Consider the following 144179-nt stretch of genomic DNA (forward strand, 5'->3'; position numbering starts at 1 on the left):
CGAATGTTAGAATGTTATGTAAACATTCGAAATTCGATTCTAACGAACGAATGTGTTAAAATTTGTGCCGTTTTTCGAATGTTGCGAAACATTTGCCCATCCCTAGTCGTGAGTCTGCAGGGGGCGGTGTTCCACCAGCAGCTCTTGTGAGCTGCTGGTGCAATGCTGAATACGGAGAGCGTATTGCTCTCCGCATTCAGTGATGTCTGTCGGACCTGAACCGCACTGTCGGATCAGGTCCGACAGACATATGATAAATAGGCCTCATTGTATATATCTAATAAAGGGAAGCTGTAGCCCAGGTAAGTATGACCAGATCGGGATATGGGTACATACTATATGATATTGCAATATGAACTTGTGATTCAGTTATATTCTGCTTGTTAATAGCAAACTAGAGGATAGGGTGGGGGTTTGCATATAGCAAAAGCTAATATCCAAAATTGGCAGGAGGGCCCTAAATACCTCTCTGGTAACTATATAGTAAATCAGAATATGATGTAATGATATGGTAAGGACACTAGCAAGGAGCCATGCTTTAATAAAAACAAAGGAGCTCTTAACAGGTAACATGGCTAGTAATTATTTGACTATGTCAGGAGGGGTATCTTAGTTAAAAATTATGGTTGGCTAGCAAAGTGAGGGTATTTCTAAGCTATTCTTGGGTGGCAGGTAATTACTGACTGGTAGCATAAATGGTAGACTCCTAAACTTATTAACGGGTCATATTAAACACCACAAACCTTGGGGATAAGAAACCAAACATTATATAACAAATAACTATTACAAACCTTTAGAGCATAAATTAATAAGGGTAGGTGTTGCATATATAATGGTGAAACAAATAAAACAAATACCAAGGGAGAGGGATTGCATATGTACAAAACATAGTGCTTCTTTAGTAGCTGGGTCTAAAATGACAGCCGTTACATGCCCAAACAGCCACAAGGAAGCCTGCTTGTCTTTAAATAGACTGTAGCCCAGTATTGAAATATGTGCAAACTTAAGTCTTATTCTAAAGATAGGCAGAATATTTAAACTATATGTATTAATATGTGTACTTATCAATTTCTATCTTTAAAAAGCTGATGCAGGTATGTTAATATAATAATAAGCATATTTAGGTTTAGCCCACTCGACTATGCTCATACCGGACCTGGGAAAGACATTGTTCAAATAGTAACAGTGAGTCCTCAAAGGCCATTTCAATGGCTTTTAGTTTGAAACTAGGTTGTGTGGTGAATGGAGAGGCATGTCATGTAGATCTCCGGCCCCTATAAGTCGCCATCAGATAGAGAAGCAGGCCTGTATAAACCCAACACATGTCTGCTGACCGTAGGGATATAGGGGTGACGAAATGAATGCGGAGTAGGTAAGAAATCAGTGTCCACAATGTGCCGAGCATGAGGCACCTTGAATTTAGGCAGACTAGCTGTCTCAAAGTAATTAGGAGACTTTCCAGTATCTCCAAAGAGCTGTGATGGTTCCGGATCTCTATAACTGCGTGACCGAGCCACGCCGCCTGCATGTTTATCTGGACTCAATACTGGAGCTGGATGGAGTGGTATAACCATCGAACATGTGGCAGAGTTATTAGTGAGGGCCTTCACGAAGCTGGGATGTGGTTCGCCCTTATTCTCTGAGTCTATTTTTTTGTATAAATATGTTCTTAGGTTTTTCTCCCAAGTCTGGTCTCTTGCGGATTCCCCAGTGGTCTCAGGGGGTACATTATGGGGCTGCGGTTGGTGTGACAAGAGCCCAGGCCCCATAGCTCTGCCACCTTCACCCAGTTTAGCAGTGTAGATCCCCTTAGCGGTATTGGTTTGTGAGGCAGCATGGGAAGGATTGAAAGCCTCTCGTATTGTAATCATGAGAGCATTGTAGTGAACCTGCATAATACTTGTAAGTTCAGGTAAAAGAACTGTGGTGCTCTCCATATTTTTGAGCACTTGTTTGATGTTGCAGAATAAAAAACTCATTCTGTTAGGTTATTTTATTTCAACGGTTGCACGATAGAACAAAGAGCTGTACAGTTATAGTTGAACTGGTTTAGTGGGTAACCTTAACAACACTGACAGACAAAGAGGCCTCTCAACCTTGTGGATAGTCGCAGTGAAGTTAGCTAAGGAGCATAGGTAGGTCTGTAATGTGTAGTCTTAGACTCTTTGAGTAGCTTAAGGTAGTTTAGCTTGCATTTAAAAACAATTAGTGAAAGCTAGACAATAATTCCTTAATGCTGATTAGGTTCAGGAGCTCTTCACACACACCTGCCGCAACAGCTATAGGCCCCGTCCCCTACATATATTTTTAATTAATCAAAGTACTTACCAGAATAAACATTTAATTAATACTGCTATTTTAGTAGCAAGACAAATGATTCTATGTACATGTAAGATCAAGGGGTCACCAGGTATTTACACCTTTATTAAAAATATGACATACCAAATAATCACTGATCAATATAATCCTATGATATATACAGAGAATAAATTGAATGCTTTATTGGCAAAATGGGATAAGGTGATCATGTCCCTTCCACAAGAGACACAAATATTACACCCATTTTGTAATTCCCCCTCATTTCTCCAAAGGATCCAACTAAAATGTTATCTACTATTGTGGAGACAATCTTTTTTTTTTCCTCCCCCATTTTAAATTTACACTGGTAAAGATTCAACCAGGTAAAAAATTACTTCTCTGTGGACTCATAATTGCTTATCATTATAAGATGTATAATGTTGACAAATGATTGACTGTATGAATTTTTTTTCTCGTTTCTTTTCTGTACATCTCAGAGTTATATCAGATATTGTATGAACAATTGTCTTATGTTTTCATGCAACCTGTAAATATCCTGGTTTCTTGCTCAATAAAAAAACATATACAAATTTGTAGCTCAGGTAGCATCATGGTTTATATATGGAACGTTTTGGATTTAAGTAACCTTAACATGTTTGCTAGTTTCATGTTTGTCAAATACATTCAGATAAGAGGCAGCATTCAAGGGCTTAGCATATGAGCCTAACTAGCTTTAACTTTCAACTAAGAATACCAAGAGATTAAAGCAAAATTGGAAAGTTGTTTAAAAATAAATGCCCTATTTAAATCATGAAAGTTTATTTTGGACTTGACTGTCCTTTTAAGGATAATTTATGCGTCATGTATCTTAATAATGGAAGTAAGAATGACTTTAATACAAATATATTGAAAATATTGAAAGGTTAACCTACAATAAATACTGAGCCTCCCATAATAGTGGGTGCAAAGACTAGCTCCAGCAACACCAACCTAACCTGTGCAAACCTTTCTCACAACATAGATAGAGAGGGGGGTAGTTATCAACGTGTCAACTTTCCTGCCTTCGCCGGCCCAATACACCCGCCTAAGCTCGCCTACCTTTGCCGCCGTGGACCTGAAAAAATTTGCCTAAGTTATCAAATAAAGCTGTCAAAAAGCCGCGGGGCGATGAGCAGCGGACTGTGAGAGTTATCACTCATCGGATCTCGCTGCTCTTCGGCTGTTTGACAGCTTTCTTGCTAGCCTGTCACTAAGCACTCACACTAAACTACACTGTTCTACCCCCTATACCGGCGCCCCCGGAGCCCCCCGCAGCTAAATAAAGTTACTAACCCCTAAACCGCCGCTCCTAGACCCTGCCGCAAGTCTTATAAATGTATTAACCCCTAAACCGCCGCTCCTAGACCCTGCCGCAAGTCTTATAAATGTATTATCCCCTAAACCGCCGCTCCTTGACCCCGCTGCAAGTCTTATAAATGTATTAACCCCTAAACCGCCGCTCCCGGACACCGCTGCCACCTACATTATACCTAGTAACCCCTATCCTGCCCCCCCTATACCGTCGCCCTCTATAATAAAGTTATTAACCCCTATCCTGCTGATCCCACACCTCGCCACAAGTAAATAGTTTAACCCCTAAACCACAGCTCCCTGACCCGCCGCAACCTATATTAAATTTATTAACCCCTATCCTGCCCCCCCTACACCGTCGCCACCTATAATAAATTTATTAACCCCTAAACCTAAGTCTAACACTAACCCTAACACCCCCTAACTTAAATATTAATTAAATAAATCTAAATAATATTTCTATTATTAACTAAGTTAATCCTATTTAAAACTAAATACCTATAAAATAAACCCTAATATAGCGACAATATAAATAATAATTATATTGTAGCTATCTTAGGCCTAGATTTAGAGTTAGGCGGTAGCCGTGAAAACCAGCGTTAGAGGCTCCTAACGCTGGTTTTAGGCTACCTCCGGTATTTGGAGTCATTAAAAAAAGGTTCTAACGCTCACTTTTCAGCCGCGACTTTTCCATACCGCAGATCCCCTTACGTCAATTGCGTATCCTATCTTTTCAATGGGATTTTTCTAACTCCGGTATTTAGAGTTGTGTCTGAAGTGAGCGTTAGAATTCTAACGACAAAACTCCAGCCGCAGAAAAAAGTCAGTAGTTAAGAGCTTTCTGGGCTAACGCCGGTTCATAAAGCTCTTAACTACTGTACTCTAAAGTAAACTAACACCCATAAACTACCTATGTACCCCTAAACCGAGGTCCCCCCACATCGCCGCCACTTGATTACATTTTTTAACCCCTAATCTGCTGACCGCCACCTACGTTATACTTATGTACCCCTAATCTGCTGCCCCTAACACCGCTGACCCCTATATTATATTTATTAACCCCTAACCTGCCCCCCACAACGTCGCAGCCAGCTACCTACAATAATTAACCCCTAATCTGCCGACCGCAAAGCGCCGCCACCTACGTTATACTTATGTACCCCTAATCTGCTGCCCCTAACACCGCCGACCCCTATATTATATTTATTAACCCTTAATCTGCCCCCCTCAACGTCACCTCCACCTGCCTACACTTATTAACCCCTAATCTGCCGAGCGGACCGCACCGCTATTATTATAAAGTTATTAACCCCTAATCCGCCTCACTAACCCTATAATAAATAGTATTAACCCCTAATCTGCCCTCCCTAACATCGCCGACACCTAACTTCAAACATTAACCCCTAATCTGCCGACTGGAGCTCACCGCTATTCTAATAAATGTATTAACCCCTAAAGCTAAGTCTAACCCTAACACTAACACCCCCTAAATTAAATATAATTTTAATCTAACGAAATTAATTAACTCTTATTAAATAAATTATTCCTATTTAAAGATAAATACTTACCTGTAAAATAAATCCTAATATAGCTACAATATAAATTATATTTATATTATAGCTATTTTAGGATTAATATTTATTTTACAGGTAACTTTGTATTTATTTTAACCAGGTACAATAGCTATTAAATAGTTAAGAACTATTTAATAGCTAAAATAGTTAAAATAATTACAAATTTACCTGTAAAATAAATCCTAACCTAAGTTACAATTAAACCTAACTCTACACTATCAATAAATTAATTAAATAAAATACATACAATTACCTACAATTAAACCTTACACTACACTATCAATAAATTAATTAAATACAATACCTACAAATAACTACAATGAAATAAACTAACTAAAGTACAAAAAATAAAAAAGAACTAAGTTACAAAAAATAAAAAAATATTTACAAACATAAGAAAAATATTACAACAATTTTAAACTAATTACACCTACTCTAAGCCCCCTAATAAAATAACAAAGCCCCCCAAAATAAAAAAATGCCCTACCGGGGGGCAGAGCCGGCCAGCATCTGTGATGGCCGCATAATAAATAGTATTAACCCCTAATCTGCCCTCCCTAACATCGCCGACACCTAACTTCAAACATTAACCCCTAATCTGCCGACTGGAGCTCACCGCTATTCTAATAAATGTATTAACCCCTAAAGCTAAGTCTAACACTAACACCCCCTAAATTAAATATAATTTTAATCTAACGAAATTAATTAACTCTTATTAAATAAATTATTCCTATTTAAAGATAAATACTTACCTGTAAAATAAATCCTAATATAGCTACAATATAAATTATATTTATATTATAGCTATTTTAGGATTAATATTTATTTTACAGGTAACTTTGTATTTATTTTAACCAGGTACAATAGCTATTAAATAGTTAAGAACTATTTAATAGCTAAAATAGTTAAAATAATTACAAATTTACCTGTAAAATAAATCCTAACCTAAGTTACAATTAAACCTAACTCTACACTATCAATAAATTAATTAAATAAAATACATACAATTACCTACAATTAAACCTTACACTACACTATCAATAAATTAATTAAATACAATACCTACAAATAACTACAATGAAATAAACTAACTAAAGTACAAAAAATAAAAAAGAACTAAGTTACAAAAAATAAAAAAATATTTACAAACATAAGAAAAATATTACAACAATTTTAAACTAATTACACCTACTCTAAGCCCCCTAATAAAATAACAAAGCCCCCTAAAATAAAAAAATGCCCTACCGGGGGGCAGAGCCAGCCAGCGTCTGTGATGGCCGCATGATTTTTAGCTCCGGTTAAGGGAGCTCTTTCCGAGGCACTTTGAGGGGACATCCAGGCCACTATAAAGCTGAAAAGGACAACCAAACATCAGGCGAAATACAAGAGCACCAAATGAAATGCCCAGATCACTAAACTGAAGTGGTTGGCGATGAAACCAGATTACAGAGCACAACAGGCCTAAGTGCGCACCACGCCACAGTAAGAGATCAATACACACGCCATCGCTACAAGGGGTAAGAGTAAGACACTTAAAGCTCCAGCGACCACACATAAATCAATCGTAAGCCCCCTCCGAGGTACATAACCTATAACCCTGACGTCAGCACAATTTAACGCAAGGAAGAGGCCTTACTATAAAACTAATATCGTAACTTAATTCAGCCGTACCGGACTATCATTAATTACTGGGACAGAAACATTACACTTTCCGCTACTACAGCCCTTAAGAAACCATTCACAATGTCGTGCAGAGATATATATGCTTATGATGCTATACCTTTAATCATGTGAACAGCCCCGATCAGAAACCGCAGTAAACAGCTTAAAACGGCACTGGTCTACCGAAATACACAAGCTTAAAAGTCTACAAGCCACCTCATCTATAGTTGTACTCATACAGATTAACACAGATTGGCAGCATACATTTGGTACAGAAAACGTCTCACACAGCACCTGAAGGGAACAGTGTTTATTTTTTACACCTCTCTATACTGAACTGGATCACATTGTGCAACTTTTGCACCTCAAAGCGACCAAACTAGATTACAGAGTAGAGATTGCAGCTATCCAGTAGCACCATCACTGCAAAGCCGGAAATGGCATCTAGACGCACATCTAGGCCAGATAAAAACGTTAAAAGTCTTGCACCATCCAATACAAAAATGGACAACTTCTTCAAAGTTCTAGAATCCTCCATATCAGCAACAACTGATCCGCCAGACACTGAACAAAACACTTCAGACGTTGTCTCTCCCACCCTCCTCACTAAAGCGGACATACAAAATTTACCGACTAAAGCAGATTTTGCATCCTTTTTCACCCATGTTGGGAAACTTATAAAAGAAGAACTATCCGAAGTCAGGAAAGATCTCTCAGACTTGGGGGATAGAGTTCTACAGACAGAAGAGGACTTGGAACAGTTTTCAAATGCTACAGAACTCCAGAACCGTACTCTTCAGGTGCATGATGATATGATACAGCAGCTTCAAAACCAAGTAGAAGACCTGGACAACAGAGGAAGAAGGCAGAATCTGAGAATAAGAGGCATCTCAGAGAAAGTTACAACCTCTCAAATCCAGCAACACCTACAACAGATGTTCCAACACATCTTACAAGAAGACATCTCAGACATCCCTCTTGACAGAGCCCATCGGGCACTACGCCCAAAACCACCAGACGACAAGCCACCTAAAGACATAATACTGCGGTTTCAAAACTTCAAAGACAAGGAAAAAATAATGACAGCTTCGAGGAAAACCCGCCAAATCCTGTTCGAAGGAGATACAGTACAAGTATATGCAGATCTAAGTACCATCACACTCTCCAAACGCAGAGAGGCAAGATACCTTACTACACACCTGCAAGATCTGAAAATACCCTACAGATGGGGTTTCCCTTTCTGCATGACTCTCAGATTGTCACATATAGTCATCCAGACGACTTAAAGCAATTCTGTGACAGTCTGAAGATTCCACTCCCATCTATACACTCTGCACCCGCTCCACTGTCAAGAGACAATCTACCATCAGCGGCTCCAAAACAGCAGAGACTTGCCTGGACAAGAGTCTCCAGGAAAACTAACAAAGGGAGCCAGGAAATAACCCAACAAGAAGAAGGACCGACTTGAAATTTAGAGAACTAAGAGACTGGATACCCTTACATATGTTTATTATCCGGTATAATAATATGTCCGAAATCTAGATATATCTGGTTATGTGTATAGTAAATGTTTTATACCTAACTATAGTTAATTATATTGTTGCATCAGAGTAGATAGATGCTAACTGGCCAAACCTTATTTACCACCTAGCTAGGCCACCCCTATATAATACTCAAATTACAGATGGAAACGCTCCATCATAGTAACTTCCCTTATTTACTATGATCCCCCCATCTTGTTCGAAATACTGTTTTAAGTATTGTTGTTATATTGTTAGTTATGCTATGTTATTGTTAATGTTCTATTTGTTTTACTTACATTCTTTATTTCTTCTAGCGGATCCTCGTACTAGAGGAAATTGCTACTCCCTATCTGACATCTCTTTTCCCTCCTACCCTTTATCCGACAGAGACGAAATTGAAAGGTACCAACAACAGGCACCCAAGTTCAGGTACTGTAACACACAACCCGTAAACACTAACATTGAACTAGTGGTGACCCTTTCTACATTGAGTATAACATCCTATAGACTGCACAAACGACACTGCGCAAACACCACTATACACACCACGTATGGCAGTCCCTGATCTTTTGTTAATCTCCCAAAATGTTAAAGGCCTAAATTCACCCACCAAAAAATCCATTGCCCTCAACTGGTTCCACAAGCATAAAGGAGAAGTGCTTTTCCTACAAGAAACCCATTTTTGCAAACATTTGGCACCAAAATGCTCCTCTAAACAGTTCCCAATAGGATACTTTAATTCGGCCCCTACTAAGCGAAACGGAGTAGGTATACTGTTTAGACATAATATCCCTTTCCAACTCACCCAACAACACATAGACAATGAAGGACGGTTTTTGATCCTAGTGGGCACACTTTACAATCGCCAAATCACTTTTGCAACATATTATGCACCAAACTCAGGCCAGGCCCGTTTTTTTAAAAAATTGATCAAAAAACTACTAGAGGTGGCACAGGGTACCCTGATTCTAGCAGGTGACAGCAATGTAGCTTTGGAGCCACCTCTGGATTGCTCTAACAAAAAAAGCTCAATGCCCAGGAGCTCTTTAAATGCCATTTCAAGGGCCCTTCGCAATGCAACGCTCTTAGACACTTGGAGAATCCAGCACCCCACACAGAAGACCTATACTTTTTATTCCAATCCCCAAACGTCATATTCTAGAATAGATCACATATTCATAGACCAGAGAAGTCTACCCCTCATTAAGCTTTCGGAAATTCTGCCGACCTCATGGTCTGACCACTCGATGGTAACGCTGTCCTTGACCCTATCAGACAAACCCCTTACTGACCCCCATTGGCGCCTAGACGATACACTGTTACTACAACCACTAATTAAAGATAAAATCACGCGCTCGCTCAAAGACTACTTCACACACAATACAATCTCAGATACATCTCCTGCTCTAGTCTGGGAAGCACACAAAGCAGTAATTAGAGGGGAATTCCTGAAACAGAAATCTATAATGAGGAGAAAATACAACGAAAAATATACCATGCTAATTCACCAACTCCGAGATATAGAGAAGCTACATATGCAAACCCCAACTAGTGAGCAATATATAACTCAATTAACAAAGACTAGACACGAATTAAATGAATTGCTCAATAGAGAGGCTCAGAGAAAGGCAATATATCTGAACAAACTATATTTCACAGAAGGCAATAAGGCAGGTCCACTATTGGCTAGAACCCTTAAAACACGCATGAATACCCAATTCATCCATAAATTGTCACAACCAACCACACCAGGGGAGTATACCCATGACAGTAAAATAATCGCCAATGTCTTTAGAGATTACTACAAAAACTTGTACAATATCCCTGTGACCCCATGCTCCTCAGATCACGAGGCAATAGATTCTTACATACAAAAAGCCAATATTCCAACCCTTCCTGACCACATCTCGAAACAAATGGAAGACCCCATATCCTCCCAGGAGGTTATAGCAGCCATAAATAGTATACCATTACGTAAAAGCCCCGGCCCAGATGGCCTAACGGCCTCATACTATAAACTGTTCCAATCCATCTTGGCCCCCCACCTTACCAATCTTTTCAATTCACTAGATAAAGATGAACTGCTCTCCCCTAACCTCCTGGAAGCACACATATCGGTCATCCCTAAACCAGGCAAAGTCCCCACAGAGCCAAGTAACTATCGCCCAATCTCCCTATTAAATGGGGATATAAAAATATTCGCCAAGATACTGGCAAACCGGATTAGTAAAATACTTCCAACTCTAGTGCATGTGGACCAAGCCGGATTTGTTCTGCTCAGGGAGGCCAGAGACAACACAATTCGAGTGGAGTACGCTAAAACTAACCAAATCTCTGCCGTCCTGGTCTCCACTGATGTGGAAAAGGCTTTTGATAGGCTGAACTGGCCCTTTTTACATAGTACATTAAAACACTGCGGGTTTGGGGAACTAATGATTAAAAGAATATTTCATCTATATAATGGCCCATCTGCAAGGGTTCGCGCAAATGGCATTCTATCACACAGTTTTAATATAAATAATGGAACCAGACAGGGCTGCCCACTATCACCCATTCTCTTTGTCCTCACGATGGAGATCTTAGCTTGTCATATCAGAAGAAACCCAGATATACACGATATCACCATTGGCCCAGACTCCCATAAGCTAGCTATGTTCGCAGATGACGTGTTAACCACCCTGACTCTTCCTGACATATCACTGCCCAATCTGATCCTAGAATTCGATAACTTCAGTAAATTCTCACATTTTCACATAAATTATTCAAAATCAGAACTCCTAAATATCTCCATGACCGCCAATACCTTTGCAGCCTTCACACCATCATGCCCATTTAAAATACAAAATTCACATTTAAAATATTTAGGCATAATACTATCCGCCAATCCCACAAAATGGTTTACCCTAAACTACCGACCCCTCCTACACTCTACACAACATTCACTAACTTCCTGGAAGGAAAAACCCCTGTCGTGGTGGGGCAGGATACAATCAATCAAAATGACAATACTCCCTAAAATTCTATATATATTACAAGCAATGCCAATCGCACTCCCGAAAACATTCATACAACAACTTCAAAAAGCCATAAATGCTTTTGTGTGGGGAGGATTACGCCCAAGGATAGCTCGAGGAACAATGTATAGATCCCTCCAAAATGGAGGACTAGGCCTACCAGAGATAAACTTATATTATCATGCATCAGTACTGCAGAGAATCTTAGATTGGCACTGTAGAAGGGACTCTAAGGCATGGGTGGCGATCGATTCCCAGCTGCTTAAATCCCCCAACCCAGGCCCCCTATGCTGGCTCCCTAAAACTAGACGCACCCCTGCTTGCCAAACATCCACACTTTACCGGCACATATTTAACACATGGGACCACTTAATCAACTCTACACCGGCCCTGTCTACCCAGGTCTCCCCGCTCACTCCGATTTTCCCCAATGTAGAACTGATGGGAGGATACGAAAACAGGAAAAAAGACACACCAATTACTGAACTGCTAGACTCCGTCCCTATGGCACTCCTGCTTACACAAGGCAAACTAAAACCCAGGGAGGAACTCTCACCAATTCTATTTGGCTCTTTTGCCTCATGGCTTAAATATGCACAGTTACAACACTTTATACAAAATACCCCAAATAAAGAAGACCTCACTAGATTACCGACCCTATTTGAACAAGCGTGCTTAATGGAGCACACTACTAGAGGTACATTATCACTTGCTAAAGGTATGCTCCAAAGTGCACAGTCCCCTCCACTCCCTCCATATACAGCTCAGTGGCACAGAGAATTAGACATAGCGATGGATAGTAAACAATGGCTACAAATTTATAAGAATACACGCACCTCCTCCACCTCACCTAAAGTTATTGAACTCAATTACAAAGTACTTATGTGCTGGTACTTAACACCAGCCAGACTAAGCAACATATACCCTGCCTCCTCACCCTCGTGTTGGAGAGGCTGTAATGAACGTGGCACCGCACTACATATGTGGTGGTCATGTCCCAAACTTCGCTCATATTGGAAGGAAATAGAGTCTATATTGGGGAAACTAGCAGAGGCAGACTTCTCCCTGAACCCGAAATTGATCCTCCTTAACGAGACCCCCCCACTCCAATGTAAAATAAGAAAGACATTGATACGAATAGGACTCAATAGTGCCAAAGCGCTGATTGCCCTACATTGGAAGTCCCCCTTAATACCTACACGTAATAACTGGTTACAAAACACTGACAAGATGCTCTCATGTGAGGAGTATGGCTACTTTAAAAGAGGTAAATCTGCATTCTACGCAGACGTCCGATTCTACTGGGATTCTATCACAACACAAAAGGCCCCCACATGATAAGTACACTGCTGGAACAGAGAAACTATGAACACAGTACTAAACATATTTTACCCTAATAGCAAACTACAAACTAGGGATGTCTCTGTCGGATACCACTCTCTCCCCTGTCCCCCCTCCTCCCCTATATTTTCTCTTCATACCTTTTTTTTATGGTTCAACTAAGAAATGATCTTAGGATCAGAGCTATATATCTGCAATCCTTAGTAACAGCTCCACAACTATTAGTATCTCTGGACAAAGGCAAGAGCAACACCTACCGAGAACAAATATTGACAATAAAGGACTTTATTAAAGCCCACAACAGTTGGACAGTTCAATTTTCAGAAGCTTACATAACAGGTGTCAGTTGCTTAAAACCTTTGGCTAGTGTTATGATAACAGATCAAATGCTGTGAACTTTTTGATTATGTATGTGTGGATTGCACTTCTGTGATTTCTTCTTTTCTGTTACAATGATTATTTGTTGTCAAAACCAATAAAAATTTAATTTATAAAAAAAAAATAAAAAAAAAAATGCCCTACCCTATTCTAGATTACTTAAGTTCAAAGCTCTTTTACCTTACCAGCCCTGAACAGGGCACTTTGCGGGGCATGCCCCAAGAAGTTCAGCTCTTTTGCCTGTAAAAAAACCCATACAATACCCCCCCCAACATTACAACCCACCACCCACATACCCCTAATCTAACCCAAACCCCCCTTAAATAAACCTAACACTAAGCCCCTGAAGATCTCCCTACCTTGAGTCGTCTTCACCCAGCTGAGCCAAATTCTTCATCCAAGAGGAGCAAGAAGAGGTCCTCCATCCAGTAGAAGTCTTCATCCAAGCGGGGCAGAAGAGGTCTTCCATCCGATTGAAGTCTTTATCCAAGCGGGATCTTCTATCGTCATCCATCCGGAGCGGAGCGATCCTGAAGACCTCCGACGCGGAACATCCATCCTGGCCGACGACTGAACGACGAATGACGGTTCCTTTAAATGACGTCATCCAAGATGGCGTCCCTCGAATTCCGATTGGCTGATAGGATTCTATCAGCCAATCGGAATTAAGGTAGGAATATTCTGATTTGCTGATGGAATCAGCCAATCAGAATCAAGTTCAATCCGATTGGCTGATCCAATCAGCCAATCAGATTGAGCTCACATTCTATTGGCTGTTCCGATCAGCCAATAGAATGTGAGCTCAATCTGATTGGCTGATTGGATCAGCCAATCGGATTGAACTTGATTCTGATGGATGATTCCATCAGCCAATCAGAATATTCCTACCTTAATTCCGATTGGCTGATAGAATCCTATCAGCCAATCGGAATTCGAGGGACTCCATCTTGGATGACGTCATTTAAAGGAACCGTCATTTGTCGTTCAGTCGTCGGCCAGGATGGATGTTCCGCGTCGGAGGTCTTCAGGATCCTGCCGCTCCGCTCCGGATGGATGACGATAGAAGATCCCGCTTGGATGAAGACTTCAATCGGATGGAAGACCTCTTCTGCCCCGCTTGGATCAAGACTTCTACCGGATGGAGGACCTCTTCTTGCTCCGCTTGGATGAAGAATTTGGCTCGGCTGGGTGAAGACGACTCAAGGTAGGGAGATCTTCAGGGGCTTAGTGTTAGGTTTATTTAAGGGGGGGTTTGGGTTAGATTAGGTGTATGTGGGTGGTGGGTTGTAATGTTGGGGGGGGTATTGTATGTTTTTTTTTTTACAGGCAAAAGAACTGAACTTCTTGGGGTATGCCCCGCAAAGGGCCCTGTTCAGGGCTGGTAAGGTAAAAGAGCTTTGAACTTTAGTAATCTAGAATAGGGTAGGGCATTTTTTTATTTTGGGGGGCTTTGTTATTTTATTAGGGGGCTTAGAGTAGGTGTAATTAGTTTAAAATTGTTGTAATATTTTTCTTATGTTTGTAAATATTTTTTTATTTTTTGTAACATAGTTCTTAACTATTTAATAGCTATTGTACCTGGTTAAAATAAATACAAAGTTACCTGTAAAATAAATATTAATCCTAAAATAGCTATAATATAAATATAATTTATATTGTAGCTATATTAGGATTTATTTTACAGGTATGTATTTATCTTTAAATAGGAATAATTTATTTAATAAGAGTTAATTAATTTCGTTAGATTAAAATTATATTTAATTTAGGGGGGTGTTAGTGTTAGGGTTAGACTTAGCTTTAGGGGTTAATACATTTATTAGAATAGCGGTGAGCTCCCGTCGGCAGATTAGGGGTTAATAATTGAAGTTAGGTGTCGGCGATGTTAGGGAGGGCAGATTAGGGGTTAATACTATTTATTATAGGGTTAGTGAGGCGGATTAGGGGTTAATAACTTTATAATAATATCGGTGCGGTCCGGTCGGCAGATTAGGGGTTAATAAGTGTAGGCAGGTGGAGGCGACGTTGTGGGGGGCAGATTAGGGGTTAATAAATATAATATAGGGGTCGGCGATGTTAGGGCAGCAGATTAGGGGTACATAGGGATAATGTAAGTAGCGGCGGTTTACGGAGCGGCAGATTAGGGGTTAATAATAATATGCAGGGGTCAGCGATAGCGGGGGGTGGCCGATTAGGGGTTAATAAGTGTAAGGCTAGGGGTGTTTAGACTCGGGGTACATGTTAGGGTGTTAGGTGCAGACCTAGGAAGTGTTTCCCCATAGCAAACAATGGGGCTGCGTTAGGAGCTGAACGCGGCTTTTTTGCAGGTGTTAGGTTTTTTTTCAGCTCAAACAGCACCATTGTTTCCTATGGGGGAATCGTGCACGAGCACGTTTTTGAGACTGGCCGCGTCCGTAAGCAACTCTTGTATCGAGAGTTGAAGCTGCGTTAAATATGCTCTACGCTCCTTTTTTGGAGCCTAACGCAGCCTTTATGTGGACTCTCAATACCAGAGTTATTTTTATGGTGCGGCCAGAAAAAAGCCGGCGTTAGCTACGCGGGTCCTTACCGACAAAACTCTAAATCTAGCCGTTAGGATTTATTTTTATTTTACAGGCACCTTTCAATTTATTTTAACTAGGTACAATAGCTATTAAATAGTTATTAACTATTTAATAGCTTACCTAGCTAAAATAAAGAGAAATTTACCTGTAAAATAAAAACTAACCTAAGTTACAATTACACCTAACACTACACTATACTTTAATAAATTATTCCTTTTTAAAACTAAATACTTACCTGTAAAATAATGTTGAAGTTAATAACTATTTAATAGCTATTGTAAATAGTTAAAATAAATTGAAAGGTGCCTGTAAAATAAAAATAAATCCTAACGGCTAGATTTAGAGTTTTGTCGGTAAGGACCCGCGTAGCTAACGCCGGCTTTTTTCTGGCCGCACCATAAAAATAACTCTGGTATTGAGAGTCCACATAAAGGCTGCGTTAGGCTCCAGAAAAGGAGCGTAGAGCATATTTAACGCAGCTTCAAATCTCGATACCAGAGTTGCTTACGGACGCGGCCAGCCTCAAAAACGTGCTCGTGCACGATTCCCCCATAGGAAACAATGGTGCTGTTTGAGCTGAAAAAAAAACTAACACCTGCAAAAAAGCCGCGTTCAGCTCCTAACGCAGCCCCATTGTTTGCTATGGGGAAACACTTCCTACGTCTGCACCTAACACCCTAACATGTACCCCGAGTCTAAACACCCCTAGCCTTAGACTTATTAACCCCTAATCTGCCACCCCCACTATCGCTGACCCCTGCATATTATTATTAACCCCTAATCTGCCGCTCCGTAAACCGCCGCTACTTACATTATCCCTATGTACCCCTAATCTGCTGCCCTAACATCGCCGACCCCTATATTATATTTATTAACCCCTAACCTGCCCCCCACAATGTCGCCTCCACCTGCCTACACTTATTAACCCCTAATCTGCCGAGCGGACCGCACCGCTATTATAATAAAGTTATTAACCCCTAATCCGCCTCACTAACCCTATAATAAATAGTATTAACCCCTAATCTGCCCTCCCTAGCATCGCCGACACCTAACTTCAAACATTAACCCCTAATCTGCCGACTGGAGCTCTCCGCTATTCTAATAAATGTATTAACCCCTAAAGCTAAGTCTAACCCTAACACTAACACCCCCCTAAGTTAAATATAATTTAAATCTAACAAAATTAATTAACTCTTATTAAATAAATTATTCCTATTTAAAGATAAATACTTACCTGTAAAATAAATCCTAATATAGCTACAATATAAATTATAATTATATTATAGCTATTTTAGGATTTATATTTATTTTACAGGTAACTTTGTATTTATTTTAACCAGGTACAATAGCTATTAAATAGTTAAGAACTATTTAATAGCTAAAATAGTTAAAATAATTACAAATTTACCTGTAAAATAAATCCTAACCTAAGTTACAATTAAACCTAACACTACACTATCAATAAATAAATTAAATAAAATACCTACAATTACACCTAACACTACACTATCAATAAATGAATTAAATACAATATCTACAAATAAATACAATTAAATAAACTAACTAAAGTACAAAAAATAAAAAAGAACTAAGTTACAAAAAATAAAAAAATATTTACAAACATAAGAAAAATATTACAACAATTTTAAACTAATTACACCTACTCTAAGCCCCCTAATAAAATAACAAAGCCCCCCAACAAAATTACAACCCACCAACCACATACCCCTAATCTAACCCAAAACCCCCTTAAATAAACCTAACACTAAGCCCCTGAAGATCTTCCTACCTTGTCTTCACCTCACCGGGTATCACACCGATCCGTCCTGGCTCCGATATCTTCATCCAACCCAAGCGGGGGCTAGACATCCATCATCCGACGGCTGAAGAAGTCCAGAAGAGGGTCCAAGGTCTTCCTATCCGGGAAGAAGAGTAGATCCGGACCGGCAACCATCTTCTTCCAAGCGGCATCTTCTATCTTCATCCGATGAGGACCGGCTCCATCGTGAAGACATCCAGCGCGGACCCATCTTTTTCCGACTATCTATCAGCCAATCGGAATTAAGGTAGGAAAATTCTGATTGGCTGATGGAATCCGCCAATCAGAATCAAGTTCAATCCGATTGGCCGATCCGATCAGCCAATCAGAGTTAATTAATTTCGTTAGATTTAAATTATATTTAATTTAGGGGGGTGTTAGTGTTAGGGTTAGACTTAGCTTTAGGGGTTAATACATTTATTAGAATAGCGGTGAGCTCCAGTCGGCAGATTAGGGGTTAATGTTTGAAGTTAGGTGTCGGCGACGTTAGGGAGGGCAGATTAGGGGTTAATACCATTTATTATAGGGTTAGTGAGGCGGATTAGGGGTTAATAACTTTATAATAATAGCGGTGCGGTCCGCTTGGTAGATTAGGGGTTAATAAGTGTAGGCAGGTGGAGGCGACGTTGTGGGGGGCAGATTAGGGGTTAATAAATATAATATAGGGGTCGGCGGTGTAGGGGCAGCAGATTAGGGGTACATAGGGATAATGTAAGTAGCGGCGGATAACGGAGCGGCAGATTAGGGGTTAATAATAATATGCAGGGGTCAGCGATAGCGGGGGCGGCAGATTAGGGGTTAATAAGTGTAAGGTTAGGGGTGTTTAGACTCGGGGTACATGTTAGAGTGTTAGGTGCAGACGTAGGAAGTGTTTCCCCATAGACAACAATGGGGCTGCGTTAGGAGCTGAACGCGGCTTTTTTGCAGGTGTTAGGTTTTTTTTCAGCTCAAACAGCCCCATTGTTTTCTATGGGGGAATCGTGCACGAGCACTTTTTTGAGGCTGGCCACGTCCGTAAGCAACTCTGGTATCGAGAGTTGAAGCTGCGTTAAATATGCTCTACGCTCCTTTTTTGGAGTCTAACGCAGCCATTCTGTGGACTCTCAATACCAGAGTTATTTAAAAGGTGCGGCCAGAAAAAAGCCAGTGTTAGCTACGCGGGTCGTTACCGACAAAACTCTAAATCTAGCCGTTAGTTAATAATAGAAATATTATTTAGATTTATTTAATTAATATTTAAGTTAGGGGGGTGTTAGGGTTAGTGTTAGACTTAGGTTTAGGGGTTAATAATTTTATTACAGTGGCGGCGGTGTAGTGGGGGGCAGGATAGGGGTTAATAAATTTATTATAGGTGGCGACGGTGTAGGGGGGCAGGATAGGGGTTAATAAATTTAATATAGGTTGCGGCAGGGTCAGGGAGCGGCGGTTTAGGGGTTAATATGTAGAGAGTAGCTTGCGGTGGGCTCCGGGAGCGGCGGTTTAGGGGGTAATAACTTTATTTAGTTGCGGCGGTGTAGGGGGGACAGATTAGTGGTGTTTAGACTCTGTGTACATGTAAGGGTGTTAGGTGTAGACAGCTCCCATAGAAATCAATGGGATGTCTGGGAGCAGCGAACTTGTACTTTCGCTATGGTCAGACTCACATTGATTCCTATAGGATCCGCCGCCTCCAGGGTGGCGGATTGAAAACCAGGTACGCTGGGCCGTAAAAGTGCCGAGCGTACCTGCTAGTTTTTTGATAACTAGCAAAAGTAGTCAGATTGTGCCGTACTTGTGTGCGGAACATCTGGAGTGACGTAAGAATCGATCTGTGTCGGACTGAGTCCGGCGGATCGAAGTTTATGTCACAAAATTCTCCTTTTGCCGGTCTGTAGCCTTTGATAACTAAGGCGAATCAGCCTCGCCACAAATACGCTGCGGAATTCCAGCGTATTTGAGGTTGGCGGCTTGATAACTACCCCCAGAGCCTCTTCAAAAGAAGGTCACTAAGATTGTGATACACGTTGAGCTCTCTGCTCAAAAATGGCTACCTATAGGAAGCATAATCCTCACCATACAAAATTATACACTGCTACTACACCTAAGGGAAAAAATAGTGGTTCTTTGTTTGATTACTTAGCCCAGAGCTACATTACTAATTTTACAGCAAGATCCATACAGATAATGGGAGGCTTTTCAAACTGGAAAGCACATAAGTGAATGTGCTAATAAAGATTGCTGTGCCGCTTATTGTATTGTTTATAAGTGTGTGATTACATTTCTCATGAAATTCACATACTCACTGTCCATTCATGCAAAGGTTATTAGGACAAATTTTCAAGCATTGCTCCCAATATTTATGCCCCTGACGTGCGTTTCACCAAGAAGCGTTTAGTGAAACTCGCATCAGGGGCATTAATGTTGGGAACAATAGTCTCCTTGTTTTTAATCTTTTCTAGCTTACTCCTGGGTTTCGTATATCAGCATGTAGTTTTGTAGAAAGTGTAAATATAATTATGACTCTCGCTATAGAAGGAGTCTAGTCACAGATAGAATTGTCTTGGTGAATTCGAATGGTGGATATTTATAGCAAGAACTAGCCTCTAATTTATGGTGACAACGGCAGCTGCAGCAATAACTAAAGACTAGTCGATAGCAAATATTATTAGAGAAATTCTGCAACTGCACAATACCGACAAATTACAGCGAATAAGGGACATAAATCTACCCCAGCAGGAGAACGCATACTTGCGCAGGAACAACCGCAAACAATTAATATAGATGAAATAGCGGTTACAGCAGAATCAGCTCCTTAAAACAACATAGAGTATTTTTATTATTATTATTATTATTATTATTATTATTATTATTATTATTATTAACACTTAGCTGCTGTGGCAACACCCCTACCTGTGCAGCTCTTGCTAATTAAGACGTTTAGTTATATACACTACATTCCAAGACATTAAGACTAGTGACTGTAAATAGCAAAACGCTCAAATACATTGCACTGTACATTTCAGTTAAACAGGATTTCAAATTATATGAACCCAAGAGTTCAAGTCATTTTAAATTTAATGTGAGTGTTGTGTCTGCTTGTACATTTACATTTATAAACTTTGCATGAATGGACAGTGAGTATTTGAATTTCATGAGAAATTTAATCACGCACTTGTAAACAATACAATAATAGGCACAGCAATCTTTATTAGCACATTCCCTTATATGTGCTTTCCAGTTTGAAAATTGTATATATTTGCTGACAAACCTCTTAAGCAAACAATCCTCACAAAATAAAAGTGTAATAATAGGATTGTTTCTGCGTATTATACACTAAAAGTGCTAATTCCCCAATCTTTATTACTAATTCAGATAATGGGAGGCGACATGGTGCAGGAGTCTTTAGTGGAGCAGACTGTTTCCAGTGTATCATGCAACCCTACAGAAATCTTTACTAAACAGGTCTGTAACTCTTTGATGGAAACTACCAGTGACTATATAGCTGCGTGTGCCTTTAGTACAGCTACAGGATAATTAAGGAGGGTTCCAGTGGGAGCAGCTATGGGACTTAATAATATTTACTTATAACATTTACTAATATAACCAGATTATTTAACCAGAGCCATTGAGATATTGGTGATCCCTTTAGCTTCAACACTTCTGAAACTTTTATTGGGACGAACCTGGAGAAGAGAGTTTAATATTGCATGGCATCTGTTTTACACCTTGGATCATTTGTCCTCACTTGTTACTCAGTATGATCATATTGTTGTTCTTATTGATGTCTGTATATACCCACTTCTTAATATCATGTGGGATCCTTCTATTTTAGATTGCGAAGTTTGCTTATATGCTCATTTCACTTTTGTTATTGCTTATTGTATACTGGTAGTATCACAAAATACTATTACTATGTTAGGGGAGTAGACATTACAGGACTTCAGTTTGAAAACGACTAGTAACAAACATTTGCCATAGACTTTAATAAAGATAGATGTTTTTTACCGCTATTTTCCAAGCTTTAAAACCTCAATGGAAACTAGGCCTACCTAAATTGGCAGCTAATATTCATTATCTACCTTTTTTTTTCTTCTTCGTTGTCAGCACCGGGGGCCGTGGGTAGCGCAGGGAGCAATCCTATTACTTTATTTCATATGCCTTCATGCAGAGTTCTTTATATTGATATACTTAGTCCTCTTGAGATTTATGTACAGTACTTTGTTGTTTAAATATACCTATTTCCTAGTATAAGCATTATTTTTAATTTCCAGCAAATAGCCTTTCAAGCATTTATAACCAATACCATGACAGTACACTATTTTATAATAATAATTTGCTATTTACCACCTAACAACAGTCTTCTCAGCACTATTGTTCCCTGCTGACCCACTTACATATAACCCAGACTATTATCATTGCAGTGTTAGGTATTTGTTCCTCAGTTATTGACTATAATTGTTATTTTTTTTTTCATTTTCATTTATGGTTTCTACCACCATTTGGCTGAAATCTAGAATTATCTTCAATAAGATGCTAGTTAACCTTTATTCCAAAAAAGAATAATTTACATATCCAGGAGTGGTCTACATGAATATTTTGTCCCTTTAATTTATTTATGTATTTATTTTTTCTCTCTTGTTTATCACTTCTTCTATATATGAAGATTTCAAACTGACCTTTAAGATATGTTAACCCCTTGTTTACTGTATATTACTGGATCCAAGGTCCAAAAGGGACCTATATAAATCAGAAAAGGCCAAAAATTGAGATTATATTTTTATGTGTTTAATACTGGTTTTCAGGTATGCCGCAAATATTTAAAGTGACCATTGTTTGTTATTATTGTCTGAGTATTTATTTATATGTCCTCAATAAAAAAAAGGTTACTTTATTCCATAAAGTAGTGAACGCCCATGTCTGCTAAAGATAATTTGTTTTTGGCTATGCCATATAGTCATAGCTGCATACTTGGATCCAGAACAAGCGTGGTTTTAAAACAACCATCATACTATCATTGGCTAAAAATAACCAATCATGTTTAGACTATTGATTGTAAAAGCAATAAAATTGTGGAACTCATTACCAAAGGAGGTAGTGAATGCCAACACCCTAGATACAGTTAAAAAAAATGATACATTTCTGTCTAGAAACAAAATTCATGGATATGATTGCTAGTATTAAATGGGTCACCTTTTAGTGGGATTATTTAATCTTATCTGGAGCTTTTTTGTAAGTATTTTAGATTTGTATAGATTTGTGTCTTTTTTTCAACCTCATCTACTATGTTACTATATCTCAAACCACACCCTTAAAGTCTAAAGGTAGTATGGAGATTATTCAATTTTACATGATTTTGATATTTTCGCAATCCATTAACTCATATTTCAGAATTGTAAAGCATGTGATGCAATATCCATTGAACCCTCTTTAATTAAATACATTTCTAGTAACAATTCTTGTTGCTGTCATTTGGAGTTAACCAAAAAATAATAATAACAAGAATGGAACTAGCACTAATAAAACTTCAAACGGATTCAGATTAGATTGTATTTTAGTACTAAACTGCCAAGCAAGGGTTTTCCCTGCTCTTCCCCTAGTGTGTTGCTTGACTCTTGGATAACAGTTCAGACTTACCCTGCTCATTTGTAAAGTCGACTTGTAAGAATAAGGGTTACTTTGTAACAGGTAGATATATGGCAATGTTTTACAATGTAGATCTTTCGAGGGTCAGAAGACTAATTGAAAAGGCAATCAATACTTTCTCTAGTATTTGATACAGTCTAAAAAGAGTCAGTTTGAATCTCTGTTAGTGGTAGTTTCGTTTTTGTTATAATTTTTATGTTAACTGTCATGTTTATATTCAACTCATTTTAAGAAGTTTGGAGTAAAGTAAAATTTTTAACTTAATCTTGTGCTCCTCTCTAATATATCTTTACTTATGACTAATGAGCCAATTGGAGTTGAGCACAGATTCAAAAGGTATCCGATGATTGGTTCCCTCAACACCACTGCTTTCACTTTCAAACCTTGGTAGAAGTTTGGATTGGACATAGTCACGTGTGGATGATGTCAGTATTCTGAACGGTCACTGCTCAAAGAGATTTGAAAGAGGTGAAGAAAGAAACACTACCGGGTACTGACATGTTTTCGGATATAAATATTTGGTTATCAGTTCCCATATTTGTATTCCCTTAGGACCTAATCCCTCTACCTGACTCATCAAGTGACACTGTAATGGCATGGACAAAAGGAGATATTGCAATATTGTATGTCTATACATTGCAATAACTGCAACAGAAGGAAGTGTCTGAAAGCAGCTTTGTGACATATAGGTACATTGATTTAATTAGAACAGAACATTGTTCTGTGTGTCATTTGGTTAAAAAGTGAGTAAGTATCTTTAAAGTCAATCCCTAAAAATATATTTTATAGGTGAAAACTACATTTGCAAATGTTATATTCCTTAAACTTAGTATTTTTAACTTTATGTGGTTTAATTAGGTTGGTAAAGTAGTTTAGCCCTCTGACCAAGCTTGCAATATGGTTAAGAAAACATTCAAATGTTAGTATCTGGAATACTCTGGAGAAATAGCATTAGTCTTATTTTTCTTTTAATTCTACCCAGTAGTCTATGCTGAAGAATATGCTGAACATCTAGAATATGGAGGAAATTGTCTTGAAACAATGAAGAATGACTATCTTTGATTCCACTTCTTAGATAAGTATTTTCATGGATAACAGTAAAACATGTCACGGGTGTGGGAGGGAGAGGAATGGGGCTCTCTTATTAAGGTTTTAAATTATTATCTGGCTTTGACCACCGGACATTATTATTGATAAGCCATGTTAGTTATAAGATTGCCTTTGCCATACGCTAGCCTTTATTAGCACAACCAAGTACTCCATGTACACTGTTTAGATATAGCGGCCCAGCAAATGTGCGGGTTTGCAATTTGCCTAGATTAATGTATTTAAGTGATGGAGACAATTGGTAACACTATATGTAATTTGGTATACTGCTTAATCTGGTCACTAGTGTATTTGAACCTAATGTACACATTGTTGCTAGTTATTATTGCCCTACACTTCCTTGCAATATATAGCAACAATATATGCACACATTGTAACGTATCAGCTGTAGCAACACAGCCATATTTTTGCTTTGTAATAGATACAAGGATTAGTATACCAAGCTGCCACATCTGTGAGACTACTATTGCATTTAGCAGCTTTTATATGGTTTAGTTTATAATCCAAGAGCTATAGACTTGTTCCAAAGCGGATGCTATATATTACTGCTGGCTATTGTTGCAAATACACATTTGTCATATACATAGCAACTACATACGTTCATACACTTGTGACATTACAACGTAAAAGCTGTGTTGTCATAGCATTATATTAGGTCTTTTATAGAAACTAGGATTACTATATCTTACTGTTACTACTATATCTAAGAGACTATTATTGCACCTAGTTTTTTTAGAGTGGTTCCGCCCATCACCCTTGTGCTATAGGCTTATTCTAAACTGTCACTACTGATGTATGCTGGATTCACTGTCTACACCAATGTGTTATTTTTCAGTGTTACATACGTTATTACTGCCCCAGCAATAGTGACTATCTTTCCTACACTAGTAGGTTATAGGCTATATCCATTATTGTGGTCTTTTAGTTCCAGATTATTGTTTTTAATTAAATTCGCCAGTTTTAAAATATTCTAATAAAGATGTTATGTTTTAACTTTTGTTTGTGAATAAAGTTGCACCAAACACTTCTCAGATACATTCATCTGTTTTCTCAAGGAATAAGAGAGTACTAATACAAGTGTATTCTTTCTGCAATCGGTGGTTTCTTTTACACCCATTGTTGTTGTAAATATTTCTATCCAATACACATCACCTCCCTGCTAAACATTTATATAATTTTGAATATAGCAGTTTAATTATATTCCTTTAGGTAGTGTTATTGATCAAATTAATCTCTATAAACTTTTGCCTAGTTATTTAGGTTTCCATCAATAGAGCACACCCATAAACTATTTACTATAAGTCGACATTTTCCAGAAGTGTATTTTGTTAGTTGACCGTGAACATAGCTAATTTTTGGGAAAAAGATAAAGAAACAAGAAACCAAAATGGAAATGGCAGATTTAGACTCAGTATTTAATGTATTTACACATACTCAAGGCGGTAGTAATAAAGAACAAATGGAAATTATCTTAAAAGACTTACACCACAATATACATAAGCAAGACAAACTGTGGTGGGATCAAAGATTCTTTGATAAATATCAAGAGCTTAAAATAATACCAAGGGGCTTAAGGTTGCAATTATTTCCGACCTTTGATTTCAAAGACCCCAGCACGGAATGCTCCAGTAAATTGATTAATATTCTAATCAAACACGATAAATCTGAACACAAAAGATTGGAGGATCTGATAACAGAACAAAATATCAATTGAAAGAGTTTGAAACTCTAGTTGACTTTGAAAAATATATAAAGAATAGCAAAAGGAACAAATAAATATGAGACAGAAGTGAAACAACTGAAACTCTCTAAATTGAGAAGAGATATCCAAGACTTTCAGGAAAAGAAAGTTTATAAGTGAAAGAGACATAGCAAAACCAATGCCAACTGATCATTAAAAATTAATATAGTACTCACTGATGTATCAGACACTGATGGGTGACAATCCGAATTGGAAGATAGAGAAATTTCTATATATATGAAAAAAGAATCCAAAAACTTAAAGCAGCAAACTTTATTGTGCATTAGATAAAAAGCACACAGGAGACAATAAAAAAATTCCATAAGGCCAAACAGGAAAACGCCTGACCGGTTTTGGTGTTACAACACCGTAATCATAGACCAGAGGCCATTACAAGCACATATCGTGGGAAGGGGTGAGTGAAACTTTTTCCTGCAGCAGCATTGCTCTTTCTCCCAGGTTGCACTCCTGACACGCTAATACCAGCGGAGCTGGCGGTCAGACACAGGCAACTAGGTAACTTTTGTGAGCATATGCATTTCTCTGTTGGGGTTTGATACATGCATGTAATTGTCTGGTAACCCTATGTATGAGTCTCACCCAGTGTGCTGGATATTATCATCACCATTGGCCTTTTTTTAACAAATCACTATTGGCCTTTTCTGTCCATTCTACCAAATACATCTCGTTTACAAGAAATTTCTATACCCACACCATCTACATCAGTTGCTAGCACTATGAGTACATGCGGGAGATACAAAGATGTTTTTGATATAGAATTGGGGTCAACAGACACCATACCAGGAGAGGTGAGATGAATAAGAAACAAAACAACCACAGGGAAAGACAAAAACAAACCACAAGGAACATGTTGGAAACCATACAAATGGGCAGCAAGCACTTTCTCCACTGGGCGTATGAATCAATGAGAGTTATTAATCTCTTTCAGAAATTATTATCAGAACATTACATTGCAGTATTAACAGGTAACGTATCCTTTTTTTCCATCTAGACAACTAAATAAATTTTAAGTAATCAAGGATATTCATGTATATCTCTTGAAAAAAACAATCGGCTAGATTACGAGTTTTGTCAGTAATGGTGTGCGGTGCTAATATGCTGTTTTCCCTCACCGCTCACCTACAGACAACGCTGGTATTACGGGTTTTTATAAACCCGGCGTTAGCCGCAGAAAAGTGAGCGGAGAGCAAAATTTTGCTCCACATCTCACCTCAATACCAGCGCTGCTTACGGTAGCGGTGAGTTGGCAAAACGTGCTCGTTCATGATTTCCCCATAGGAATCAATGGGGGAGAGCCGGATGAAAAAAAGCCTAACACCTGCAAAAAAGCAGCGTAAAGCTCCTAACGCAGCCCCATTGATTCCTATGGGGAAATAAAATTTATGTCTACACCTAACACCCTAACATGAATCTCGAGTCTAAACACCCCTAATCTTACACTTATTAACCCCTAATCTGCCGCACCCGACATCGCCGACACTTGCATTATATTATTAACCCCTAATCTTCAGCTCTGGACACAGCCGCCACCTACATTATATGTATTAACCCCTAATCTGCTGCCCCCATCATTGCCGCCACCTACATTATATTTATTAACCCCTAATCTGCCACCCCAATGTCGCCGCAACCTACCTACATTTATTAACCCCTAATCTGCTGCCACCAAATCGTCCCCACCACTATATTAAAGTTATTAACCCCTAAATCTAAGACTAACCCTAACCCTAACACCTCCATAACTTAAATATTATTTAAATAAATCTAAATAAAATTACTACAATTAACTAAATTATTACTATTTAAAACTAAATACTTACCTTTAAAATAAACCCTAAGCTAGCTACAATATAACTCATAGTTACGTTGTAGCTAGCTTAGGCTTTATTTTTATTTTACAGGCAACTTTGTATTTATTTTAACTAGGTAGAATAGTTATTAAATAGTTATTAACTATTTAATAGCTACCTAGTTAAAATAAAGACAAATTTACCTGTAAAATAAAACCTAACCTAAGTTACAATAACACCTAACACTACACTATAATTAAATTAATTCACTAAATTAACTACAATTAAATACAATTATCTAAAGTACGAAAAAAAACCCACTAAATTACAGAAAATAATAAAATAATTACAAGTTTTTTAAACTAATTACACCTAATCTAATCCCCCTAATGAAATAAAAAAGCACACCAAAATAATAAAAAGCCCTACCGTATACTTAATTACAAATAACCCTTAAAAGGACCTTTTGCTGGGCATTGCCCCAAAGTAATCAGCTCTTTTACCTGTAAAAAAAAGTACAATACCCCCCCCAACATTAAAACCCACCACCCACACACCCAACCCTACTCTAAAACCCACCCAATCCCCCTTAATAAAACCTAACACTAACACCTTGAAGATCACCCTACCTTGAAAAGTCTTCACCCAACTGGGCCAAAGTCCTCAACGAAGCCTGGCGAAGTGGTCCTCCAGACGGGCAGAAGTCTTCATCCAAGCCGGCCAGAAGAGGTTCTCCAGATGGGCAGAATTTTTCATCCAGGTGGCATCTTCTATCTTCATCCATCCGGCGCGGAGCGGGTCCATCTTCAAGACATCCGATGCAGAGCATCCTCTTCATTCTTCATCTGACGACTGAATGAAGGTTCCTTTAAATGACGTGATCCAAGATGGCGTCCCTTCAATTCCGATTGGCTGATAGAATTCTATCAGCCAATCGGAATTAAGGTAGAAAAAATCCTATTGGCTGATGCAATCAGCCAATAGGATTGAACTTCAACTCTATTGGCTGATTGGAACAGCCAATAGGATTGAGGTCGCATTCTATTGGCTGTTCCAATCAGCCAATAGGATTGAGGTTCAATCCTATTGGCTGATTACATCAGCCAATAGGATTTTTTCTACCTTAATTCTGATTGGCTGATAGAATTCTATCAGCCAATTGGAATTGAAGGGACGCCATCTTGGATGACGTCATTTAAAGTAACCTTCATTCAGTCATCGGATGAAGAATGAAGAGGATGCTCCGCATCGGATGTCTTGAAGATGGACCCGCTCTGCGCCGGATGGATGAAGATAGAAGATGCCACCTGGATGAAGAATTCTGCCCATCTGGAGAACCTCTTCTGGCCGGCTTGGATGAAGACTTCTGCCCATCTGGAGGACCACTTCGCCCGGCTTTGTTGAGGACTTCAGCCCGGTTGGGTGAAGACTTCTCAAGGTAGGGTAATCTTCAAGGGGTTAGTGTTAGGTTTTTTTAAGTGGGGATTGGGTGGGTTTTAGAGTAGGGTTGGGTGTGTGGGTGGTCGGTTTTAATGTTGGGGGGGTATTGTACTTTTTTTACAGGTAAAAGAGCTGATTACTTTGAGGCAATGCCCCCCAAAATGCCCTTTTAAGGGCTATTTGTAATTTATTATAGAGTAGGGTGTAATTAGTTTAAAAAACTTGCAATTATTTTATTATTTTCTGTAATTTAGTGGGGGGTTTTTTTGTACTTTAGATAATTGTATTTAATTGTAGTTAATTTAGGGAATTAATTTAATTATAGTGTAGTGTTAGATGTAATTGTAACTTAGGTTAGGTTTTATTTTACAGGTAAACGTGTCTTTATTTTAACTAGGCAGCTATTAAATTGTTAATAACTATTTAATAACTATTCTAACTAGTTAAAATAAATACAAAGTTGCCTGTAAAATAAAAATACATTGTAGCTATCTTAGGGTTTATTTTATAGGTAAGTATTCAGTTTTAAATAGGAATAATTTAGTTAATGATAGTTATTTTATTTAGAGTTGTTTAAATTATATTTAAGTTAGGGGGGTGTTAGGGTTAGGCTTAGACTTAGATTTAGGGGTTATTAACTTTAATATAGTGTCGGCGACGTTGGGAGCGGCAGATTAGGGGTTAATAAATGTAGAAAGGTGTCAACGATGTTAGGGCCGGCAGATTAGGGGTTAATAATATTTAACCAGTGTTTGCAATGCAGGAGTGTGGCGATTTAGGGGTTAATATATTTATTATAGTGGCGACGATGTCCAGTTCGGCGGATTAGGGGTTAAAAAATGTATTTTAGTGTTTGCGATGTGGAGGGGGGGGCTCGGTTTAGGGGTTAATAGGTAGTTTATGGGTGTTAGTGTACTTTTTAGCACTTTAGTCAAGAGTTTTATGCTACGGCGTTAGCCCATAAAACTCTTAACTATTGACTTTTAAATGCGGTACCAGTCTTGACAGGAGAGGCTTTACCACTCATTTTTTGGAAGACTCGTAATACCGGCGTTATGCAAGTCCCATTGAAAATATAGGATACGCAATTGACGTAAGTGGATTTGCGGTATTTTCAAGTCTGACCTAAAAAGTGAGTGGTGAGCCTGTCATTTTAAGACTCGTAATACCAGCGGGCGTTAAAAAGCAGCGTTGGGACCTCTCAATGCTGCTTTTTAAGGCTAACGCAAGACTCGTAATCTAGCCGTATATAATTTCAATGATAATGAAAACAATATATAGACCAATGATGAATTATCAACCTTGCAGGCAATGGAATACTTACTTTCTAAAAGTAACAAACTTATAAATAAATAAAAATATATTACCAACATTAACAGCACTTCCTGCGTAGAAATATGTAATAAGATAGATAAACAAGAAAGAGAGGCACTAGAGAAAATGAAAAAGTGGAATGATGTTACCATCCACAACTCCGATAAAGGAGGAAATATTGTTATATGGCCCCTAGATACATACACAAGGGAAGCCAAAAAACAATTGCTCAATCAAGAATGCTACAAACCGCTGTCCTTAAACCCTACCCAGGACTATTTAAGACTTTACAACAAAATTATCCATGATGCATATAAAGATGAGATCTCAAAAAAGTGTTGTTTTTTTTAAATCTACACTACTGTTACACCAGATATGAGTTGCACTGGGGTGACACTGTGCCCTGGCAGGCAGGCACTTAAACGCACACGTGTGAAGGAAACTGACTGCTATTATTTAACACAGTCAAAAAAGTGTTGTTTTTTTTTAAATCTACACTACTGTTACACCAGATATGAGTTGCACTGGGGTGACACTGTGCCCTGGCAGGCAGGCCCTGAAACGCACACGTGTGAAGGAAACTGACTACTATTATTTAAGTGCCTGCCTGCCAGGGCACAGTGTCACCCCAGTGCAACTCATATCTGGTGTAACAGTAGTGTAGATTTAAAAAAAAAACACTTTTTTGACTGTGTTAAATAATAGCAGTCAGTTTCCTTCACACGTGTGCGTTTCAGTGCCTGCCTGCCTGCCAGGGCACAGTGTCACCCCAGTGCAACTCATATCTGGTGTAACAGTAGTGTACATACCTGATGTTTTAAAGCACGTTATTCCAAACAATTTAGGAATGTTAGGTGATTTATGCCCTTTATGGATTAAAACCAGACTCTGCATCAACTATGTAATTTTAGATGGGAGTTTTGCCATGGATCACCCTCCGGCATGCCACAGTCCAGGTGTTAGTACCCTTGAAACAACTTTTCCATCACTATTGTGGCCAGAAAGAGTCCCTGTGGGTTTAAATATTCGCCTGCCTATTGAAGTCTATGGCGGTTCGCCCAGTTCGCCCGTTCGTGAACAGTTGCGGAAGTTCGCGAACGCAAAATTTTAGGTTTGCGACATCACTAGAGGCAACTTATTCATTATTTATTGTATCTTATCTCTATATAGATTACTATATATTTTTCCTTACTGATGATGATCATTATCAGTCATTGTATTGATAATGAAATATTCACTGAATATCACACAATATAATTAAAAATATATATATTTTTTAATTACCAAAGTATAATTTAAGAAAACACTTTTTTTTTAATAAACCAGATATATTGTTTGATATATTTGTGTTATTTATATATGTTTACTCCTTTTGGGAAATACTATTATGTTCACAATAACACTATATATATTTAACAACAGAGTAATTCACACTCCTTATTTGTTTAATTAGTCATTATTTTATTCACCAACCTATCACCAATGATTATGATCAGCTTTTTGAATAACACCATAATAACTGGAAAATATGTTATGAGAATAATGCAGGAATAGTTATAATTTAATAAAAGAAGGCTATACACATAATTTTTTGATACTTTTTTTATAAACTAATGAGTTTATAAAATATATGCGTTCATAGTATATAAAGTATCAACAACTATTTTCTCCAAAAATTATTGAAGATAATTGATAAAATTACCCGCAAACAGCAAAGCATTCAATTTCATCAAAACTATTATACAACAATCTGTCTTTCAATCCCCAGAAAGAAATACATGAATACAATTCATACTTAATTTACGTTTCTTGTTTATGTTGTCAAGATGGTATATAAATTCTTTATCCATTTTCCCTAATACTTGCATCCAAAATTCAAATCCCTAATAAGGGTTCATAATGATGCTTAAATCAAGAATATCGAGAAAGATAATGGATTCACTAATCTCGTGACATCATGATCACGGACATCGTGAGAATTTACAGCTTTAAATCCCATTGAAGCCGGCGTGCTTCACCCTTTTGAAAAAGCCAAATGACAAAACATGTCAAGGGCAGGAGGGAGAGGAATGGAACTCTCTTATTAAGGTTTTAAATTGTTATCTGGCTTTGACCACCAGACAATATTATTGATAAGCCATGTTAGTTATCAGATTGCCTTTGCCATATGCTAGCATTTATTAGCACAACCAAGTACTCCATGTACACTATTTAGATATAGCAGCCCAGCAAATGTGGGGGTTTGCAATTTACCTAGATTAATGTATTTAAGTGATGGAGATGATTGGTAACACTATATGTATACAGTATACTGCTTAATCTAGTCACTAGTGTATTTGAACCTAATGTACACATTGAGCTCTATGTACTAATCAGTCAGTTTGCTTTTCGTGTCAAATTTCACGTCTTTATCCGCGCACGGATCAAAATTCACATGTACTAAGCAGTCAATCATGCATAAATCTGCAGTTTTTTTACTTGTGAGTGTACCTGTCCACTACTACTCGATCTGACTTTTCTAGAAAAAAGGCCTTGCTTGCCAAAGAACTCGCTCAACTTATCCGCTTGTAACATTTTATGTGTCGGATTCGCGCAAAACCACTCATCACCATTTAGGTGGCGAGCACAATACAAACCAATGGGCGGTACGAGACTGATGCCAAAGTAGAGCTTAATCCAAATTGTGAAAGTAGTGTATTACTTACTTTTTTGTTACGTTGTCAGTGATGGAGTCACTTCTTCATTTGTTCTTGCTTTGATCCATCCAAATTCGAAGTAGAAGGCAGATTCAAGAAGCTCCTGTGGATGATGACAGACAAAGGAGAAGAAGAGTACCAAGAGTATTCCTCCCAAGAGTGGGTTTACATGACCTTTCCGACAGACAAATTGTTCAACGATTTCGGATAGAGATTCCATTATTACTCTGTACAATGAAATCTCCCAATATCTGGAGCCAATGACGGCACGATCATGGGCCATTCAAGGACTACTGAAGCTGTTGGTGGCATTTTTTTTGCAACTGGTTCTTTTCAGGTGGTTTCAAGCGTCTTCATCGGAATGAGTCAATATGCTTTTTCACGTCACCTTCCCAAGGTAATTGACGGATTGATGGTTGAATTTCTACATTAAGTTTGTCTCCCATTTACCCAAGAAGAGTGGTAATCAGTCAAGGCCAATTTGTACAGGATGGCAGGGATGCCAAATATACTTGGTGCAATTGACTGTACTCATATTGCTGTTAGACCATCACATGACCATGAAGAATTGTTTAAGAACAGAAAGCATTATCACTCTTTAAATGTCCAGATGTTGTGTGACCCCAATATGAAAATTATAAGTGTATGTTCCAAATGCCCTGGGTCTTGTCATGATTCATACATTCTTCGGCAGACTGGATTGTACCGTAAATTTGAGAACGGAGATATGCCTGAGGGATGGTTGTTAGGTAAGTTACTGTGACAAAATGATTAATTAAAAATAATTAAATTTGCCTACTTTGTCTCGATTTAATATGGAAATTGTAAACTACTTTCTATTCTAAAGTCTGTGATTTAAAATCTGTAAAAGGGGCAATGTAATCAAATTTATGTTTACATAAGGTAGATATAGATTATCTCTTTATCACAGTTTTCACTGCCTAATTGTTTATATTAAAATACTTTTAAACAAAGTTGATTTTACATTGTATAAGCTCATGCAGACAGCACCCTTGTAAGGATTGATCTAACACTTTCACTCTGTAATCTCATTAGCCTGATTCAGTTGGTAACATCTATTGAAGTATAGAATTTTTTTAGTTGTATATTAGTAAAATAGCTAGTCAGATCTCAGTGTAGAGTATAATAATAATAATAATAAGTACTATTTATATAGCACCTTTCTCCCAGTGGGACTCAAAGCGCTTTTTCAGCGCTCGCTCTCGGAATTCACCAAATCGGCAGCTGAATAGTAATAGTTGTTATTATTACCCAATTTAATGGTACTCATTTTATCGACCTCGGAAGGATGAAGGGCTGAGTCGGCCCTGCCAGGATTCAAACCTGTGACCTTGGATCTTTTAAACAGGTTTTTGTTGTAGTCAGGGCATTTACCAACTGAGCTACCTCACCGGCCATGTCTGAATTTCATCATCCACAAATAAAACATTGAACATGATTTTTGTTTAACATAAATATTAGTTTAAAAAAGTATTCTTAATTTTATTGTCATATTTGCTTCATTTTCTTATTATCCTTTGTTTAAGTAGCAGCAATGCACTACAGGTTTCTAAAGGAGCATATGGATTAGCCAAAGAGAACGTATATATATATATATATATATATATATATATATATATATATATATATATATATATATATATATATATATATATATATATATATTTATCAAACAATCAGCAGCTATATCTAATTAAATATTGGAACTAAAATTTCAAATTACTTAAACACATTTTGTTCTTTTCAATTCTTGAATATATAATTTTTTCTTTTCTGTCAAATAATGATACTTTTTTTTTATCTTACAGGGGATGCAGGATACTCATTATCAGAATCCTCAAGGTAGACAACACATATGATTTAATGAGTCCCATAGAAGCACAAGAGGCAACATTGAGAGGACATTTGGATTACTTAAAATGCGATTTTGTTGTCTAGATCGCTCAGGAGGTGTAAAGCAGTATGCACCAGAGAAAGTGGCCAAAATGATCTTGGTTTGCTGTATACTGCATAACATAGCCAGTAGGACAGGATGTGAAACTGAAGATGAAACACGAATACACAAGGAAGAATTCCCTGATGGCATTTGTATTGAAGCTCCAAACAGACGTGGAATTGCAACTAGGGACAGCGTTTCTGAAAATTATTTTAACGACTGAATATTGTTTGAATTATTAAAAGTCGATTTATTTATTTATTCAAAGTTCAATAAAAAATGATAGTCTTATTACATCAATGTTTTGTTTTACAAATACAATAACTAATTTTCATACATTAAACATTTTTAAAAATAAAACTATATATATATATACTTTTTAATGCATAATTATTTTCATTCCCCCAAACATTTGTAATATTGTATTACATACTTTAGAGTAATCATCTATTACAAAATGAGAATAAAAGGTGTGACTTTCACTTGTGTTCCAATATGGAAGAAGAGCTTATTGAATTATGTTTTTAATAATGTCTATTAACTATACATTATACATCTCAGAAGATAACAGGATGTAACAATAAAGTTTATTTTTGTTGTTCAACAACAGGATAAAAACTTGAAGAAGAAAAAGTGATGAAACTAAGCTTAATGCCCCCCCTTTAAACTATTGATATTCATTGAAAGATAGATAACAACAATTACAGTAGAAGGAAAAATAACACTACTTAAAACTAATCATGCCATCATCTAATACCTATTATTTGTGATATATAGATAAGTAAAATACAAACTTGAGTTTACTTAACAAAATATTTTTTTTGATAAAAAATAAATAAATAAAAAGATGTAAATAAAGCATTTTTTTAAATAAAAAGGAATATATGCTCTGATATAAAACAGAACACATTAATAACGGTGAGACTGTTATTTGGCGACACGTGACAATTTCATTTAAATCTGTGTCAAACATGTCTCGACCAGAGTCATTTACAGCTGGTGAATTAATAATGTTAGTATATGGTATGGATAGACATTTCCTCAAAATAATGGAGGATTCCGAGCATTGTAACAAGATTGTAGGGATAAGATTATTTACAAGATGTTACGTAGAATGTATTGAGTCTCTAATATCAAATGAACAAGACGTCAGTGCCTTAGAAAATATAGCGATTTAAATAGGAGGGAGCCAGAGTATTACCCCTCCATTAAAAGACTGCTGCGGACCTGTAACTATTTTTATTGCGTCATCGTTAAAACAATTACAATATCTATTTTGAAAGTTTCAAATGTTTCTGTTTAAGCTATGTTATTATAGATTAAAGGGACATTAGTATTAGAATAGCATGGTTTAACATCATCAGATAGTATATAAAATTATACACAAGTATCATCTAACCATGTTCTGTATCAGCAATGTTATTGTTCCTAAGATTACCAATCAAGATTGCATGAGATCCAAGAAAAATGCAAAATAGTATTATTTAGACAAATTTTTACTAAAATCAACAATGGGCTCCATGTACGAAGCAGCGAAAGCTGCTCCGGAGCCTTTGCGGGGCAGGTTCGCATATGCGAGCCTGCTTCCCGCAATGTAAGAAGCAGCGGTCATTAGACCGCTGCTTCCTACACCCTACGCCACCTCTTAGGTGGCGAAGCAGAATCACCGAGAGCTCGCTCGCTCTCGGTGATTGACAGCCCCTTCAGTCGCGTGATTGGTCGCGCGACTGAAGGGGCGGGCATTACACACTCCGCTGAGTGTGTAATGATACATACGGGCAAGCGGATCAATAGATCCGCTGCCCGTGTGTAGCGGAGGCGGGCGGACAGCTTTGCGAGTTAAGAAGCTGTCCGCCCGCCTCTTAGTACATGGAGCCCAATGTATGTAAAATTTGGAAATCAACAGTTTTCTTTAAATAGACATGGAACCAAAATGTGTTCTTTCATGATTTCAACTAAACATGCAATTTTAAACCATTTTAAAATATACTTCTATTATATAATTTGCTTTATTTTCTTGATATCCTTTGCCTAGAAGCATATCTAGAAAGGCTCATTATCTGGTGATTGTTGGTTGCACATAGATGCCCCATGCGATTTTCTCACCCATGTGCAATTTTTTTACTTCAATAACAGTGATCAAAATAATAAAGCAAATTATATAATAGAGGTAAACTACATATTTTTTTTATATTAACTTTCGGCTAGATTACGAGTTTTGCAGTAAGAGCTGCTCGGTACTAACTTGCAAGTTATTGTCACTGTTCACTTCCCTACAACGCTGGTATTACAGGTTTAAAAAACCCGGCGTTAGCAGGCAAGAAGTGAGCGTAGAGCAAAATTGAGCTCCATACCGCACTCCAATACCAGCGCTGCTGAAAGCTGCGGTGAGCTGGTTTTACGTGCTCGTGCACGATTTCCCCATACACATCAATGGGGAGAGCCGGCTGAAAAAAAGCTTAACACCTGCAAAAAAGCAGCGTAAAGCTCAGTAACACAGCTCCATTGATTCCTAGGGTGAAACAAAATTTATGTTTACACCTAACACTCTAACATGAACCCCGAGTCTAAACACCTCTAATATTACACTTATTAAACCCTAATCTGCCGCCCCCGACATCGCCGACACCTACATTATACTTATTAACCCCTAATCTGCTGCCCTCAACATCGCCACCACCATCATTATATTTATTAACTCCTAATTTTCTGCCCCAATGTCGCCGCAACCTACCTACACTTATTAACCCCTAATCTGCCGCCCCCAACGTCTCCGCCACTATAATAAACATATTAACCACTAAACCGCCATACTTCCGCATTGCAAACACTAGATACATATTATTAACCCCTAATCTGCCGCCCCTAACATCGCAGCCAGCTACCTACATTTATTAACCCCTAATCTGCCGCCCCCAACGTCGCCACAACTATACTAAATTTATTAACCCCTAAACCTAACCCTAAATCTAACCCTAACACCCACTAAATTTAATGTAATTAAAATACATCTAAATAAAACTTACTATTAATTACTAAATCATTCCTATTTAAAACTAAATACTTACCTGTAAAATAAACCCTAACTAATAGTTACATTGTATCTAGCTTAGGTTTTATTTTTGTTTCACAGGCAAGTTTGTATGTATTTTAACTAGGTAGAATAGTTACTAAATAGTTATTAACTATTTACTAACTACCTAGCTAAAATAAATACAAATTTACCTGCAGAAGACTTAATACAGTCAACTGAGTCTAGATAAGGATCCCATGTGAACTAAAACATAAAAATGTTTGATAACAGAGGCTTTTATACAAGCTAATGAATAAAAATATCAATAAAATGAATATTAATTTGATATTGATTGAGATATATATATATATATATATATATATATATATATATATATATATATATATATATATTATAAAACTCTGTGTATAAAAATGACTATTTATTTGGTTGCAATAAGACATCTATTTTACATTATTGTAATGAAGGTGTATTACATGACCCTCTTCCAACTCGTATATCTGGAGTTCTGCTTCTAATGTCTGGGAAGGTATCAGCAGAAGACAAACTGTGAGTTGCAGTTGAAGTGGATCTAATGTATTGTCCATGTGCACTACTTGTAGAAGGCCTTGAACTTGAGGTAGATGCAATTGGCCCAGAAATTTGGGAAGTGGCATGCACATCAGATAACCTTCTGACCATCTGTTCTTGTTGTGCTGTTATTAAAAAATAAGTAATTTTTTTTTAATTAAAATCATAAAAATTAAACTAATATTAACATTCATGTATAGATTACATATTATATAATATATATATATATATATATATATATAGAGAGAGAGAGAGAGAGAAAGAGGTGTATGTATATATACTGTATATATATATATATATATATATATATATATATATATATATATATATATACAGTATATATATATATATATATAGATATATATATAGATATATATAGATATATATATATATAGATAGAGAGAGAGAGACAGACAGACAGACAGAGACATGTATATACAGGCAGTGCAGAATTATTAGGCAAGTTGTATTTTTGAGGATTAATTTTATTATTGAACAACAACCATGTTCTCAATTAACCCAAAAAGCTCATTAATATCAAAGCTGAATAATTTTGGAAGTAGTTTTTAGTTTGTTTTTAGTTATAGCTATTTTAGGGGGATATCTGTGTGTGCAGGTGACTATTACTGTGCATAATTATTAGGCAACTTAACAAAAAACAAATATATACCCATTTCAATTATTTATTTTTACCAGTGAAACCAATATAACATCTCAACATTCACAAATATACATTTCTGACATTCAAAAACAAAACAAAAACAAATCAGTGACCAATATAGCCACCTTTCTTTGCAAGGACACTCAAAAGCCTGCCATCCATGGATTCTGTCAGTGTTTTGATCTGTTCACCATCAACATTGCGTGCAGCAGCAATCACAGCCTCCCAGACACTGTTCAGAGAGGTGTACTGTTTTCCCTCCTTGTAAATCTCACATTTGATGATGGACCACAGGTTCTCAATGGGGTTCAGATCAGGTGAACAAGGAGGCCATGTCATTAGATTTTCTTCTTTTATACCCTTTCTTGCCAGCCACGCTGTGGAGTACTTGGATGCGTGTGATGGAGCATTGTCCTGCATGAAAATCATGTTTTTCTTGAAGGATGCAGACTTCTTCCTGTACCACTGCTTGAAGAAGGTGTCTTCCAGAAACTGGCAGTAGGACTGGGAGTTGAGCTTGACTCCATCCTCAACCCGAAAAGGCCCCACAAGCTCATCTTTGATGATACCAGCCAAAACCAGTACTCCACCTCCACCTTGCTGGCGTCTGAGTCGGACTGGAGCTCTCTGCCCTTTACCAATCCAGCCACGGGCCCATCCATCTGGCCCATCAAGACTCACTCTCATTTCATCAGTCCATAAAACCTTAGAAAAATCAGTCTTGAGATATTTCTTGACGTTTCAGCTTGTGTGTCTTGTTCAGTGGTGGTCGTCTTTCAGCCTTTCTTACCTTGGCCATTTCTCTGAGTATTGCACACCTTGTGCTTTTGGGCACTCCACTGATGTTGCAGCTCTGAAATATGGCCAAACTGGTGGCAAGTGGCATCTTGGCAGCTGCACGCTTGACTTTTCTCAGTTCATGGGCAGTTATTTTGCTCCTTGGTTTTTCCACACGCTTCTTGCGACCCTGTTGACTATTTTGAATGAAACGCTTGATTGTTCGATGATCACGCTTCAGAAGCTTTGCAATTTTAAGAGTGCTGCATCCCTCTGCAAGATATCTCACTATTTTTGACTTTTCTGAGCCTGTCAAGTCCTTCTTTTGACCCATTTTGCCAAAGGAAAGGAAGTTGCCTAATAATTATGCACACCTGATATAGGGTGTTGATGTCATTAGACCACACCCCTTCTCATTGCAGAGATGCACATCACCTAATATACTTAATAGGTAGTAGGCTTTCGAGCCTATACAGCTTGGAGTAAGACAACATGCATAAAGAGGATGATGTGGTCAAAATACTCATTTGCCTAATAATTCTGCACTCCCTGTAGATATATGTATATATATATATATATTATTTTTTTTTTATATATAAAATTAATAATTTTACAATGATTGTAATCATATTAAACAGCATTAACTTTCTTATGCATTAAAAAATCTTTGGTTATGTTGTTTAAATAATTTATCGATATTGAAATAAGTTCTAAATTAGCACGATTCCATTTTGTAACCTAATACATTTTATTCTTATGGATGGAATCCATTTTAAAAATAAGTGCGTCATTATTATATTCCACACAAACACAACTATCTTCTTTGTAAAAATACATTATAATGAAACTTATTTTTTTTATTTAACTTTTTACTTTCAAAATATATATGCTCAATAAACCAAAAAAGAAAGTTATTTTGCATATAAAGAGAATATTCAAAAAAATAAACCGGTCAAAATGGCAAATAACGCAGGAACAATTAGAAAGATGAATTACATAAATAATGGCGTCTATGTTGTAGTAATACATTTACCTCTTATGTAGCTGTCACAATCTTCGCCGACTCCAACGATAACCTCTGGACCCAACCGCTGTATCAACTTTTCCTCATAGTCGGGCAGATCAGCTACATAGGCTGGGCCTTCACCAGTACTCCTTGCAGAATTCTTCTCCTTAGCCAATTTCTGTTTGGTGAAGCGTTTAATGTCATTGAAACGCTTTTTAATTTGGTCAATGTACTTTTTTCCAGGACCCTGGGCACTTACAGCATCGCTGATTTTTTCCAAATCGACTTATTGCGACAGGTGTCTGCCTCATGCGAAATCTAGAAAGACAATCGTATGATTCCAGGATCATGTCAACAAGGACAACATTCTGCTGGTGGGAAAATTGATATTGCTTGGCTTTTGCAGGCTGAGAATCGGATGCAGAAGAAGTCATGTTATAAGGAGTAAATCGAAAACACAAATAACTTCTTTCAAAAAAGTTATTCTAATGGCAAACCACCTGACAAAACTTATTTTTATAACAGGCTGACTGCACTTCCCACGACTATGACATCTGACACCTTGTAGGTCACGTGGGACAAAAGAATAGTTTATACTTCGCCAAACAGTTTAATACATTGGAAACATTGCGGCGAGCAAGGTGTCAAATTTATCAATCATCCGCAACAGCTCAGAACAGATTAGACGCTACATTTTTGGAGGTATTTTTTAGTACATACGAGTACTAGGCTTAATTTCGCTTGCAGCGAGCAAAAGCGAGGTTATCCCATTGTCAACCGGTGAGACAATTGACACTTTAGTACATGGAGCCCATTGTTGCTGGTTATTATAGCCCAACACTTCCTTGCAATATATAGCAACACAATATGCACACTTAACCGTTACAGTGTAACGTATCAGCTGTAGCAACACAGCCGTATTTTAGCTCTGTAATAGACACAAGGATTACTTTACCAAGCTGCCACATCTGTGAGACTACTATTGCATTTAACATCTTTTATATGGTTTAGTTTATAATCCAAGAGCTATAGGCTTGTTCCAACGCGGATGTTATATATTACTGCTGGCTATTGTTGCAAATACACATTTGTCATATACATAGCAACTTCATACAAACATTTTTTTAAATATTCTAATAAAGATGTTATGTTTTAATTTTTGTTTGTGAATAAATTTGCACCAAACACTTCTCAGATATATTCATCTGTTTTCTCAAGGAATAAGAGAGTACTACGAGTGAATTTTTTCTGCAATCGTTGGTTTCTTTTCCAACAATTGTTGTTGTAAATGTTATTGTAAAAGTGTACGTTTTTTAAAATGTGTAGGAGACATATTATTTTATTGGTTTAAACTGGGTTAGTCTAGTTTTTAAGAGCCTGATGATCTAAAGCTCTCTGCAGTGGTGAGATTATCTAAGGAGTCTTGTCAGTACTGTGAGGCTACTGGTACAATATCTATCTATCTATCTATCTATCTATCTATCTATCTATCTATCTATCTATCTATCTATCTATCTATCTATCTATCTATAAATACATAAACATAATTATATATAAGTATAGATATATACATATATATATATACAGTATATAGGAATATCTATTTAAAAAATATAGAACATATTCCCCATATGTGCAGAACATTAGAATGTAAAATATTTACAGTAAATAGATAGTTAAAACCTTTATTAAATATGAATATTGCATAAATAGGTTTTTACATGTTTTCATCTTCTTAACGGCAAAGGGCTCCATTGCACTTCTGTATATGTTTATATATGTATATGTATGTATTTATGTGTTTATATGTCTATATATGTCTGTATATACATACTGTATATAGACATATAAATACATATATATATATATATAGAAACTTTCATGTAGAGAAGAGGCACACACAGGACTTAATTATTACAACTTTTATTAATAATTCATTAAGTCAGTCAACGTTTCGGTCCTCACAAGAACATCACTTTTCATTAAAATTACATAATCCCCAATCGTTTCGGTACAGATCAGGTACCTTTTTCAATTGGACACCAAAGTGTAAAGAGCGGTATGTACTGATGATATCACCTGCCTCTATTTAAATCCATAGTATCAAACACTTCCACTCAGCTGAGCCAATTGTATGTCATCTGATCACAGTCTGTACATGTCCTCATATCAACAAAAGTGCATGGCTAATTAGCGTAGCCTATCACTGCGCATCACGTGTTACTTGCGTCAATAGTATATAATGCCATTCAGAAACCGATCAGATTGACACAGGCGATTGCTGTAATAACACTATGCAAACTCTTATGTTAATGAAAACTATTTATATTATTTAACTCATTTTAAAAACCAAATAATTAACATATTAAAAAACATCGATACTGGACTAAAATAGCTTAAATAACATTCTTGCATTCTGCAATATGGTAGATTACTCTGGCAGTTCTAATCCAGGTTAACATTAGGGCAGTATCTTCCAGTGTAAGAAAATAAAGCCTAGACTGTCCAGTCATAGAAACATTTGAATCACAAAAAAAAGACACTGAAATCCAGCAGTCCTTTTGGGGCCACATAATCCAGACGGTAGATCCATTGGGTCTCAGTCTGAAGTAACTTTTTGTGCCTATCTCAGCATAGTCCTTAAACTGGCAGCGGTGTGTCCAGCCTGTAAAAAATGTTGAGCAACCGGCTGATCGGAGGTGAGATTTTTGATAGCTTCTCTAATGGCACAATGGTGATTTGTCATCCTCTCTCTGAACATTGTAGAAGTCTTCACAACGTACACCAAGGAACACGGACAGGATAGTGTATAAATCACTTATTCACTTGGGCATGACAACATGTTATGGATTTTGTACCGTTTACCAGTGTAGGGATGATGAAACCTAGGTCCTGTAATCATGCTATTGTAGATGATGCGATCACCACATTTATAGCAACCAAATTTTATTTTCTCATCTAGCCAAGACTCTATCTGATAACATCTCACTGGGTCATTATGGACCAGTATATCTCTTAAATTAGGTGCTTTTTTTGTAAAACATCCGGGGAGCTTATATGTGAGTGAACAGTAGTGATTTATCAGATTTTACAATTTCCCAATTGGATCTGAATGATTTCTCCATCACCTTATGCAAGGGGGTGAATGTAGTTATAGACCTCTACAACATTCAGAGAGAGGATGGCAAATCACTGTTGTGCCATTAGAGAAGCTATCAAAAATCGCATCTCTGATCATACTCAACATTTTTTACAGGCTGTATACACCACTGCCAGTTTAAAGACTATGCTGATTGACTATGTACCTCCACTTAAGAGAGGTGGAGATAGGCACAAAAAGTTACTATAGACTGAGACCCAATGGATCTACCATCTGAATACTGTGGCCCCCGAAAGGACTTAATACACTGCTGTATTTCAGTGTCATTTTGTGAGTCAAATGTTTTTATGACTGGACGGTCTATGCTTCATTTTCTTACACTGGAAGATACTGCCCTAATGTTAACCTGGATTAAAACCACCAAAGTTATCTACCATATTGCAGAAGGCAAGACGGCTATTGAAGCTATTTCAATCCAATATCAATGTTTTTTAATATGTTGGTTATTTGTTTTTTAAAATTAGTTAAATTAGGGCGTGTACAGGCCATGATCAAATCGCGTAAGGGATTTAAATAAAGGCGGGTGATATGATCAGTACATACCGCTCGTCACACTTTGGTGTCCCATTGAAACAGGTACCTGATCGGTACCAAAACGTTTGTGAATTATGTAATTTTAATCTGAGTACAATAAAAGTGACGTTTTACTTTGGAAAATTCAGTGAGTGCAGGGTCTATTCATGAATGGAATGTATATATATATATATATATATATGAAAGGTATAGGACAAGACAGGCGCCAGGGGCACACTTCGTGTAATACGTTCAAGTAAATGACAAGTTATAGACAGTGGGAAAAACCACGCTCACCTGGTTAAACCTCAAGATATGAGGTATTTTCTGGCACTAGTGTTAGTATGCTCTCACTCCTCGCGGCCCTTCTGCACTTCCACTGTTCCTTGGGAGTTCCTTGGTCTTTGGAGTATCCCCAGTGTATCCTCAGTTATAGGGACAATATGGGGTATGTGGGTGGGAGAGGTTGTGTACTATTTTATCTATATCAAAATATACACTACTAACACCATACAGGTAAAACCAGGTATTTTAATCACACAAATGTATATACATAAAACAATAATTGTTAACAGTAACAAGCATAAAAGACCTTTTCAGTCCATAAAAAACAGGAGGAAATATCTTCCAGCAATAGGCTATAGAGCCGTAGTCAGACCGGGCAATTGGTTCCAGCAATCTGGACTGCAGGCCAGGCTTGCTAATGTGCTCTAATGTTTAGGTATCCGGTTATGGAGAAATAAAGGACAAAAGTGGATCCGCTATATTCTTTTAAGATATACAGCAATCCAATCCTTATGCAGCTCCGTGTGAATCAGTGTGCACTGCGTGCTGTATCGTAGCGTATGGCGGGGGGCTACGATACAGCACGCAGTGCACACTGATTCACACGGAGCTGCATAAGGATTGGATTGCTGTATATCTTAAAAGAATATAGCGGATCCACTTTTGTCCTTTATTGCTCCATAACCGGATACCTAAACATTAGAGCACATTAGCCAGCCTGGCCTGCAGTCCAGATTGCTGGAACCAATTGCCCGGTCTGACTACGGCTCTATAGCCTATTGCTGGAAGATATTTCCTCCTGTTTTTTATGGACTGAAAAGGTCTTCTATGCTTGTTACTGTTAACAATTATTGTTTTATGTATATACATTTGTGTGATTAAAATACCTGGTTTTACCTGTATGGTGTTAGTAGTGTATATTTTGATATAGATAAAATAGTACACAACCTCTCCCACCCACATACCCCATATTGTCCCTATAACTGAGGATACACTGGGGATACTCCAAAGACCAAGGAACTCCCAAGGAACAGTGGAAGTGCAGAAGGGCCGCGAGGAGTGAGAGCATACTAACACTAGTGCCAGAAAATACCTCATATCTTGAGGTTTAACCAGGTGAGCTTGGTTTTTCCCACTGTCTATAACTTGTCATTTACTTGAACGTATTACACGAAGTGTGCCCCTGGCGCCTGTCTTGTCCTATACCTTTCAGATTCTTTCAAGAGGAACCTCGCCCTGCGGGGGATCATTCTTCTTTCTAAAGACGAGCTGCCTAACTACTCACAGCACACCGGAACTAGCCCTGTGGATTTTAATGAACATTACATCTCCATAGACTTACCACATCTGAACTATGAGACTGTTCGCTGCATAAATTGCAAGTGTCTGATATAAATACATATAGATATATATTCTAGTTAGTGGATGGGAATATATATTTAGACAAACAGTACACTCATACACTTCTAGCGCTGATTATTTCCTCCTTTTAATATATATATATATATATATATATATATATATATATATATATATATATATATATATATATATATATATATACACACACACATTTTTAGTCTATGTTAAAGCACTTTGCCTGCTTTTTTCCCCTAACACCTGACATCTAATATCTTTGGGCATTAATAACTTTTTATGCAATATTTTTTTGTAATCATTTTTATTAGATGGTATTATTATGAGTGTTATTTTTATTTCTGTGAAACAGTTAACCAGAGTTCTGAGGTCACAGCAATTTTTCTAAAGTAAATCGTGATAGTGCTCACTTGTTCGCATTTACTTTGAACTTGTAATATGAGTGCTATATAATTTGCGTGCATACGAACGTGAAAACCAGATATCGCTTGCACACAAAAGATTGTAATCACTTGTAATCTGGCTCTATATTGATGTGGTGCTCAACATTTTAATGTCCCTTTAAGTTTCATATTAGTAATATTGCATCTAAACTTATTCTCTTTAAAGGGACAGTCTACACTAAAATTGTTATTGTTTAAAAAGATAGATAACACCTTTACTACCCATTTCCCAGCTTTGCACAACCAACATTGTTAGATTAATATAGTTTATAACATTTAAACCTCTGAATATCTATTGACAGCCTCTTAATCACATGCTTAACAAAATATATTATAATACATCCTTTTGTTAGGATCTAAGTTACACTTATTTAGAACTAAATTTTGCTAAAGAATGTTGATGCTTAAAGGGACAGTGTAGTCAAAATTAAACTTTCATTAATCAGATAGGGCATGCAATTTTAAACAACATTTCACTTTACTTTTATCATCATATTTGCTTTTTTATCTTGATATTTTTTGTTGAAAGCTAAACCTAGGTAGGTTAAAATGCTAATTTCTAAGTTCTTGAAGGCTGCTTCTTTTCTCAGTGCATTTTGACAGTTTTTCACAGCTTGACATCGATAGTTCGGTTTTTCCATACAGATAACATTGTGCTCACTCCCATGGAGTTATTTTTTTTATATTTTTTTTTTATGAGTCAGCACTGATTAGCTTAAATGAAAGTCTGTCGAAAGAACTGAAATTAGGGGGCTGTCTGCATAGGTTTAAATACAAGGTAATCAGAGAAGTAACACATTGGCCTCTAGTTATCAACGTGTCTACTTACCGGCCTTCGCCGGCCCAATACGCCCGCCTAAGCTCGCCTACCATCGCCGCCGCAGACCTGAAAAATTTCGCCAAAGTTATCAATAAATCTGTCAAAAAGCCACGCACCAAGTACGGGGCGATGAGCAGCGGACTGTGATAGTTATCTCGCTGCTCTTCGGCTTTTTGACAGCTTTATTGACAAGCTGCCACTAAGCATCCACACTAACTATACTTTTCTACCCCCTATACCGGCGCCCACGGAGCCCCCCGCAACTAAATAAAGTTATTAACAGCTAAACCGCTGCTCCTCCTAGACCCCAGCGCAACTCTTATAAATGTATTAACCCCTAAACCGCCGCTCCCAGACACTGCCGTCACGTACATTATACCTAGTAACCCCTATCCTGCCCCCCCTATACCGCCACCACCTATAATACATTTATTAACCCCTATCCTGCCAATCCCGGACCTCGCCGCAACTAAATAAATAGTTTGACCTCTAAACCGCCACTCCCAGACCCCACTGCAACCTATATTAAACTTATTAACCCCTAATCTTCCCCCCCTACACCATCGCCACCTATAATAAATTTATTAACCCCCTATCCTGCCCCTTCCTACACCGCCACCACTGTAATAAAATGATTAACCCCTAAACCTAAGTCTAACACTAACCCTAACACCCCCCTAACTTAAATATTAATTAAATAAATCTAAATAATATTTCTCTTATTAACTAAATTAATCCTATTTAAAACTAAATACTTACCTTTAAAATAAACCCTAATATAGCTGCAATATAAATAATAATTATATATTATATATATATATATATATATATATATATATATATATATCTTAGGATTTATTTTTATTTTACAGGCAACTTTCACTTTATTTTAACTAGGTACAATAGCTACCTAGTTCAAATAAAGAGAAATTTACCTGTAAAATAAATCCTAAACTAAGTTACAATTACACCTAACACTACACTATACTTTAATAAATTATTCCTATTTAAAACTAAATACTTACCTGTAAAATAAACCCTAAGATAGCTACAATGTAATTAATAATTATATTGTAGCTATTTTAGGATTTATATTTATTTTACAGGTAACTTTGTATTTATTTTAGCTAGTTAGAATAGTTATTAAATAGTTATTAACTATTTAATAACTACCTAGCTAAAATAAATACACAATTACCTGTAAAATAAATCCTAACCTAAGTTACAATTAAACCTAACACTACACTATCATTAAATTAATTAAATAAATTGCCTACAAATAACTACAATTAAATACAAATAAATAAACTAACTAAAGTACAAAAATAAAAAAAGCTAAGTTACAAAAAATAAAAAAGCTAAGTTACAAAAAATAAAAAAATAAGTTACAAACATTTCAAAAATATTACAACAATTTTAAGTTACTTACACCTAATCTAAGCCCCCTAATAAAATAACAAAGCCCCCAAAATAAAAAAAATTCCCTACCCTATTCTACATTAAAAAGTTACCAGCTTTATTACCTTACCAGCCCTTAAAAGGGCCTTTTGCGGGGCATGCCCCAAAGAAAACACCTCTTTTGCCTGAAAAATAAAAATACAATTCCCCCCAACATTAAAACCCACCACCCACATACCCCTACTCTAACCCAAATCCCCCTTAAATAAACCTAACACTACCCCCCTGAAGATCATCCTACCTTGAGCCGTCTTCAGCCAGCCGACCACCGATGGAATCGAAGAGGAGATCCGCAGCGGCAGAAGTCATCATCCAAGGTACTGTCGTTAGTCGTCGGGAAGAAGAGGATGGCTCCTCGTCGGCTCGTCTGAAGATGGCTCCGCTCCACTCTGGATGGATGAAGATTGAAGACGCCGCTTGGATGAAGACTTCAATCGGATGGAAGACTTCTTCAGCGCTGCCTGGATGATGACTTCAATCAAATGGAAGACTTCTTCAGCGCCCCTTGGATGATGACTTCTGCCGCTGCGGATCTCTTCTTCGGTTCCATCGGTGGTCGGCTGGCTGAAGACGGCTCAAGGTAGGATGATCTTCAGGGGGTTAGTGTTAGGTTTATTTAAGGAGGGTTTGGGTTAGAGTAGGGGTATGTGGGTGGTGGGTTTTAATGTTGGGGGGGTTATATTTTTATTTTACAGGCAAAAGAGCTGTTTTCTTTGGGGCATGCCCCACAAAAGGCCCTTTTAAGGGCTGGTAAGGTAATAGAGCTGGTATCTTTTTAATGTAGAATAGGGTAGGGAATTTTTTTATTTTGGGGGGTTTTGTTATTTTATTAGGAGGCTTAGATGTAAGTAGCTTAAAATTGTTGTAATATTTTTTAAATGTTTGTAACTTATTTTTTTTTTTGTAACTTAGCTTTTTATTTTTTGTACTTTAGTTAGTATATTTAATTGAATTTAATTGTAGTTATTTGTAGGTAATTTATTTAATTAATTTAATGATAGTGTAGTGTTAGGTTTAATTGTAACTTAGGTTAGGATTTATTTTACAGGTAATTTTGTATTTCTTTTAGCTAGGTAGTTATTAAATAGTTAATGACTATTTAATAACTATTCTAACTAGCTAAAATAAATACAAAGTTACCTGTAAAATAAATATAAATCCTAAAATAGCTACAATATAATTATTAATTACATTGTAGCTATCTTAGGGTTTGTTTTACAGGTAAGTATTGAGTTTTAAATAGGAATAATTTATTAAAGTATAGTGTAGTGTTAGGTGTAATTGTAACTTAGGTTAGGATTTATTTTACAGGTAAATTTCTCTTTATTTGAACTAGGTAGCTATTAAATTGTTATTAACTATTTAATAGCTATTGTACCTAGTTAAAATAAATTGAAAGTTGCCTGTAAAATAAAAATAAATCATAAGATAGCTACAATATAATTATTATTTATATTGTAGCTATATTAGGGTTTATTTTAAAGGTATTTAGTTTTAAATAGGATTAATTTAGTTAATAAGAGAAATATTATTTAGATTTATTTAATTAATATTTAAGTTAGGGGGTTGTTAGGGTTAGTGTTAGACTTAGGTTTAGGAGTTAATAATTTTATTACAGTGGCGGCGGTGTAGGGCGGGGCAGGATAGGGGTTAATAAATTTATTATAGGTGGCGACGGTGTAGGGGGGGCAGATTAGGGGTTAATAAGTTTAATATAGGTTGCGGCGGGGTCCGGGAGAGGCGGTTTAGGGGTTAAACTTTTTATTTAGTTGTGGCGAGGTCCGGGATCCGCAGGATAGGGGTTAATAACTTTATTATAGGTGGCGACGGTGTAGGGGGGGCAGGATAGGGGTTAATAGGTATTATGTAGGTGGCAGGGGGGTCCGGGAGCGGCGGTTTAGGGGTTAATACATATATTATAGTTGCGGCGGGGACCAGGAACGGTGGTTTATGGGTTAACAAATTTATTATAGTTGCGGTGGGCTCCGGGAGCGGCACTTTAGGGGTTAATACGTTTATTAGAGTGGCGGTGGGCTCCGGGAGCGGCGGTTTAAGGGGTAATAAATTTATTTAGTTGCGGCGGTGTAGGGGGAGCAGATTTTGGGTGTTTAGACTCGGGGTACATGTTAGGTGCAGACATCTCCCATAGGAATCAATGGGATGTCGGGCAGCAGCGAACATGAACTTTCGCTATGGTCGGACTCCCATTGATTCCTATGGGATCCGCCGCCTCCAGGGCGGGGCGGTTTGAAAACCAGGTACGCTGGGCCTGAAAAGTGCCAAACGTACCTGCTAGTTTTTTGATAACTAGCAAAAGTAGTCAGATTGTGCCGAACTTGTGTGCGGAACATCTGTAGTGACGTAAGAATCAATCTGTGTCGGACTGAGTCTGGCGGATCGAAGCTTACGTCACTGTATTCTACTTTTGCCGGTGTCTAGGGCTTGATAACTAAGGAGAATCAGCCTCGCCACAAATACGCTGCGGAATTCCAGCGTATTTGAGGTTGACGGCTTGATAACTAGGGGCCATTGTATTAATATAGCAATGTTGGTTATGCTAAACTGGGGAATGGGTAATAAAGGGATTATCTATCTTTTTAAACAATACCATCTTTTTAGTAGACTTTCCCTTTAGGCGTGTTTGTAGTGGGAATACCATAGGCAACATATTTCTGATAACAGTAATTTGAACCTATTTGTTGAAATATTTTTATTTATTTTTTTAGTTATTTTTTTTAATCTAAGTATACCTGATTATTAATGAGTCATAGAGAAGTCATAGAGACAAGTCATACAGAAGTCAAATCTGCCAAAGATGATATGTTCAAATTCACCTGTGAAATAGGCAAATTGGTATTGACTAAAGCATGTGTGGTGTTATTGTTAAACACGTGTATGTTGTCATAGAAATTAATATGACACTTCTTTTTTATCAATTCAACTGTACCATAAGCAAAGAAGTGATAAAATATGTATTTATTTACAGGTAACAAATACAATTATTAAAAGTCATCATTTACATGATTTATTATTTTATTGTCAATGTTGACCTCTGTGTTTAAAAGAAAATATATACACTTGTATGCACAGGCATACCTCGTTTTATTGTGCTTTGTTTTATTGCACTTTGCAGATATTGCTCTTTTATATTGAAGATTTTGTGGCAATCCTGTGTCAAGCAAGTCTATAGGCGCCATTTTGTCAACATATTTACATAAATATACATGAATACACATATATACACTTAAATAAACATCAATGCACATATATACACATATAAACACATAACTACACAAGAGTACACATATATTCACAAGTATATAAACGCACCACCAGGAAAAAGATTATGACTCACTGAAGGCTCGGATGATGGTTAGCATTTTTTAGCAATAAAGTATTTTTTAATTAAAATAAGTACATTATTTTTTTGGCATAATGCTATTACACACTTAATAGACTACAGTGTAGTGTAAATATTTTTTTTATATTCACTAGAAAACAAAAAAAAAGGTAGCGTGACTAACTTTATTGCTATATTCACTTTATTGCAGAGGTCTGAAACCAAACCCGCAATATCTCCGAGGTACGCCTGTACTCATGAAAAAAAAAAAAAAAAAAAAGATTAGATATGCATTTGAATTACATTATCATGCACTGACCTTATGGGGGGGGGGGGGGGGACACAAAAAAAACTTAATTGGCATAATTTCTTCTTTTTGTAATTCACTATTGTTCATGTATTTGTTATTACTAAGAGCTAGTCTATATTATGTAAAATATAACATACCACTATTTTGTCTAATACTTTATGTTGTATATTTTATGCTCCTTTAGTTTTAACAAAACAACAAAATCTACTTTTTAAAAGTCCAAGGCCTAGATTTGGAGTTTTGTCGGTAACGACCCGAAAAACTAACGTCTGCTTTTTTCTGGCCGCACCATAAAAATAACTCTGGTATCGAGAGTCCACATAAAGGCTGCGTTAGGCTCCAAAAAAGGAGCGTAGAGCATTTTTAACGCAGCTTCAAATCTCGATACCAGAGTTGCTTAGGGACGCGGCCAGCCTCAAAAACGTGCTCGTGCACGATTCCCCCATAGGAAACAATGGGGCTGTTTGAGCTGAAAAAAAACAAAACACCTGCAAAAAAGCCGCGTTCAGCTCCTAACACAGCCCCATTGTTTGCTATGCGGTAACCCTTCCTACGTCTGCACTTAACACTCTAACATGTACCCCGAGTCTAAACACCCCTAACCTTACACTTATTAACCCCTAATCTGCCGCCCCTGCTATCGCTGACCCCTGCATATTATTATTAACCCCTAATCTGCCGCTCCGTAAACCGCCGCTACTTACATTATCCCTATATACCCCTAATATGCTGCCCCTAACACCGCCGACCCCTATATTATATTTATTAACCCCTAATCTGCCCCCCACAACGTCGCCTCCACCTGCCTACAATTATTAACCCCTAATCTGCCGACCGGACCTGAGCGCTACTATAATAAAGTTATTAACCCCTAATCCGCCTCACTAACCCTATAATAAATAGTATTAACCCCTAATCTGCCCTCCCTAACATCGCCGACACCTAACTTCAATTATTAACCCCTAATCTGCCGACCGAATCTCGCTGCTATTCTAATAAATGTATTAACCCCTAAAGCTAAATCTAACCCTAATACTAACACCCCCCTAAGTTAAATATAATTTAAATCTAACGAAATTAATTAACTCTTATTAAATAAATTATTCCAATTTAAAGCTAAATACTTACCTGTAAAATAAATCCTAATATAGCTACAATATAAATTATAATTATATTATAGCTATTTTAGGATTTATATTTATATTTATCTTTTCTTTATTGAGATATATTAAAGGTGTACAGGACGTCAAAAGACAAATACAAATACACATATAAAAGGTTTCTCCACAGAAACAGATACAATATACACAAAAGTAAGAAAAGCAAAAACAAAAACAGGGAGTAGAATATTGTTCAAGTCCATCAGAGTTACTGCTTTGGTACTCAGTCTTTCTCTTGAGTCCCTGTATCAATTGAGAACTGTGTCATAAATTTATTTTCCAGAACAGTTAGAGAGCATTATACCTAGAAATTCAAGATAGTGAAGTGTTTTCAATGTTCATCTCTTATGCAGTGAACATCTTAAAAAGTACACGCATATATATATATATGAAGTAATTTCCAAAATATTTGTTTGACTTGTAACATCTTGTGTCAGGGCCTACTAATTTCAAGAAGGTAGATAAGGTAAATAAGGTAGATAAAGGGTGGGGGGAAAAGGAATGCCGCATCAGTGCATGTGTACCCCTTGTTCTGCTATATTCTAAGGTGATAATGTGATTCCCAAAAAAACATCATTTCTGCAAAATAATCTAGTCTTCCTACTTTATAATAATAAAACCTTTCTAACGCTAAGTTAATTCTCATTTGCGCTAGCCACATCGATAACGTTGGTTCGGATTCTGATTTCCATAGCCTGGGGATGACTTGTTTTGCGCTACATATAGCCAATTGGAAGAGTGTTGTGTGCTGTTTGAAGGGGAATTTAGGAGTAACGTGGAAGAGATACACCATGGGGTCTAATGGAATATCATAGTTCAGCAACTTACATAACTCATCATTGATACTCTTCCAAAAATTTTCTATTTTAGGGCACTCCCACCATATGTGGAAGGGGGTCCCTTTGCCTGTACATTTTCTCCAGCATCTGTCTGACGCACCAGGGAAGATGAATTTTAGCCTATGTGGAGTAAGGTACCAGCGTAGCAAAAATTTATAGTTTGTTTCTAATAAGGTTGCTGAGTGTGCAGATTTCGCTGTATTTTGAAATACTAGTAGCCATTCTTGTTCTGTAAGAGTGTATGGGAGTTCTTTATGCCATGAGCTGATTGTTGGTGATTTTAAAGTCTCTTGAGGTATGAGTAAGAGTTGATATAGAGAGGAGATCATATGTGTCTGTGGAAGGTCTTGAGTGCAATATTTCTCTAGTGTAGTACGGTCTCTTATGATCAGATGTTTGTGTCCATGGGAGTCTATAAAGTGTTTAAGCTGTAGGTATCTTAACCAATTTGTAAAACGTGTGGTAGACAGCTCTTCTAGGTGTTGTCTGGAGACCAGTTTTCCCTCATCAATTAAAGTGTATAATGGGAGCAGACAGTCTAAACCACTCTGTACTTTCGGCGTTAAGGATATCCCTATTGGAAAGTCAGCATTAGACAGTGCAGTTGTCAAGGGAGAGGGGATCGTAGATATGTGTTTATGCCTGTGGAGCACTTGTAGCCATACTTCGAATGTTTCTTTTATTATCGGGTATTCTTTAGTCAATAATGGTTGGTTTCCCCTGGGTTGCCAACAGTATGACCCTAATTGAACGGATTTAGTGAGATCATGTTCCAGTGTAACCCAAAGTCTATTATAATTTAAGGGGAGTGTGCACCAATCTACTATTCTTCTCAGAAACACTGCACTCCGGTATTTAGATAAGTCTGGTACTCCTAGGCCCCCAAATTTTTTTGGTAAGTAAAGGGTAGTTCTGGCAATTCTGGGTGGGCGTTTTCTCCAGATATATGAATTCAGTACTGTCTGAAGCCTAGAAACATATGCTTCCGGGAGCGGGATAGGGAGAGTCTGAAATAGATAGAGTATCTTAGGGAGAATGGTCATTTTAGTTACCCCAATTCTGCCCAGCCACGATATTTGTTTGTGTAACCATAAGGATGTGTCCCCATGGATACTGGCCATTAAAGTTTCATAGTTCAGATCAATTAGTTTTTGTTTGTCGCTGGTAAGGTGGATACCTAAATATTTTAAAGCTGTCTGTTGTATCTGATAGGGTACATGGGACTGAAGTTTTTGAATATCTGTGTTATTTAGGTTAATAGGAAGGATTTCTGATTTAGTATGATTGACCGAATAATTGGAGCACCTGCCAAACTCCACCAGGGAGCTCTGAACCGCAGAGAGAGACATGAATGGGCGCGTTAGAGTCAACAGTAAATCGTCTGCGTATAGTGCAAGTTTATGGTGGGTGGTACTTATGTTAAATCCGTGAATATCAGGGTTATGTCGTAGGTTTGTGGCTAGAATTTCCATTGAAAGGACAAATAGTAGAGGGGATAATGGGCAGCCTTGTCTGGTGCCATTTGATATAGTAAATGAGGTAGATAGGATCCCATTTACTTTAATTTTGGCCGTCGGGTTAGAGTAGAGGGCAAATATTCTGGAGATGAAGCTGTCAGGGAAGCCAAATTTTTTTAAAGTCAAAGTCAGAAAGGTCCAGTCCAGTCTGTCAAAAGCTTTTTCAGCGTCAGTTGAAAGTAGAATAGAGGGTATGTTGTGATTAGTAGCGTATTGCATTAATTGAAGTACCTTTACGGTATTGTCTTTTGCCTCTCTCTGCGGCACAAAGCCCACCTGGTCTGGATGAATCAGCAGGGGTAAGAATTTATTGATTCTGGTGGCTAGGATCTTCGCGTAGATCTTCACGTCTACATTTAGAAGTGAGATCGGGCGGTAGTTTGAGGGGATTGTGGGGTCTTTACCTGGTTTAGGTATGACAGTCACTATAGCTTCAAGCATGGAATGTGGAAGCTTAGGTTCTTGGTCGATCTGATTAAAGACAGAGAGTAGATGTGGTAGCAACAGGTGTTTAAACTTTTTGTAATAGGAGTTTGTGAGTCCATCAGGACCCGGACTCTTCCCTGCCTTCAAGGACTGTATTGCTGTATTAATCTCCTCTACTGAGATTGGGGCGGTGAGGGACTCTAGGTCGTCAGATGGGATAGTAGGTACAGTTATCCGGTCTAGGTACTCAAGGCATTGTGCTCTATGGTTCTCTTTATTTCTATTGGGGACCAAATTATAAAGGGCCGCATAATAGCCTCTAAATATCTCAGCTATTTTGTAAGAGTCTACTGTGGTGTCTCTGTTCTCATCTTGTAGTGTGGCGATAAAGTGCGTGGCTTGCCTAGTTTTAAGCGCTCTCGCCAGTAATTTGCCAGGTCTATTACCTTCCACAAAAAACTTCTGTCTTAGTTTTAAAGCTTGTGTTTGTGCCGTGTGTTCTAAGAATGTCATAAGGTTGCTTTTAGCTTGATCTCTTTTGGATTTTAGTGATGTATCTTGGGGGTTCAGTGTATGGGACCTATCAAGCTGCTGGAATTTGTCGGTGAGATCCTTATGGCATGTTCTAAGATGTTTTTTTTGTGCGGCCTTAATTTTTATTATCTCACCCCTTAGAAAGCATTTATGGGCTTCCCACAGAATATTTGGGGCAATGTCCGGTGTATTGTTGCTTGAGAAGTATTCAGTTAGTGCTGCATTTATTTGTTGAAAAGTAGGAGCATCATTAAGTAGGGCGTCATCAAAACGCCATTGGAAGGGCCTAAAAGGAAGGGAAGTCCATTGTGTGGTACATATGACAGCCGAATGGTCTGACCATGCAGTGGGGGAGATATCAGTATGTGTGACTGAAGATATAGTTAGGTGGTCTATGAGGATATAGTCAATGCGTGAATGGGAGCGCTTAGATGCTGAATAAAAAGTAAAACTTTTACTAGTAGGGTTTTGAACACGCCATGGATCGTGTACTCCTAGCAACAGTAGGTCATCTCTAATAGATTTAAGCGTTCTTTTCGATAGCTGGGTTTGAGTTGTTGAACTATCTAAAAGTGGGTTTAATGGTGTATTAAAGTCGCCCCCTATAATTAATGAACCTTTGTGGAAAGCTAAAATTTTATTAAAAATATTGCGGAAAAAGGTTGCCTGGTGGGTGTTGGGGGCATAAACATTGACTAACGTGGTTGGTTTGCCATATAGCAGGCCCAGTATGGCCACATATCTCCCTTCATTGTCCCTTTCCACTTGCTGCATATGAAATGGTAATGACTTGTGTATTAAGATACTGACCCCTGAGATTTTTTTATCTGGATGGCTGCTATGATAATGGGTGGGATATAGGGTTGTGAAGAATTTAGGTTCCTGTTCTTTCAAGTAGTGGGTTTCTTGTAAAAATAATATATCAATTTGCCTATGTGTAATGTCAGCAAAAGCCACCCGCCTCTTGTGGGGATTGTTAAACCCTCTAACATTCTGTGACATGAATCTAACCTGTTTTCTGCTTGTCATAGCTCAGCGAATACCCAGGGCTGACCTATGGGGAGATGTAGTAGGGAACTTTGTAACTCTGATCCTATCATGTTGATAAAGAGGTGTTCTCGTTAATGTTATGGTGTGGATAAACCTCATGTAAAGCAGTTTAGCATGTCTCTGTATCCTGTGGGAAGAAACAACAAACAAACAACAAAACAACAATATAAACCTAAACAAAAACAAGTAAAATGACATAAAATGTCACTCAATAGGGAAAGAATAGCCTATCCCATTTTATATTAATAAACATTTAGAGAACTAGATAGTCTTATGTGGTGTAGCAGTCAATAAGTTCTTTCTCTTTAGATCTTTAACAAGTAAACCATTTTTGGAACTTAAACATTTCTGACTATAAGGAAAAAGAGGGGGCCAAATGTTCATCTTGGTCTACCTCTGCAAAAAGTGTGAATCTACCTCACCCAGTTGTAGAGTTGGATCTTCAGGTGTTATCTGAATTTAGAACCTCCTGCATCTTCCCAGTCTTCCTGGGTCTTTGTTTTTGCCAAGGCGGTTTCAGTGGTCTTGTGGGGTTCGTTGGTCCGGTGTATTCAGGGTTACCCCCGGTTGCCACAGAGGGTGGGGGGTCCAGCCCCATAGTTGCACATATTTCTGAGATTTCCTCTGGTGTTTTGCAGATGTGTTTTACTCCTTTATAGGAAACGTTGAGAAAGCAGGGGAACCCCCACCTATACGGAATAGCTTTGGCTCTGAGCATAGATGTTAGCGGTTGGAATTCCCTGCGTCTCTGTAAAGTGCGGGGGGCTAGGTCCGCAAATATTTCCAGGTGGAAATTTTGGAAGGTTATGTCTTTAATCTGTCTAGCCGCTTTAAGTATTTCTTCTTTCGTTTGATAGCTTTTAAGTCTAAGGACCACATCGCATGGTGGTGCTTGATCTGCCGGTTTAGGCCTGAGCGCTCTGTGAGCTCTATCTATATCCATGTCCACTTCGGTTGTGGAGCCCAGTAGCGACACAAAAAGGCCTTTCAGGAACTCAGGGATGGTGTTTGGTAAGACAGATTCTGGAATCCCTCTAACACGTAGATTCTGGCGGCGTTCCCTGTTCTCCAGGTCCTCCAGTTTGTCCTGTAGCTGCATAATTAATAAGTCGTGTGTCTGTGTGGTATTTTGCAATGTGGATATCTCAGATTGGTTAAATTCTACATCTTCCTCCAGCGTTTCAACCCGATTTCCCACTTCTGTGATATCTTTTCTCAAGCTGGCCATCTCCTCTTTGATACACTCTCTGACTTTTACCACAATATTGTCAAGGTCATTCTTAGAAGGTATGGTGGCCAGGAACGCTTTAGAAAGCTGAACTGGAGTGTCTGTGTCGCTATCTTCACTGCTTGATGCAGATACTGTGGGTTGTTGTGATGGTTCTGCTGTCAAACTAGAATGTTGGGTGTCTGGCATTTTAAAAAAGGAGCTCACCGAGCTGTGTGCAGCAGCAGGTTTTTTAATGTCTTTGCCTACTTTTGATGCTCTCTTTGGTGACATCTCTATTCCTCTTTAATAGGTGCTTGTTGGTTTAGTAAAATTTCAATAAATCTGTAGATGAGTAAAGGGTATTTTATACAGGGTTTTTTCAGCATCTAGTGCTGGTGCTGGTGGGTACTATAGAATCTCCCCCACGGAGTGGGCTATGATCAGGTTAAGAAGTGTCCGTTACATCTCTGTAGGTTGTAAGCTAATTAGTGTGATCTACCAGTTGACACTTAATTGTGTCATCACAATGTGGCTGCAAGTGAATTGGGTTAGTGAAGATTTCTAGTTCTTAGCCCCTCCTGTTATAGTACCCCGTCATATGCTTTTTTCAAGGAGTCCCCAGAAGTTTCATTTGTGCTGATTTTTTGTTTTTTTAAACCCTCATCGGCAACTGCCGTAATTACCTTTGGCCAGTTTTTTGTCCGGTAAAGTCCTTAATCGGGTATTACCCCTTGCCACTGCTGCTTTAGCCTCATGCGCAGTTGAAAATTTACAGCCGTGTGGAGAAAGATGGCCGCTGTTGATTAGGCCCTATTGCTGAGCGCTATTGAAGTCAGCGCATTTATGTCTTCTGAGTCTTTAGTGTCGCCTAATTTTGTCCGGTATCTGGTCCACACCGGTTTACGAGTGGCTACAAGGCTGCTACTGGTATTCTGCTTTGCGCCTCATGAAGATATGGGCATCGGCTCCCGGAGCTCACACTAGTGCGCGGCCATTACTCTCGATGGCCGGCTCCGCCCCCCAGGATTTATATTTATTTTACAGGTAACTTTATATTTATTTTAACCAGGTACAATAGCTATTAAATAGTTAATAACTATTTAATAGCTAAAATAGTTAAAATAATTACAAATTTACCTGTAAAAGAAATCCTAACCTAAGTTACAAATAAACCTAACACTAGACTATCAATAAATTAATTAAATAAACTACCTACAATTACCTACAATTAACCTAACACTACACTATCAATAAATTAATTAAATACAATTGCTACAAATAAATACAATTAAATAAACTAGCTAAAGTACAAAAAATAAAAAAGAACTAAGTTACAAAAAATAAAAAAATATTTACAAACATAAGAAAAATATTACAACAATTTTAAACTAATTACACCTACTCTAAGCCCCCTAATAAAATAACAAAGCCCCCCAAAATAAAAAAATGCCCTACTCTATTCTAAATTACTAAAGTTCAAAGCTCTTTTACCTTACCAGCCGTGAACAGGGCCCTTTGCGGGGCATGCCTCAAGAAATTCAGCTCTTTTGCCTGTAAAAAAAAAACATACAATACCCCCCCCCCAACAATACAACCCACCACCCACATACCCCTAATCTAACCCAAACCCCCCTTAAATAAACCTAACACTAAGCCCCTGAAGATCATCCTACCATGTCTTCACCATACCAGGTTCACCGATCGGTCCAGAAGAGCTCCTCCGATGTCCTGATCCAAGCCCAAGCGGGGGGCTGAAGAGGTCCATGATCCGGCTGAAGTCTTCATCCAAGCGGCATCCATCCGGAGCGAAGCGGCAGCATCCTGAAGACCTCCACCGCGGAACATCCATCCTGGCCGACGACTGAACGACGAATGACGGTTCCTTTAAATGACGTCATCCAAGATGGCGTCCCTCGAATTCCGATTGGCTGATAGGATTCTATCAGCCAATCGGAATTAAGGTAGGAATATTCTGATTGGCTGATGGAATCAGCCAATCAGAATCAAGTTCAATCCGATTGGCTGATCCAATCAGCCAATCAGATTGAGCTCGCATTCTATTGGCTGATCGGAACAGCCAATAGAATGCGAGCTCAATCTGATTGGCTGATCGGATCAGCCAATCGGATTGAACTTGATTCTGATTGGCTGATTCCATCAGCCAATCAGAATATTCCTACCTTAATTCCGATTGGCTGATAGAATCCTATCAGCCAATCGGAATTCGAGGGACGCCATCTAAAGTCAGTAGTTATGAGTTTTACACTACAAATCTGTAACATAAAACTCATAACTAAACTGCTACAAAGTACACTAAACACCCATAAACTACCTATTTATTAACCCCTATTCCACCACTCCCCAACATCGTCACCACTATACTAAAGTTATTAAACCCTAAGCCGCCACCCTCCTGCATCGCAAACACTATTTAAATATTATTAACCCTTAATCTGCCGTCCGCTCACATCGCCCCCACTATACTAAAGTTATTAAGCCCTACACTGCTGCCACTATAATAAACCTATTAACCCCTTAACCGAAAGCCCCCCACAATGAAATATAATAAATTAAACTATTAACCGCTAAACCGAAAGCCCCCCACATCGCAATAAACTAATTTAAACTAGTAACCCCTAAACCTAACGCCACCCTAACATTATATTAAAATTACAATTTCCCTATCTTAAATTAAATTAAAACTTACCTGTCAAATTAAAAAAAAACTAAGTTTAAACTAACAATTAAACTGATATAACTATTAAACTAAAATTAAACTAACTACCGATTAAATAAACTAAACTACATATTAAAAAAATCCTAACACTACTCTAAAAATTGCAAAGTATCTATTTACAAAAAAACCCCCACAAAATTATGGAAAATAACAAACAAAATTATCAAAAATAAAAAAGAATTACACCTAATCTAATAGCCCTATCAAAATAAAAAAGCCCACCCAAAAAAAAAAAAAAACCTAGCCTACAATAAAGTACCAATGGCCCTTAAAAGGGCCTTTTGTGGGGCATTGCCCTACGTTAAACAGCTTTTTACCTGTAAAAAAAATTACAAAGACCCCCCAACAGTAAAACCCACCACCCAACCATCCCCCAATAAAAATCCAAAATCTAAAAAATTCTAAGCTACCCATTGCCCTGAAAAGGGCTTTTGGATGAGAATTGTCCTTAAAAGGGCATTTTGCTTCTTTAGGAATAGCCCAAACCCTGATCTAAAAACAAAACCCACCCAAAAAAACCTTAAAAAAACCTAACACTAACCCACGACGATCCACTTACAGTTTTTGAAGTCCTGCTTCAACGAACTTCATCCCGGCGAAGAAGTCCTTATCTAGATAGCGAGAAGTCTTCATCCAGACGGCCTCTTTAATTTTCATCCTGGCACCGAAGTCCTCATCCAGGCGGCGAGAAGTCTTCATCCAGGCGGTCTCTTCAATCTTTATCCAGGTGACATTTTCTATCTTGATCCCGGCGGCACGGAGCAGGTCCATCCTGAAGACATCCGGTGCGGAGTATCCTCTTCATACGGTCGCCGCTGTATACTAAATCTTCAATGCAAGGTACATGATCCAAGATGGAGTCCCTTGCATTTCTATTGGCTAAAAATTTTGAATCAGCCAATAGGAATTAGAGCTGCTAAAATCCTATTGGTTGTTCAAATCAGCCAAAAGGATGTAAGCAGCTCTAATTCTATTGGATGTTAAATCAGCCAATAGAATAAGAGCTGCTTAAATCCTATTGGCTGATTTGAACAGCCAATAAGATTTTAGCAGCTCTTATTCCTATTGGCTGATTCAAATTTTTCAGCCAATAGGAATGCAAGGGATGCTATCTTGGATCATGTACCTTGCATTGAATATTTAGTATACGGCGGTAACCATATGAAGAGGATGCTCCACGTGGATGTCTTCAGGATGGACCCGCTCCGCGCCACCGGGATCAAGATAGAAGATACCGCCTGGATGAAGATTGAAGAGGCCGTCTGGATGAAGACTTCTCTGCCGGGATGAAGATCGTTCAAGAGGGACTTCAAAAACTATAAGTGGATCATCTTGGGGTTAGTGTTAGGTATTTTTAAGGGTTTTTTGGGTGGGTTTTATTTTTAGATTAGGATTTGGGCAGTAAAAGAACTTAATGCCCTAAATGTTAGTGGTTATTTGTATTTTTTTTTCACCAAAAGAGCTGATATCTTTAGGGCAATGCCCTACAATAGGCCCTTTTAAGGGCCATTGGTAGTTTATTCTAGATTAGGTTTTTTTTTTATTTTGGGGTGTTTTTTTTTAATGGGTATTAGAATAGGAATCATTTTTATTATTTTTGATAATTTGTTTGTTATTTTGTGTAATGCATTTTTTAGGGTGTGTTTAACTTAGGACAATGCCCTACAAAAGGCCCTTTTAAGGGCGATTGGTTGTTTGGGGGGTGGGGGTTTGTATACTGTCAGGGGGTGTTTGTTTCTTTTTTTAGCAAAAAACTGTTTAACTTAGGGCAATGCCCTACAAAAGGCCCTTTTAAGGGCCCCCAAAAGGCCCTTTTAATGGCCCCCAAAAGGCCCTTTTAATGGCCCTTGGTAGCTTATTTTAGATTAGACTTTTTTATTTTGGGGGTGTTTTTTTTTAAGGGTAATAGAATAGGAATATTTTTTATTTTTTTGGAAAATTTTGTTTGTTTTTTTTTGGAATGGTAGTTGTTTTATTTTTTTGTAATGGTAGGTTTTTTTTTAAAAATTTTTTTTTTATGTTTTAGCATAAGGTAGCATAGGTTTAATTTGACAGGTAATGTTGTATTTATTTTAACTAGGTAACTATTTACTAACTAGTCTACCTAGTTAAAATAAATACAAACTTACCTGTGAAATAAAAGTAAAACCTTAGCTAGCTACAATATAAATATTAGTTATATTGTAGCTAGCTTAGGTTTTATTTCACAGATAAGTATTTCGTTTTAAATTGGTATTATTTAGCTGATAATTGTAAATTTAATTTATCTCTATTTTTATTATGTTGAAGTTAGGGGGTGTTAGGGTTATATTAGGGCTAGGGTTTAATATATAGTTTAATTTAGGCTATGGCAATGTGGGGGGCTGGCGGTTTAGGGATTAATAGGTTTATATAGTTAATAATTCTAACTTTAATTTAGCTCTATTTTAATTATGTTATGTTAAATAAAAAGAAAATTTTCTTCTGTGAAAGAACATAAGAAATTTAAGTATTTATTTTAATAAAACAACAAAAAAAAAAACATATTGTTTAAAATTATGTTGCATATTTCAAGGCATTTGACTGGAAAGGGCTCAGAAGTGTGTGTGTGTGTATATATATGTGTTTGTGCACATACATATTTGCACATATAAACACAAACAAATTTATACCACATATATAGACATGCATTAATTCACATATACAACTATTAAGAAATATATATATACACTTTTGACCCCTTCCCAATCAAACTCCTTGTCATATACCATTTTCCTTTTTAACCCTCCAAGGACCAGCAACGTACCCTGTACGTCGATAGTCTTTCTATGGGCATTGAATTTTTAATAAAGTGGATTTGCTGCTATTTGTAGTGGCCAGCAGAAAGGAGGGATGGTATAATAGTGTGGTCATGCAACTATTATATCCAAGAAAACTCTTAACGACCAGCGACGTACAGGGTATGTCATGGTCATTAAGGGTTAAAACATTGCTTTCAAAATTAAACTTTTGTTTATAAACATTTTTTTACTAAACATGTTTATATATGAAAGTAATACTTTATTTTAATACATTTACATGTGTTTTGTGAAGCTTTTATTTTTACCCAATCCCTTTACTTCAGGTCTCAGGACTCGCTAATTCTTCTACTTTTGGTTGAGTTCGAGCATAAGCCATAACTTTCAACTTGTAATATGAGTGTTGTTTAGCACAGCCATGATCTCAATTGAAAGTATAGGACAATAAAGAGATCACGGCTGCTCTAAACCTTCTCTCGTAAATCTTTTTAACCATTGACTTGTAATACCAATTTGTGCACTCATTTTAGCATGGTCCAACTATATTGATTTCACATCCGGCACTATCATTAGTGCTCCATTTGTAATCTGGGCCTCTTTGAGTGCATGGCTACAAATCTTGCTTGGTATAATCTGAGCTTTCAGTATGATGCTTATTCTGCTTCTAAGGGCTGGATTGCAAGTGGAGCAGTAGTTTGCGCTCATATTTGAGCATTAAAAACTTTTTGCTCTCCGCGATTCAAGCTCGTATAAAGTTTGCGCTCTAGTGTTAGCAAAGTCGCAATAACAAATAGACTTTGAGAAGTTGCAAATACAAAATTACATTCCCCCATAGACTTCAATGGAGCTGAAAAAGTTGAAAAAAAACCCCACAAGTTGCACAAACAAGATCACAGAATTTAAAAACCGCAACATAAGAAGATAATATTGCCTATTTCATAATCCAATGTTCTGCACATAGCAGAATATGTTTTATTTATTCTTAAGGAGATATTTCAATATATATCTGATGAATTTTTTTGGACAAATATATATTTACACACACCTATATATATATATATACACACACACATTTAAATACATATGTCCACACACATACTATATATATATATCTATCTCAAGGAACGCACTCACCGGTATTATAACAGTGGTATTTTTTAGTACATCAAGAGGTGACAATTTGGGGTCGTAATCCCTTTCCTCAGACCTTCCAACGACCCTGAAACGTCACCTCTTGGTGTATTAAAGAATTCCACTGGTATAAGACCCGGCGAGTGCATTCCTTGATGTTGATATGATTGTTACTTTTTGAATGCACCCCGGGCAATTTGGAAAATTTAAAAGTGTGTGCAGGGCACAGACTGAGTTATATATATATATATATATATATATATATATATATATATATATATATATATATATATATATATATATATATATATATATATATATATACATATACATGTGTATTAATGTTTTTCTATGTTAAAGCTCTTTACAGTCATTTTTTTCCAAACACCTTAGACCTCATCTTTGAACCCTTATAACATTTTATTACATACATTTAAAAAAAATATATTTTTTATTAGCTAGTGTTAATATGAGTGTAACTGTACTTTGTAATGTATATTTGATGTGTTATGTGACACTTTTTCGACTCTCGTAACAGTTAATCAGAGCTCTGAAGTAGCAGTAATGATTCTAGCATAAATCGCAATTGCGCTCACATGTTCGCATTTACTTTCATCTTGTAATAGGGGCATAATTTAGCTTGCAAACAAATGGCCTTGAAAACCCAATATCGCTCATGTGCAAACGATTTTGTTCCAGTTTTAATCTAGCCCTAATTTTTTTTTATTGTTTTCATTGTGACTGCTGTAATTCCATCTCATTCTTATTTATAATTATATATAATCAACATTTTATTTTGTGAAGTTAAAAACTATTCTTTGCTAAAAAATATAATTATCCTGTTCAATTTATAAAGTTGATGAGTTTAATCTGTTCACTATACTATATAATTACTTTACAATTAGTTTTTGCATAAACATTCTTTTCAAGTTACATTTACAACAATTTTAAAGTACATGAATGTATAAATCATATTCATTGTTCAGGGTGATTGACAGTCTTAATTGGCTGCACTACAGTAATAGACGGCGGTCCACAAGCAAATGTTTGTGCAATTGTACATGCTGGCAGCGGACGTAATGTGTCCTCTGCCCGTTGCTGCAAAGATGGCCAGACAGGTTCACAAGTTGAGAGCCTTGTCAGCTTGCAGATTATTACATGGGGACCAAAGTGTCTTCTTTCTTGATATCCCTATAAATAATGTTTACAATGCTTTAAAAAAACAAAAAAATAAAATATGACCCAAGAAAGGGAATGTCTGTACTACTGATAATGATAACTTGTTGCTACCACAATATGAACAGATTATACAAGATGTAGCGTTATTAGCAACAGAAACTAAACAGTTCATTACAAGACTAACAGAGGCTGAAAATAGGATTTCAGACATAGAGGATACACAAGTTATGCAAGGACAAGATTTACAAACACATTCGGCTAGATTTAGAGTTCTGCGTTAGGGGTAAAAAGCCGCGTTAAGGGGTCCCAATGCTGCTTTTTAACGCCCGCTGGTATTTAGAGTCAGGCAGGAAAGGGTCTACCGTTCACTTTCTTTCCGCGACTCGAGGCTACCGCAAATCCCCTTATGTCAATTGCATATCCTATCTTTTCTATGGGATTTGCCTAACGCTGGTGTTACGAGTCTTGGAAGAAGTGAGCGGTACAGCCTCTACCGCCAAGACTCCAACCGCAAAAAAAAGTCAGTAGTTAAGAGTTTTATGGGCTAAAGCCGGACCATAAAGCTCTTAACTACTGTGCTATAAAGTACACTAAAACCCATAAACTACCTATGAACCCCTAAACCGAGGCCCCCCACATCGCAATCCATATAATAATTTCTTTTTTACCCCTAATCTTCCGACCGGACATCGCCGCCACCTACATTATAGCTATGAACCCCTAATCTGCTGTCCCTAACATCGCCGACACCTATATTATATTTATTAACCCCTAATCTACCCCCCCAACATTGCCGCCACCTACCTACACTTATTAACCCCTAATCTGCCGACTGGACATCGCCGACACTATAATAAATGTATTAACCCCTAAACCGCCGCACTCCGGCCTCGCAAACTCTATAATAAATTTTATTAACCCCTAATCTGCCCTCCCTAACATCGCCTCCACCTACCTACAATTATTAACCACTAAACTCCCGCCCCCAACGTCGCCGCTACTATAATAAAGTTATTAACCCCTAAACCTAAGTCTAACCCTAACCCTAACACCCCCCTAACTTAAATATAATTTAAATAAAACAAACTAAATTTACTATAATTAAATAAATTATTTCTATTTAAAACTAAATACTTACCTATAAAATAAACCCTAATATAGCTGCAATATAACTAATAGTTACATTGTAGCTATTTTAGGATTTAAATTTATTTTACAGGCAACTTCATATTTATTTTAACCAGGTACAATAGCTATTAAATAGTTAATAATTATTTAATAGCTACCTAGTTAAAATAATTACAAAATTACCTGTAAAATAAATCCTAACCTAAGTTACAAATACACCTAACCCTACACTATCAATAAATTAATTAAATAAATTACCTACAATTATCTAAACTAAAATACAATTAAATAAACTAAACTATAATACAAAAAAAACAAACACTAAATTACAGAAAATAGGGGGGCGGAGCCAACTACCGAAGCGGCTAGAAGCAATATACAGGAGCTCCTGTCTATAATTTTGTTTATTGGGGTTTTCTAGCTGAAATATCTGGTATATTTTTTATTCACCACCAAGATCCCTGACTAAGGACACACACTGTAGACTTGGAAGCCCCAAAACTAAACTTCAGAGTTTTTAACTTGGCAGTTTCAGTATACTGGCCGAGAGGCAGCCGAAACCAGCGTGGAGGACACTAATTTTATTGAAATGGACTCTCTCCTGCTCTCACCCCTACCGACAATGAGTGCAGGGTCACCTGAAGACAGGCTTTGCGATATGGTGAGAGATCACCTATCAGGTCTACGGAATTTACTCGTTCAGTGGTCAGAAAAATACAATATGCGACATCCTTCTCAAGATGGCACAGGGTCGCGGATGGAGGATTTTACCCTCATGGAACAAGGTACTGTGATTGCTGGCAATGAGACCTGGAAGGAAGGCACCAAGAATGCTAACAGCGCTAGCACACTGAACACATATGTATTAAGAGAGTACTGGCAGCCTAGACAGAATTACTATTTGAAAATTACACCACCAGACGCCACAACAGCTCCTAGCTTCACTTTCCAACAAGACAGAGTGAAACTAGATGGAGACACCGAGACCGCATCTAAGGGAATCATTAACCCTATCTACCTCCCTGGGGCGGCAGCGATGACTGAGAAGAGTACAGCAGCGGACCGGAGAGATTGTACCCGGGCTAGGGGGTGGCTTTACTACCAAGAGGCGAAGTCATTCTATCCCGGCACTTTTGTAGAGCCACGCGACACTGGCAGGCTTCCTCCACCTGTGTATGCTTACAAATTACTATTTGAAGCCGCGGTTCCCTTGTACTGGAGAGTACAGCAGCAAATGATGATTATCGACTGAGAACTTATCCATGTGCGGCCAGACCCTACAATGTTGGTTTGTCAGAAATCTCAGAAAGGAGTGGGTTAGCGTCCATAACTGGGAGACTTTATGGGCAGCTGGGCTTTTTACCAGCTGATATAGCTCTGGCTCCTGTAGTTTTAAAATGTGTTTTCCGCATTGGTTATAGCTATTATCTCTTTAGATAACACTTATATCGTTACGTTCAGTCTCACAAAATAATATCTGTATATCTCCCTACATGTATTTGTTTTCAAATAGTCCATTACATATTTCTAAGTATATTTTAAAGCTCAACCTACAAGTTATATTATTTACAGCAATATTTACTGTTTGACAAGGGTGTTAGGACAATCTATACATAATATAGGTGTGTATTAATAACTATTTCTCTAAGTATTGTTAAATATTTCAGTTTTTGTCCATGTTCTTTATAATCTTAAGCCTTTTTTAAAGTTGCTCCAATACTAATTGCTCTACAGTATTACCACATATTGTCTGGGTTCTTACATGATTGCTGTGAACTGCTCCTACTTATCTAACATGCTAAGTTGATCCCTAGACCACACTCTCTTAGATTTAGTAATACTAGATGTTTCAGAAGTTATAGAAGCCAATGGTACTTATAAATATATTTATGCAGATAGAGCTATTTAACTGTGTTAATTACGACGCTTGTTATTGTACTGATTGCTCCAATATAATATATATGTGTTTAGGCATAGGAGTATCTACCTATATGTATATCTTGCTCCCTGTTATACTGTGACAGATAGACATCAGACTATATACCCCTGCCTATATTTACCAATACTACCTTACATGTTTTAAGTAAGAACCACTAGAGTATTTTTCACCTGCAGTTTGATTCTTTTATTTAGAGGCATACACATATGCCAGCCCTATATATTTGCTATATATCACTTGCTAATTCACCACTGAATAGATTTAGAGGCCAAGTACTGTTCATGGATCTGTTTACGGTGTGGGAGCTGCTTGATTGATTTGTTATTCATTAGACATGTTCTGAGACCGATACTCATATATCACATACAATTAGCCAAAAGAGGACATTATGACCCTAAAAACCTATGCCTATAGGCGTAGCTACCACTCTTAATATACAAGAATTTCAGGTAAATGTTGCCTGCGGCCGGGGCAACATACCATATCATTTAGGAGGTAGGTAGTTTAACGGATAGTTTTTCTGATTTAGAGAGACAGACCACTGAAATAAGCTGGCAGTTACCTGTTTACTATATTTTTATCTAAGTAACAGCTAAGTAAAGTTAGAACATAGTATGTGCTGACTATGGTTAGGAGTTCCTTGTTCAGCTACTCTGTTTAGTTCAGTTTGAAGGCTATAGTCACATTGAGCATGAACAATTTACAGGCATTGTATATCATAGTTTTGTGGGGTAGCCCACCAACATATACTAGCCTCTTATGTTAGACAGGCTATGGCAGAACATAGTAGGCATAGGCATGCATCTTTATATACCTGAGCTCTTCCTAAACAGGGGAACTCAATATTTTACATGCCACATGTGATATATTTTAGGACTATATATCTAGGATATAGACAGGGAACATACTAAGTTACCTCTATCTGCTGTAGAGTCCCTACCCTTACAATTCCACTTGACTAATCTTGCTCCATAAGTAGTTCGGCTCCGTATTCCACCCTAAGGGTTCTCCCTTAGTATATGTTTACTAATGTAAACTAAGGAACACAGATTCCCTCGCATTTTCCCATTCTTTATTATATATTTGATACAATTCAGTGGCCCATATAATCCCCCTCCCTATATAAGAAAAAATGAGGAAGATACAGGTTGTTAGTGCCAGTAAGATTTATTATTGGTTTAGATTAAGATGGTGTTGCCATAGAAATATTACACAATATCACTTTTTATATGTTTGAAATTATGCTTTATCTGGATGGGTTTTATGTAACACTACATTTTATACACCCATCAATTTTAAATGATATTTACTGACTTACAAGAGCTGTTTTGAAAGTAACCTGTTTATATTGTACTGTATACTGTGATGTTTATTTTGAATTTCCTCAATAAAAAAACAAAAAAAAAATTACAGAAAATAAAAAAATTACAAGAAGTTTAAACTAATTACACCTAATCTAAGCCCCCTAATAAAATAAAAAGCCCCCCAAAATAATAAAATGCCCTACCCTATACTACATTACAAATTAATGAGCTCTTTTACCAGCCCTTAAAAGGGCTTTTTGCGGGGCATTGCCCCAAAGTAATCAGCTCTTTTACCTGTAAATAAAAATACAATACCCCCCCAACATTACAACCCACCACCCACATACCCCTACTCTAAAATCCACCCAAATTCCCCTTAAAAAAACCTAACACTAACCCCCTGAAGATCTCCCTACCTTGAGTCATCTTCACCCAGCCGAGCCGAATTCTTCATCCAAGCGGGGCAGAAGAGGTCCTCCATCCGGTTGAAGTCTTCATCCAAGCGGGGCAGAAGAGGTCTTCCATCCGATTGAAGTCTTTATCCAAGCAGAATCTTCTATCTTCATCCATCCGGAGCGGAGCGGCAGCATCCTGAAGACCTCCGACACGGAACATCCATCCTGGCCGACGACTTCCCGACGAATGACTGTTCCTTTAAAGGGACAGTCAACCCAAAAATTACTGTTACTTTTTTAGATTAGTTAATTAACAATCTTTACATAAAACTCTAGCCCAATTTTTATCTAAATAAACTTTGGCAGAAAATACACTTACTAGATCTCATTTGGCTGTTTTGAAATGGCCACCTGACTCCTCCTTCTCTGACGTCTCCCAAAAGCTTGAGCTGCAGCACTAGTACAGGAACTTCTCGTCCCTGCGCGCTCCTTTCATTCAGTTCTCAGTTTGAAAAACACATAGAAAGATTGCTAAGAAAGATTTGCATCCCATGTGGTGTGGTTGTTATTTACTAGTTTATTAAGGAAAGATAATAAAGAGTGTATTAAAAGAACATTTTTTATAGAAAACTGTAAAGCTTAGTAAGCTGTGCTAATTATCCAATGCCAGATTTATGAAACCCATAAAACATATCAATCAGGTGAGAAGAAAGCGCCTTTTCAGGGAGCTTCAGCACGCGAGCTGAACACAGGAGACTAAGGGGACTGCTGTCAATCTCACTCTTTAGTAAGCGGTTCACCCGCGATCTCTGCTGTTGCACTACTAGAAATAATATAGCGTTGTTACATTTGGCACATGGAAAACAGACTTCATTACCACTTTCTTTCATGATGACAAAGCAGCAAGAATCTTAAAGCACGCCAGATCTTACCGGAATAAGCAGCAGATAATACAGCGTTGTTACATTGGTGCCAAGGATCCGGAGCCTGCACAACATTATCCGCTGTAGGCTGTTGACTTATGTAATTATCACCGGATAATGTTGTGCAGGCTCCGGATCCTTGGCACCAATGTAAAGACTGTCATTTTGTAATAGCACCAGGGTGATATCCAAGGCTGAGATGAGTGTGGGGCAGCGCAGGAAAACAATAACAAACGCTTGTAACTGCAGGTGGCATGGGAGGGAGTTATGTGCCAGGGGATGTGCTGCCACAGACACACACAGTGCCCAGCGAGTTACTACTATTATCCGCTGTAGGCTGTTGACTTATGTAATTATCACCGGCTTTGTCAACATGCAAGAAAGTGGTAATGAAGTCTGTTGTCCATGTGCCCTTGAAATTAGTAACTCTGCTCAGTCGTCTCTGATCATGATCAGTATGCTCTTATGACAAATGTTGACAAAGCCGGTGATAATTACATAAGTCAACAGCCTACAGCGGATAATAGTAGTAACTCGCTGGGCACTGTGTGTGTCTGTGGCAGCACATCCCCTGGCACATAACTCCCTCCCATGCCACCTGCAGTTACAAGCGTTTGTTATTGTTTTCCTGCGCTGCCCCGCACTCATCTCAGCCTTGGATATCACCCTGGTGCTATTACAAAATGACAGTCTTTACATTGGTGCCAAGGATCCGGAGCCTGCACAACATTATCCAGTGATAATTACATAAGTCAACAGCCTACAGCGGATAATGTTGTGCAGGCTCCGGATCCTTGGCACCAATGTAACAACACTGTATTATCTGCTGCTTATTCCGGTAAGATCTGGCGTGCTTTATTATTCTTGCTGCTTTGTCATCATGAAAGAAAGTGTTAATGAAGTCTGTTGTCCATGTGCCCAATGTAACAACGCTGTATTATTTCTATTAGTGCAACAGCAGAGATCGCGGGTGAACCGCTTACTAAAGAGTGAGATTGACAGCAGTCCCCTTAGTCTCCTGTGTTCGGCTCTCGTGCTGAAGCTCCCTGAAAAGGCGCTTTCTTCTCACCTGATTGATATGTTTTATGGGTTTCATAAATCTGGCATTAGATAATTAGCACAGTTTACTAAGCTTTACAGTTTTCTATAAAAAATGTTCTTTTAATACACTCTTTATTATCTTTCCTTAATAAACTAGTAAATAACAACCACACCACATGGGATGCAAATCTTTCTTAGCAATCTGTCTATGTGTTTTTCAAACTGAGAACTGAATGAAAGGAACGCGCAGGGACGAGAAGTTCCTGTACTAGTGCTGCAGCTCAAGCTTTTGGGAGACGTCAGAGGAGGAGGAGTCAGGTGGCCATTTCAAAACAGCTAGATGAGATCTAGTAAGTGTATTTTCTGCCAAAGTTTATTTAGATAAAAATTGGGCTAGAGTTTTATATAAAGATTGTTAATTAACTAATCTAAAAAAGTAACAGTAATTTTTGGGTTGACTGTCCCTTTAAATGACGTCATCCAAGATGGCGTCCCTCAGATGGCGTCCCTCAGATGGATGGAGATAGAAGATTTCGCTTGGATGAAGACTTCAATCGGATGGAAGTCCTCTTCTGCCCCGCTTGGATGAAGACTTCAACCGGATGGAGGACCTCTTCTGCCCCGCTTGGATAAAGAATTCGGCTTGGCTGGGTGAAGATGACTCAAGGTAGGGAGATCTTCAGGGGGTTAGTGTTAGGTTTTTTTAAGGGGGGTTTGTATGGGTTTTAGAGTAGGGGTATGTGGGTGGTGGGTTGTAATTTTGGGGGGGGTATTGTATTTTTATTTACAGGTAAAAAAGCTGATTACTTTGGGGCAATGCCCTGCAAAAAGCCCTTTTAAGGGCTGGTAAAAGAGCTGAATACTTTGTAATTTAGGATAGGGTAGGGCATTTTATTATTTTGGGGGGCTTTTTTATTTTATTAGGGGGCTTAGATTAGATGTAATTAGTTTAAACTTCTTGTAATTTTTTTTTATTTTCTGTAATTTAGTGGGTTTTTTGTATTATAGTTTAGTTTATTTAATTATATTTTAGTTTAGATAATTGTAGGTAATTTATTTAATTAATTTATTGATAGTGTAGTGTTAGGTGTATTTGTAACTTAGGTTAGGATTTATTTTACAGGTAATTTTGTAATTATTTTAACTAGGTAGCTATTACATAGTTATTAACTATTTAATAGCTATTGTACCTAGTTAAAATAAATACAAAGCTGCCTGTAAAATATATTTAAATCCTAAAATAGCTACAATGTAACTATTAGTTATATTGTAGCTATTAGGAGGGCAGATTAGGGGTTAATAAAATTTATTATAGTGTTTGCGAGGCGGGAGTGCGGCGGTTTAGGGGTTAATAAGTGTAGGTAAGTGGAGGCGACGTTGGGGGGGGGCAGATTAGGGGTTAATAAATATAATATAGGTGTCGGCGATGTTAGGGACAGCAGATTAGGGGTTCATATCTATAATGTAGGTTGCGGCGGTATCCGGAGCGGCAGATTAGGGGTTAATAATATAATGTAGGTGTCAGCGATAGCGGGGGCAGCAGATTAGGGGTTAATAAGCGTAAGGTTAGGGGTGTTTAGACTCGGGTTCATGTTAGGGTGTTAGGTGTAGACTTTGAGAGTGTTTCCCCATAGGAAACAATGGGGCTGCGTTAGGAGCTGAACGCTGCTTTTTGCAGGTGTTAGGTTTTTTTCAGCCAGCTCAGCCCCATTGTTTCCTATGGGGATATCGTGCACGAGCACGTTTTTCCAGCTTACCGCTACTGTAAGCAACGCTGGTATTGAGGGTTGAAGTGGAGCTAAATTATGCTCAACGCTCACTTTTCTGAGGCTAACGGAGCCATTCAGACAACTCGTAATACCAGCGTTGTCTTAAGGGTGCGCTGGAAAACAAAGGCTCGTTAGCACCGCAGGTCTTTACCGACAAAACTCTAAATCTAGCGGATAGTAACCAAATATCAGATATGCATGGGAAGATTGAGGAGTTGGAAGATAGGTCTCGAAGGAATAACCTGAGCGTTATAGGTGTCCCTGAGAGTGTTGCTTTTCGAGATCTAATTCACTTTGCTTCTGTTACTCTACCGCAGGCACTGGGTATAAATACACACGAAAGAGCCATATTAATAGAAAGAACACATAGAACAGGGCCTTTGAAATCCCTTCTAGAAAATTGCCTACATAGGAGACTAATAATGATAAAATTCTTGAATTTTCAAGACAAGGTATCTATTTTAAGAGCATACAGAGGTATTAATAACTTGGAGATAGCACAAAATAGAGTTTTGCTCTTTCAGGATTTTTCCGACCAAACTATGAATAAAAGAAAAGAAATGGCTCCCCACTGTATGAAATTGATAAATTCAGGTTATTTTGCTAGAATGATATAGCAAATATAAAAGTTATGTAAAAAGATAAAATAAGTATGCTTAAATCAGGTCAGGAAGTGCTGGAATTTCTTCAAAAGAATGACGCTGGTAACAGTAACTAATTGGTTTAAAGTTTTTAACTGATTAATAAAAAGGATAAGAACTTTTAGTAATTTTTTTCTTGAAAAGGAGAATTAGAAAGTCAATGGTTGCATTGATGATAGACCCTGTTATATTTTTGGTATTTTTTTTTGTTTGTTTGTTTCTCCTCTCTCTTGTGCTCTCTCTTTCTCCCTCTTGCTGCTTTGGTCTGTACCTCTCCCCCCTTTTTATTTGTGCTACAAGGGATACGTTTTTCTTTTTTTTATATATATATTATATTAAATATCAATATATATGGCCAATAATAAAATTGTATCGTGGAATGTAGGAGATATGAATAGTCCTATAAAACGGAAACGTATTCTGTCAGATATCAAAAAGAGTTGGGCAGATATAGCTCTAATCCAAGAGACGTATCCCTCCAAAACTGATAATGAAAAACTAAAAGTGAATTGGGTACAGAAGGTCATAGCTACACCTTGCACATCAAGAAAAAGGGGAGTGGCAATACTTTTTCATCATAAACTTGATTACCAAATTCTATCCAAAGATATAGATCCAAATGAAAGATAAATTATAATTAAAATATCAATTTGAGATAAAATTCTTTTAATATGTAATGTCTATGGTCCCAATAGGTTAGACCCAATTTAGGAACAAACTATATGAATTTATGGATTTTAATATAATAATGGCGGGTGACTACAATATGGTATTCAATAATTTGGATAGATTATGAGCTGTCGAGGGGGATAGAGGGAAGAGGTTGAACAAGATAATCAATAAGCCACTTAAGAAGTTCTGTAGCGATTTAAAATTAACTGATATATGGCGATTATATAACTCTAATACAAGAGCATTTACTTGCGATTCTAAGAAATATAAATCATTTTCTAGACTAGACATTTTTCTAATTTCAGATACAGTGCTCGGCTTAAGTCATGAATCAGAGATTGGTGATTTTACAATATCAGACCATGCTATAATCTCAGTTAAAATATACTGGGGGAAGGAACAAATGACATAACAAGAAGCTATAGTTTTCCTAGATTCCTCGTTTCTAATCTTAAATTTAAGAACTGGCTCATTCATAAATGGCACATTTACAAGAAAGATAATCATATACATACAAAGAGGAAATCTTTTGGGAAGCCACGAAAGCGGTGTTAAGGGGGAACATTAGAACGTATTATGTGAAATGGAGGAAAGAGGCTAATAGGAAAGAACTTGATTGTTCAAAGTATTTGAAAAATAGATACAACGCATATATAAGTGCTCCCAACAGAGAGAACTGGGATAGATACACGAAAGCAAGAGTAGAATGGGAATTAGTATCAGAGCAGAAAAATATAATAAAAGATCTTAGATATAAGGCAAGATTTCATAGGTTCGGGGATAAAATCGGTAAACTCTTAGCGAAATGTGTTAGGACAAAGGAGAAAATTTTTTTTATTAAAAAGCTTAAAGTGGGTGATAAAAATATAATAAAACCTACAAGAATAAGGGAAGAATTTTTCAAAATATTTAAAAATTTATACTCCCCTACGGTGATTAATACGACAAATAAATCTCTATTTTGGCAGGGTATTTCTCTCCCTCATCTGAATTCAGAAAGTTTACAATCTTTAAATATCCCAATATCTATCATGAAGTACAGAAAGCTACAGATAACATAAAGCCCAGTATAGCAGCAGGACCGGATCTATTCCCGAGAGAATTTTATAAAATGTGAAAAGAAGAGATTGCTCCCTTTGACGGATCTTTTTAATAGTTACCTTATTAAAGGGAAAGTTCCATTAAGATACTTTTCCAAATCATTAGTAACACTGATTCATAAGAAAGGGAAAAATCCTGAGGCTATGGATTCTTATAGACCTACAGTATATCATTACTTAATGCCTACTATAAAATACTAACAGGTATATTAGCTAAGAGATAAAAAAAAGTTATTGACCCTTTAATAAATATAGATCAAACAGGATTCATGCCCAACCGGAACCCGTCAGCTAATTTACGGAAATAATTTTTGATTTTATATATTTGCTGGAAGATGAGAGAGAGAAAATACCTTTACAAAATTCTGCTATTCTATCAATTGATGCGCAGAAAGCAATTGATTCTATAATCTATGACCATCTTTTTTTCACCCTAAAATTTTTCGGGATTAGAAATCATTTTCCAGAGTGTATTAAATCTATATATAGCAAAGCATCATCGGCCTTGTTAATAAATAGTATAAGGACAAATAGTTTTGAATTAGCTAAAGGGACACGACAAGGATGCCCAATTTCACCTCTCCTCTTTCATTTGGCAATTGAGCCTTTAGCAATTAAACTAAGGGAAACATTGGAAGGAATATATATAGGGAAGCAGAAACTTAAACTGTTACAATATGCAGGTGATCTACTTTTACTGATCAAAGATGTCAAACTAGAAGTCCCCAGGGTATTAGATATAGTGCAAATATTTAGCTCAATTTCTGGATATCAGATTAATGCATTAAAATCTGAATTGTTTTGGATCTTTCAAAATATTAAAAGTGACATACAAACTCCATTTAAAGAAATATATACCCAATTTATGTATTTGGGTATAAATATATGTGGTGACCCAAAGCATTGGTATAAAATTAATTATAATCCAATTATTAATAAATTAAAACAAGAGCTAGAAAGCTGGTTGAGACTTCCGTTATCTCTCACTGCTAAATTAATTTAATTAAAATTATTTCAATACCCAAATTCTAATATCTTATGCTTACTATTCCGGCTTTGATGCCAAAAAAAGATATTGAAGAGGTCCACAAAATGTTTAGGCGTTTCATGTGGGGTAAGGGGTGCAGGAAAATAGCTTTGAATAAACTAACAGAGGCTAAGTATATGGGAGGGCTTGCTTTCCCCTCTTTAGAGATATATAACAATATCTGTCTGTGGAAAGTGGCGCTAGATTGGATTACCCAGAGCAATTATATTGCATCTATAGTTTATGAGGAACATATAGTATCCCCTTATTCTTTACAAGCACTTTTACATTGTCACTCAAGGAAACTACCAGATAAGGTAAAAAAAACATAACTATATACAGGGAGTGCAGAATTATTAGGCAAATGAGTATTTTGACCACATCATCCTCTTTATGAATGTTGTCTTACTCCAAGCTGTATAGGCTCGAAAGCCTACTACCAATTAAGCATATTAGGTGATGTGCATCTCTGTAATGAGAAGGGGTGTGGTCTAATGACATCAACACCCTATATCAGGTGTGCATAATTATTAGGCAACTTCCTTTCCTTTGGCAAAATGGGTCAAAAGAAGGACTTGACAGGCTCAGAAAAGTAAAAAATAGTGAGATATCTTGCAGAGGGATGCAGCACTCTTAAAATTGCAAAGCTTCTGAAGCGTGATCATCGAACAATCAAGCGTTTCATTCAAAATAGTCAACAGGGTCACAAGAAGCGTGTGGAAAAACCAAGGCGCAAAATAACTGCCCATGAACTGAGAAAAGTCAAGCGTGCAGCTGCCAAGATGCCACTTGCCACCAGTTTGGCCATATTTCAGAGCTGCAACATCACTGGAGTGCCCAAAAGCACAAGGTATGCAATACTCAGAGACATGGCCAAGGTAAGAAAGGCTGGAAGACGACCACCACTGAACAAGACACACAAGCTGAAACGTCAAGACTGGGCCAAGAAATATCTCAAGACTGATTTTTCTAAGGTTTTATGGACTGATGAAATGAGAGTGAGTCTTGATGGGCCAGATGGATGGGCCTGTGGCTGGATTGGTAAAGGGCAGAGAGCTCCAGTCCGACTCAGACGCCAGCAAGGTGGAGGTGGAGTACTGGTTTGGGCTGGTATCATCAAAGATGAGCTTGTGGGGCCTTTTCGGGTTGAGGATGGAGTCAAGCTCAACTCCCAGTCCTACTGCCAGTTTCTGGAAGACAGCTTCTTCAAGCAGTGGTACAGGAAGAAGTCTGCATCCTTCAAGAAAAACATGATTTTCATGCAGGACAATGCTCCATCACACACGTCCAAGTACTCCACAGCGTGGCTGGCAAGAAAGGGTATAAAAGAAGAAAATCTAATGACATGGCCTCCTTGTTCACCTGATCTGAACCCCATTGCGAACCTGTGGTCCATCATCAAATGTGAAATTTACAAGGAGGGAAAACAGTACACCTCTCTGAACAGTGTCTGGGAGGCTGTGGTTGCTGCTGCACGCAATATTGATGGTGAACAGATCAAAACACTGACAGAATCCATGGATGGCAGGCTTTTGAGTGTCCTTGCAAAGAAAGGTGGCTATATTGGTCACTGATTTGTTTTTGTTTTGTTTTTGAATGTCAGAAATGTATATTTGTGATTTTTGAGATGTTATATTGGTTTCACTGGTAAAAATAAATAATTGAAATGGGTATATATTTGTTTTTTGTTAAGTTGCCTAATAATTATGCACAGTAATAGTCACCTGCACACACAGATATCCCCCTAAAATAGCTAAAACTAAAAACAAACTAAAAACTACTTCCAAAAATATTCAGCTTTGATATTAATGAGTTTTTTGGGTTCATTGAGAACATGGTTGTTGTTCAATAATAAAATTAATCCTCAAAAATACAACTTGCCTAATAATTCTGCACTCCCTGTATAGCATTGTTAGAGCCTGGCACACTATATGTAACCTGTTAAAAGCGGACGCCTCGATTTTGAAATAGTTACCGATTGTTGGGAATACCTACTTTATTGAAGGTCAATAACAAAATATTTAAAATTTGGGTTAATAAAGGTTTAAAATATATTTACCAATTAAAAGACCCGGAAGGTTTTAATATTCTTTCATTTGAAGAGGTAAAGCAACAATTCGATTTAGCTAATTCGGACTTCTATGCTTATTTACAAATATGACACTGGTACAATTCAATAATTAAGAGACCAAACGGTATATGGATACATTCTGGTATACAATCTGGTATCATTTTATATTCTGCTGGTATTCATTCAATAAAATACTGGCTTAAATGGATACTGGAGAAATCTGCAGAGGAGAACTTACAAAGGTTAGTTTCAATTTGGTTATCAGAGATACCAGACTTGGATAAAAAAGCTATTTCTAGAAGTGTTCAGAAAGTGGAAAAAGACACATTAGCATCAAGTTGGCGAGAAAGCCACTTTAAATTACTGAATAAGACATATATAGCACCCGCCACATTAAATAAATGGTTCCCTAACTTAAGTCATATTTGCCCTCGGTGTGCAAACACCAGAGCCGATTTAATATATATGCTCTGGATTTGCCCCAAAATATATAAATTCTGGGCTAGGATATGCTACTGGTTAAGTAAAATACTACAGACGCCAATTAAATTGGAGAAACATCATATTCTCCTATTGGTTGACTTTGATATCCGTAGACAGTGGAATGTACGCTTTATTAATTGTACGATCCTGGGTGGACGGTATCTGATCTTCCAAAATTGGAAGAGTAAAAAAACCCCTTCAATACATCATTTGATAAACTTAAAGATAAAACAAGCTGTAATGGAACAATTTGATTGCTCTTTTGGATCTGAACAGCACATAAAGAAATACTGTAACAAATGGTACAATCTGATAAAAACATATGATAAAACTACTCAAGCGCAGTTTATAGCCCCGTTCCTCTCATGTAAGTTTGTGGACCATTTACTGCAGAGGATTTAATATAGCTGGGGGAGAGGCGGTTGCAGAGGGAGAGCAGGCGGGGGGGGGTTTGGTTTCTCTCTTTTTTTTCTCTCTCTCTCCCCCTTTCTCTTTTTTTATTCTCTTATTTTGTTCGGTTACTGCTACCACGCCAAATTACGAATTATGAATTACAGTAATATGTGAATTACAGTAATGTGTGAGGACATTTGTCAAGAATTAGGAAAAGTCCTAATTAATTGTAGCTTGATCTCAATATAATGGAGAGAAATAGATTACAGACAAAGATAAATCCTGATTAAGATTGGATACTCCTGCTTTATTTATACTCCTGAGGTGTTGCCCTCTTTCCTTCTATTACTCTTTATTTATGGAAACATTGCGTATAATTTGCTAAATGAGGGATGTAGTGTTGTCGTATATCTAGAAGAATTATTATTTGGAATAAAAGCAAGACAAGAAAAGGTAAAGCAGGAGGCCTTTACAAAACCTCAAACTAAAAGAGGACATATTGCTAGTCTGTGGCATGATGGATAAAAGTGATATGATCTAAGCAGTGGTATAGAGTTCTAGCTTATGATAAAATGTGTGGATCATGTATGGAGTGTATACTACTTTTATTCTTTCTGGATAATCTGTAACTCTCAATAAAAATGAATAATTAAAAAAAAGAACAATGAAAAAGTCAGAATACAACAAAGAGCCAATTAGCACAATCTACTTTATACACTTGAGATCAGAAGCATAAGAAGAAATATAACCATGAACACCAAACTTAGCACATGGTATTTGCACCCAATGTGATACTAGAATAAACAAAAGTAAGCAGAAACTGCAGATGTGATGTGAGAATACTAACCAAGAAATAAACTAAAAACACAGATTAAAAAAAACAAAAAACACAGAACTACATTTCATTTCAGGACATAATGAGAAATATGACTAATAATAATAATAATAAATCTAATTTCTTAATTTTACAGTGCTATTTATTGAATGTAAGGTCTTTACCTACTAGCCAGGCCAAAATATTACTCATCACTTCTGATTCCGTCCACACCACACTCACTACTTCACCCTCTCTTTGCATTTATTTAACCCCTTAAGGACAAGGCCATTTTTCAATTTCTTTCCCTTAAGGACCAGGGCTATTTTTACATTTCTGCAGTGTTTGTGTTTAGCCTTAATTTTCCTCTTACTTGTTTACTGTACCCGCACATATTATATACAGTTTTTCTCGCCATTAAAGGGACTTTCTAAAGATATCATTATTTTCATCATATTTTATAATTTACCATAAAATATTTTTATAAAATATGAGGAAAAAATGGAAAAAACACACTTTTTCTAACTTTGACCCCCAAAATCTGTTACACATCTACAACCACCAAAAACATCCATGCTAAATAGTTTCTAAATTTTGTCCTGAGTTTAGAAATACCCAATATTTACATGTTCTTTGCTTTTTTAGCAAGTTATAGGGAAATAAGTACAAGTAGCACTTTGCTATTTCCTAACCATTTTTTTTTTTTTTTTTTTTTTTTAAATTAGCTATAGTTGTATTGGAACACTGATATCTGTCAGGAATCCCTGAATATCCCTTGACATGTATATATTTTCTTAGTAGACAACCCAAAGTATTGATCTAGGCCCATTTTGTTATATTGCATGCCACTATTTCACCGTCAAATGCAATCAAATAAAAAAAATTGTTCACTTTTTCACAAACTGTTTCACAAACTTTAGGTTTCTCACTGAAATTATTTACAAACAACTTGTGCAATTATGGCACAAATGGTTGTAAATGCTTCTCTGGGATCCCCTTTGTTCAGAAATAGCAGACATATATGGCTGTAGCATTACTTTTTGGAAAATAGAAGGCCGCTAAATGCTGCTGCGCACCACACGTGTATTATGCCCAGCAGTGACAGGGTTAATTAGGTAGCTTGAAAGGTTAATTTTAGCTATAGTGTAGAGATCAGCCTCCCACCTGACACATCCCACACCCTGATCCCTCCCAAACATCTCTCTTCCCTCCCTCACTCCACAATTGTCCCCGCCATCTTAAGTACTGGCAGAAAGTCTGCCAGTACTAAAATAAAAGGCTTATTTTTTTTTTTATTTTTTTTTAATATCTGTTTAGCTGTGATGGACCCCCCCTTAGCCCCCAACCTCCCTTATCCCCCCCCCAAACAGCTCTATAGTCCCCTCCCCCACTACCTATTTGCCTCCCAAAACATTTTTTTTTTATTTTTTTTATATAATTTAAATGTTTCTGTAGTGTAGCTATCCCCCTCAATACCCCAATTGGTGGCAGTGGTTGCTGCGCCCATGCACACACACGTGTGTGCGTGCCCCCTGCAGGCCCCCCGCACGCTCCCGGCACCTGGCGGGCACATTGCACATACAGGAGCCGGATGCCGGGTAGCGATGGGATGCCCACCCGCCTCCCTGCAGCTGCTCCTACCCACCAAGATCTACACCATCCCTACCGGAGCAGAGAGGGCCACAGAGTGGATTTCTCTGCATCAGTCTTGGAAAAAAGGTATTGCAGTGATGCCTCAATATCGAGGCATCACGGCAATACCTTGAAAGTGGCTGGAAGCGATCAGGATCGCTTCCAGGCGCTTTAAACCCTATCGTCGTACAGGGTACGTCGCTGGTCTTTAAAGACCAGTTTGTGTGTGATGTACCCTGTACGACATGCGTCGTTAAGGGGTTAACCATTGTGAAACACATTATTGTGCAGTAATTTTTAATACTTTTTTTGTTCTACCTTAACAAATTAAATAATGCTACATACATTAATAAGTACACAGCAGTTAGCAACATCAACTTGGTGGTTCTGGGTAAGACAACTGAAAAGAAATAGGAAATTGTTGAAGTGAGAGAGTGGAGAAAGAGAGTGCTGACAGTCATGGGAGGTTTTAGCAGACCTGGAGATTTTCTTTTAACAATTATCATCTTTCCCTTCTATCTTTTAACTATCTTTCTCCCCTCCCTCCTCTCTTTAATCTCTCTTTTTTAGACTTGTGCATGATCTAAAAATTTGTTTCGGTTGGGTTCGGATCGATTCGGATTTTTTCGAATTTCGGTTCGGATCTATTCAAATTCGGAATAATTTGAATGAATTTGTTTCGGATTCGTTTCGGATTCATTCGGATTCGAATAAATTCGGCTGGATTCGGTTCGGCTTGATTCGGAAATTCGGAATTTCGGTATGTGTTAGGTGGGATGTGGTGTGTATTAGACTAGTATTATGTACTGTAGATTAGGTGTAACCCATAGCAGAGTGATATAACCTAATATACTGTACAATACTAGTGTAATCCATGGCCATCCGAATCTACCGAATAAATCCAAACTAATTCGGATTTATTCGGTAGATTCGGCACTATTTCAATTCGGAAATTCGAATCGATCCGAATCTCCGAATTTAAGAAATTCGGCCAAATTTCCGAATCGATCCAAAACGAAACGCACATGTCTACTCTTTTTACCCTCTTCCTTATCTGTCAGGCCATATCTTCTCTTTACACTCTTTCTTCCCCCTCTCTCATATCTTATGACCATTCTTTTTTTCCCCCACTCTTAAAGCTATCTTCTTCTCCACTTTTACTTTAGTCTCCATTCTCTCTCTCTCTCTGTCCGTTTAACCTGTCAGAAGTAACAGTCTAAGCACTAATAAAGTTCCTACAGCCCAAGAGAATTAACATATCCTTGCACTTTCTAAAATATATAATATCCCTTCAGATAATTTGTTTAGCACATAGCCCAAAATGTGTGTTTGTCAATGCTGCAATAGGAGTGTACATTTTTTCCCTCACTAACTTTTACTCACCACCATTAAATTTCCAGTTGTAAAGAGTGCACATTTTGAGTCCTGATATATATATATATATATATATATATATGTGTGTGTGTGTGTGTTTATGTGTATGTATAAGTATATATATATATATATATATATATATATATATATATATATATATATATATATATATATATATATATATATATATATACACATATATTTATATACATAACAACATTTAGAATTAGGGGGAGGCAAAAGTGAGTTTAAAATCCTCCACTACGCACAAAATATAGAGAAAATAACTCATTGTGTAGTTCATTAACAAATCTAGACAGGCCAGAATGCTTGTTTTTCCCACAGAAAACCTATGAATTACATTGTTTCCAATGCAGCAAAGGATTCTGGGTACGATATGCAAATGAGGTTCACGACACACTTTTTTACTTCAAGTCTGCTTTTACACAGACTCCCTTTATGCCAAAGCATCGCTGTTCACACAGCTTATAAGCTTAGCTAAGGTTAGTGCAGTGATTCAGAACCATCCCAGGACAGCATGTTTCGTGGTGTTTGCCCCTCATCAGCTGGGAGAAGGTTTGAATAACTGCTGGGTGAAGTTGATTTCTTGGTAAAATACAACAACATTTAGAATCAGGGGAGGCAAAAAGTGAGTTTAAAATCCTCCACTAAGCACAAAATATAGAGAAAATATTTCATTGTGTAGTTCATTAAATCTAGACAGGCCAGAAGGCTTGTTTTTCCCACAGAAAACCTCTGAATTACATTGTTTCCAATGCAGCAAAGGATTCTGGGTAAGGTATGCAAATGAGGTTCAAAATGACACACTTTTTTACTTCATCTGCTTTTACACAGACTCCCTTTACGCCAAAACATCGCTGTTCACACAGCTTATAAGCTTAGCTAGGGTTAGTGCAGTGATTCAAAACCACCCCAGGACAGTCTGTTTCGTGGTGTTTGCCACTCATCAGCTGGGGGAAGGTTACCCGAGTTTACAGGAGAGCGCAGAAAAAAAGCTCTATTACCTTTGTTGATATATATATATATAAAATATATTTACAAACTTTTCTCTACTGAAATATAGTCAGTACATTTAATTGAAGGCATAAAAAAGATTCCCTTGTTTAGTGCCATGGTTTTTATCATTTTATTCTTAAATGGTATCAGATAACCAGAGGGGTTCTCCTATACAAGCATATCTCATGTCTAGAAAAAAAAAAGGAATCACATTTTAAAGTTTTTTTTTTTTTAGCTTTTTCTTAACAAATAGCAAAATAAAAACCCTGTATCATCTGAAACATATATTGAATGTTTATACTAGAAAATAAATGAATGGTACATTTCTGTAAGCGGTTACTGGAATCTGTGCTCATTTTTATTTCTTTTTAACAAAAGTTGATTTTAGTTTAAAAGTATATAGAACCTTGGAAATAGTGTACTCAGTTTCACAAGAAACTACTAAGGGAACTAAAGTTGAAATATTTTTAAGATGTTTCACTAAGGAGATATAGGAAAGTGACAGTTGGAAAAAATAGACACATAAAAAATATTCTCCAGAGAAGTTCAAGGAATGCATGTATGCTTTATAATACTTTGTTTGTTGAAATTTTTGCTATTTTTGTTTTCAACAATTGAACACCTAAACTAAAATATATTGCAAATTTAAAATTTACACTATCGGCTAGATTACAAGAGGAACATTTTTTTATTGCACGCCAGTTTGCAGGTGCGCGTTAAATAACCAGCCATTACAAGTGGCTGGTTATTGCTATCGCAGTAGCAATTAGCGCTCAGAGAATTAACTAGATGTCAGACCTCTGGTTAATTTTTTAAATGTTACCCAAAATATAGTGTTATTGACTTTATTAAAAAATAAAAATATTATATTTTTTAATAAAGTAACTGCATAAGGCAGTTATAAGGGGTTAACGTTGGCAGATGTGGGGTGTTAGAAGAAAAATGGCACTAAAAAGTGCCTTTACATTGTGGTCTATGGCAATTGTTTGTCCCCAGTAAATATATATGTATAAGCTTATATACATATACAGTCATGGCCAAAAATATTGGCACCCCTGCATTTCTGTCAGATAATGCACCACTTCGCCCAGAAAATTGTTGCAATTACAAATGTTTAGGTATTCTCATGTTTATTTCTTTTGTTTGTATTAGTATGACAATAAAAGTGGAGAAAACAAAGTCAAATCTGACACATTCCACGCAAAACTCAAAAAATGGACTAGACGAAATTATTGGCACCCTCAATTTAATATTTGGTAGCACACCCCTAGGAAAAAATAACTGAACTCAATCGCTTCCTATAACCATCAATTTGTTTTTTTACACCTCTCTACTGGAATTTTGGACCACTCTTCTTACGGCAACTGCTCCAGGTCTCTCAGATTGGAAGGGTTCCTTTTCCCAAATGCTGTTTTGAGATCTCTCCACAGGTGCTCTATGGGATTGAGATCTGGACTCATTGCTGGCCAGTTCAGTACTGTCCAGCGCTTTTTTTTAAACCATTTCTGGGTGCTTTTTGATGTGTGCTTTGGGTCATTGTCCTGCAGTAAGACCCATGACCTCTGACGTAGACCCAACTTTCTGACACGCTCTACATTGCACCACAGGATTCTTTGGTAGTCTTCAGATTTCATAATGCCATTCACACAGTCAAGACATCCAGTCCCTGAAGCAGCAAAGCAACTCCAAAACATCAGTGAAGCTCCACCATGTTTGACTGTAGGGACTGTATTCTTTTCTTTAAAAGCCTCATAAATTTTTCTGAAAATGGTAGCATAATGGGCTTTACCAAAAGCTGGAATTTTGTTTCGTCTGTCTACAGCACATTCTCCCAAAAGGATTTTGGCTTCCTCAAGTAAGTTTTGGCAAACTCCAATCTGTTTTTTTTATGTTTCTATGTAAGCAGTGGGCTCCTCCTGGTTCTCCTACTATAGCGCCCCTTTTCATTCAGATGGCGATGTATAGTGTGAGCTGACACATTTGTACCCTGTGTCTGAAGGTCAGCTTGAATTTGTCTTGAAGTTGATCAAGGTTCTTTATCCAATATTCGAACAATCCTTCGAGACACACAACAGAAAGGTTGAGTCAATGAGGCCTATTTATTAAAGGTTTTGCGGACCTGATCCGACAGTACAGATCAGGTCCACAAGACCTCGCTGAATGCGAAGAGCAATATGCTCTCCATATTAAGCATTGCACCAGCAGCTCACAAGAGCTGCTGGTGCAACGCCACCCCCTGCAGACTTTCGGCCAATCGGCCGACAGCAGGGAGGTATCAATCAACCTGATCATACTCGATAGGGTTGAATTGTGGCGATTCCTGTCCACCTGCTCAGAGCAGGTGGACAGGGTTATGGAGCAGCAGTCTTTAGACCACTACTTCATAACTGCTGTTTCTGGTGAGTCTGAAGACTCGCCAGAAACACGGGCCCTCAAGCTCCATTCGGAGCTTGATAAATGGACCTCATTGTTTTACTATTTTAACTGGTTGCTGGTGTGATTTCTATATTGTCAGCATCTGTAAATTGATACAGGTGAGTTTAATTACAAATTTTAGGAGCATCACAAACTTAGAATGCAATTGTTTCTTACAATTTTGTGAAGGTGCCAATAATTTTGTCCTGTCCGTTTTTGAAATTTTGTGTGTCAGATTTGTCTTTTTTCTCCACTTTTTTGGGTCATACCAATACAAACAAAAGAAATAAACATGAGAATGCCAAGACATTTGTAATTGCAACAATTTTCTGGGTGAAGTGGTGCATTATCTGAAAGAAATGCAGGGGTGCCAATATTTTTGGCCATGATTGTATATGTATAAATGTATACATATGTATTTATGTGTTAATATGTGTATATATGTCTGGTCTGATGAAGGGGAGCTGTCCCTGAAACTTCACGTTGATAAAAGCTTCTATTGCTTATCCTTAAGCCCAGCGAGTGCTGTCTTCTGTTACCTTTGTCTGTAAAGAAATATATCTCTGATGAAGCGCATGTGCGCATGCGCAAAACGCATCAGATCGCTGGGAATTCACCTGTAACCCTGTTGATTTGCAAGAGGACCTGGTCTCTTCTTCTTAATTTTTGTATGAATTTGTATGAAAGAAAAATATACACGTATAAATACATATGTACACACACAAACACATACTGTATATATATATATATATATATATATACACATACACACACACATATTTAGACATGTATATGTATGAATCTCTATGTTAAACCCTTTGCTAGAAGTAAGCTTTTTGCTCACGTCAGGTAGCATGCGTATTACAAGTTGAAAGTAAAAAGTTTAAGAGCGCTAACCCTACGTGCGCTAAATCCAAACTTCCTACATGTTTACTGCGTTAACGTTTTGCGCTACGAACTTCAATGGAGTGCAAAAAGTTGGAAAAAATCTAACACCCAACAAGTCACACTAAACCGATCCTGTTTAACCAAGTGCGCTTATCTGATATGAAAATATGAGAATTTAACATTCCAATTTTCTTCACATAGACAATGAATTTATTTATATAATTTATTCAGAAATACATATTTCTATCTATACATATGTTTGTTTTGTAAAATGTATATCTATGCCTAAATATATATGAGTATATAGGTATAGATATATACAGCTGTATATATAGGAATATTCATTTAAAATACTTAGAACATATTCACCTATGTGAAGCACATTGGAATGTGGAATATTTACAGTACATACATAGTTAAACACTTTATTAAATATAACTATTGCATAAATATGATTTTTCATGTTTTCAGCTATGTGTGTGTATATTTTTATTTATATATATATATATATATATATATATATATATATATATGTGTGTATTCATATGTGTATGTATGTCTGTAAATACATATATACACATATACATACATAAATACATATATAATTATATATATATATATATATATATATATATATAAATATTTGCATAGGAAATTAGCACATCTAGGCAAGATTCCCCGCTCGCTTTTTCCCAGAAATACTTCATATACAATGTTTCCAATGCACAAGAGAATTCTGGGCAAGATATGCAAATTAGATATGCAAATTCTCAGGGTTTTTTTTGCTTCAAAATACTGTTTTAACACAGCTATCCTTTTAACAGGATTATTGCAGCGAACCAGAAATCACTCACTAGACAACCTGTTTCGTTGTTTTTGGAACTCATCAGTAGGAGATAGATTTCTGGTTGCTGCATTGGTAAAGCTACTTTCAAGGTTAAACCAAAATTCATTAAAATTATGGGGGGAGATAAAAAACTGAAATTAAAATCCTCCATGTCTCAAAATTAAATCAATATAAATATTTGAATAGGAAATTAGCACATCTAGGCAAGATTCCCCGCTCGCTTTTTCCCAAAAATACCTCATATACAATGTTACCAATGCACAAGAGAATTCTGGGTAAGATATGCAAATTAGATATGCAAATTCTCAGTTTTTTTGCTTCAAAATACTGTTTTAACACAGCTATCCTTTTAACAGGATTATTGCAGCAAACCAGAAATCACTCACTGTTTCGTTCTTTTTGGAACTCATCAGTAGGAGTTAGATTTCTGGTTGCTGTTTTGGTAAATTTGTATCTCTATGTTAAAGCCCTTTGCTTGCCTTTTTTTTTCTAACCTGCCTTATAACTTTTTTATGTCGTTTTAAAAAAAAAAAAAAAAAAATGTATTAGATGGTGTTATCATAATTGTATCTGTACTTTTCTTGAGCGAACGTGTTTACTTGCACTCTACTACCAACGTGTGAAAACACCCACTTGTAATCTGGCTATGAATGTGTGTATTTCAAACATCAAACTGGACTGAACTCTCCCAATTTGCATGCCACTGGTAAAACTCACAGCTCTGGGTGTTCACCAGTATGTACAAACAACTATATTAGGAATCAGTTATCCCCAGGCAAGAACAGATATAAATCCCAATAGGAAATATCACAAAAAAAACACAACACACAGAATGTCCCTCACTCAGATGCACACAGCAAGGCTAACAACATAAAATTAAGAGTTAATTACAACATTTGGCAAAAATTATGGGCCCGGGATACGTGTCCAGTTCTCTCTCTCTCTCTTTTTTTTTTTTTTTTTTAACCTGGGGCCCTAATTAACAGCTAAACATTCTTGCTTTCAACCAAAGAAACTTAAAGGGACATGGAACCCAAAAAATGTATTTCATGATTCAGATAGATCATACAATTTTAAACCACTTTCCAATTTACTTCTATTATTTAATTTGCTTCCTTCTCTTGTTATCCTTTGCTGAAATGTTTATCTGGGTAAGCTCAGAAGCAGCAAATAACCTAGTTTCTAGCTGTTGATTGGTGGCTGCATATATATACCGATTGTCATTGGCTCACCCATGCGTTCAGTTAGAAACCAGTAGTGCATTGCTGCTCCTTCAACAAATGATTCCAAGATAATGAAGCACATTTGATAATAGAAGTAAACTGGAAAGTTGTTTAAAATTGTTTGTTCTACCTAAACCATGAAATACATTTTTGGCGTTTCATGTACCTTTAAGGGTGACATGCACCCAGTCCCTGAGAGTCAATCATTGTTAAAGGGACATTGTAGCCAAAAACTTTATTTCATGCTTTAGAAAGAGCATGCTATTTTAAACAGTTTTCTAATTTACTTCTGTTATCTCATTTGCTTCATTCTCGTGATATACTTGGTTGAAAAGCATATCTAGATATTCTCAGTATCTGCTGATTGGTGGCTGCACATAGATGCCTCTTGTTATTGGCTCACCCATGTGCATTGCTATTTCTTCAACAAGGGATATCTATAGAATGAAGCAAATTAGATAATAGAAGTACATTGGAATGTTGTTTAAAATTGTATTCTCTGTCTGAATCATGAAAGACATATTTTGGGTTTCATGACCCTTTAACAAAGCTGTCTGTGAATGTTGGTGAGCACCCTGAGCATTGAGTTCTGCATCCTCTCCAGTTTGAGAGTGCATTTCATCTCCATATTTAGTATTTGTTTGGGAAGAATAAAATGCTGTGTAACTGTTTTTTAGATTTCAATTCTAAGCTAACATTTGTGACTGTATTCTAGGGACGTGCGTGTGTGTGTCTGTATGTATTTGTAGTTTGGCAAGCAATATTTCCTTTAAAGGGATACGAAACCCAACATTTTTCTTTCATGATTCAGATAGAGCATGCAATTTTAAACAACTTTCTAATTTACTTTTATTATCAATTTTTCTTTATACCCTTAGTATCTTTTATTGAAAAGCAAGGGATATATGCTTAAAGGGACACTCAATCCAAATTAAACTTTTATTATTCCGATAGAGCATGCCATTTTAAACAACTTTCCAATTTACAATTTACTTTACATTAACAAAATGTGCAAAGTCTTTTAATATTTAAACTTTTTGAGTCACCAGCTCCTACTGAGCATGTGCAAGAATAAGTGTGTATGCATTTGTGAATGGCTGATGGCTGTCACATGGTACGTGTATGCATTTGTGAATGGCTGATGGCTGTCACATGGTACGTGTATGCATTTGTGAATGGCTGATGGCTGTCACATGGTACAGGGGGAGTGGAAAAAGACATAACTTAAAATTGTCAGAAAAAAATCTACTACGCATTTGAAGTTCAGACTAAGTGCTATTGCATTGTCTTCTTATCTTGCATTTGTTGATTATGCAAATCTACTGTGTTGACTGGTCCTTTAAGAGCGGGCCCATTTCTGGTATCACAAGAATATTTACTATTTGCAAGAGCACTAGAAGGCAGCACTATTGTCTTCCATGTAGTACTCTAGCTAGAAAGTGGACATTAGTTAGACAGGGAGGGTTAGAGAGCTATTTGGGAGGGATCAGGGCAAAGGGGGAATCCTACACTGTAGAAAAAAAAATATATTTAAAAAAGAAGCACTAAAACTTTAAAGGCGAGATTACATATGTAGCGCAGGCTTCAGCGTAACTGCTGAAACCCGCGTTGCCCGTAATTTCCCCTCGCACATCGGGGAATCACATATACGATGCCGGCAGTTTATAAAGTGCCGTAAATCGGATAAGCTAGCGATGTCCAGAAATGTGCGTAAATACAAATTTCTGGAGTCGCAAGTGACTTACGGCACATTAGAAACTGCCAGCGCCTAAGAAAAAAAAACAAAACAAGTTAAATCTCCAATAAAAGTTAAACATGCCTCCTAAAAATAAACTCAACACGTCAAAACCCCTATATCCGCCATCACCCCCATATCGGAACTAATAATTAATGTATTAACCCTTAAATTCGCCAACCCCAACATCGCAAACTACCTAATAAATTTATTAACCCCTAATCCACCATTCACCCACATCGGGATCTACCTAATAAATGTATTAACCCCTAATCCGCCATTCTTCCATACCGCAATCTACCTAATAAAGTATTAACCCCTAATCTGCCAACCCCCACAACGCAAAGTACCTATTAAAACTATTAACCCCTAATCCACCATTAACCCACATTGCAACAAACCTTATAAATCTATTAACCCCTAATCTGCCAAACCCACATCACAACAAAACTAATACATGTATTAACCCCAAATACACCAAACCCACATCGCAACAAACCTAATAAATCTATTAAACCCGAATCCTAATTGGGGTTTTTTTAGATTAAGGATTTATTGTGCACTCTTAAAAGAGCTGAATGTCCTTTTAAGGGCAATGTCCATACAAATGCCCCTTTAGGGGCAATGGGTAGTTTAGGATTTTTAGTGTTAGGTTTTTTTATTTTGGGAGATTTGGTGGGTGGGGGGTTATACTGTTAGGTAAAAGAGCTGTATAATTTAGGGCAATGCCCTACAAAAGGTCCTTTTAAGGGCTTTTGGTAGTTTAGTATTATATTAGGGGATGCTTTTTATTTTCATGGGGATTAGGTTTAATTTTTTTATATTTGATAATATGGTTTATTATTTTATGTAATGTTTGACTTAGATTAATTTCATTTTAGGTTTTTTTTATTTTTCAGTAATGTTAGCTTTTTTTATTTTAATAGTAACAGTATTTTTTAATTTAGGTAATTGGGGTTAATTAAGGGGGTAGTAGGTTAGGGGGTTTAATAATTTAATTACTTATTTGCGTTGTGGGGGTTTTGCCTTTTAGGGGTTAATAGATTTAGTAGGATTATTGCGTTGTGTAGGTTTGGTGCCGCCAGACTTTTTTTTTAAGATTAGGGATTTTTTTGGGGACTCTTAAAAGAGCTTATTGCCCTTTTAAGGGCAATGCCCATACAAATATGGGTAAATTAGGATTTTGTAGTGTTAGTTTTTTTATTTTGGGGGGTTTGGTCTGTGGAGGGTTTTACTTTTAGAGAGGGGACTTAGTATTTTTTAAGGTAAAAGAGCTGTTTAACTTAGGGCAATGCCCTACAAAAGGCCATTTTAAGGGCTATTGGTAGTTTAGTATTAGATTAGGGGGTGTTTTTAATTGGGGGGCTTTTTTATTTTCATAGACATAAGGTTTATTTCTCCTGTTAAGTGTAGTCAGTCCACGGGTCATCCATTACTTATGGGATATTAACTCCTCCCCAACAGGAAGTGCAAGAGGATCACCCAAGCAGAGCTGCTATATAGCTCCTCCCCTCTACGTCACACCCAGTCATTCTCTTGCACCCAACTAATAGATAGGATGTGTGAGAGGACTGTGGTGATTATACTTAGTTTTTATATCTTCAATCAAAAGTTTGTTATTTTAAAACGGCACCGGAGTGTGTTGTTTTCCTCTCAGGCAGAATTTGAAGAAGAATCTTCCTGAGTTTTCTTTATATGATCTTAGCGGACGTAACTAAGATCCATTTGCTGTTCTCGGCCATTCTGAGGAGTGAGGTAACTTCAGATCAGGGGACAGCGGGCAGGTGCACCTGCAAAGAGGTATGTTGCAGTATATTATTTTCTAAGGAATGGAATTGACTGAGAAAATACTGCCAATACCGATATAATGTAAGTACAGCCTTAAATGCAGTAGTAGCAACTGGTATCAGGCTGATATGTATGTATGTTAACACTTCAGTATTCTGGGGAATGGCACTTCACTGGGAAAATACTGTATGCATATAACTTTTAGCCTAACTTGCAGTGTGAACGACTAGCAGCAGGCTTTTAATGACATTTCATAAGTTAGTTTTTAAACGTTTTGCTGGCATGTTAAATCGTTTAATTATCTGAGGTACTTGGTGAAAAATTGTTTTTGGGCGTTATTTTCCACATGGCTGTCGTTTGTTTTAAACTAATGCAGTTTACTGAGCTTCCCTCACTGTTGTATGTGAGTGGGAGGGGCCTTTTTTGGCGCTTTTGCTACGCATCAGAAATTCAGTCACAAGTCTGCCTTGTCTCTCTGCATGATCCAGGACGTCTCCATAGAGCTCAGGGGTCTTCAAAACTTGTTTTGAGGGAGGTAATCACTCACAGCAGACCTGTGAGGCTGTGCTTTGACTGTGATAAAAACGATTATATCTTTCAATTGTTATACGTTTTTTTCTGATATTAAGGGTTTGTTATTTAACTGCCATTGTTTTTTTTCTGTGCTTCTTAAAGGCACAGTAACGTTTTACATTTTGCTTGTAAATTTAGTTGAAAGTATTTCCAAGCTTGCTAGTTTCATTGCTAGTTTGTTAAACATGTCTGACTCAGAGGAATCTCTTTGTGCAATATGTTCAAAAGCCAAAGTGGAGCCCAATAGAAATACATTGATGCTACTTTAAATAAAAATCAATCTGTACATGTTGAACAACATTCACCAAACAACGAGGGGGAAGTTATGCCGACTAACTTGCCTCACGTGTCAGTACCTGCATCTCCCGCTCGGGAGGTGCGTGATATTGTAACGCCAAGTACATCAGGGCGGCCATTACAAATCACTTTACAAGACATGGCTAATGTTATGACTGAAGTTTTGTCTAAATTGCCAGAACTTAGGGGTAAACGAGATCACTCTGGGGTGAGAACAGAGTGCGCTGATAATGCTAGGGCCATGTCTGATACTGCGTCGCAATTCGCAGAAAATGAGGACGGAGAGCTTCATTCTGCGGGTGACGGATCTGATCCAAATAAACTGGATTCAGACATTTCAAATTTTAAGTTTAAGCTGGAAAACCTCCGTGTATTGCTAGGGGAGGTGTTAGCGGCTCTGAATGATTGTAACACAGTTGCAATCCCAGAGAAAATGTGTAGGTTGGATAAATATTTTGCGGTACCGACGAGTACTGATGTTTTTCCTATACCTAAGAGACTTACTGAAATTGTTACTAAGGAGTGGGATAGACCTGGTGTGCCTTTCTCACCCCCTCCTATATTCAGAAAAATATTTCCAATAGACGCCACCACACGAGACTTATGGCAAACGGTCCCTAAGGTGGAGGGAGCAGTTTCTACTTTAGCTAAGCGTACCACTATCCCGGTGGAGGATAGCTGTGCTTTCTCAGATCCAATGGATAAAAAGTTAGAGGGTTACCTTAAGAAAATGTTTGTTCAACAAGGTTTTATATTGCAACCCCTTGCATGCATTGCGCCTGTCACGGCTGCGGCAGCATTTTGGTTTGAGTCTCTGGAAGAGACCCTTGACTCAGCGACATTAGATGAGATTTCACACAAGCTTAAAACCCTTAAGCTAGCTAATTCATTTATTTCTGATGCCGTAGTACATTTAACTAAACTTACGGCTAAGAATTCCGGATTCGCCATTCAGGCACGCAGAGCACTGTGGCTAAAATCCTGGTCAGCTGATGTTACTTCTAAATCAAAATTACTTAACATACCTTTCAAGGGGCAGACTTTATTCGGGCCCGGTTTGAAAGAAATTATCGCTGATATTACAGGAGGTAAAGGCCATGCCCTGCCTCAAGACAGAGCCAAACCTAGGGCTAAACAGTCTAATTTTCGTGCCTTTCGTAACTTCAAGGCAGGAACAGCATCAACTTCCTCTGCTCCAAAACAGGAAGGAGCTGTTGCTCGCTACAGACAAGGCTGGAAACCTAACCAGACCTGGAACAAGGGCAAGCAGGCCAGAAAACCTGCTGCTGCCCCTAAGACAGCATGAAGTGAGGGCCCCCGATCCGGGAACGGATCTAGTGGGGGGCAGACTTTCTCTCTTCACCCAGGCTTGGGCAAGAGATGTCCAGGATCCCTGGACGTTAGAGATCATATCTCAGGGATATCTTCTGGACTTCAAAGCTTCTCCCCCAAAAGGGAGATTTCATCTTTCAAGGTTGTCAACAAACCAGATAAAGAAAGAAGCGTTTCTACGCTGTGTACAAGATCTTTTACTAATGGGAGTGATCCATCCGGTTCCGCGGTCCGAACACGGACAAGGATTTTACTCAAATCTGTTCGTGGTTCCCAAGAAAGAGGGAACCTTCAGACCCATCTTGGATTTAAAAATCCTAAACAAATTCCTAAGAGTTCCATCGTTCAAAATGGAAACTATTCGGACAATCTTGCCCATGATCCAAAGAGGTCAGTACATGACCACAGTGGATTTAAAGGATGCTTACCTTCACATACCAATTCACAAAGAACATTACCGGTATCTAAGGTTTGCCTTCCTAGACAGGCATTACCAGTTTGTAGCTCTTCCATTCGGGTTGGCTACGGCTCCAAGAATCTTCACAAAGGTTCTGGGCTCTCTTCTGGCGGTACTAAGACCGCGAGGCATAGCGGTGGCTCCGTACCTAGACGACATTCTGATACAAGCGTCAAGCTTTCAAACTGCCAAGTCTCATACAGATTTAGTACTGGCATTTCTAAGGTCGCATGGGTGGAAAGTGAACGAAGAAAAGAGTTCTCTCTTACCACTCACAAGAGTTCCCTTCTTGGGGACTCTTATAGATTCTGTAGAAATTAAAATTTACCTGACAGAGAACAGGTTAACAAAGCTTCTAAATGCTTGCCGTGTCCTTCATTCCATTCAACACCCGTCAGTGGTTCAATGCATGGAGGTAATCGGCTTAATGGTAGCGGCAATGGACATAGTTCCTTTTGCACGCCTGCACCTCAGACCGCTGCAGTTGTGCATGCTAAGTCAGTGGAATGGGGATTACTCAGATTTGTCCCCTACGCTGAATCTGGATCAGGAGACCAGAGATTCTCTTCTATGGTGGCTTTCTCGGCCACATCTGTCCAGGGGGATGCCCTTCAGCAGACCAGACTGGACAATTGTAACAACAGACGCCAGCCTACTAGGTTGGGGCGCTGTCTGGAATTCCCTGAAGGCTCAGGGATCATGGACTCAGGAGGAGAGTCTCCTCCCAATAAACATTCTGGAATTGAGAGCAGTTCTCAATGCCCTTCTGGCTTGGCCTCAGTTAACAACTCGGAGGTTCATCAGGTTTCAGTCGGACAACATCACGACTGTAGCTTACATCAACCATCAAGGAGGGACAAGGAGTTCCCTAGCGATGATGGAAGTATCAAAGATAATTCGCTGGGCAGAGTCTCACTCTTGCCACCTGTCAGCGATCCACATTCCAGGAGTGGAGAACTGGGAGGCGGATTTCCTAAGTCGCCAGACTTTTCATCCGGGGGAGTGGGAACTTCATCCGGAGGTCTTTGCCCAAATACTTCGACGTTGGGGCAAACCAGATATGGATCTCATGGCGTCTCGCCAGAACGCCAAGCTTCCTTGTTACGGGTCCCGGTCCAGGGACCCGGGAGCGGTCCTGGTAGATGCTTTGACAGCACCTTGGAGCTTCAGGGTGGCTTATGTGTTTCCACCCTTCCCGATGCTTCCTCGTTTGATTGCCAGGATCAAACAGGAGAAAGCATCAGTGATTCTAATAGCGCCTGCGTGGCCACGCAGGACCTGGTATGCAGATCTAGTGGACATGTCATCCTGTCCACCTTGGTCTCTGCCTCTGAGACAGGACCTTCTAATTCAGGGTCCTTTCAAACATCAGAATCTAATTTCTCTGAAGCTGACTGCATGGAAATTGAATGCTTAATTTTATCAAAGCGTGGATTTTCGGAGTCAGTAATCGATACCTTAATACAGGCTAGGAAGCCTGTTACCAGGAAGATTTACCATAAGATATGGCGTAAATACTTACACTGGTGCGAATCCAAGAGTTACTCATGGAGTAAGGTTAAGATTCCTAGGATATTGTCTTTTCTACAAGAAGGTTTAGAAAAGGGTTTATCTGCAAGTTCTTTAAAGGGACAGATCTCAGCTCTGTCCATCTTTTTACACAAACGTCTGTCAGAAGTTCCAGACGTTCAGGCTTTTTGTCAGGCTTTGGCTAGGATTAAGCCTGTGTTTAAGACTGTAGCTCCACCGTGGAGCTTAAACTTAGTTCTTAACGTTTTACAGGGTGTTCCGTTTGAACCCCTTCATTCCATTGATATCAAGCTGTTATCTTGGAAAGTTCTGTTTTTAATGGCTATTTCCTCGGCTCGTAGAGTCTCTGAGTTATCAGCCTTACATTGTGATTCTCCTTATCTGATTTTTCATTCGGATAAGGTAGTTCTGCGTACTAAACCTTGGTTCTTACCTAAGGTAGTAACTAACAAGAATATCAATCAAGAGATTGTTGTTCCTTCATTGTGCCCTAACCCTTCTTCAAAGAAGGAAAGACTTCTGCACAATCTGGACGTAGTCCGTGCCCTGAAATTTTATTTACAGGCAACTAGAGATTTTCGCCAAACTTCTTCCCTGTTTGTCGTTTATTCTGGACAGAGGAGAGGTCAAAAAGCATCTGCTACCTCTCTATCCTTTTGGCTTCGTAGTATAATACGTTTAGCCTATGAGACTGCTGGACAGCAACCTCCTGAAAGGATTACAGCTCACTCTACTAGAGCTGTGGCTTCCACTTGGGCCTTTAAGAATGAGGCCTCTGTTGAACAGATTTGCAAGGCTGCAACTTGGTCTTCTCTTCATACTTTTTCCAAATTTTCCAAATTTGACACTTTTGCTTCTTCGGAAGCTGTTTTTGGGAGAAAGGTTCTTCAGGCAGTGGTTCCTTCCGTATAAAGATCCTGCCTGTCCCTCCCGTCATCCGTGTACTTTAGCTTTGGTATTGGTATCCCATAAGTAATGGATGACCCGTGGACTGACTACACTTAACAGGAGAAAACATAATTTATGCTTACCTGATAAATTCCTTTCTCCTGTAGTGTAGTCAGTCCACGGCCCGCCCTGTTTTTTTATGGCAGGTCTAAATTTTAAATTATACTCCAGTCACCACTGCACCCTATAGTTTCTCCTTTCTCGTTTGGTTCTTGGTCGAATGACTGGGTGTGACGTAGAGGGGAGGAGCTATATAGCAGCTCTGCTTGGGTGATCCTCTTGCACTTCCTGTTGGGGAGGAGTTAATATCCCATAAGTAATGGATGACCCGTGGACTGACTACACTACAGGAGAAAGGAATTTATCAGGTAAGCATAAATTATGTTTTTTTTATTTTGATAATTTGGTTTATTATTTTATGTAATGTTAGTCTTTTTTATTTTTGTAATCTTAGATTAATTTAATTTTTATTTTTAAGTAATGTTAGCTTTTTTATTTTAATTGTAACAGTATTTTTTAATTTAGGTATTTGGGGTTCATTTAGGGGGTGTTAGAGAGCTTAGTAATTTAATTAGTTATTTGCGTTGTGGGGGGTTGGTGGATTAGGGGTTAATAGATTATTAGGATTATTGCGTTGTGTGGGTTTGGTGGATTAGGGGTTAATAGTTTTATTAGGTTTACTGCGTTGTGGATTAATGGCGGATTAGGGGTTAATACATTGATTAGGTTTATTGCGATGTGGGTTAATGGCGGATTAGAGGTTAATACATTTATTAGGTTTATTGCGATGTGGGTGAATGACGGATTAGGAGTTAATAAATTGTATTAGTTATTGCGGTGGGGGTTGGCTGTTGACAGGTAGATAGATATCATGCATGCGTTAGGTGTTAGTTAATATTTTCAGGCAATTACGGGAGTTACGGTGCTCACATTTTCAGTGTAAGGCTTGCTGTGTCTGCCTATGTGTGTCAAGGTGAAAACAGAGTAAAATGTCAAAATGTTTGCAGTGTAAGTCCTTGCGCTGAATATGTGATACCGATTTGCGTTGCAATTCTATGTTAGTTTATGGGAGTAACAATTGCGGGCGACAGGTTAAATATGCGCGCCACATTTATATGTGATACCAAAATCACGTAAAAACTGTTGTCGCCGGCTTTTACGGGTGACACCGCATATGTAATCTTGCCCTACATTGGCAAGCTGTCTGCCAGTACTTCAGAAGTGTGGTGTGCATCTGCAATTAGCAGCCTTCTAATTACCAAAAAGCAATGGAAAAACTATATATGTCTGCTATTTCTGAGGAAAGGGGATCCCAGAGAAGCTTGTATGTCCATTTGTCTTATGATTGTATACAGTACATGGTATGTAAATAATTTCAATAAGAACCCCAAAGTTTGTGAAAAAGTTTATATGACCACATTTGGCAGCAAAACGGTGGCATGAAATATATCAAAATGAGCCTAGATCAATACATTGGGTTTTCTACTAAAAAATAAAAATATAGTTTTGATAGGTAAAAAAATCTCTGGTATTTTGGGCAAGTTTTTGCCTGAAATAACCGGTCCTTAAAGGGACACTGAACCCAAATTTTTTTTCTTCCAATATTCAGATAGAGCATACAATTTTAAGCAACTTTCTAATTTACTCCTATTATCAAATTTTCTTCATTTTCTTGCTATATTTATTTTAAAAGCAGGAATGTAAATCCTAGCAGCCTGCCCATTTTAGGTTCAGCACCATGGATAGCACTTGCTTATCGGAGGCTTACATTTACCCACCAATAAGCAAGCATAACCCAGGTTCTCAATCAAAAATGTGCCGGCTCCTATGTATCACATTCTTGCTTTTTAAATAAAGATAGCAAGAGAACGAAGAAAAATTGATAATAGGAGTAAATTAGAAAGTTGCTTAAAAATTGCATGCACTATCTGAATCATGAAAGAAAAAAATAGGGTTTAGTGTCCCTTTAAAGTGAAAGTCAATTTTACCATCCAAAAAAATTGCTATGGATTCTACTACTTCCATACTGTATAGTCGCTAACTTTTTTTTCTATGAATTTGTGTCAAAAAAAGAATAAAAATTTATTTTCCGTACCTTTTGCTAGCTTCCTCCACCCCCTGCTAGCTTCCAGGTTTAGTAGTGTTACACGTAAGAGCGATCCCACCCGCTCTATACGTATTTAGCCGTGCTCGCTATTGTGAGCCCAATTTTTCTGCATGCGCAATAGTAAGAGCTCCACTCCAATACATTTTAAATATTGAATTACTCGATTCATTGTTTAGTATCAGTGCAGAGATCGTATTAGCTGTTTGTAAGCAGTTGATTCCCCGCAGACTCTAGTGAGCAATTAATAATCAAATTAAATAGCATGTTATTCAATTATAAAACCAGCATTAAATATGCGATTTCATTACATACTTGCTGATTCCTATTGTGGTAATATTCTTAATTTGTCTAATCATTCTGTTTCAATGCAGTTATGTCACTATAAGGGATTTCCTTTTAGCGTTTAAATGCGCATGCGGCTATCATGAACCCGCATTGGATCATGGATGAACTTCTAGGATAGCCGCATGCGCATTTCAAAATGGGGGCATAGATATAATGGTGTTAGACACCCATGGGGGACCAATGAGTTTACAATATCGCTATTTGTCGCAGCAAAATAATTTATTTTTTAATGCGGGCGGAGGAATGGACTAACAAGTCTGGCGGCTTTAAAGTTGAAGTAGTGTTAAAAATTAAATTAAAAAAAAATGATGAATGAAAGTTTACTTATTTTTAAATTATTTATATAACTATATATAGCGATATACTGTTTAAATAAAGCTTGGTTAACCAGATGATTGATTAATAATTTGGATATTTAATGAATTACAATTTAAGAATCACAATAACAAAACAGGTCAGTAAGATAACATCAAAATGAGTTTAACTTTCACAGCTAATTTATATAGTAATATAAGTGAAATAAAAACAGGAAAATAAAAATGAGAACTAATTATGAATTTCAATAGAACTAAGTTTTGCTTAGAGTTAGAAAAAAAATTAGAGCTTTAGCAATAAGGTCTGTAGCTCGATACTGCATAAAAAAAAACCCATACTGAAATTGATTAATACAGTATTAAAAACAAAGCTGTATCAGCCTAGGCTCTGTTGAGAATATGCATTGAAATAAAGTTTTGAAGAGTAATTCCATATTGCAAACTATTTACAATAAGTCTGCTACTTATTATGTATATGCTTCTTCATACAAATATATGTTATTTAAAGGGACAGTTAACCCCAAAATGTTACCCCCTTTAAATTGTTCCCAATGATCCATTGTACCTACTGGAGTGTATTAAATTGTTTATAAATAACTCCTTTACCCCCATTTTGACATATGAAATAGCTGATTTAGCCTGTGGTATCCCTACCAATACTAAAAGTTTATATACTGGAGTCTCAGCTATTGAATAGCCTAAGTAAACACTGCCTGCAGAAGAAATTACACCCCCAGTGGGGTGCAGGGTAGTTAAGTAATGAAATGATAATATTCCATTGTCCTCTCTAACCATTGAGCTTTGGTTTTCCAGACAAATATAAGATAAGGAAGCAGATGTGTGTACACAAAGTGATAACATAATGAGATCTGCTATTACCTGAAACTCAACCCATTGTAATAGGCTGTGGTTTAAAAACACAAAATATCAAATAAAATAATCAAATATCTTAAAAGCATAAGCCATGATGTGATATTGAAATGAAAACGTTACACATTTAAATTCACATTTAAATTTGTATTCAAATTTGCTAGGCATTCATGTTCTCCTACCCTCCAAGGGGAGGTTGATTTCTGCTGTAGCCTCATATTCAGTCCTTGTATTACTTAATGTCTCTTGCATTCCAACATTCTTTCCTCATAATCCGTATGATCTGTGATGTGTTATGGGCCCTTATCAGTTCTGTGGAGAGCTACCATTTGATAATCTGTTATTATAGTGTTTCTTTCGTTTGAAAATACATGGTTTACCTAGCGCTATGTATAATCAATAGATATTGATTATTTTGAGATAACAATCCTCTGAAAAGTTTCCTCACAAATTATATGTAGTCATATCAATCTAAAATGTTTTTTATAGATCGTACTACCCGATTTTCCTGCAAAAATTAAGTTTTCTGTTTACTTGTGGGTCAAATGAGGAGTGCATTTGCTGAGATGAAGACAGTTGATTATTTGCATAATTTCTGCCTTTAAAAACTATCCTCTGTTTGCTGGTCATTGTCAACTTGATTTGAGGCTTGATTTGGCTACTTGGAAGATAGAAAGCATAGCTTCTATGTTTCCATTTTGAGCAATCATATTATTAACAATTCAAGATTGACTGCAAGGTACCACAATCAATTTGGAGTACCTTGCATTTCTATTGGCTGAAATTTTGAAATCAGCCAATAGGATTAGAGCTACTGAAATCCTATTGGCTGTTCAGATAAGCCAATAAGATTTCAGGAGCTCTCATCCTATTGGCTGATTTCAAATATTTCAGCCAATAGGAATGCAAGGTACCCCAATCCTCTTCATGCGATCATCCGCCGCAAACTGAAGATTTTGGGGTACCTTGCATTCAATCTTCAGTGTGCGGCAGATCATCGCATGAGGAGGAGCCTCCACGCCGCAGAGGACCACACATCTGGGAACTTCGCTCAGCACCTCCACTCTGCGCTGCCTTCGCTGTGGATGAAGATAGAAGATGATGGACCCGCCTGGAAGAAGACCTTCTCTGCCGGACTTCAGGAACCGTGAGTACCTATTTGGGGCTTTAGTGTTAGTCTTTTTTTTGGGGGGTTAGATTAGGGTTTTTTGGGCAATTGAAAAAGAGCTCAATGCCCTTTTAAGGGCAGTGAAAAAGAGCTCAATGCCCTTTTAAGGGCAATGCCCATACAATTGCCCCTTTATTTTATTTTTGTGGGTTTGGTGGGTGGGAGGTTTTACTGTTAGAAGGGGGTATTATTTTAAGGAAAAGAGCTGTTTAACTTAGGGCAATGCCCTACAAAAGGCCCTTTTAAGGGCTATTGATAGTTTATTTTTAGATTAGGGGGTGTTTTTATTTTTGGGGGGCTTTTTATTTTCATAGGGATTAGGTTTATTTTTTATTTATTTTGGATAATGTGGTTTATTATTTTCTGTAATGTTTATTTTGTGTAATTTTAGATTAATTTAATGTAACCTTTAATAGGATTTTTTATTTTAATTGTAATGTAGTATTTTATTATTTTATGTAATTAAGGGGTTAATTTAGGGGGTGTTAGGATAGGGGGCTTAGTCATTAAATTAGTTATTTGCGTTGTGGAGGTTGGCAGTTTAGGAGTTAATAGGTAAAACATAAGCTATGCTTACCTGATAAATGTATTTATTTCCAGATATGGCGAGTCACCGGAACCATCAATTACTAGTGGGAATATCACTCTTGGCCAGCAGGAGATGGCAAAGTGCACTACAGCAAAGCTGCTATATATGTCACTTCCCTTACCCATAACCTCCAGTCATTAGGCTGAAGGAAAAATGGAAAAAGATGTTAACACAAAAGAGGTGCCTGAGGTTTTAGAAAAAATAACTCTCTTAAATAAAGCCGTGGACTCACCATATCCGGAAATAAATACATTTATTAGGTAAGCATAAATTTTGTCTTCTTTCCTAAGATATGGCGAGTCCACAGAATCATCAATTACTAGTGGCATCAATACCCAAGCGAGAGGACACAGATGATAAGGGAGGGACAAGACAGAAACCTAAACAGAAGGCACCACCGCTTGAAGAACTCCTCCCAAAAGAAGCCTCAGCTGAGGCAAAAGTATCACATTTATAAAACTTTGAAAAAGTATGCAAAGAGGACCAAGTTGCAGCCTTGCAAATCTGTTCCACAGAAGCTTAATTTTTAAATGCCCAGGAAGAAGAAACAGCCCTCGTGGAATGAGCAGTGATTCTCTCAGGAGGTTGCTGTCCAGCAGTCTCATAGGCCAAATGAATAATACTCCTTAGCCAAAGGGAAAGAGAAGTAGCCATAGCTTTCTAACCCTTGCGCTTCCCAGAAAAACAAACAAAGTAAAAGACTGACAAAAGTCCTTAGTCGCCTAAAGATAGAACTTCAATGCACGAACAACATCTAGGTTGTGCAGCAAACGCTCCTTAGGAGAAGAAGAACTAGGACACAAAAAAGGAACCACAATCTCCTGATTAATATTCTTGTTTTAAATAACCTTAGGTAGGAAACCTAATTTAGTATGTAAAAAACACCTTATCAGAATGAAAAATAAGATAAGGAGAATCAAACTGCAGAGCCGAGAGTTCCGAAACTCACCGAGCAGAAGAAATAGCAACAAGAAACAAAACCTTCCAAGATAACATCTTGATATTTAAGGAATGCATAGGTTCAAATGGAGCCCACTGTAAAACTCTAAGAACAAGGTTAAGACTCCAGGGAGGAGTAACAGGCTTAAACACAGGCCTAATCCTAACTAAGGCCTGACAAAAAGATAGCACATCTGGAGCATCCGCCAAACGCTTATGCAACAAAATAGACAACGTAGAAATCTGATCTTTCAGAGTACTAGCTGACAAACCCTTCTCCAGACCCTCCTGGAGAAAACACAAAATCCTAGGAATCCTGACTCTACTCCAAGAGTAGCATCTGGATTCACACCAATACAGATATTTACGGCATATCTTATAGTAAATCTTTCTTGTCACAGGCCTACGAGCCTGAATCATGGTCTCAATGACCAACTCTGAAAACCCATGCTTAGATAAAATCAAGCGTTCAATCTCCAAGCAGTCAGCTTCAGAGAAACGAGATTTGGATGAAGAAAAGGACCCTGAAGTAGAAGGTTCCTCCTCAGAGGGAGTCTCCATGGAGGCAGAGACGACATTTCCACTAGATCTGCAAATCAGATCCTGCGAGGCCACGCCGGCGCTATGAGAATCACTAACGCCCTCTCCTGCTTGATCCGAGCAATAACTCTTGGCAGGAGAGCAAACGGAGGAAATATGTATGCTAGACTGAAATTCCAAGGGGCTGCCAGAGCATCTATCAAGAAAGCCTGTTGATCCCTTGACCTCGAGCCATACCTCAGAAGCTTGGCCTTCTGCCGAGAGGCCATGAGATCCAGTTCTGACTGTCCCCAATTGAGGATTAAACTGGAAAATACTTTCGGATGGAGTTCCCACTACCCCGGATGAAAGGTCTGTCGGCTCAGAAAATCCGCCTCCCAATTGTCCACTCCTGGGATGTGGATCACAGAAAGACAACAGTTGTGAGACTCCTTCCACTGGATTATCCGGGTCACCTCTGTCATGGCCAAGGATATCCGAGTTCCCCCCTGGTGGTTGATGTACGCCACCAATGTTAAGTTGTCTGACTGGAACCTGATAAACCGGGCTAAGGCTAACTGAGGCCAGGCCAGTAGAGCATTAGTTCTAGAATTTTTATAGGGAGAACTAACTCCTCCCAAGACCAAAGACCCTGAGTCTTCAATGACCCCCAAATTGCTCCCCAACCTAGAAGGCTGGCATCCGTGGTCACAATCACCCAGAAAGGTCTGCAAAAAGCAAGTTCTCTGGGAGAGGTGTTGCTGAGACAACAACCACAGAAGAGAGTCCCTTGTTGCTTGATCCAGAACTATTTGTGGAGACAGATCCACATAGTCCCCTTTGCATTGCCTTAACATACATAACTGCAGAGGTCTGAAATGGAACCAAGCAAACAGAATGATGTCCATGGAAGCTACCATCAAACCAATTACCTTCATACATAGAGCCACTGATGGCCAAGGAGAGGACTGAAGGACAAGACAAGAGTCGAAGATCTTTGTTTTTCTGACGTCTGGTCCCTAAAAACACTACTCTTGTGGCTGGAATCAGAGAAATTTTTCGCCGATTTACCTTCGCAACCATGGGAGCGAAGAAAAGACAACAAGAACTCTGTATGAGAGTTTGCTTGTTGAAAATACGGTGCCTGAACCAGAATGTTGTCCAGATAAGGCGCAGATCGAGATGGGATCACTGCCAAAAGAGCACCCAGGACCTTTGAGAAAATTCTGGGAACTGGTTTCTAAGCAAACCTTAGAAACCTGTGATGATCCCGATGAATGGGAACATGAAGGTACGCATCCTTTAAGTCTATGGTTGTCATAAACTGACCCTCTTGAACCAAAGGAAGAATGGATCGTATAGTCTCCATCTTGAAGGACGGTACTCTAAGGAACTTGTTTAAACACTTTAGGTCTAAAATAGGTCTAAATATCCCCTCTTTCTTGGGAACCACAAACAGATTTGAATAAAATCCCAGACCTTGTTCCTGCGGAGGAACTGGAACTATAACTCCCAGGGCAAAAAGATCCTTGATACAATTTAAGAACGCCTCTCTCTTTATCTGGACTACAGATAATCTTGAGAGAAGAAACCTACCTCTCGGAGGAAAAGTCTTGAATTCTATCTTGTACCCCTGAGATATAATTTCCACGGCCCATAGGTCTAGGACATCTTGTATTCAAGCCTAAGCAAATTCAGGTTTCTTAGACTGTTTTCCCTTGTTCCAAGACTGACCAGACTTCCAGGAAGACTTGGATAGTTCCTGCTTGGAAGAGAAAGTGAAGGGTTTACCTCTAAAGTTACAAAAGGAACGAAAATTACTCTGACGTCCTTTCTGCTTATTCTTTCTATCTTTCTATCTTGATATCTGAAATAATTTCAACCAAACCAGGTCTTATCCTAGTAGGGAATAGCTAATAACTTAGACTTAGAAGAAACACCCGCAGACCAGGATTTTAACCAAAGGGCTCTACGAGCTAGAACCACAAAACCAGACATTTTTGCTCCCAGTTTAATGACCTGTAAGGAAGCAAGCATCCATAATAAAGGAAATGGCTAACTTAAGACCCTTAGTCCTGTCCTGGATCTCCTCAAGAGGAGTATCTCTCTGAATATAATCAGACAAAGAATCAAACCAGTAAGCTGCAGCGCTGGTAACAGTAGCAATACACACCACAGGCTGCCATTGAAGACCTTGGTGAACATACATTTTCTTTAATAATGCCTCCAATTTCTTATCCATTGGATCCTTAAAACAACAACTATCCTCTATGGGAATAGTGATCCTCTTAGCCAAAGTGGAAATAGCTCCTTCCACCTTTGCAACCGTTTGCCATGACTCCTTAATAGAGTCAGCTATAGGAAACATTTTCTTAAAAATAGGAGATGGATAAAAAGGAATACCAGGTCTCTCCCACTCCCGTGCAATAATCTCAGAAGCACGGTCGGGAACAGGAAATACCTCCACCGCAGAGAGAACATCAAAATACTTGTTCAGCTTACTAGACTTCTTAGGGTTAACAACGATAGTAGTCATCCAAGGTAGCCAAAACTTCCTTAAGTAACAAGCGGAGGTGAGCAGCTTAAATCTGAAGGACACAACTTCAGCAACAGTAGAAGGAATTATACTGCCTGAATCCGCTTTGATTAGCCACCTCAGGATCAGAAACCTTACTTACTGTTTCTTTAAATTTCCTTTTGCGTTTTCCCTGCAGCATGGGAAAAGCAACAGCGCCTCAGATATCGCAGAAGATACCTGGGCAGCAATATCTTGCAAAATAACTCTAGATGGAGCATGAGAGGAGATGGAGCATGAGAGGAAAAGCAGGGCACTGCATGTGCAGAGGAATAGGATTGGGATGCTTGAGGAGAAAGCTGCAGCACATCTGAAACTGGAGGCTCCTGAACAGCATCCGCCTTAGCTAATGATGGTTCAGGGCCAAAAAGTCTATTTCTACAAGCTATAGTTCTTTTAACCCCTTAATGACCACAATGTACCCTGTATGTCACTGGTCGTTAAGGGTTTTTTCAGGACATAATAGCACAAGTCTAGCAAGAACACGCTATTAATGCCCTCCCTCCAGCAGGCTTTGTGGAATAGAGCAGTCTCAATGCTGGTGGCAAGACCCACTATAAAACAAATCAAGTCCCAAAAAAAGGCCAGTGACATACAGGGTACGTCGCTGGTCCTTAAGGGGTTAATACATGAAGAACAAAAAAGGTACTGGGGGTTCCACCTGGGCATCAAAACATAAGCCTACAGGTAACATCCTGCACAGTGATCCTTAATACAACAAAGAAGAAAATAAACAATTTAACCTTTTTTAAAAAAAAATTTTATCTTTTAATAAAGGATATAACACAGAACCAAAAAACGTTCTAAATAAATGTTCCCTTTAAATTTATATTTACCAAATCAAGAAAACATACCCCAGGCAACACTCAACCTCAGTACACTCAACACTCTACACCCCCTACCTGTCCTGCAACCCGCAGCAAACTGAGGAAAAAAACGATCCCGTTTACAATCCAGATTTTCAGAAAAGCAAAAACAGCAAAGATGCCGTCTAAACAGCAGAGCCATCTGAAATATGCACACCTCACTCTTACAGTAGTTGAAGAAGAGCGCCAAAAAAAAAAAACCTCTGACATCACAGAATCAGAACCTCCCGAAAAGGGGCGGTCCTACAGCTGACAAAAAAGCCATTTTTTTTTTTAAACAACTTTCTTGAAAAACAGGCTTAACATCAAACAATAAAACCCACAAAAAAGTACATAATCCATTACTAAAAATGGATCCTCACTGAGCCATCAATAAAATAAATAACTCCTCACACTAACAATGCCTGCAAAAACTGCCATAAAAACCTGCACCCTGACAGGAATAATAAAAAACGTCCCCCTGCAGCGTTTCAGCTGAATAAGTGCCAATTTTTAAGTAAACTTGCACTTACCTTAATATTAATGTGTCCGGCAGTAGGACAGCTCACCTGGTTTGAGAGGATGACATCCCTCGCATGGACCTGTGGAAATACAGAAAGACTATGTAAACTTTCTCATCTAATTAAGGCAGCAAAATGTTTTGGGAAAACGCACTGAGGATTGTACCCCACAAGTTCCCAATTGCTTTAAAGCCACCACTGCCCTACTGAAGAGACTGACATGGGCTAGAACCGTTAGAATGGTCAGAGCAAACCTACTCTGCTTTAAAATAAAAAAAATCTTGATTGTAGATCAGACACCAAAACTTCACCTCCTCCTTGTACCACAGGCAAAGAGAATGACTGGACGTTATGGGTAAGGGAACTGACATATATAGCAGCTTTGCTGTAGTGCTGCTGGCCAGGAGTGATATTCCCACTAGTAAATGATGATTCCGTGGACTCACCATATCTTAGGAAAGAAATTAGGTTTAATGCGTTGTGGGGAGTTGGCAGATTAGGGGTTAATATGTTAATTACGTTTATTGCGTTGGTGGTGGATGGTGGTTTAGGGGTTAATATATAAATTATTTAATTTGCAGTGTGGGGGAATGGCGGATTATGGGTTAATAGATGTATTAGTTCGTTTGTGATGTTGGGGTTGGTGGATTTAGGGGTTAATAATTTTATTATGTAGTTTTTTGTCTGTCTTTAAGAAAAAGCAACAAGAAAGAGGCGCCAATGGTGCAGGTCAATGGAGATTTTTGGTATAACAAACATGTGCGAACACTAGGTACTCACAATATGAGAAGGCACTCAGTTGTGCCGGTGGACACAGGCTGGGTTTTAACAGCAATCCAGCTGGCTGAACTGGGAGGCAGCTCTCTATCAGCATCCAGTGGAAGGAAATCTAAAAAGTAAAAGTAGGAATAGAGGCGCCAATGGTGCAGGTAAATGGTGGTACAGGTATCACTAATAGCCCAGTGTACACAGGGTACTCACATTTATGGAAGGCACTCACTTGTACCTATAGAGACAGGCTGGATTTTAGCAGCAATCCAGCTAGCTGATCCAGGGTGAGCTGGCTGGTTCGTGGGTGTGTAGAGTGTTGGTACTCTAAAGTAGCATAGCAGGGCGGTACCATATATAACACTGAGAGTGGATTTATATAAAATAAAATGAATTTATTTAAAACATATAAAAAGGTTTACCACTCAAAGAATATAATTGGTACATCAGGAATACATGCGACGCGTTTCTCAGTTAAAAACTGTTTCCTCAGGCATGTTTTTACACAGATATTTACTCCTTATATAGGGCTATGCTACTAAACAACACCCACAGCCCACCCCCAACAATTGACATGACACAGACCAATCAGTGTCCCTCATTCAAAATGTTTCCACCCCTGGGGTGATATGAGCACCTAAATACTTGGAGAGGGAAGTATTTACTTGTAAAATATATAGACGCCCTTGCTGCTTCTTACATTTTGTATATATGTGTGTAAATATTTCGTAGTGGCATGGTATTTTAGTGGCCGAACAGTGAGTGCCTTCCATAAATGTGAGTACCCTGTGTACACTGGGCTATTAGTGATACCTGTACCACCATTTACCTGCACCATTGGCGCCTCTATTCCTACTTTTACTTTTTTGTCTGTCTTTTAATACTTTGTGCGGGCTGTTAAGATTTTTTCTATACTTATTGCGGGCGGTTATTTTTTTTTAATACTTATTGCATGCGGTTATGTTTTTATTTTTTTAATACTTATTGCGGGCAGTTAGGGGTTTTTTTAATACTTATTGTGGGTGATTAGTTTTTTTTTGTGTAATGCTCTGTTTGCCTTTGCTGCATCCCGATGGATTCCAAAAATAGCAGGGTAGTGAAAGACTCCATCAGCAGTGGATTCTTTCACCACTCTGCCATTTTTCGGAATCCAGGGGAATTATTTTGGCTGCCAACATCCCTTTGAAGATGCGTGCGCAACTGGCAACGGACGCGCTACAAACACGATTATAGTATATGGTCTGAAGATGGGGATTATATCCCTGAAATGTCACTGTTATGAAATAAATTTGATAACTATTTTAAAGACTCGGAGAGTGCTTTCTACATTTTTTTTTGCATTGCGCTTTTAATGCACCCTGGGCAGCTGCCATTTGAAAAAAGTGAGTGCAGAGCCCTCAGGAGGAAGATTATATATAAATATATATATATATATATATATATATATATATATATATATATATATATATATATATATATATATATATATATATATATATATATATATATATATATGTGTGTGTGTGTGTGTGTGTACAGTATATGTATCCATCAAAAATAACAATAGGCACTCACAGGTCTTAAAGAGACACTCCAAAATTTGTATTGTTTAAAAAGATAGATAATCCCTTTATTGCCCATTCCCCAGTTTTGCACAACCAACACAGTTATATTAAATCACTTTTTACCTCTGTTATTACCTTTTATGTAAGCCTCTGCAGTCTGCCCCTTATTTTAGTTTTGACAGACATACTTTTTATCCAATCAGTGCTGACTCATAAGTAACTCCACGGGAGTGAGCACAATACTACCTATATGACACACATGAACTAGGACTGTCTAGCTTTAAAAAACTGTCAAAATGCAATGAGATAAGAGGATACCTTCAAGGGTTTAGATATTAGCATATGAGCCTACTTAGATTTATCTATAAACAAAGAATACCAAGAGAACAAAGTGAAATTAATGATAAAAGTATATTTAATTTTGACTTGACTGTCCTTTTAAGATGTCCGCTATCTTTTGTTAGACATTCAGTATAGAGACTTATTGTGCCAAGCTATATACAGGCATTGAGTGACAGCATATACGCTGTCGGCATTTCTGGTGAAATGCTTGTGCAATGCTGCCCCCTGCTCACTGGTGGCCAATCGGCCTTGAGCAGGGTTTGTCAACCATCCTTATCGGATCAGATCAGGATGATTTTAGTCTGCCACCTAAATGGTGCAGAGAAGTTAAGGAGCAGCGATCTTACGACCGCTGCTTCTTAACTTCCGTTTCAGGCGGACCTGAAATGATGGGGCTCTGAAGCAGTATCCGCTGCTTAATAAATGGACCCCTATGATTTTTTTGAAAGATTAGAATCAATCCCATTATTGGTTATGTGAAAATCCAAACTTCAAGCACATTAAACAACCATCATCAAAGGAGAATAATAGGCTGGAATATTTTACTTTCAATTTGACCAATAACTTTTGCTTACATGAAAACATTCAAGAAATCCCCCTTTGAAATACCTGTGTTTATTATAGTTTTTGTGCATTTAACCAATTTGTATTATCTTCAAGCAGAATTACTGATTTAAATGGCTGATTATTTTTGATTTAGAATGCCGAAACAATTAAGCTAAAATGCACCCAAATTTGCCGAGGATGTTTGATGGATTGGAGGTCATTGCAATGAAACATAATTCAATATGAAAGGAAACTATAAATAAAGATGATTATAAATGCTGCATATTGTAGTGTTTATGTTTGTCTTCTAATTAAGGAACATCAATCATATGTGTAATATAAATATGTAGGGACATTTCCAGTGAATCTTTGTTTTGGCAATTCAATTAGAAAAATGCCTGCTGTGAAGTCTTATTATAAACTTGTGTATGAGATTAAAGGACTCTTTATATGTACTGATACAAGCAATTATAATTATGGACAATTAAATTATGCTTATTATGTTATTGATATGTCTCCAATTTATTTGTATACATCATTTTTTTTTTTTAACACATTGGACCAGATTACAAGTGGCGCACAATGGGAATGTTTCGCTTGCACACTAGCTGCACTCAAAGTAAACTTTTAACACGGCCGGGTTAGCGTATGAGTTGAAAGTAAAAAGGTTAGCATGCAAGTGAAGCCCAAGGCAGGACTTCAGATATCGCAACCACGTTAGCTTCTACACCCCATAGACTTAAATGGAGTACACTATTAAAAAAAAATTCTAATATTTATTGCTTGCGAGCTAACCCCGACATGCATTAAACCAACTGCGATAAACCCGAAGGCAGTAATGCATATTTTACATTCCAAAGTTCTTTACATAGAAGAAAATGTTCTGATGATCTATTCTGATGAAGGGGTCTGTTTGAGTCCCGAAACGTCAATAAATAATTTTTTGACTCACTACTAAGAAGCCCTGAGAGTGCATGTCAAGATATTTCTTATATATTGTGATGCAATGACAAATGAACACTGAGGTTGTAACATGTGAGTGTTCATTTGTCACTGCATCTCAAAATACACTTAAATATTTTGACATACTACACCAGGAGGTCTTTTTCTGCTGTTCTGTTCTAGATAAAAGAACTGTGCTGACATCCTTTTGAAGTGGTTGATCTTCTGCTGGAAGGGTGTATACACTGTCTGAGGAAAGATCAGGAGGCTGAAAGCAGAAAGAGGTCTGGATTGACTTTTCCCAAGTGGATAATCGATTTTCTGTGTCTTATCTATACCTCATAAGGTTGATGTTATAACATGTGAGTGTTCAATTGTCACTGCATCACAATATATAAGAAATATGTTGACATTTTTATGCTGTGCGCCCTTCCCTCTTCTGTTCTAGATTTGTTCCAAGAAGCTCTCCTGTCTACAGGGGGATTTCATTTTTTTGGGAGTAGGCTGCAGGTAGATGAAAAGAACCCTCTATTCCCTCCAGATATCAACGATTTGGTGTCATTGGAAAATCACAGGGAGACCTATAAACATAGGACATTACTGGTACTTTTTTTGATTGGGGACTATCTACATTTGTAGCGCTGTATTTCTGTTTTTTGTATATATATATATATATATATATATATATATATATATATATATATATATATATATATATAAGTATATATATATATATATATATATATATATATAGAGAGAGAGAGAGAGATAATTTTTTTTAAAAAAAATATTAATCTATGTCTATATATCTATATGAATATATACAGGTATAGGTAGGTCTTCAACTATGATTAAGATTGCAAGCCTTATGGGGGCAGGGTTTTTTAAGAGTTCTGCCTCAGTCTGCCTTTTCTATCTCATTTTAATTATTACAAATCATTGTTTTTTGCTAATATAACGCTACAGAGGCACTATCTTATTGCGCGGCTGTAAAGAGGCAAATTTGCCAGTTTACGGGTGCATATTAAATAACCAGCTATTGGGGGCGTGTCTCTGGGCAGCACCTTGAATGGTTGCAATATCGGTTGCTCTCAGGGGATCACAGATAATCTGCCTTTTATCCGTGAATAAAAGAACCATCTACCTTGTGTTTCCTGCTAATACAAATCTACAGACCGAGCTGATTTGATTGAACCTACATTTATGGGAGTACTACCTGTGACAACCGATATGGAGCGTTGAGGCCTAAGGCAGTTTCCACAGAGAAAGGTCCTCAACAACCCCCCCCCAGTATCTTGCAAGCCAGGTATACAGTGCTTTGACACTGTTGTTCTAAGTATCTACAGTGGAACTTACTATTGGTCATTTTTTGAGATAAGGGACGTTTCACATCTATCTAAGCATCGTGCATTAAATATTTACTATGGCGTTAGACGCTGCGCTGATCCTTAGGGAAATGAAAGCCATGCTGGAGGCCCACTCTAAAGAAATGTGTGCAATGCTTGAAGCAGAATTCACCTCCCTAAAAAATATCTGTGTTACAGCAAAGGGAGAAATGCAGCCTTCACTAAAGTTACCCGGTAAACCTGTTACATGCCCGATCCAAGTTCTCTCCAAACTAGTGCCAAAACCAAAGCCTCAATACACAGGCCTAGCAGCTAGAATTACCGAGCAGACAATGGAGATAACATATCTAATGGCCGGAGGGCTCAACGGCCAATCTCAGCCTGTAACCCTGAATGATAGGGATCAACCCTCCATAATACTTCCAGAGGCCCTGCAGAACGTAGAAGTTCCCCTGCAACGCCCCTGTCTGGAGGATCACTTACCCGTTAACCCGGCTACAGATACAGGTGTGCCACCCATGCTGCTGGGATCAAGAGGCGATTCGGCGCCTCAATGGATCAAGCGATACAAACGGAGGAAGAAACAGTTGGCCTCGAGGGTTCCGGTGTTCTACATTGTCATTGGCGGGCTGAGGGGGTCACAAGGCAGGCGACCGGCTCAGCCGGGGGGAGCAGTAGCGGATCGGGCTTCTCCTTCTTCCTGTGATCCAAGAACAGCCCGACTTCCCTATGCAGCAGAGGGCCAGAGGCGGAGGTTTGTGAGTCGACCTGCTTTGGGGAAAAGAGCGTTCAGTACACGGATGTGTACCACAATTGTACACTCTCAGCTATGCGGGTGGGTTTGTTCCGATCCCTACTGTGGCTCTGTACATCACCCAGGTGTCTCTAATTTGCATAAGTCCCCCAAGTATCAAGCCTCATTGAACTCTATCCCTGCAGAGAGTTGTGAGGTGCTTCAGAGACGCTCCGGTATCGGCTAATCCTGCGGAGCACTTTCATGCCCAGCTGTTGCACTGGCTAGACTGGCGAGACATTTAATACTTGGACGCTATAACAAATATTCCACTCTAGGTTGGGTCTGCACATAATATCAATTCATTTGGGTTACTGTCTTGCTTATCCACAATGTTTGCAGGGCTTGTATGATAATTTTACCTTTTTCTAAAATGCTATGTATTGTTCTATACCCATCAACCATAGAGCACAGTTGTAAAAAATTACCTAGATGTTTGAATGGAGAAAAATGTATTGTACAAGATTATGCATACATATTCTGTTCCCTTACTACGTCATACTCCTTTTAACTTCAGGCTTTAGAGCGATTGCGTCTTTCATAATTCCCCCCCCCACACACACACACTAGTTTACCTGTTTCATGTGGCCCATGAGTGGCCCCTAAGTAACTGCTACATAATATTTGTTTAAGTATGTCAGTTGGTCCAAAAGTGACCGGTACAGTAGTTACCACACAACAATATAATATATATAGAAAATATGAGGTTTGTTTGTATTAATATATCTATGAGGTAACAGGCCTGTTTATCCCACGAACGATATTCATTCTGTGAGAGATATGTTCTGTCTACGTGTCTGTACTTGATTTTTGCAATTTATTATGTCTGTTCCTTTCTCCTTTTTACCTCAATAAAAATTAAAATTAAAAAAAATAAAATAAAAATAACCAGCTATTACAAGTGGCTGGTTAATGCTACCGCAAGTTCGTGTTTTCACTTTGCGCTAAGTACAATTAACTAGAGGTCAGACCTCTGGTTAAAAATAAAAAGTTTCCCCCAAAATAAAGAGGACAGTGCAGTACCATAATAATAATATATGAACATTTTTATTTATTAAAAAAACTGCACAAAGCAGTTATTAGAGGTTAAAGTGAGGGGTGTGGTATGCCTTTACATGGAGATCAATGTGGGACTGTGTGTTCTCTATAAATATATATGTATAAATATATATGTATACAAGCATATACATATGTATTTACTTATTGCTGCCCAACGCTGCTCGATTTGCCCCCGGGAGCTGGGTGGTTTGATGTGGCCTATGGAAGTGCGCTCTCATGAGGCTTCCGACTATGCAAACCCGAGGTCGCGTTTACCTTGCTCCGCAACTTTAATACCAGTGCACATTTACGTGTATTACTGAGTGGAGCGCAAATATTGAGCTTGTTTAAGTTCGATATTTACTCTAGCCCTATGTTGGCACAGTGCAGATAATGCAGATACTAATGATAATAATAATACAAAAATATCTCTATGCAGATTTTACATGCACTATTTAAACAACTTTCCAATTTACTTCTATTATCAAATTTTCATTGTTCTCTTGGCATCGTTTTTTGAAAAGCAGGGAGGTTAGCTCAGGAGCATGCACGTGCCTGCTGAACTATATGGCAGCGCTTTATCCTGCCATGTAGTGCCTTCGAAATGTGCACATTACCTATCTCTTCAACAATGGAGAATGAAGCACGTTTGATAACAGAAGTACATTGAAATTTTTTCTAAAAATTTTTGATTTAACTTTTACAGAATCTATGTTCAATTACCCCTTAAAGTAAAAGAAAATAAAGGCCCAGAAGTGCTACTTCCTAAGTAGCTACACCAACAAAATTAATTAATTCTACAATATTAGGAAGTAAAAAGACAATGAGCCACAGATCACAAAATCCATGTCCAAATGTCCGTTCTGGTAAAAAAGAAAAATTGTGCAAAAAGGTTCAGAACCTGCAACTACCAATCCACTCACTTCACATGTCTAAAGGAAGAGAGGGACAGCAACTAACAGACCCACCACAGAATCTATGTCCAAATGTCCCACAAAATCCACATCCAAATGTCAGTTCTGTAACAGACTCCTGGACATTAATTCCATAGAAAAATTCTGACTTTTTTTCTCTGTCCATCCAAGTCTTCTGTATTGGGTAAATTTAGTTGAAGTAGCTACTTGGAAAGTGTGTGTTTTGGGCAAAACATTTTTTTAATCAGAATGGGCACTTGGACATGTAATCCTTGGCAGTTCTGTTGATCTTTCTCTACCCCTCCTAGTCTTGTTGGGATGGATACATTTGGTTGGCTTGGTGACATTGGAACTAGCCATTCTGGGCTTTTTTTGTGCCAAACCTTTTTTTTGGAAGACCGAATACTTCTAAGTGGATTGTGCGGTCATTCTGTCACTTGTTATCTCTCTTCCACTTCAATCTGGGCCTTTTTGCTTAAAAAAAATATTTTGACCAAAACAAAAACTTAGGATCTAGACTTCCGGAACAGGATAATTTGATTGGTGTTCCTATTTGGGAATGGGTGTTCTGGGCCTTTTTGAGCTAAATGCTTTTTTGAATTGGCAATTGGACATGGATTCCATAGCAGATCTATTGCTACTTTTCTCTCTCCCGTCTTGCCTTGTAGAATGAGTGCATTTGTTTGGTGTGGCTACTTGGACGTTTGGTATTCAAGGCCTTTTTTATTTTAATCAAAACAGACACATGGATTTGATTCCATGGTGGATCCATTGCTTGTTGGCATGGTTATTTTAGACGTGTGCATTCTAGGCCTTTTTATGCAAAAAAAATATTTTCAGAATGTACACCTAGAGATGAATTCCATGGCAGATCTATGGCTCATTTTTGTCTCCCTTATTGCCTTGTGGAAGGGGCTAATTTTGTTAGTGTGACTGCTTGGGAGGTGGGCATTCCAGGCCTTTTTGAGTAAAATTTTAGGATCCTTTCTGATATTTCGCTATCAAACCAATCCTTGCTAGTAGTCTTGTTATCCCGACATCAAATGGAGTGATAATGAAAAATCTATTAGGATAGTAGCGATAGGACCGAGGAGGAAGATGACTATTGTATAGGAGTATAAAAAGGAGTTGAATACCAGGAAGAGACTGGGAAGGTCAAAGCGGAGTAAACAAGCCAGGGGTGATACCAAACAGTCAGAGGTAGCATAATCAGAATCCAAAAGAGTAGTCAGGGAAATCCAAGGTCAGAACCAATCGGGCAACAAACAAGGTGAAATCAGCAGGTAGAAGAATAGTCAAAGGAGAACCAGGTCACAAGCCAAAGTTTGATATCCAAATATACAGCACAAAACACACCTAGAGATAAACTCAATACAAGGGCAATGAAATAGAGAAACTGAATGGCATTTAAAGGAAAAAGTTCGCCAAAGGTGATGCAATACGTCACAGGTGACGCGATACGGAGCAACCTGGCATCAAAATAGTGTCATGGCAACCTGGAGTCATAACACAAAATGGGGACTTGGATGTGTATTACATGGTGGATTCTGTGGCTCATCTCCTCTCTTCTTCCTAGCCTTATAGGATAGGTGAATTTGATTGATGTGGCTTTTAGAGTAGTTTACACTTCGTCTTAGCCTTGAGGTATAGGTCAATTTGATCATTATAGCACCTTGGAAACTGGGCACTGCAAGCCTTTTTTAAAAAAAAAAAAAGTTTTTAACCAGAATAGATACTTGGATGTGAACTCCATCACAGGTCTGTGGCTCTTTATCTCTCTCCCTCCTAGGTATGTAAAATGGGTGACTTTGATTTTCGTCACTACTTGGGAAGTAGACATTCTGGGTCCTTTCTAATCAAACCATTACTTGACCATAATGGAGACTTGGAAATGGATTTAATGGCAAATCTCTCTCTCTCTCTCTCTCTCCTTACTCACCTTGTGGAATAGGTTAGTTTGGTTGGTGTGGTTATTTTGCAAATGGGCATTCCAGGATTTTTTTTACAAACACTCTTTTAGCCAGAATGGATACTTGGAGATTGATCCTATGGTGGTTGTGATGCTATTTCTCTCTCTTCTTCCTAGCCATGTGGAGCTTGTGAATTTGTTTGGTGTTGCTTTTTGAAAAGTGTCCGTCATAGACTCGTAGGACATTCTTCACTGTTCCATATTCATCATGGCTTGGAAAGGGTTAATATTTTATTTTAAATGTTTTCACCTCTAAATTATTTTTCTGGAGGGTCTTTTTTTTTTTTTTTTTTTTTTTTTTTTATAATTTTACTTATTAAATTGCTATTCTATTCTGATCCATTTTATACTATTGCGCAAAATGTAAATGGTGTATGGAATAAAATTTCAACAAAAGCTTTACAAACACTATAATGGCATTCTAGAAATAATAAGGTAACCCTATTAATAAAGGATATGCTTCAGAAAAGAGTATAGGTTGAATAGATTTTCTGGTTCCCATATTTAATCATATATATAAATACACACACACACATTTTAATTAAAATAACATTCCTATTCAAATATAATAAAACATAAATACTGTGAAATAAAACATAAAATAGAAGTAAAAATTAAAATATTGCATAAATCATTTGGTGTTAATATTTATCAAGCGTCCCATAATACTACAATCAAATCATGCATTACTATCTTGTAAACAGTTTTTTATTTAGCATTGCATATTTACCTGTGTTTGCTTAAAAAGAAGTAAGGTATATGGAAATAATAAAACATCATAATGTATGGCACAGCATGTATACGATAACCATTTTTTAAGCATAAAGCAATCAGATGCTATACCATTTTTCATACACTACTGATTCCCACAGAGAATTTATATGCTTATGCGAGGGCAGAGAAGCAAAACTGTCTCTGAAGCAACCAAGCATGCAAAAGAAAAACTTTTCCACTTCTAGGATATAAATTGACCTTTGTAGACTTAAGGGAATTTTTTAAAAAAAAAGTTAAAAGTAAATACGCAATATAACAAAATAAAATAGTTTTATACCTTTGCTTTCCACCATTCTCCATAATTTTGAGCAAGCTGTTCTAACACTTTAAAGTGACACTGAACCCAATTTTTTTTCTTTTGTGGTTCAGATAGAGCATGACACTTTAAGCAACTTTCTAATTTACTCCTATTATCAAATTTTCTTCATTCTCTTGGTATCTTTATTTGAAATACAAGAATGCAAGTCATTTTTGGTGAACAAACTGGGTTGTTCTTGCTGATTGGTGGATAAATTCATCCACCAATAAAAAAGTGCTGTCCAGAGTCTGAACCGAAAAAAAGCCTAGATGCCTTCTTTTTCAAATAAAGATAGCAAGAGAACGAAGAAAAATGTATAGTAGGAGTAAATTAGAAAGTTGCTTAAAATTGCATGCTTTATCTGAATCACAAAAAAAATTGGGTTCAGTGTCCCTTTAAGCTGAATACAATATTTATATTACATAATATCATTTTACACCTGTTTATTACATTGATTTTGATAGCTGTCTAGATTTTATACAGACAAAGAATACATTTTTGTAGGAAATCACCAAAAGCAGCAAAAACAGGAAAGAAATGGGTGCCAAAGCTTCTTGAAACATGTTATATTGCTATATAGAAAACAAATTCTTCCGGGCATCACCTGTTCAGCGTTGCGATACAAACTTGCGAGGTTGCACTGATAATTCATAAAAGAAACGTTACTGCGTGTACAGTTTAAAATTTTAAACTGTAATGCAATAAAGTTTAGTTTATGAACTATCAGTGCAACCTCGCAAGTTTGTATCGCAACGCTGAACAGGTGATGCCCGGAAGAATTTGTTTTCTACACTTGGGTTTGGCACTTTGACAAAGGCGTTGGCTGTTTGGGTTCCCAGGACGTAGGGGAAGGGTTATGAGACCGGTGCCCTCACTGAAGATACGTTGCCTTTTTCACATCCATGGAAGCTGGTAAGCGCCACTATATTTTGTTTGCTTATATTGCTATATACCTGTATATGTACCTAAACCTAAATTATATCAAACACCTGTTAGAGTGTTCTAAACTTCATCTACTCAAACCTAAGACCAGGCTTCCACCTTCATCAAGCACATAATAATCAATAAAATACTTAAGATTAAATATTAAATAGATATGAAACCCATGAATAGGGAAAAGGGAGGGTAACAACCAATGTTCCCAATAAGACCAGTTTTGTGAGCGACCTAGCAGTGAAACAGTTAATAGGGGAACCACACCTTGCAGTCTGCATTGTGTAGTGTTTGCTAATTGCTCTAATAAACTGTTTCACTGCTAGCCTGCTCACAAATCTGGCATCCCTAGTCAAAATCATGATCTTCCTGGAGTCATTCTGAAGTAATCGATGACACCAGACTAGTCATCAGAAGCCATCCTGAAGTTTGCCCACAGGCCAAAATATTTAAATGAGATTACTCTAGAGTCATTCACTGGCTATTCATGCTTGTGAATTAATCAGTAAGGTAATCTGATAATCATTCTGAAGTCATCACCCAGATGTTTTACATTAGCTGATGATTTAAAAGCCTGATAATGTGCAAATGACTTCTAAAGTAGTTTGATGATCATCAAATGACTCCAGGATGGTCTCTTAAGTAATCCTGCTTGGCATGGCCTTAGAGGTAACCTTGGTAACAACCTCTCAGAAATACTCTCACTAAATACCTATATTTCTATAGTAAAACAGAGTCCTCTTATGTTATCCCTTTCTGGGATTAGTGTAATTAAACCATTAGGTTTACAGGAATTTCTTATTTGTGCGTGTGTTTCCTTGGAATCCCCCACTTTGTAAATTGTATGTACCCTTTATATTGGAGACATTTATATGTTAATGTCAGTACCACCGTAAATACATGCATTTCTGCAATTATAAAAGTTAATATTGCATGTTTCAGATAAAGCATGTAGTTTTAAGAGACTTTTAAATTTACTACCATTGTCAAATTGTCTTTTTATATGCATAATTTCTGGGGCACCAGAACTGGGCATGTGCAAGAGTTAGTGTATACCCATATGAGCATGTGAATTGATTGATGCCTGTCACATGACACAGGGGGCCAGCAAATTTAATTAAATTTTAAAATTTGTCAGAAAAAAATATCTATGGTTTATTTAAAATTAATACAAGTGCTATTGTATTTTTATTATGCACATGTTCAAGTAATTCTACTGTATTAAAAGGGACATGAAAACTTTCTTTCATGATTCAGATACAATTTTAAACAACTTTCCATTTTACTTCTGTTATCACATTTTCTTTGTTTACTTGTGATCCTTTGTTGAAAAGCAGGGATGTAAGCTCACAATTGTGCACGTGTCTACAGGACTATATAGTAGCAGTTTTGCAACAATGTTATACATTAGCAGGAGCACTAGATGGCAGAAATATTTCCTTTCATATAGTGCTTCAGGCATGTGCACGCTACCTACCTAGGTATCCCTTAAACAAAGAATAACATGGGAACTAAGCAAATTTGATAATAGAAGTTAATAGGACATTTTTTTAAAATTGTATTCTCTATGTGAATAATGAAAGAACATTTTTTGGGTGTATTGTCCCTTTAATGTTCCTTTAATATGTGAGAGATAAATTCCAAACATTGTTAACTCCTTCTTTGTCCCTAGAGCAATATCTCCCACTTAAATTTTTATTTAGAATATTTTGAAATTAAAACAAAAAAATTACTTTCAATCACAACCAGCTTCGATTCCTTATCTCATTATTCCATTAGGAAAACATTTTCAGGCTATGAGCTATGACAATACTTTAACACCAGTAAAAGTAGAAAAACTAAAAGTGATAAATGCATTTAATTCCTGATGCTAAAATACATGAATATAAGTGTAAAGCACAGGGTTTAACCAACCATGCACTACTTGTTTACAACATAAAGGGTTAACTGACCCCTTTTCACATTACCCAGTTTCTCACAGTCTAGCCACTCCAGGCAAACCTGTGACTTTGTTCAGTGGATGTAATAGGTAACAAAGACTCTCTTGTAAACACAAACTATCGACCTCCTGTGCTAAATAAAAAGAACACTACAAAAATAAGATATCCCAAATCTTAAAAAAATGTTAAAATACAAACAACAAATGTAGGCGCCGCAAAGGCAATCTGCTTTACTTTTTGACTACATAACATTTCTCAATTAACGGTATATACACCTACGATAACAGTTGAAGTGAAATAACACAATAAAAAGTAATCCTGCATCCATAATTGAAAATCTATCCCTTTAAATTTATGAAGAAGGGTATAAATAGGGATGGATGGATACGGATTGAGATTGGCTTGAGAAAGGCTCTGAAGGAGCTGAAATGCGTTGCCGTTTATTCCTGATCCAGTGAGGACACTGTACACCTTGTGAAGGTTGCATCCAGTGAAAGGGGAGTTGTCTGATTTCAAACAGAAATCTACTAACTACATTAACTACAAAGCAGTGCAGCTTGGAGGCTTACTACCTTGTCACAGAACTGGCAGTTTGTGAGTACGATTTCATCTCATCTCCCTTAAAGGATATTCAATACCTGGAGCTCAGGAGTAACCATAGGTAACATGCCTTTGTGATGAATTGTGTGATAAGGAAATAGCCTTACCTGGGTTTAGTGAGAGATATTTGGAATCACTACATCAGCTGTATTGTTCCCTTTTCTTTGCTTCATTTTTGACTTTCTTGGATTGCAATATACATTTTTCTTTCTGCAGCAGAGGAATGAACTTTATTCTTGTTTTTATTGTATATAGTAGCTGTTTAATTGTGATTTGCATTGTTAGAGTTGTTATGCGTTTTCATTAAATGTACTATATTTATTTCACCCAGACAAATGCACATACTCCCTTTTAACACCACCCATGCTAAACTTTCTCTGCTGCCACCACTTCAAGATTATTATATAGGAAATTATAAGGAGAAACCAAGACTAAACAAATTAAAAGGCAAAAAACTTTATAAACTATCATTTGTTATGAACAAAAAAGAGTCACAATGCATTTATATATAAAAAAATAATTAGAAAACACAAATACACAAAGCAATATTTTTTTGTTTTAAAAAGGGAGAAAATTTAGCATAACCTATAACTTTATCAGACTAGTCTCTGCTCCAGGGAGATTGAATGGAAAAATGGTCATGCTGCTCTAGCTTCTCTTGCAAAAGACAATATTATTTTCAGCCTTGGCATACTCCTCTGACACGGTACCTACGCAGATGTTCCCATACTGCTGAGCGACACTGGAGAAAATATCAGCTGACTTTCTTCACTACAAAAAAGCATATATTCTGCCCTTTATCTATATAAGCAACATTACTTCTCTAATCTTATCTCTACTCTTTCTTCAAACCCAAAACGTTTGTTCTCCGCGTTCAATACTATTCTCCGCCCACCCCCACCTCCTACTACAACTTCTCTCTCAGCTCAAGATTTTGCCAGCTACTTCAATAACAAATTCAACTTCACCAGAAATGAAATAAGCTCTCAAAATACTACTGGTCTCCCACCCCTCAAAAGATTACAATCATCCAAAACCCACATAGCCATAATTTTAGCTCTTTTGCCCCTGTTACAGAGGAATAAGTTTCTGCCCTTATATTGTCCTCTCACCTCACTACCTGTCCCCTCAACCCCATCCCCTCACAGCTACTCCCCTCCCTCTCTTTTACCCTTACTCCTATACTCACACACATCTTCAACCTCTCCCTCAGTACTGGTATTTTCCCCTCATCTCTTAAACATGCACTGATCACACCTATCTTAAAAAAAAAAACGTCTATCGATTCAACCAACCCATACAACTACCGCCCTATTTCCCCACTCCCTCTTGCCTCAAAGCTTCTTGAAAAGCTAGTATATGCACATCTATCCCATTTCCTTATATTAAACTCCCTCCTTGACCCACTGCAATCTGGATTTCGCTCCCATCACTCCACAGAGACAGCAATTGTTAAGGTTCCCAACAACCTACTTGCAAAATCCAAAGGCCACTTCTCTCTGCTTATCCTCCTTGATCTGTCTGCAGCCTTTGATACTGTCGACCATCCTCTCTTGTTCCAAACCCTCCAATCCTTCAACATTTGTGAAACAGCCCTCTCATAGTTCTCTTCCTATCTGTCTAACCGTACCTTTAGTGTAGCCTTCTCTGGGGCATCCTCTGCCCCTTTTCTACTTTCTGTTAGGGTACCGCAAGGCTCTGTCCTGAGTCCCCTTCTCTTCTCAATCTACACATCATCATTAGGTTCCTTAATAAAGTCCCACGGGTTTCAATATCATTTGTATGCCCAATTCTAATCTACCCCTCTGCACCAGACCCATCTCTGTCTGTGCTAACCCGTGTCACTAACGGTCTCCCTCATATCTCATCTTTGATGTCCTCTCAGTACCTCAAGTTAAATCTCTCCAAAACTGACCTCCTTATTTTCCCCCTTCCAAAATCTCCACCCCATTTTTTTTTCTAAACAGCCCCCTTCCAGAATTGGCAAGGAAGGTAGCCACTCCTTTTTATGGCAGGCCATAAATTCAAATTGCAAGTCCTAGCTGAAGTTATAGGTTAGCTTTATAATTTTAGGTATCTATAATACATATACCCGTATAAGCAAAGTTATTGTGACGATTATTTTTATTCCAAATATGACATATCTGTCATATTTGGTCCCCTAGTAACATAAATGTGATGAAAACATGTTGTAAGATATCCTAAAGTCTCAAATCTCATTGACTTCAGCTTTCTGTCTTGATAAGGACACTGTTTTCAACTACTCTGTGTTGACATTTATGCCTCATAAAAATCACGTAATATCTGGTTCTCCGGATGTAGGTAATAAAAACAACATTGGCCTAGATTATGAGTTGTGCATTAGCCTTAAAAAGCAGTGTTAAGAGGTCCTAACCTTGCTTTTTAATGCCCGCTGGTATTACGAGTCTTGCAGGTACAGGTGTACCACTCACTTTTTTGGCCAGACTTGGGAATACCGCAAATCCATTTACGTCAATTGCGTATCCTATATTTTCAATGGGAATTGCATAGTGCCGGTATTTCGAGTCTGACCAAAAGTGAGCGGTAAACCCTCTCCTGTCAAGCCTGGTACCGCATTTAAAAGTCAGTCAGAGTTTTACACTACAACGCCGTAGCATAAAACTCTTAACTAAAGTGCTAAAAAGTACACTAACACCCATAAACTACATATTAACCCATAAACCGAGCCCCCCCCCCCACATCGCAAACACTAAAATAAATATTTTAACCCTTAATCTGCCGAACCAGACATCACCGCCACTATAATAAATATATTAACCCCTAAACTGCTGCACTCCCACATCGCAAACACTATTTAAATATTATTAACCCCTAATCTGCCGGCCCTAACATCACACCACCTACCTACATTTATTAACCCCTAATCTGCCACCCCCAACATCGCTGCCACTATAATAAAGTTATTAACCCCTGAACCTAAGTCTAACCCTAACACCCCATAACGTAAATATAATTTAAATAAATCTAAATAAAATTACTACAATTAACTAAATTATTCCTATTTAAAACTAAATACTTACCTATAAAATAAACCCTAAACTAGCTACAATATAACTAATAGTTACATTGTAGCTATCTTAGGGTTTATTTTTATTTTACAGGCAACTTTGTATTTATTTTAACTAGGTACAATAGATATTTAATAGTTATTAACTATTTAATAACTACCTAGGTAAAATAAAGACAAATTTACCTGTAAAGTAAAACCTAACCTAAGTTACAATTACACCTAACACTACACTACAATTTAATTAATTGCCTAAATTAAATACAATTAATTATAATTAAATAAAATTATCTAAAGTACAAAAATAAAACCACTAAATTACAGAAAATAATAAAGAAATTTCAAGATTTTTAAACTAATTACACCTAATCTAATCCCCCTAACAAAATAAAAAAGCCCCCCAATAATAAAAAAGCCCTACCCTACACTAAATTACAAATAGCCCTTAAAAGGGCCTTTTGCTGGGCATTGCCCCAAAGTAATCAGCTCTTTTACCTAAAAATAACCAACCCTACTCTAAAACCCACCCAATACCCCCTTAAAAACAACTAACACTAACCCCCTGAAGATCACCTTATCTAAGGAATGGAATAAGCCAGGTACTCCTTTTAATCCTTCTTCAAGGTTTAAAAAATTGTATCCTTTACCAGCGGTTGCAATAGAGTTTTGGGAAAAGATCCCCAAAGTTGATGGGGCTATTTCTACTCTTGCTAAACAAACCACTATTCCTATGGCATATAGTACTTCCTTTAAAGATCCTTTAGATAGGAAGCTTGAACCTTATCTAAGGAAAGCCTATTTATATTCAGGTCATCTTCTTAGGCCTGCAATTACTTTGGCTGATGTTGCAGCTGCTTCAACTTTTTGATTGGAGAATTTAGCGCAGCAAGAATTGGATTCTGACATATCTAGCATTGTTCGCTTACTGCAACATGCTAATCATTTTATTTGTGATGCCATTTTTGATATTATCAAAATTAATGTTAGATCCATGTCTTTAGCTATTTTAGCTAAAAGAGCTTTGAGGCTTAAATCTTGGAATGCTTATATGACATCTAAGTATAGATTACTATCTCTTTCTTTCCAAGGTAATAATTTATTTGGTTCTCAGTTGGATTCTATTATTTCAACTGTTACTGGGGGGAAAGGAGTTTTTTGCCTCAGGATAAAAAAACCTAAGGGTAAATCTAAGGCTTCTAATTGTTTTCGTTCCTTTCGTCAAAATAAGGAACAAAAACCTAATCCTTCCCCAAAGGAATCTGTTTCCAATTGGAAGCCTTCTTCAAATTGGAATAAATCCAAGCCTATCAAGAAACCAAAGTCAGCCCCTAAGTCCGCATGAAGGTGCGGCCCTCATTCCAGCACAGCTGGTAGGGGCAGATTAAGGTTTTTCAAGGATGTTTGGATATATTCTGTCCAAAGTCAATGGATAAGAAGCATTGTCTCTCAGGGGTACTGAATTGGATTCAGAGTAAGGAGGTCTTACTGGAGGGAAAGGAGTTTTTTGCCTCAGGATAAAAAAACCTAAGGGTAAATCTAAGGCTTCTAATTGTTTTCGTTCCTTTCGTCAAAATAAGGAACAAAAACCTAATCCTTCCCCCAAGGAATCTGTTTCCAATTGGAAGCCTTCTTCAAATTGGAATAAATCCAAGCCTTTCAAGAAACCAAAGTCAGCCCCTAAGTCCGCATGAAGGTGCGGCCCTCATTCCAGCACAGCTGGTAGGGGCAGATTAAGGTTTTTCAAGGATGTTTGGATATATTCTGTCCAAAGTCAATGGATAAGAAGCATTGTCTCTCAGGGGTACTGAATTGGATTCAGAGTAAGACCTCCTGTAAGGAGATTTTTTCTCTCACACATCCCAGTGAATCCAGTAAAAGTTCAGGCTTTCCTGAAGTGTGTTTCAGATCTGGAGTTTTCAGGGGTAATCATGCGGGTTCCTTTTCAGGAAAAAAGGCCTGGGGTTTTATTCAAATCTATTCATTGACCCAAAGAAAGAAAATTCATTCAGCCCAGTTCTGGATCTGAAAATTTTGAATCGTTATGTAAGAGTACCAACTTTCAAGATGGTAACTATAAGGACTATTCTGCCTTTTGTTCAGCAAGGACATTATATGTCTACAATAGACTTGCAGGATGCTTGCCTTCATATTCCGATTCATCCAGAACATTATCAGTTCCTGAGATTCTCTTTTCTAGACAAGCAATACCATATTGTTGCTCTTCCATTTGGCCTAGCAACAGCTCCAAGAATCTTTTCAAAGGTGCTGGGTGCCCTACTCTCTGTAATCAGAGAACAGGGTATGGCGGTGTTTCCTTATTTGGACGATATCTTGGTACTAGCTCAGTCTTTACGTTCTGCAGAATCTCACACAAATCAACTTGTGTTGTTTCTTCGAAAACATGGTTTGAGGATCAATGTACCAAAAAGTTTTTTGATTCCTCAGACAAGGGTCACCTTTTTAGGTTTCCAAATATATTCAGTGTTCATGACTCTGTCTCTAACAGACAAAAGACGTTTAAAATTGGTTGCAGCATGTCGGCACCTTCAGTCTCAGTCATTCCCTTCAGTGGCTATGTGCATGGAAGTTTTAGGCCTCATGACTGCAGCATCGGATGCAAATCCTTTTGCTCATTTTCACATGAGACCTCTCCAGCTTTGCATGCTGAATCAATGGTGCCGGGATTATACAAAGATATGACAATTAATATCCTTAAATCACAATGTTTGACACCCTCTGACGTGGTGGTTTAGTTCAAGGGGCCTCTTTTGTTCGGCCAACCTGGACTGTGATCACAACAGATCCAAGTCTTTCAGGTTGGGGAGCTATCTGGGGATCTCTGACAGCACAAGGAGTTTGGAAATCTCAAGAGGTGAGATTACCAATCAATATTTTAGAACTCTGTGCAATTCTCAGAGCTCTTCAGTTTTGGCCTCTGTTGAGGAGAGATCCGTTCATTTGTTTTCTGACAGACAATATCACAACGGTGGCATATGTCAATCATCAGGGTGGGACTCACAGTCCCCTAGCTATGAAAGAAGTATCTCGGATACTTGTTTGGGTGGAATCCAGCTCTTGTCTAATTTCCGCAGTTCATATCCCAGGTGTAGACAATTGGGAGGCGGATTATCTCAGCCATCAGACTTTACCTCCAGGGGAGAGGTCTCTCCATCCGGATGTTTTTTCTCAGATTGTTCAGATATGGGGTCTTCCAGAAATAGATCTGATGGCCTCTCATCTAAACAAGAAACTTCCCAGATACCTGTCCAGGTCCAGGGATTCTCAGGCGGAAGCAATGGATGCGCTGACACCTTGGTGTTATCAACCTGCTTATATCTTCCCACCTCTAGTTCTTCTTCCGAGAGTGATCTCCAAGATCATCATGGAACAATCGTTTGTGTTGCTGGTGGCTCCAGCATGGCCCCACAGGCTTTGGTATGCAGATCTTGTTCGGATGTCCAGTTGCCAACCTTGGACACTTCCGTTAAGGCCAGACCTACTGTCTCAAGGTCCGTTTTTCTATCAGGATCTCAAATCATTAAATTTGAAGGTATGGAAATTGAACGCTTAGTATTAAGTCATAGAGGTTTCTCTGACTCAGTAATTAATACTATGTTACAAGCTCGTAAATCTGTCTCTAGGAAGATTTATCGAGTTTGGAAGATTTACATTTCATGGTGTTCTTCTCATAAATTCTCTTGGCATTCTTTTAGAATTCCTAGAATTCTACAGTTTCTTCAGGATGGTTTGGATGGGAGTTTGTCTGCAAGTTCCTTGAAGGGACAAATCTCTGCTCTTTCAGTTTTATTTCACAGAAAGTTTGCTAAACTTCCTGATATTCACTGTTTTGTACAGGCTTTAGTTCGTATTAAGCCCGTCATTAAATCAATTTCTCCTCCTTGGAGTCTTAATTTGGTTTTGAAGGTGTTACTGGCTCCTCCGTTTGAGCCTATGCATTCTTTGGACATTAAACTACTTTCTTGGAAAGTGTTGTTCCTTTTGGCCATCTCTTCTTTTAGAAAAGTGTCTGAGCTATCTGCTCTTTCTTGTGAATCTCCTTTTTCTGATTTTTCATCAGGATAAGGCAGTTTTGCGGACTTCATTTGAATTTTTACCTAAGGTTCTGAATTCTAACAACATTAGTAGAGAAATTGTTGTCCCGTCCTTGTGTCCTAATCCTAAGAATCATTTGGAAAGATCCTTACATTCTTTGTATGTGGTAAGAGCTTTGAAATATTATGTTGAAGCTACTAAAAATTTCAGGAAGACTTCTAGTCTATTTGTTATATTTTCTGGTCCTAGGAAAGGTCAGAAGGCCTCTGCTATTTCCTTGGCTTCTTGGTTAAAGCTTTTGATTCATCAAGCTTATTTGGAGTCGGGTCAAGCACCACCTCAGAGAATTACAGCTCATTCTACTAGATCAGTCTCGACTTCGTGGGCTTTTAACAATGAAGCTTCAGTTGATCAGATTTGCAAAGCAGCGACTTGGTCCTCTTTGCATACATTTACTAAATTCTACCGTTTTGATGTATTTGCTTCTTCTGAAGCAGTTTTTGGTAGAAAAGTTCTTCAGGCAGCTGTTTCAGTTTGATTCTTCTGCTGCTATTTTACGTTTTTCTTTTCTTCATAAGAATAACTTATATTTGGGTTGTGGATTATTTTTTCAGCATTTGGCTGTTATTTTTTATCCCTCCCTCTCTTGTTACTCTTGCGTGGAGTTCCACATTATTATTATGATTATCGATCTTGGGTATTTGATATCCCATACGTCACTAGCTCATGGACTCTTGCCAATTACATGAAAGAAAACATAATTTATGTAAGAACTTACCTGATAAATTCATTTATTTCATATTGGCAAGAGTCCATGAGGCCCACCCTTTTTTATGGTGGTTATGATTTTTTTGTATAAAGCACAATTATTCCAAATTTCTTTGTTGATGCTTTTTACTCCTTTATCACCCCACTACTTGGCTATTCGTTAAACTGAATTGTGGGTGTGGTGAGGGGTGTATTTATAGGCATTTTGAGGTTTGGGAAACTTTGCCCCTCCTGGTAGGATTGCATATCCCATACGTCACTAGCTCATGGACTCTTGCCAATATGAAAGAAATTAATTTATCAGGTAAGTTCTTACATAAATTATGTTTTTGAGCACTAAAGTCGTGCTTACTCAACGTGCATTAAATTTAATTGCACTCAAGTATATATATATATATATTGTATATACTGTACATGATTATATATAGGTATAGATATTACAGCTATATATATAGGAATATAGATTTATAAATACATAGAACATTTTCTGCTATGTGCAGAGCAGTGCAATGTGAAATATTTAAAGTAAATACATAGTTAAAACCTTTATTAAAAATGAATATTGCATAAATATGTTTTACATGTTTTCATCTACTTAAAGGGACACTGAACCCAAATTTTTTCATTTGTGATTCAGATAGAGCATGCAATTTTAAGCAACTTTCTAATTTACTCCTATTATCAAATTCTCTTCATTCTCTTGGTATCTTTATTTGAAATGCACAAATGTAAGTTTAGATGCCGGCCCATTTTTGGTGAACACACTTAGTAGTTCTTGCTGATTGGTGGATAAATTCACCCACCAATAAACAAGTGCTTTCCATGGTTCTGAACTAAAAAAAATAGCTTAGATGCCTTCTTTTTCAAATAAAAAAAAGCAAGAGAAAGAAGAAAAATTGATAATAGGAGTAAATTAGAAAGTTGCTTAAAATTGAATGCTCTATCTGAATCACAAAAGAAAAAGATTGGGTTCAGTGTCCCTTTAACTGCAAAGGGCTCCAATGGAATTATATATATATATATATATATATATATATATATATATATATATATATATATATATATATATATATATATATATATATATATATATATGTATATATATGAATATGTGAATTTACGTGTTTATATGTGTATATATATATATATATTTGTAAATACATGACACTTTTTTGTTTTGCAAAACAGTTAACCAGAGCACTGAGGTCGCGCTAACCTGACGCACTTTAACTTCAATTGCGCTGAAGTAATCGTGTTTTCTTTCAACTTTTAATACGAACAAAAACCTGTTACGCACACACACGATAAACCCCTTTTCAATTCCACGTAACTGTTAGCGCTCCACTCATTATCTAGCCCAAAATTGGTGATAGTCAACTTGAGTCTAAATAATGACAATACTGTTACTTTATGTTTTAAATTAGTTTTGTTACTTGCAGAAACATACATTTCCTGTATACCTGCTTTTCTGAGCTGTTTTATGAATATAGCTGGAAAAGCTTTAAAAATCCAGGTGCCTAATAACAGTTAATTTGTTGAATTGCTGGTGTATAAGTAGCACACAATCTACTGTAATGGACTGAAATCTCTATAGAAGATTGCATTAGAAACAACAATTTTAGGGATACCAGTTTTTAAAGGTAATTTTACCAAATTACATTTGACAGCTGTCATAGAGATCATTATACTTACTTGAAATTTTAGTTGTAATTCGAGGTTATGTAGGTAAAAATGGCTGAACACCAATATTTGTTTTGCCTTCATATAAAGCATAATATATTAGTACTTCACAATAATAGTATTACAATTCCAAAAAGTTCATATTTTAAATGTTATTCAGCACAAACATAGCAATCTGAGTTTAGACATTCTTTAAAGGGACAGTCTAGTCAAAATTAAACTTTCATGATTCAGATAGGGCATGCACTGTTGATACTTTTAGCATCAAATTTGCTTTGTTCTCTTGGTATTCTTTATTGAAAGCTAAACCTATGCTAATTTATATGTCCTTTTAGGCCACCTCTTATCTCAGGGCATTTTTCATGTATGCAATATAGATAACTTTGTGATCATTCTCGTGGAGTTATTTATGAGTCAGCACTGATTGGCTAAATTGCAAGTCTGTCAAAAGAGCTGAGACAAGGGGGCAGTCTGCAGAGGTTTTGATACAAGGTAATCACATAGGTATAAAGTGTATTAATATCACCGTGTTAGTTATGCAAAACTGGGAAATAGGTATTAAAGGGATTCATTATCTTTTTTTAAACAATAAACATTTTCAAGTAGACTGTCCATTTAATGACACAATAAAAGGTATGTTAAAAAAATAATGCCAGTGGCATCACTAGGGGGCTGCGAGCCACACCCGGGTGACACCCTCCAGGGGGTGACACGACCAAAAAAAAAAAGTTTTTTTTTTTTTTTTAAATTTTATTGAAATTCAAAGAAATACAATGTAGAGATGCATATATTTTTTTTGGAGGGACCAGCATTTGTGAACATTAGTGGGACTGGGGAAGTTGTAGACATTTATTTTTCTTGCCCCTTGAGCCAGCGCTGCAATTTCCACAAATAGTTTTCCGGGCTGCTTTTGCTTGTTTTTACTTTGCTCCTCCCCTGCCCAATTTCACTATGAATATTGTGGGCGTGCCGTGGGGCTTGTGAAGTTGCGCTGCTAGCCTAAACCTGCCTGCCTATCTGTGTTCACTGCTCAGTGATGTGTGGAGCAGTGGAGTCACTCTAAACGGGAACTGGGAAATTATGAGGGGGATGTCTGGCACCTGACAGTCTGACACTGTCTGTAAAGTGAAGGAGCCACGTATGATGCCCACCAGACCGGTAAGGTTACAGTACACTAAGTGCACACTGAAGAGGTAGGAGTGGAGGGCGGGGGTCTGGGGGTGGGCAGAGTGCAGAGGTGATTGGCAATAAGAAGCGGTAGGCACGCGGCCCGGGGCTGTGCACTGACAGACTTGGAACAGAGTCAGAGAGCAGAATTTTCATAGTTTGCGCGCCTAAACCTTTTCTTTAGTGATTTATTTTTAGAATGCTCTGTTTATCTTTCATCTGATGCTCTGCTGAGCCAGGGAGCAGCTCTAGGCATGAGCTTTATAATTAATGGAGTCATGCTGTAACAAAAGCTGAACCTGATGCCACAGTTCTATATACAGTAGTGTGCAAAAGTCTTAGGCCACTATTAGATTTAAACTCTACCTGAAATGTCCACTCTTTTCTGCTGCTGTAATGCTTGTGGGATATTTCACTTGACCTGACCAGTAGTCTTCTTATCCCAGCATCAAGTTGAATGATAGGAAATATCCCAGAGCAGAGAGAGTTTGTGAAATGAGCTAAGCAGTACTCACAGAAGACAGGGCAGTCCTAAGCTGCAAGAGGGAGACAATCCAGCAGTATAGAAGTTCAGGGGCAAACCAAAAGAAGGACCGGGAACAAGCAGGAGTCAGCAACAAAAGTATACCCAGTAGTATGACAGTTCAGGGGTAAACCAATAGAATGGTCAGACAAGCAGAGTTCAGCAACAGAATAGCAATCCAGTAGTTCAGGGGTTAAACAGGCAGAGTGGTCAGACAAGCAGGGTTCAGTATCAGTAAAACAATCCAGAATACAGAAATACAACACCCAGGAGAACACTAAGTAACACATACTGTATACTTGGGCAGAGAATGTAAGTGAAGCAAGTACTTATATAGCTGCCAATTCGCGCCAAGAGCTCAAGGACCCGGCTTCAGAGAGGATGAGACATGCAGTGATGATGTCATCACCGCTCGCTTAGAGGAACCACTGGATTCCTGGCAACCACCAGAGTATCCTAGGCAACGAGCAGAGATGAAGCGTTGCGTCCCTGGCAACAGCCAGGGCGGCGTTAAAGCTGCTGAAAAACCCTAGAATAGATATTCTGGGGGTTTTCAGCAGCAGAGAAGAGTGGAAATTTCATGTAGAGTTTAACTAACTAGTACACCCGACTCTTAGATCCAACTTTTATGATTTGCCACCGGATAATCCCAGATTGATACCTATCACCTGGTTCCTGAAACAGGAGGTGAGTTAGCCAGATTACTCTAGAAGATCTGGCCTTCAAGTACAGCACTAGAATGTGCTTCACCAAATGTGAGTGAATTTTCATTCATAATCGTTTTATCTGCAGTATAAGACTGTACTATGCTGTGTGGTGCCTTCTTTCATTTGTTTTATAGGATTCTTTTGAGTAAATGGCCATTCACAGAAGGAGAGAAACCTATTTATGTTCCTGAACTTTGGATGTTGTTGTCTCAGAAACACGCTTTTTGAACATATGTGAACATTCCCTGATATATGACTTTTAGCAATTTAATTCACAATATTGCTATTATATTTATCATTGGTAATATTATATTTTTTTATTTTTCATTTTTGAATGCTTATTATATTGTGACCATTCCTATGCACGTTTGTACTGCTTCACTTGTAATATTTAGTTTTCAGCCCTAATCAGCACTTTAGTGTCAGTATATACATTGCACAACACCTACACATAGGCGCATCTATTACCTTCTGATTTTGGAGATTGTTGCCACCCATAGATTTGCTGTTTAAGCAATGCCATAATGACCATATACATTTATTTCTCAGTCTCTTTAATAAAATACAACCAGAAAATATAGGATATGTGTATGCAGCATTAAAATACTGGGGGAAAAAAATCAGAAACACAGCTTCTATAGCCAAAAGTGGCAAGTATTTAGTGTGACCTCCCCTTACACTGGCTCTCTTAAACCTAAATGGAATGGAAACCTAATTAACGTCATTGCTAACACCTGTATTTTTCTTACTATTTCATGTTAAAATGCTGTAAAAAAGGTCTATTACACCAGGTTTGTGCAAGACATGCTTGATCATTACATACACATATGGTATGAGTTTAAACAAACTGGATTCTCAATATGTGGTAGTTAAACTGCTATAAAGACATTTGAAGAATCAGGAGAGGTCAAAGGCAAAAAAAGGACTGGAAGTCCAAGAAAACTTTCAAAATATGATGACGTTTCTCACAGGTTCTTCCTTTAGAGACTGAAAGAAGTCCAGCAAGGATCTGGCACAGCATGTGGACAGAGGTAGCTTTATTGGGATGCTACAGTCCGAAGAAGCTTGATCAGGATTGGTCTTTGTGGAAGGGTAGCAGCCAAAAAAAAACCACTTTTTCGGAAGGGGAACAGGGTGAAAAGGCTAAGATATGCTAAAGCTCACAAAGATTAGGATTTTTGGGTCCAATCATTGACAATATGTGAGAAAAAGAGTTGGAGAGAGATGGAAGAATGAGTGCTTGCAGCCTTTAGTGAAACATTATGCAGGATCTGTCCTGGTTTGGGGCTGCATTTCTGCCTGTGGTGTTGGTGATATTGGGGTCTATTTATCAAGCTCAGAATGGAGCTTGATGCCCCGTGTTTCTGGCAAAAAGCCTGGTATAATATACCAGACGATTACTTCAGGGCATTCTCCCCAAAAGAGTTCAAGATGTGATCAGTGCCAAGGGAGGTCATACTAAATCCTGACTTTTTTATTCTGTAAATTGTGTTTTTATATATTTTGTGCACATATTTCCTGCATTTTCTGTTTGTATTTTAATAAAGATAGATGGTTATTAAAACTTTGCTAAAACAACAAATCTAATGGTGGCTGAAGACTTTTGCACAGTACTGTATATAATATATTAGTAGCATCGGAGAGATACCATGAACCAGAGAAAACATTTAAATTTGCAAATTAAAGCCTATACTTGCAATTGAATGATGGATCAGTGATTTATAATGCATTCCGATGGATTATTTCTATTTAGCACTAAAATCATTATCTGGAGTAATTGACAGAGTTAAAATTGATGAGCACTTAAGGTAACAACATGAAAATATAGGACCATAAAAAAGTTAAACTAGAAACATTAAGCTATATTTGACAACTGTTATTGGTACAGTTGACAAACATAAATACTTGTGTTAGTTAAAGGGACATGAAACCCAAAAAATTTGTTTCATGATTTAGTTAGAACATACAATTTTAAACAACTTTCCAGTTTACTTCTATTATCAAATTTGTTTCAGTCTATTGGTATCATTTGTTGAAGGAACAGCAATACACATCTGGTTTCTAACTGAACACATGGGTGAGCCAATGGCAATCGGTATATATGCACCAACCAATCAACAGCTAGAACCTAGGGTATTTGCTGCCCATGAGCTTACATAGATAAACATTTCAGCAAAACATAACAAGAGAAGGAAGCAAATTAAATAATAGAAGTAAATTAGAAAGTTGTAAAATTGTATGCTCTGTTTAAATCATGAATTTTTAATTTAGACTTTACTGTCCCTTTAAGGAGACAGCAATTATAATTTCCACGGTGCTTAGCTGCATGACTGCTGCCACTGCAGAACATTTATTGTAATTTTTGATGTCCCTCTGATGTTCACCTATTCTTGTCCTGATGGTCCTAGAGGTTTGACCAACATACTGTTTTTGGCAAAGTTTGCATTCCAAGAGGTATATTACAAAAAAAGTACCACAATTGGCATAAAAATTACTCTCAAAATGTTTACCCGTAACCGTACTTCCTGTTTTAATATATGTACAGATAAGGCAACTTCTACCACCACACCTAAATGTGCCCTTCCTATGTAGCCAACTGTCTGTGCTGCCCCGACCACTCGTGATCATGCTGGGTGCTAATTTAGTGGAGAGAGTAACTGGTTTCTTGGCAACAAAGCGACATTTCTCAATGTATGATCCCAAAATTTCATCACCTTTCAAAATATTTAGATTTTGTTCCAAAATTCCACAAATTGTATCAAATTGTGATGTATATTCAGTAGAAAAGATGACTGTTTCATCATCTAATTTTCGATCTTGCTTTTGGTCTCTCTTGAAACCTTTTTGAAGATTTTTTTGGATAATGCATCTTTCCTAACACTATAACCAGTTTTTACTTCCTCTATAGTTTTAAGTAGAAAATCTGACTTATAACCTCTAAGTACCAGTCTTTGTGTCAACTCATAAGCCTGTTTATCAAATATTGTATCTGAATTAGTATTCCTACGTAAACTAATATATTGGCTTCTTGGTATGGATTTAATCAAATGATGGGGGTGATTAGAGGCCGCATGCAAGATAGTATTGCCGGCTGTATCTTTTCTATAAGTACTTGTTCTGATATATCCCTCATCATTTAAACCTTACAGTTTCAAATCTAGAAGATCTGCCACATTATCAGACATTGATCCTGTAAAGCTAAGATTTAAGTGGTTGCTATTCAGATATCAATAAAAAAAGGAAATGGTTCAGTGCAACACAAAGGTAACTGCTTCCACTAAGGGTAATGTCCAGACAAAACTAGCGCATAATTTCCTTATTAATCCAAATAGCATATAGCAAATAAACTGTAGTAGTATGTCTCCCTCTCTCTTTTGGCCGTAAACCAGACAAGCGCTTTCATTCGTATTTATGACTTATATATAATGCGCTGTTCATTGATCTTTTGTAACGTACTCCCAGACTACAATGTGTAACACAGTAACAAAGTAACAAAGTAACGGTATGAAATTAATAGAGACAATAGCAAAGTCAAGCTGATTTTCAAAGGTCCCGGTTACCAGACGTATATCAATTGTTCATATATCATGCGTACCTCAGATCCCTTCAGTGCCCCAATACCTCTAGTCTGAGTCCTCCTTGATCCTTCTGTGCGCTGTTCCGGACTCCCGTCCGTCCACACCATGCGGATTCAGCGTCTTCCGTATCGCCCCACGTGTGGCATGATGTCACTTCCTGGATCTCAGCTGTCACTCCGTGGGTACACTGGTGATAGAGCCTGAGGGAGTATGGACCAATCAGCAAGCTTGTCTTGATTCCTCTATGCACAGCTCCCACTGTCTGTGTAAAACGATGCAAGGTATTTTCAGAATACTGTAAAGATACCGTATTGATGTAGCCAGGGGGAACAAAAGAGTCCGTCCAGAGAGAGGGTTGTAGGCAGGTCCAGACTGCAGTGCAGCTTCAGTGTAATATCAGCAACTGACTTGGGCAAAAAAATATAGCTCAAAAATACACAAAGTGTCAGTTGCTGAAATTTGAATAAAAAATCTCTTTATTTAGAAAAAATTATAACATGAAGGGTGCATACCCTATTAGGAAAGATAGACTAACATGTTTCGGCTTGCGCCGTACTCATAGTCCTAAAACGCCATACAAACACTCTGATTTAAAAAACCCCCTCTGGGATATGATTGGTGGAAATCCTAAACATCAATTAGGGTTTTAAAGGTACAGTACATCATATGCTTATTAACAATGTCATAGATTCTGTATGTTAATTATCACCTATTATCACCTATTATTTTACTAGCCTCATAAGCTTAATCATTTGTTTATGAGATGTCTCTTCAGAGCCTAATTTTAGCGTGTTTTGGCAGATATGCCAAAAAGGGAACAAAATCAAAAGGATCCTCCACCACCAAAATCAAAACATCAATGAAGCACATATATACAAAAATTTGACCAGAGAATTCATTATTAGAATACAAATAGTGGAGTTCCCACCAACCCACAAAATTTTTTGCGAAAGAAGGTGCACATGTTGCACCCATTGCAGTGCCACAGTATTGGAGGTAAAACTCCCCATCAAACATAAAGTAATTGTGGTTTAGCAGGAACTCCACTACCTCGCAGAAATACATCTTCTCTTCCTCTGAAAATTCTGTTGACCTATCCAGAAAATAAATTATGGCCTTTAAGCCTAACGTATGAGGGATCCTGGAGTAAGAGATACAGCATTTACTATTACCCATTATAAATTACTACAACATTTGAGCTCCTTTAAAATGTCAATCAAATGACTAGAATTCCTGAGGTAGCTGTATAGTTTTTGAACTAAAGGTTGTAAGACAGAATCAACCCATTCTGACATAGGCTCCAATAAAGAGCCTATGCCAGAAATGATCGGATGGCCCGGAGCCTTAAAAAGGTCTTTTTTGTGTTTTTGGTAAATAGTTGAAGATGGAAGTAATGGGATGGTCAAAAACCAGATCTTTTACCATTTCAATTGTGAAAATCCTCAAGGATATTCCCTCTTCCACTATTTTTTAAAATTGTTTCCTAAAAATATGTGTGGGATCACCAGTTAACTTCCTATATGTTAAGTCATCGCTAAGTTGCCTGTTAGTCTCTGATATGTAATCACCTTTATTTAACACAACAACGTTGCCACCCGTATCAGATGAATGGATGACAATGTTGCTGTTTTTTTTTGTAGATCTAAAACTGCTTCATTCTTTTTAATGGTCAAATTATGTTTCTTTTTAAATTTTTTACTAGGGTCATCTGCCAATGTTATAAATTCATTCTCTACTTTTTTCTGGAAAGAGTTAAAGATGGGACCCCTAAACTGGATTGGATAAAAATTAGAATTAGCTTTCTTCGTTTTTTGAA

This window comes from Bombina bombina, chromosome 10 (genome assembly GCF_027579735.1).
Source record: "Bombina bombina isolate aBomBom1 chromosome 10, aBomBom1.pri, whole genome shotgun sequence".
NCBI classification, from domain to species: Eukaryota; Metazoa; Chordata; class Amphibia; order Anura; family Bombinatoridae; genus Bombina; species Bombina bombina.